The following is a 138,026-nucleotide window of genomic DNA, read 5'->3' as shown; positions in this document are numbered from 1 at the left end:
GGGGGAACCCTCAGGTGCCCCCTCCCGCAGCCGAAGGCGCAGATGGACAGGACCCACTAGGGTGGCCTGGAGGAGAAGGGGCTGGGGAGGAGGGCTGGGCGCCCACAGGACCTGACCCGCAGGGTCAATTCTGTCCTCAGGTTACCCTGACCGGCCGCCCAGCGAGCTGCAAGAACCACAGTCGGCTGTGACCCCGTGAGCGACAAGGACAGTTGGGGCGAGCCATCATGGCGAACAGGTCCCACATCAGTCTCCCTCAGACAACAAGTCCGCCTCAAGGTGACCTCCTTTGGCGTGTGGCCTGCTCCCAACGCCGTGCCCCTGAAAGAGCCAGCGGTCGGCTGCTGGGACAGGGAGAGCAGAGGTGGCTGCAAAGAAACCTCTCGAGTGGGGACGTCATTTCGATTCACGGGCCAACCTGAGCTGCCATCCTGCCAGGCCCTTCCCCGGCCAACCGGCCTGGTGTCCAGCCGTCTGTCCCGTAGCAGGTGTGGGCAGCAGTGAGCACGAGCTTCCGGGCAGAGCCTGAAGCCCCAGCGAGGCGGTGATGGACACGGACGGAAGGAGGCGGCATCCAGGAGGCGTCCATCCCGCTCCGAGAACAGCTGTCCGAGCCGGGGCCACCCAGGGTGGAGGGATCCGGAGGCCCCACTACTGCTGGTGCCCGAGCCCGGCCCCGCCCCAAACACCGGCTGACAGGGTTCACAATCAGGCTTTAATAGAACCTTCAGGGTCTCTCCAGGCCCGGCTCCCGCCCCACCCTGGCTGCCTGTCTTCCTCTGGGGCCCATGTTCAGGGGAGGGGAGGGTCCATGCACGCTGAGAGGTGGCGCTCTGCGACCAGGACGGCACGGCCACGGGTTTACCGGATCCTGGTGAAGAGGTTGAGGACGGACACGGATTCCTGCAGGGCACACAGGAGCGACGCTGAGCCCTCGGTCCGGTGACCTCCCGCAGGGGCCAGCTTCGAGGCTGGGCCGCTGGGCTGGGCGCCAGCCGCTTGGGCACGGGAAGGAAGTTCTGCCTGGAGGGACCCCGAGGCTCCGGGCCTGAGGAGGGGCCTGTGCGGGCACCTTGCGCGGCAAGTGCCCCAGGATGTGCAGGGACACCAGGTGATGCAGGAGGAGAGAGGGGGTGTGGGGATCCCGGGGAGGCACAGCTGACGGGGTGACTGGGGCTGGCTGAGCGGCGGGGGTGGGGCAGGAGGCCCCAGGACAGGCTGAGGGCACACACGTGGGGGAACATCTGGCGCTGATACCGACCCACTTTACCTTTGTCGAACGGGTTTTGCTAAAGACATTCCAGAACCTCAGGGTTTCATCTCCAGCACCAGTGACTATGGCCTCTCCATCAGGGGACATGGCCTGCGGGAGAAGAGAGACCCCCTCTGTCCTTGTGGCCTACGGGCAAAGCCATGAGAACACAAAGGATGCCACACCCCTCTCTGTGCAACTGGGCAAAGGATTTGCTGGTTTAAGCACAGAACTTTTTTCTAGAAAAAACCAAAATATTGAAGAGTGAGTGGATTTGGGGAGGGGCTTTCTCCAGACACGTGCAAGTGGTTATTTGGTGAAACATCTAGAGGTGATCTGAGGGGCTGGATGTGGGTTATTCGTGGCATCTTCTATTTTTATGTGGAAACAAACACCTGGAGATTATAAAGGCAGGCGGAGCTGCCCCTGCTCACAGGGCAGGGGCGCTGGTGAAGCAGATTCAGAGTGATGCTGCCGCGCCCTGCAGTCCAGTCCCAGAGCCCGAAGCTGTTCCAGGTGGAGGAACAGGGCCCAGCTGGGGAGACTCACCAGGTAGAGAACCCGGTAGGAGTGCCCGGTCAGCTTGGCCACCTGTGTCAGGGATGGGTATTTCCAGACGAGGATCTGGTTCTGCGAGTAGCCATGCGTGCTCACCTAGGGGACACAGAGAACGCTGTCAGAGCCTGGGGCTCTCCCCTCCAGTGGCCCCAGGGCACAGACCCCCCCAGACACACCCACCGAGGCACAAGGACACCAAGGCGCGCCCACAGGGTGCAGAGACCACAGGTGTCAGCCCTCAACCCCACACCCTGGTCGATGACTGGCTCCAGACAGGGAACCACACTGCACATGAGAGCCCTCGGGCCTCTCCTGCAGTCACTGGGCACAGGTACCGGGTCAGCTTCTGCCAGACCTGGACAGCTGGGGCCTGGCCTCCTGCGCCCCGCACTCACCAGCTCATTGGCGTGCTTGGACCAGGCGAGGTTGCACACCTGGGAGCCGGTGTCGATGCACTGCAGCGGCTGCCCCGTGAGAGTGTTCCAGAAGCGGATGCAGCGGTCGGCTGTGCCGCCGCCGGATGCCAGCAGCCCGTGCTGGTGCGGGGACCAGGCGATGGCCTTCACGGCCGCCAGGTGCTCTGTGTACTGCTGCACGGGGCTCAGGCTTGAGTGGTTCCAGACCAGCAGCTGCAGGGACGGGGCTGTGAGGCCCGGGCAGCTTGGCCCCCAAGGGAAGGCAGGGCCCATCTTGGCCTCCCCTGGGGTGCACCCGTCACCCCTACTCCACGGCACGGGGGCCGGCGGGGAGGGAGGGAGGGCAGGGGCTGGGCCTACCTTGTTGTCGTTGCCCCCTGAGGCGAGCAGCTGGTGGTCCGTGGACCACTTGAGCCCACACACCTCCTGCCGGTGGCCCTGCAGCCGCCGCTCTGACTGCAAGGGCGGCGTGCGGATGTCCCTCTGCAGGATCATGCGGTCCCGGCTCCCGGATGAGAGCTGGTCGGCGTTCCAGGCCAGCGCCCCTGCGGCCAGGCAGAGGGTGGGATGAGGACGTGGCCTGGCCCCTCGGGACCCGCCCGGCCCCTCGGGACCCACCCACCCCCGGGCCCCGAGGGGCTCCTCACCGACGCGCGCCGTGTGGCCTTCCAGCATGGACAGCTTCTTCCCTGCAGCCGCATCCCAGATCTGCACGAAGCCCTTGTGTGTGCCGACGGCCACCAGGTTCCCCTAGGACAACAAAACGGGCAAGAGCGGGCATCAGGCCCCTGTGTGGGGACCCCTTGCTTGGGCGGCCGGGGAGCTCCCCTCACCTCCCCACGGCAGAGCCTTGGGCCCACTTCTTTCAAGGTCTCTAACACGCGCCCCTTCGGACACCCCTCCTAGGAACTTTCTGGGCAGACAGTCGTACAGAGAGTGGAACTATTAAAATCCATGCAATGTGTCCCAAGATCTGCATGCTTCAACATGTGGAGCGAGCCTGCCCCAGAGTCTCTGTCACTCCAACCGTCTCTACCAGGCTGGGGACAGCTGGGGGCACAGGTGTCACTGGGGCTTGGACAGTGACCACAAAGCCAGATTCTGGCTCCTCTGGGTCTCCAAGGCCCCCAACACTGCCGAGGGCCCCTCCAGTGAGGGCCGGTCGACGTCCCTTGGGCCAACCCTGCCCAGCGGGGTGACAGGGCTAGTGTACTGACCCTCTCAGACCAGCCAACGGAGGTCACCGAGTCCCCTTCCACGGAGAGATCACAGAGCCGGGTCACCTAGCAGAAGGGGGAGCAGTTGGTGCCCACTGCTCCTTCAAGGTTCAGACTGTCCATTCATCCATCTGTCTGTCCACCCATTCATTCATTCATTCACACCTCAGGCCTGGGGGCACTGGCATCAGTGCTGGGACCCAGTAGAAGGCAGCTAGGAGGCTCGGGAAGCCACAGGCCAGGAGGGGACACACCCAAGCACAGGGATGCTGACTGCACAGAGCCTGGAGGGACGCGAGCATCACGCCCGGGGGCGGAGGGATCCCTGCAGCAGGTGTTGGCCACAGGCTGCCGGGCCGGGCCGGGCCGGGCCGTGCCGTGCCGTGTCGTGCCGTGCCGTGCCGTGTGTGTGTGTGTGTGTGTGTGTGCGCGCGCGTGCCGGCCTCCCTGTGCTGGCTTCGCTCACCTTCTCTGAACCCACTTGCATCTGGTTTTGTCCCTCAAACACCCCACCTGCAGGGTCTTTGTGCCCTGCAGACCCTGAGCCCACATGTGTCCAGCAGCCACTCCGAGGCATTTACTGCTGGGTGGGGGACACTGCACTCAGCCGGGCCCGGACACCGTGCCTCTTCTGCTGGCACGGGCGGAGGCTGGAGCTCAGGCCGGGGAGCAAGGACTCCTGACTCTCGGAAGCCAGCCCAGGGAGGGATGGGCGTGGGCCTCCGCTCACCCCTGCTGACCGACCCCAGGAGAGTCTGCACACTGAGGAGACAGGCCTGGGAGGAGGGGGTGGCCGGGAGCTGCCCCAGGCTCTGGAGGCCCCCGGCAACACTCCCACCCTTCACACAGGCCCCGGCCCGGCTCGGCTACCGTAGGAAGCCGCTCTGCTGCCCCCAAGCCCGTGCGCATGCGCACAGGCTCAGCGGCGCCCACCTGGCTGGTGCAGGCGCTCCACAGGTACACGCAGGTCCCCAGCCCCACGCTGAGTACATTGAGGGATGACCAGTCCACCAGGTTCAGGTAGAAGTCGTCCTGCAGCTCGGGCGCATCCAGGACCTTGAAGGGGATCTTGGAGATCTTGCGGGTGGGTTTCCGTGGGGACCGCAGTAGCTTCTGACTGCAGGGAGACCGAGGCAGAGATTAGGCAACAATTGCACAGAACTGCAGAGATGCCATCTCCTCCCGGTGGCCCTGGGAGGCTGCGTCATTTCCCACTTGTCCCGACTCTGTCACTCTGTGATCCCAAACCCGTGGGTGACCCCACGGCCACCGACCCCTCCACCACTGGATGTTCAGCTGCCCTGAGCTCCGACAGCCCCGCCTTCCCCTCTGCCCGGCGCCTCCTGCAGGACCCCTCTCGGGCTCCCAGCACCTTGTCTGGGCCCGCAGCAAGTCCCCAATGAGGGGGGTCCTCTGGGCCACCCCGTACCCCGTACACAGCTCTAGAACTGATGGCAGCTCCCGGGCCCTGCCAGCTGCCCCCCAGCCCCAACCCCGGCCAGTGCAGGTCTGGACTCACCTTTTGTTGCTGACGGGGGACAGGGAGTAGGGAGACACGTCATTGCCATCGTCGGGGCTGGAGCGCTTGGTGCTGAGGGAATACTGGGGGCAGGGGACACCCACTGAGTGGATGCTGCGTCCCGGAAGCCCTGTGCCCTGTGCCTGAGTCCAGGGTGCGCCGAAACTGGGAGGGGCTCTGACTAGAGATGCGCGTCCCGGGCAAACCAAGCCTCGCACCCAAGGCGTCCTCCTGCAGGGCTGCTGGCATCAGCCTGTCTCTCCAGCCCCCATGCAGCCACCAGCCCCTCAGCCCCGTCTCCTGAGGGACCCAAGCCAGGCCTTCTGGCGCTGCTCCAGGGCCCAAATGGGGAGGTGGGCTGCGGGGTGGCTCAGGCTGAGGCCCCGCCCATCCGCCCTGCATGCGGCACTGGTCCTAGGTCCCTCCAACCCGCAGGCGCGCAGAAGGGCGACAGGCCTGGTGCGGGGCACGGGGTTAAGTGGGCCCCCGCGCCTCTTGTATTCCAGCCCCCCGGCAGGGCTGAGATGGGAGGAGATGCCCGCGGAGGCTGAGACCGGAGGCAGCCAGCAGGGCTCACCGTGAAGAGGCCCTTCCTCTCAGGCGTGGAGGGCTGCAGCCTGCGGTCCTCCGTCTGCGGGTCCTGCACCTTCTCGATGCCGGCACCGAGCAGTTCGTTCTTCAGCAGAGCCGAGTAGGCCAGGCCGTCTGTGGGCACCAAGCTCCGTGAGGCTGGGCTGGGGGCTGGGGCGGAGGGGGCGGGGGGCGGGGGTACCTGAGTCCCGACCTTTGCCGTTGTCCGAGGTGGCGTCCTTGGCTTTCCGGTTTTGGCTGGGAGATTTCTCATTTTCCTGCGGGACAGGGAGGGGAAGGAGGTAGGGCTGAGTGGGAAGGACCCGGCCCGTGCCCCAAGGCTGCGCGGTCAGGGTCCCTCTCCCGACCCCCTCACGTTGATCCTGTGGAAATTCACGCTCCAGTTGGCGCCGGCTCTCGAGGGGATGAAGCGGTCCCCGTGCTTGCTGGGGGAGGACACGGGGGAGTTGGCGGGTGTCAGGGTTCGCCGCATCTCTGCAACCTGGAAAGACAGCAGGGTGGGCTGGGTGCCTCAGAGCCCCCAGAGCGCCCCAAGGCCACCCTCTCTCCTCCCCGACTGAGGCCCCGCCCACTGTGCCTCCTCGCCCTTGGCCTCTGGCCGCTGAACAAGGGTTTGATCTTGGTAGTGACCCACGTGCTGGAACCTGCTAGCGGCACCATGTCTGGGGCTCAGTTCGTCTGTCCGGCTCCGTGGGTGGGAAGAGGCCGGGGAGCGAAAGCCCGACCATGGACACCGCCACGTGCTGAGATCCGTTTCTCAGCGGTCACCAAAGGACGGGAACGTTGACAGCACAGAACAAAGAGCATCTGTCCCCCGACACTGAGAGCCTGTCGTCCTGCCAGCCCCATTCCCCACACACAAGGCTATTCCCCCATCAGACCACGACTCAGCCCCAGAACCAGGCAGTGGGAATGTCCCAGGAATGTCCCTTTTTCTACAAGGGATCTGCTGTAGGTTGAACTGTGTCCCCCAAAAGGATATGCTGAAGTCCCAAACCCTGATACTTGGCATGTGACCTTAATTGGAAAGGGGGTTTTGCACGTGTCATCAAGTTGAGACAAGGTCATACTGGAGCAGGGTGGCCCTAAATCTAAGGCCTGGTGTTCTCAGAAGAGACAGACACACCGGTACACAGAGTGAGGGGGGACGTGAAGATGAGGCAGAGACTGGAGGGTGGGTCTGTAAGCCTAGGACTGCCGGCAACACCAGAAGCCGGAAGAGGCAGGAAGGGCCCCGCCCTGGACGGCCCAGCACGGAGCTGAGAGCGCTGAGAACTGGCGGGCACAGCCTGCAACGTGTCGGGAGCCCAGGACAGAGAAACACAACACGGCGGAGGGGGTGGGGACGCAGGAAAGAGCAAAACAGGGCCCTCCCGTGCCACCATCACTCCTCTGCCCTGGCTGCCCACGAGGATGAGGGGTCTGCGGCCCCGGCAACGGAGGGCAGTGCAGGGAGGTGCTGGGGGATCTCACACCTGGCGTGGCCATGCCGCCGAGGGGGAGGACGTGTTTGTCGCCTGTCGGCACCTCTGTTCTCCGAGGGCCAAAGCCCAGCAGCTGCCCGCCCCCCCGCGCCCCAACTCTCCCCGGCTCCAGCAGGCCCGGACAGCGCCGGCGGGGCAGCCCTGGGTACTCACGCTCGGCATCGTGTTCTCGTTCTGGATGACGATCTGCCGGAGGAGGCGCCGCTCGTAGTCCTGGTCCATGGCGGCCGTCAGCCTGGGCGGGAAGGGCGGGAGAGGTCGGCGCCAGCAGGCAGCGGTCCCCACTGCCGCCTGGCGAGCACAGGGCGCTCCTCGGGGACAGCCAAGTCCCCTGCCAGGTGGGGGCCCTTCCCTCCCAGGAGCCCAGCGGGACGTGACAGGGACAAACAGGCTCCTCTCTGGTTGTTCTGCAGGAACCTTCCACCGGGCCCGCACGCCTTTGTCCTGGTTCTGGCCAGTCGCCCGCTTACCCCAGGCCCCCCCATCCCCCACAGGCACCCATCTCGTCGCCTTCCTGCTTCAGACGCTCGAGGCCGTGAGCCGCCCCTGGGGCCTCGTCCTCGCCCCTGTGAGGGAGGCAGGGCGGCCCGTCAGTCGGGGTCTGCGGAGCTGACCGGGCGCAGGGCCTGCTGGGGCGGGGGATGGTGGCCTCCAGCGGACACACGCCTCTGCCCAGCTCCCACCAGCTCCCCCGACCGCCTGGGGAGGCCTCTGAGGAAGAGGAGCAAGAGTGCGGCAGCGAGGGGCGCCGAGGAGCATTCCAGGGAGGGAAGAGCAGACGCCTCAGAGGGCAGGGTGCCCTTCCCGGGGGATGGCAGGCCAGAGTCCAGGGATGCCTGAGGCTTGGGGCGGGGGGCGGCGCCGAGGGGGCCCCCCCCCCCCCGAGCACAGCCTCCTGCCCTGCGCCTGCTCTGCCCCTACCCCCCGGCCTCGCGCCATCACGGTCACCCTACGCTTCCGGCTGCAGCCCGAGGGCTGGACGCAGGCAGTGCTGGCTAGTTCCGGCCCCCGAGCCTCCAGGCCGGCGCTGCTCTGACAACCGACCAAGTATCAAGAATTGGAAAAGTGAAGGCTGGCCAGAAATTAAGTTTACAAATACAAATTCCTAGGTGTAGTACCCTCCACACTTGCCTTTAAAAAAAAAAAAAAAAATGAGAGTAAAAAAAAAAAATGAGGGTAAAATATACGTAACATAAAATTCACCATCTTCACCATTTTTAGGTGCACAGCTCAGCGGCATTCAGTCCATTCACGTTGTTGGGCAACCATCCCGACCATCCACCTCTAGAACTTTCTCGTCTTCCCAAACTGAAACCCTGTCCCCATGAAACATTCCCTCCCCATCCCCTTGCCCCTGTGAGCTCCTCAAGAAATCAAATACACACAGCCACGTGACCCAGCAACTGCACTTTGAGATATACACCCCAGAGAAAGGAAACAGACCCACACAGAAGCTAATGTTCAAAGGCTCTTACCAGTACTATTTACAAAAGCTAAGAAGAGAAACAACCCAAGTGTCACCCACAGTGAACGGATAAACAAGGCATGCTCCATCCCCACCCTGGAATATTACTCAGCCTTGAAAAGGAAGGAGATTCTGACACCTGCTACACCATGGATGAACCTTAAGGACATGATGCTGAGTGAAATAAGCCAGACACAAAAGGCCACATACTGTGTGATTCCACTCATGAGAGGTCCCAGAGCTGTCAAGTCCATACAGACAGAAAGTAAACCAGAGAGAACGTTTGCCCTTAAAAAAAAAAAGACACCTGAGGAAAGTCCAGCGCTCGCGTCTCTCTGTGTGACCAGGAGACTACGAGACACTCAGGCCGATCTGCTGAACTGCTACTTTCGTGCCCCCAAATGGCCTCTCCGAGCTCCTGGGCCTAACCCTGGGCTGAAGCACCGGCACGAGCCTGTCAGGTCCTTGTCCCTCACCGGGATTATGTGATGCACAGGGCTGCCTTGGTGTGGCTTTGGCCCAAAGCCAGATGCTCGGCCGAAGCAGAGCCAGTCGGGTTAGACCCCACGGGACAGTAACACAGCCACTGGTCACCTCAGCGTGCCTATCTTACTCCGTGTTCCCTCCACGCGGCCCTGTGAACTGGATGCCTGCACCCCCTCGCAAAGATGAGGCTGTTGAAGCTGGGCAAGGGGTCAGGTGGGGGAATAGACAGGGCTCCTGCCTGGATGCCCACCCGCCCCCGTGCCCACGGCCCTCCCTCCACTCAGCCTGGGGCCCTTCTGAGCCCGTGCTGGCCCAGAGCCACCCATGCCCTGTCATCGACAGACAGCGGGCTTCCTGCTTCAGTGAGAAGCAGGGTTGCAACACCTCCGCCCCCTCCTCATTTCAGGTAAACCTTTGGGAGCAGGCACCCCCTTGTTGGCCAACGGCTTCCTGCCCCAGCAGGGGTCCCTAGACACATCTTGTCCATTCTGGCCCCAGAACATAGTCTCTGAAATGACGGATGGCTGTCTCCGTCTCTGGTCTTGACCTCCCCCTCCCAACGCGCCCACCCAGGGCCCCCCGCAAGCCCTCACCACACCCGACCGCTCCTGGGCAGCAGAGCCATAGCGGGACACAAAGGCGCCCATCTGAGCATCTGGCCTGGGGGGGAGACACCCATTCAGGGGACCGTTTCCCAAGCGCGGACCCGGCCGTCTCGCACCACAGTGCCAGGCCAAGTGCAAGCCAGAATCAAGCCCCAGCAGGGCCGGCGTCCTTGGTGACTGAGTGGCCCGTGAACGGGCTTCGAGTGGGGCTGGACACCAGGAAGAGCTGTCACGGCCCTGTTCTAGCAGCTCCAGAGTTGGGCCAGTTGGCTGTCCCTGCTCTGCAGACACGGAAATAAGGCTCAGAGAGCCTGGCTAACTTCCTGGCCCAACGTGTGTGGTCAACCACGGCGGCCCTGACCAGGGCCTCGTGTGCCGCCCGCCGGGCCTTGAGCCCTCGGGAGAGCAGGTGCAGGCACACTCGGCTGTGCGCTCGGCAGTACCACCTCCAGGGCCCCCACTGCTAGGCTACAGCTCGGGGCCGGCGGGGCCCAGGGGAACGAGGGGCCTCCTCATCAGCCGTCTAAGCCTCTCGGTCCACGTGAGCTCACTTCCGACGGAAACCACGGCCCCTCCGTTCACAGACCAAAGTCACCGTGCCAAAGACCCCAGCGGCTCCCTACGTGGTCAGACGGCAGGGCCCAGACAACAGCTCGGATGCCGCCCGCACGCCAGAACCTAAGCAGAGCCCAAAGCACCGCGGTCATCTCGGAGCACATGGGGCGGGAGACTAGTCTCCTGGGATGCGCAAAGAAGCTGCTCCTAAGACACCACGTGTCCTTGCACAGGGGGTGCGCTGAATCCGAGTCCAGCGAGTACGCCCAGTGTGGCGCACCCCCCTCCATCTGCCCGCGACGTCCCAACGGGACAGTCTACAGAAGCCCGTGCAGCTGGCGGACGTCTCACTGCTGACAGATGTGTCTGTTGAGGGTCAGAGATGTTCCTAGTCCCCAGCCTCTGGGTATGTTCCTTTATATGGCAGAACGGGCTTTGCAGATGGGGTTAAGGCCCCTGGGATGGGGATGTCCCGGGGGGCCCAGTGGAGGCGGAGGGTCAGAGGCAGAGAGAGACGGGAGATGCTGCGCTGCTGGCTGTGAGGATGCAGGAGGGGCCGCGAGCCAGGAAGGCGGCGCCTCTAGAAGCTAGAAAAGGCGGGAACAGATGCTTCCCTGGAGCCTCCGGGAGGACTAGCCCTGCCCACGCCTGGATTTTAGCCCCGTGAGGCCCGAGCCAGTCTCCTGACTTCCAGGACTGTGTGAATAAATTTCTGTTGTTTTAAGCCACTGAGTTTGTAATAATTTGTTACAACAACTGCAGGACACGCACACACCAGGGGCAGGCGGAGGAAGGTAGAGCACCAAGACCACCTTTGCTGATTTTCAGGGAGTGGTGGCTGCCAAGAGGGTGTCCTCAACGTGGGCCCTTAGAGGCATGCTCTCTGCCCCAGCCCGTGCAGCTCACGCGTCTGTCGGAGAGTCTTCATTCACCCCACCAATCCCATGTTTTCTGAGCACCCTCAGGCCTGGGGCGGCTGCTAGGCTGGAGCAGGCAGCGAGGACACAGTCCCACCGTGCTGAGCTCCCTGCCTAGCGGGGCGGCGAGCCAGAGACAAGTCACCAGGGGAAGAGGAGCCATGCCGGTGGCAGCACACCACAGCGGCCAGCTGTCTACGGAGGGCCAAGGCGGACGCGAGGTCCAGATTGGGTGGTGGGTGAGTGTGTGGGGCCGTCAGGTGCCAGCATCCAGCCCAGGATCATGTCTCCGAGACCCGACCCCTCACAGAGGGACTCGCAGAGGCGTGGGCACGGGTGCAGGGGCTCTGGGACTAACGCCTTCTCAAGCTCTGCCCTTGTAGATGCAGAGGACGCACCCCACCATGGATGCTGCTCTCTTTTCTAAAGTGACAAGCCAGCCTATATGACAAACCCACAGCCAACATCGTCCTCAATGGTGAAAAACTGAAAGCATTTCCACTAAGATCAGGAACAAGACAAGGTTGCCCACTCTCACCACTCTTATTCAACATAGTTTTGGAAGTTTTAGCCACAGCAATCAGAGAAGAAAAGGAAATAAAAGGAATCCAAATCGGAAAAGAAGAAGTAAAGCTGTCACTGTTTGCAGATGACGTGATACTATACATAGAGAATCCTAAAGATGCTACCAGAAAACTGCTAGAGCTAATCAATGAATTTGGTAAAGTAGCAGGATACAAAATAAATGCACAGAAATCTCTGGCATTCCTATACACTAATGATGAAAAATCTGAAAGTGAAATCAAGAAAGCACTCCCATTTACCATTGCAAGAAAAAGAATAAAATATCTAGGAATAAACCTACCTAAGGAGACAAAAGACCTGTATGCAGAAAATTATGAGACACTGATGAAAGAAATTAAAGACGATACAAATAGATGGAGAGATATACCATGTTCTTGGATTGGAAGAATCAACATTGTGAAAATGACTCTACTACCCAAAGCAATCTACAGATTCAATGCAATCCCTATCAAACTATCACTGGCATTTTTCACAGAACTAGAACAAAAAATTTCACAATTTGTATGGAAACACAAAAGACCCCGAATAGCCAAAGCAATCTTGAGAACGAAAAATGGAGCTGGAGGAATCAGGCTCCCTGACTTCAGACTATACTACAAAGCTACAGTAATCAAGACAGTATGGTACTGGCACAAAAAGAGAAACATAGATCAATGGAACAGGGTAGAAAGCCCAGAGATAAACCCACGCACATATGGTCACCCTATCTTTGATAAAGGAGGCAGGAATGTACAGTGGAGAAAGGACAGCCTCTTCAATAAGTGGTGCTGGGAAAACTGGACAGGTACATGTAAAAGTATGAAATTAGATCACTCCCTAACACCATACACAAAAATAAGCTCAAAATGGATTAAAGACCTAAATGTAAGGCCAGAAACTATCAAACTCTTAGAGGAAAACATAGGTAGGACACTCTATGACATAAATCACAGCAAGATCCTTTTTGACCCACCTCCTAGAGAAATGGAAATAAAAACAAAAATAAACAAATGGGACCTAATGAAACTTCAAAGCTTTTGCACAGCAAAGGAAACCATAAACAAGACCAAAAGACAACCCTCAGAATGGGAGAAAATATTTGCAAATGAAGCAACTGACAAAGGATTAATCTCCAAAATTTATAAGCAGCTCATGCAGCTTAATAACAAAAAAACAACCCAGTCCAAAAATGGGCAGAAGACCTAAATAGACATTTCTCTAAAGAAGATATACGGACTGCCAACAAACACATGAAAGAATGCTCAACATCACTATTCATTAGAGAAATGCAAATCAAAACTACAATGATGTATCATCTCACACCAGTCAGAATGGCCATCATCAAAAAATCTAGAAACAATAAATGCTGGAGAGGGTGTGGAGAAAAGGGAACCCTCTTGCACTGTTGGTAGGAATGTAAATTGATACAGCCACTGTGGAGAACAGTATGGAGGTTCCTTAAAAAACTACAAATAGAACTACCATATGACCCAGCAATCCCACTACTGGGCATATACCCTGAGAAAACCATAATTCAAAAAGAGTCATGTACCAAAATGTTCATTGCAGCTCTATTTACAATAGCCCGGAGGTGGAAACAACCTAAGTGTCCATCATCGGATGAATGGATAAAGAAGATGTGGCACATATATACAATGGAATATTACTCAGCCATAAAAAGAAATGAAATTGAACTATTTGTAATGAGGTGGATAGACCTAGAGTCTGTCATACAGAGTGAAGTAAGTCAGAAAGAGAGAGACAAATACCGTATGCTAACACATAAATATGGAATTTAAGAAAAAAAAAAGTCATGAAGAGCCTAGGGGTAAGACAGGAATAAAGACACAGACCTACTAGAGAATGGACTTGAGGATATGGGGAGGGGGAAGGGTAAGCTGTGACAAAGCGAGACAGAGGCATGGACATATATACACTACCAAACGTAAGGTAGATAGCTAGCGGGAAGCAGCCGCATTGCACAGGGAGATCAGCTTGGTGCTTTGTGACCGCCTGGAGGGGTGAAATAGGGAGGGTGGGAGGGAGGGAGACGCAAGACGGAAGAGATATGGGAACATATGTATATACATAACTGATTCATATGATTCATTTTGTAGCAAAGCAGAAACTAACACACCATTGTAAAACAATTATACTCCAATAAAGATGTTAAATAAATAAATAAAGTGACAAGCCAGTGCCCTCAGGGGCACCCGCCCCGCACACCCAGGCTGTCTCAGTGAGGAGGTAGACAGACGCCAAGGGCCTCAACCAAGATCTCTGGAGGAACTCGCAGTATTGGCCGGCCGCAGTCATACCCAAACCACATGATGCTGGCGACAAAACTGGTCTGAGCCCCCGCTCCAGCCCATTCTCGGAGCCGAGGGTCTGCGGCTCCGCCAGGCTGCAAGCGGCCTATTCTAGAGAGTGGAGGTGGCATCCGAGAGAGTCCTCGGTCCCAGGACCTCAGGGACGCCCGCCCACCTCCTCTAAGACTGCTGCTTGCCGCACTGCAGAACACCAGAAGAGTCCGAAGCCCTGAGAGAAAAGGCTGATAAATTCACGTGTGGAGAAATGAAAAGTGTCTGCAAGCAAATACACCACAAACACAGTTTTCTAAAAAAAGAACGACACAACCGGGAAAAGTACCTGCCACCCTCAGGACAGACCAAAGCAGCAGAGGATACAAACAAACGGTTCCTGGAAAAAGAGGCTCGGCTGCACGCGCGGCCCGAGGGCTGCGAACCCAGCCCAGAGCCCGCTCCCTCCTCTCCCCAAGCAGCTCCAAGATCAGATGATGCACCCTCGCGCCCACTCTTGGCAGGAGCCGGAGTTTGGCAACTGCTTTCAGAATCTAAAAACGCACATCCTCTCTGACTTCTAAGAATTTACCCTTAGAAACTCTGGCGCGCGTGGGCAAAACCCTGTGTACGGCGATTTCTCCGCAGTCTGCTTAGGAAAGCAAGGGACGAGAGAAGTCTACAGACCAGACGTCTACCTGAAGGGTGTGGCCCATCTCCCCACAGGAGGCACTGCAGTAAAAGGGGGGGGGGGTCTTTGGGACCCAGTGCACGTGACAACATGCTGTGTAGAACAAGCTATTTCTGGAAGGTTTGGGAAGGTCGGCTGGGGAAGAGGAACTAGAGGACGGGGTCAGGAGAGGAAGGAAGCCCTGGTCCTGCCTTGTCACTCTGTGCTTCTTGGATTCTGCATCAGGGAACTCGCCCGGCCATTCAAAGAAACGAGCAGCTGGGGAGAGCGGGGACCATGCATGCCCCAGCTCGAGACCAGAAGAGTCTGGGCAGCAGGGGCATGGCTGGCTGTGCAGGGGAACGCTCTGCCACCTTTGCTGTGTGTCTGCAAAGTTTCCTAGTAAAAGGCAGAGAGAGAGTAGTGACTTTTCTGTTGAAAAGAAGTCCCGAGCACAGCGGCTGAGAAAGGCTCCCCCAGGCTGCAGGGGGTTTAGAGCTGCCTTGGGGGACAGAGCGGGGAAGGAAGCGATGAGAGCCTGCTCAGGGGGGCCAGAACCCTGGCCCTGGAGACGCTCTGCCCGGAAGCCGGCACCTGCAGGCTGGTGTCCGCAGTCTGTGAGGTGGGCTGGGGTTCTCAGTCGCTGGCTGCCACTGCCCCCTCTGCACTGTCACTGGGAGGCTCGCCCACCCGCCAAGCTAGCCCTTAAGGTGGGTCTCCTCTTTACCCCTCGTGGCCCCCAGAATGAAGAGCCAGGCGGCCCACACCTTCTCTCATTGCTTCAGACTAGCCTTCAGTCTCCGAGCCTCAGCCTAGGCCTCTGGGAAATGGGCATGATCCTGTCACCTGAAGGGACAGAATGAGGTCCCTACAAGGCTAGGAGTAGGGTCTGCACGTGTCACAGACCACCTGACCCCTCAGGGCTGCCCTCCTGTGCGCTCCCCACGTTCACCCCCAGCCCCGGCCCTCTCCGAGAGTGAGGTCGACTCATGCTGGATGAAGAGGTCCCAGTGACAGAGCAGGGCCCTTGCTTTCAAGTCGGCTGTCAACAGCTGGCTGCCCCTCCTGAGGAGGCCTTCCCTGCAGCTCCTCGCTACCCTGACCTTGCTCAGCCCTACAGCGCGCCAGGGTTCCAGGCACCAGATGCTCAGCAGGAGGTTCCCTGTCAGTACAACCCAGGGGTCCTCACCAGGGTGGTTCTGCCCTCAGGGGACACCGGGCCAGGTCTGAGGATGTCTGTGGTTGTCAGGACCGTGGGTGCCCGGGATGCTGCTCTACATCCCAGCACCTGGGATGCGCCCCACCCCCATCCCCAGAGAATGACCCGACCCCTGTGTCTGCAGTGCTGGGGGAGGGCCCTGTAGGGCCAGGCCAGGGAGGCTCCCTGGTAAGATGATGGGGCATGGGCTGGCCCTGGGGTTAGCAAGGACCAAGGGGCCTGAAGATAAGCCAGTGCCCCAGCCCCACGAGCCCTCCTTCCAGCTGGAGCCGGAGGCGGCTGGGGTCCCACGTGAGGAACAATACCAAGAGCAAGCTTTCACCTCAGGTCACTGCCAGCCCCCAGGTGTGGGCAGGAACCGGCCCTCCCTCCCCAGCCCACAGAGGAGGAAAGGAGGTCAGGCAGGGGCATGTGGGGCAAGACCCATGACAGTGCAGCCCCTCTGACTGTCACTGTCAAGGCCTCCCCGGGGGGTGTGCGGTGCGTAGGGCAGCATCCTGGGCACACCCTCCACTAGTCCACGCCAGGCCTGGAGGGGCCCAGCCAGCACTGCTTCCAGCAGTGCTCAAACTGCAAGTCCCTCAAGGCCTTTGCTTATCTTTAAAACCGGTCCTGCTGTTTTCCTGCTGCAGGCTCGGAGGCCAAGGAGATACCGTGTGACGTGGTTCATGACTCAGTGCTCAGGCTGAGCACGGTCTGGTGTGGCATGTGGCCTCCTGCCTGCCTGCCCGCCTGCCCGCGGCACCGCTGACATCTGGGCCATCCTGGGCGCTGCGGGGTGTGGAGCAGCCTCCCTGGCCCCCACCTGCTCAATGTCAGGGGAGACTCCCTCCAAGTTGTGTGGATCACAGATGTCCGCATACGTAGCCTAGTGTCCCCTTGGGGGGGGCGGGGTGCAGGATCACCCCGAGTGAGGGTAACTCTGGCCTCGGGGGGGCTGGTCACACCAGCTCCCCACACGGGGCGCAGGGAAGGGAGGGGAAGAAAGCATGCCAGCAGGGGCCTGGGCACGCCGCCCTGCCAGGTCCAGTGTGGGCACTGCGTCCCAGGCAGACGGGGCACTGCTCCTGGCCCTGTGGGGAGAGCATCAGAGCACAGATGCGGACAGTGACAGCAGTGACACGAAGCACACCTGTGCCCCTCCAGCAGCCAGCACAGCGCCAAGCAGTCCAGGTGCTCGACTCAACTTGGTCCCCAGGTGCCACCCTATCTCCATTCCACAAAAGAGGGGCTCGGGCGCTCCATCCCGCCTGCCCCCACCTGCCCATGGCTGCTCGGGCTCCGCAGTGAGAGGCTCCCCAGGCCCAGCACCAGCAGTCCAGCCATCTAAAGCCCCAAGGCCCACTCAGGACCGGTCATCACGGCCGCCGGCCTGCCCCAGCAGGAGCCATCCAATTAAGGATCATGGTGACAAACGGCTGGGGCTCCCTGAGAACCGTCATCTCGGGGCACAGACTTTCAACGGGCCCAACACCTCGGGGAAGCGCCCTCCTTTCCGGAAGCATGCAGGCGGAAGAACCTGGAGACCGGGGCTGGCTCTGGTGCCCATCCCTGGCTTCCTGACTACCAGCCCCCGAGAAAGGCGGGGGGCTGGTCGTCTTCTTCCAACCGGTCTCTGAGGGGTTGGGGGAAAAGTCCCACATGAGAGACCCAACCAGAAAATGTGGGTCGTCCACTCTTCCGCTACAGTCAGGGTCTGGCTCTGCCTCTTCCTCCTGGGCCCAGGCAGGCCGGCCCGGCAGCCCCCTCCCCGCACAATCGTCAACCAGTCCCAGCACGGTGGATGAGAAAGGGCGGGCTGCAGACAAGGACAGACCTGCTCTGAGTCCTGGCTTCAACCCTTACTGGCTGCATGGCTTTGGGTGAGCAACTTCTCCTCTCTGAACCTCAGTCTCTTCATCTCAAAGTGGGGGATAATGGGATAACACCGCACGTGTTGCGGTGACCTGGGTGCAGCTTCTGTGAAGCAGCAGGTAGAGGGCCTGACCCAAAGGAGACGCTAGGAAATGGGGGCTGGTCTCACGGGCTCAGTGACAGGCGCACAACAGGTCCCAGACGCCCCTGCTTCCTGCTCTACCGCGCGGTAACGTGGGCTGTGCGGCACGGGAGGTACCCTGGTGGCCACAGGCCACCAGGCAGGGCCCCATCTTCTCCCATGCTGCCCCCGAAGGTGAAAAGGACTGGTCTCCCCTTGGAGGAGGCAGGACCGTCCTGAGAACGTGGGAGGAGCAGGGTTGTGGGCTGGAGGGCTGGCTGTGGTTGTACAAGGCTAGGACCTGGGCTCCTGTGAAGGGAGTGGCCTCCCCCCGCAGAGGAAACACAACGATCTAGCGGCCCCTTATGTCTAAGGACAGCAAAGGACAAGGCTGGGAATGGCCAGAGTCAGAAAGGACTGTGCCCGGCACTGGACGGGGGACAGCGCGTCTTCCCGAGTGGCCGAAGGGAACCAGTAGGAGAGGGGGGCCTGGTGGCAGGGCCCTGAGGAGCATCTTCCTTTCATTCGTTTGCTCATTCATTCATTCATTCACCTGAGGCTACTGCCCTTCTGTGTGCAGGCAGGTGCAGGAGCTGCAAAGCAGGGAGCCAGAGTTATGGCCCACCCCCGGGCTCACAGCCTCAAGGAGAGGAGAATCCCGTCAACACCTCTTTTCTCCGTGACAACACCCCCAAGAGCACACGGCTGGCAGCAGGGCACCTCCACCCCATGTGAGATTGCTGCTCGAAACCTCAGAAATGATGCCTGAAGCGCAGTTTCTCATCCCCCCACCTCTCAGCACACAAAGCACCCACTCCCGTCTGACTTGGTGAAACATTCAGACCGTAAAGGCGTCTGGGTCTGCAGCAACCCAGATGATGCAAACCCCACGCAAAGGAAGAACAACTTGGGGGCCACAAAACTGTGATTTATGTCGGAGGCCTGACTCTTGGGACTCCATCCAAGGCTGGATGTCCCATCAGGACCCCAGAGCCCTTACACATCTCTGCATCCGCTTGCACACCTGCAGAGACAGGGATCTCACCCCCTCACAGGCAGCCTTGAGCAACAGAAAGTGCTTCCTCAATCTGTCTCACCGTGGTTCCTCGCCATGGGTCCCAGGGGGCGGTGGCAGAAGGAAATGCCTAGCGTGTTTAGGGCAGCCCTGGCACTGCTGACACTCAGGTGGGTCCTCCTCTGTGGGGGGCCGTCCTGGGCACTGTGGGGGGTTGAGCAGTTTCCCTGGCCCCACCCACTGGATGTCCCACCCCCAGGTTTGACAATCGCCTAAACCAGTGGAGACCCTCTGGTTTAGGGAACTCCTTAGGGGGAATAGTTGCTTCCCCCCTCTCCCCCAGCTTGAAAGACTAGCACTGACCTCTCAGCTGCTCAGCCCTTCTGTAAGTGCAGAGACAGACAGACAGACAGACATGCCCCAACCCTCATCTTTCCCTCCTCCTCCCCCCACCATCCTTCCACCCCTCCCCCCAGCAGCCCCTCCTCACTGTGGGACCCAGTGCAAATACAGCTTGACCCCCGTCCTGCGGTGGCTGTCATGCCTGGTAGGGATGAGACCCACCCTGATGGTCAATGGTTCCTGGGCCCATTCTGATCTGGGGAAGGGCATGGGGGGGTCTGGAAAGAATGGTTTGGGGAGGCTGGGGTGTAAGGAGCACACTGGGGGCAGGAAGAGGAAAAGGTGACAAGGCCAGAATGGCAGGCTCCTGGGCTGTGCCCTGGGCGGCTGGTGGCAGGGAGGTGGGGAAGGGACGGGTGGAGGGGCTTGATGAGATGTGCGTCTGCAGGCTGGCGGTGGCGCACTGGGCAGAGGGGGGTGGGAGCAGGGAGACGGGGCCTGCTTGCCCAGGTGAGAATGCAGATGGTTCTGGAAAGATGGGGGGGACGGAAAGGAGGGACCCAGGTGAGGCTGGGGGAAGTAAGGGGGGGGAAGGGCAGGTCTGTGGAAAGAGCAACCTTTTCTGGATGCACCGCAGGACACCCAGGAGAGGATCTACTGGCTGCTGGCCGCGTGGGCCTGCAGTCAGGAGCCAGACTTGGGCATCAGCAGCAAATGAGGACAGGAAGCTAAGGGCGAGGAGCAGGCCACCAAGGACTGCATGCAGAGGCATCTGAGTCCCGATTAAACAGCAGGGCCGCCCCACAAGAAACTGTGCCCGGCTGTTCCTAGCAGCTCCATTCGCAATACGCAGAAGGTGCCAACGGCCCAAGGGCCCCCCAACTGGTGGACAAACACAATACGGCCCATCCATACAACGGAATACTATCCAGCCACAAAAAAGGGAGGACACGCTGCAACGTGAACGAACCTTAAAGATGCGATGCTCAGTGAGAAAAGCCAAACATGAAAGGCCACATACTGTATGATTCCATTTATATGAAACGCCCAGAACAGGCAAAGCCAGAGAAACAGAGTCGTTAGTGGTTGCCAGGGGCCGAGGAGGGGATGGGGAGTGACTGCAGATGGAGATGCTCTAAACTAGATGGTGGTGATGCATGCACAACCTTGTAAATACACTGAAAACCCCCAACTGTACAACTTAAATGAGTGAATTGTGGAATACAATAATTATATCTGAGGAAAGCTGTTACCAACAAAAATAAATAAGATGATAAAAGGAGGGCGAGTGAAGGACGAAGGGGGAAGCACAGGAAGTCAGGCGAGTGGGTTCCACGTTCTACTTTTTTTTTACGACTCACAGTAGTCAGATGACTAAAGGAAACAAGGCCGGGAGGGTGCACAGCACGTTCTCTCCTTCTATTCACACCTGAGGACACTGAGGCAGGAGAGAGTAGTCACCTGCCAAGAACACAGGACATGCCGGTCAGGCGACCAACGTCCCGTCAAGACTGTCAGTGCCACATTCGGGGGGCTCCGGTTGCGCGCCTGTCCCCTGACTTAAACACTCCCTGCCTGCACCAGGCAGGCTCCGAAGCGGCCAAAGCCTGGGGTAGGCCAGTGCGGGGTGGGCAGGGCCGTGATCAGTGGAGCTGACGAGCAAGAAGCCACTGGGGCCTGTGAGGGAGCATAAGTCAGACCACAGGGAGCTCTTGGGGCAGAAAAGGGGGAGCCAAATACTCCCTTCCCAGCTCTGCCAACCCCCAGGACCGGCCAGGACCCCCGCATTCTACAGCTCCAGCCTCGCCGGGCCCTATGCAGCGTCTGGGGATGGAGTCCCTGTACTCACAGGCCTCCCGGTCAGGCTCTAGTCCAAGATCTCTCCCCCTTGGCACTGTGGACATTCAGGACCAGATCATCCTATGTGGGGGACCGTCCTGGGCGCTGCGGGGTGTGGAGCAGCACCCCTGGCCCCCACCCCCTCGATGTCAGGAGCAGCCCAGTCATGACAACCACAGATGTCCCCAGACATCACCAGTATCCCCAGTTGAGAACCTCTGCTCTAGAAGAGAAGGATTACAAGTTGGCTGCTTTCTTAAAGACCAAGTTCCTTGATGCCAGCCGGAAGTCCCCAGGATCGACCCTCCAGACTGAATGACTTTGGATCCTCATCTGTCTCAGTAACACTGAGCGAAAGGTCCCACAACCAACCCCACTCGGGGCCTCCCCAAACCCAGAAGTCCTGGGTATACAAAACCTGCCCCAGTCAGAGGCCCCAAAATCTACGAATGGCAGGAGACAGAGGACCTGGTGTGAAAATCGATGCAGACCCGCTTCTGAAGACTCATCAGGCTCCGAGGTCCTCCTTGCCCAGCCCCAGACAGATAGCACCACCCAGGGCACAGATTCTGAGATCGTCCTGGGAAATGGTCACGGTGGCACGCTGGCCAGCACAGTCACGTGAGACGCGGCCCCCCGGCCACAGCAAAGCAACTGTCCTTTGAACCAAGAGCTGTCCAAGGATCAGAGCCCCGGCGTTTGGAGGCGGAGGAGCCTGCATCCTTAACACAACCCTCTTGGAGCAATCCAACCTCACTCACTATGCAAAGCACAGCTGGGCGGCCACCACACCTGCTTCCACTCTCAGGTTCAGAAGAAAAGCCGGCTCAGCATGGCCAAAACAGAAGGGGTCCTCGACATCAACAGTCATGACGGCCCACGAGACATTCTGCCCATAAATGGGCCAGGGGGACAACATGTACCCGCCGGCTGCAAGAGGTCTGCGTGGACAGTTAGGTAAACTGTCCTTGTTCCAAGTATGCTAAGAAGCGGCGGGGACCGGGGTGAGGGGGGTCGAGGAGAGTGGGGTGCAGCCTCACCAGCTAAAGGCATGAGGTCATCGCTTAGTGGACTGGGGGTGGGGGGATCTAGTTCTCAGTTTGAGAGGCACCTTGAACCAAGGGATGACTTGAGGGGAAAGAGAACAGGGAAAAACCAAACGGGTTTAGGCTGGACAGCTGCACAACAGTGGGACTCAGGCTTTGAACTGGGGGCAGGTCTGGACAGTGCAGGACCAATGGGAGGTGGGGGTCAGTTTTTAGCAGGGGAAAACGGCTGTGACAGCGTGACTGTGCCACACTTGCGGGATCCGGGGTGGCCGGGCTAGTGCTTGTTGGAAGGCCCAGAATGGTCCCGGATTGGAGGGCAGTTGGGCACCACCAGGCGGTCACATTTTGGGGAGGTCAGTGGTGAGATGGGAGCGCTGGATTCTGGGTGGGTCATGGCCAGAATGGGTCAAGCCGTAAGGGTGCGGGGAGCAGAAACCAGACGGGCTGGGAGCCAGTGGGGCACTTATGTATTCAAAACTCGTCGCCTAACTGCTTCCGTGTGCCAGGAGCAGAGAGGGGCGCGGTGAGCACAATGGGGCGCCCATACGGGCAGGGCCTCCACACCTCACCCTGGCTGTTCCAGGGTGCACGAACCTCAGATTGTATTTTATCCGGGCGGGGGGCGGGGGCTGGTCCGAGACGGAGAGAGTTGTGACAGCTGGGGCGGGGAGTTTCAATTTGGGCAGGCCCCAGCTGTATGGTGTGAACTTGAGAGACCCGGGATTGACAGGCCAATGATGAAGAACACAGATTAGGGCGTGGGCCTGCCGTTCTGGGGAACAGAGTGGGGAGTCCCCCAGTTTGGGGCGGGGAGCGGTCAGAGCTCAACCTGCTAATTACAAAAGGATAGGGACGCTGACCGCGCGGGGAGGTGACGGCCTGCAGGTGGCTCGGCTTGCGGAGGTCACGCAGGGCCTGCTCTATGGGGAGGCTCGGACGTGGGGGTTAGGACGGGAGATGGGATGCTGAGGTCACCCGGGCCTAGCTCGGCTTGCGGGGCGGCCCGCCGGCGTCCGGCCGGCTCCCGAGGGGTGGGGGGGCCTGAGCTCGGGGGCGGCGGGCCGGGCCGCCGGCTCGGTTTCGGGGGCCGGGCAGGCCCGCGCCGCTGCCAGGCCCGCCCGACTCGGGGGTCGCGCTCGGGTCCAGGGGGCGGGTCCCCAGACCTCGGCCGCCTCACCTGGCTCGCTCCCGTCGCCCGTCGCCCGTCGCTCGCTGCTTCCGCCGGCCCCGCCTCTCCCGGCGCCGCGCCGCGCCCGCCTCCGCTGAGCGCAGCTACGCCGCGTCCGGCCGCGGCCGCCGCTGACGGGATCCCGGGCTCCCCGCTCCTTAATATGGCGTCGGTCGCGGCTCCGCGCCCTCCGGCACCCTCCTCCGGGCGCGCTCCCGCGGCCGGCCCCGCCCCCGCGCTGCGTGCCGCCGTCCCGCCCCCGCGCGCCGGGGCCTCGGGTCCGCGTCCCGCCCCGCCCACCCCGCGCAGCTGTGCCTGCTCGCCGCGGGCATCTCGGGACGACGTGACGTAGCCCGCGATTCGAATCAATACAGTAAGCGTGGTGCCACGGGTTGCCCAGGGCAACCGCGCAGGAACAGGATCCGCGGCCCGCGAAGGCAACTACGTGGGAATCCGGGGGAGTGGCTCCTCTCAATTTAGAGAGTTGTTCTTAGCAGGGGACGGTCGCAGAAACAGGTACCCCTGGGCGAACCCACACCGCAGTGACGGTGTCACACCGCGTGATAAGCGCAGGTGAGACCCACAACAGGTGCATGTGAGGGTCATGCAAACCCCACTGCCTACTGAAACACATTCACTCATTCAACAGGTTGGAAAAGAATTTCCAGACACAAGGCAAAATGTAAAAAAGAATTTATTAAAGGGAAGGGTCGCTGCCAGAACAGCGGGATGACTTTCTGATAGGGAGAGCTGACCCCTACCACGGGTTACTTGTTTTTTGTTGTTTTTTTTTTTTTTTTGCGGTACGCGGGCCTCTCACTGTTGTGGCCTCTCCCGTTGCGGAGCACAGGCTCCGGACGCGCAGGCTCAGCGGCCATGGCTCACGGGCCCAGCCGCTCCGCGGCATGTCGGATCTTCCCGGACCAGGGCACGAACCCGTGTCCCCTAGCATCGGCAGGCGGACTCTCAACCACTGCGCCACCAGGGAAGCCCACTTGTCTGTTTTTATAGCCAGGGAACAAAGGAACTTGCGAGTCATCTGATTGGGTAGGGTATGCATACTTCCAGTGTGCAGAGTCGGGGAAGAACAGGACAAATACCCTTCCTTATATGGGACGGGAAAGGAGCAGGGCAGAATGCCTGGGAGGGCTAAAAGATGTAATGGTTGCTACGTGACAGAGTGATGAGTCCCGTAACTCTCTGTTCCGGCGATGTTGGCCCTCTGAGTTTATCTTGTTCTTTGTCCTTGGAGGACCACATTTCTCCCTCTTTAAATAAGCAAATAAAACAGCAATCCTCCTTTAACATTGCACCGGTCCCACCTCGGTTAGCTGTAAGTCTAAAACTCTCCTATTCTGTACAACCACTCCTGCTGGAGTATTTATTTGTTCTCGTAGAGTGTTAATTTGAGCTGCTAGGTTGACAATCTGTTGTGTGAGTTCGAGAGAGCTGTCGGGCAGTGACAATAGAATTTAGAAGTCCAGCTGAGCCCGTTCCTATCCCAATGATAATCCCTAGGGCTGGTATTACAGTGGGGGTTGCCTGCTTTTGTTTATGTGATTGAAAGTATAACGGAAGCAGGATACGGTCACCGATAAGGGTAAGGTTAGGAATAATGTATGCAAGGGTACAGGTCCCCATTCAGTTGGCTGGAAGGCATAAATAAGCATTGGATCAGCAAAGGAAATAGGTGATGATTTGTAGGGTCTAAGCAGATGTCTAAAGTGATATTGAAGTAGGGTTTTCCTAAATGAGTACGGGAATGTTCTATGCCCCCATAGGTGGTAGCTAAAGTCATTCCAGCTAAAGGGGAGAGGCAAACAATCTTTGAGGAACGGGAAAAAAGTTATAAGCCCAGTTAAAAGAAGGAATAGTAGGGTTCCACCCTATGTCGTAGTACTCGGGTGTCTTGAGTTTTCTGTAGTCTTCTTGTTTAATATTAGAGGGTTGGAACAAAAACTTGTGGTTCTGATACGGGCAACTTGGGGATGGGGTGGGGCAGATGGAGGTCCCAAAATAGCTAGCCTGTGTCCAATTGGTGGTAACATTGGGAGGTTTTGGGAAGTAAATGCTGTAGAAAGGGGAATCAAAATTGTTAAATATGGGGATAGTTTGTTTTGTCGTCAGTTACGAGGGAAACCCATGTTTGGGTAGGGGAAAGGGTGAACGTATGATTACAGGCCTGGGAAATATTGAGGAATTTACCTACAGGGGGCCCTGGTCGAGAGAGAGAGGATACACGTAGAGGAGCTGGTTGTGCCATAGAGACTGAGAATATGGGCCTTTGAAGGTTATAGTGAGGCCTCTGATGTATGTGGTTGAGAAGTATATGGTCCACTGTAGGTTTTCTAGAATTGACGGCCCATCCTGGTCTATTGAAATATGAGAGGGCTAAATAGGATTCAAGTTGGTTCCATTCATCTGGTGGAATGGGAATTGCCTTTAGGCCATACTGACGGGAGACAGTGGTACACATCCAACAGTTTCTGTATGAACCTGGTGAAGACTGGTTGAGGAGTCTGAGGGCTTCCTGAACTGGCAGTAGATATGGGTGGCGACTGTATGTATGCACAGGAAGGGAAAAAGGGAGAAGAATCAGAACGGTTTTTAGGAGGCTATGTTTAAGTATTGATAAAGTTGGTCCAGGGTATAATCTTGAAAGTCTCCTTGGAGGGTTTTGTCCCATGCTAACTGATATATGTATTGTCGTTGTTGGGTTGGGGTTAGATTCAACAGATGGGGGTTTTGGAGGTTTGTATCTTGTAATAAGGAGCAATAAAATCAGAGTGCTGGGGCAGAAATGCAAGGCCAATCGGAGGGAGACGAGGGAAAGGTTATACTGAGGAGCTGACTCATAGTGCACATTTAGATTAGGAGCGGATGGTGTGGGTGGAATTAGAGTTATACCACCTTTGGGATATTTGAGTTAAGACAAAAATACCAAGAGGTGGTTCCACAGGAGTAGAACAGAATAACCCATGGCAGGCGAAAAGCCTAGAAAAAGAAAAGGAGGGTGACAAGATTAAAAAATCAGGCTATCGAGGCTTGAGGGTTCGGGGGGCATCACCTGTCTTTTGAAGAGAAAGTGGAGGCTGTCCAAAGGCTCGCGACTATAGGAGGCATCTGGTGAATCACTGGTGGATTGAGGATTCTTGTCCTCTGGAGGAGGGGCTGCCTTTAGTCATGACACATGGATCCAAGTGTAAAGCCTTGTATTTTGGCAGCTGTTGGGGTGGCCAGCAGGGCTTGGTATGGTCCTGTCCACACTGCTTCGAGTGGTCTCCGTTCCTGTGCAAGGGTCTTAACATATACCCAGTCGCCTGCATATAAGTGGGGAGTGGTTTCTGAGAAATTGGGATCTGGCTTAGGACTATTTTGGTCCTGGTATTCCCAGATATTCTTGAGTCAATCCTAACGTTGGGAGATACTGTACTAAATAGTGGGTCTCTGGATCGCCCAGCAGCGATCTTCCACAGATTTCATAAGGACTTATATGAGGCCTGGCCTTTGGAGTGATCTGCACTCTTAAGAGAGCAATAGCAAGAAGGGTGACCCATGTCTGGTGTGTCTCTATTGCTAACTTAGATATTTCTTGAGGGCTTGATTGGCTCTTTCTACCTTGCCTGATGCCTGAGGGCGCCAAATGAAGATAGTAACTGATTTGGAGGGCTTCGCTGATGCCTTGGGTCAGACCTGAAATAAATGCAGGGCCATTATCCGATAGTAATGAGCGTGGCATTCCAAACCGAGGTACGATACGTTCCATGAGGGTAGTGGTAACCTCGGATGCTCTTAGTAGGGAAGGCCTCTATCTACCATGACTAGGAGATACCTGAAGCCTTTACAAGGGGGCATGTGGGTGAAATACATCTGCCAATCTTCCCCTGGTTGGTTCCCCTGCCTTTGAATTGGATGGAACAGTGGTGGGGGTGTTTATAGCCCCTTCTTGGTTGGCCCGGTGACAGACCGGACAGGCCCGGGATATAGATTGGAGGGTTGAGAGGATTCCTTTTCCTGTGAATATTGTCCCCACCAGTCTGAAGAGGGATTTGGCTCCTAAATGGGTAGCCTGCTAAAGGTGCTTTAGAATCTTCCATTGGGAGGCTTCTAGTAAAAGAAGTTTGGTGTCTGGGCTCTGGAGCCACCCTTCAGGGGTTAGAGTGAACCCACGGTTTTGTCCCTCTTTAAGTTCTGATGGTGAATACCGTGGTGGTGAAGGGTCTAAACTTTGCATCAGGAGAGCCTGTAGGCCATGTTGGGGGGCCCTTTGGCTTCCCTATCTGCTATATTATTTCCTTTGGTTATGTCCCACAGGTCCTTCTGGTGTGCCCTGCAGTGGATGATAGCTAATTCCTTAGGGGATTTTATGGCCTCTAACAGGTCCAGGATTTCTGGTCCATATTTGATTGGGGCGTTATGTGTGGTCAGTAGGCCCTTTCCTTCCAAATGGCCGCATGAGTATGGACTACATGGAAGGCATATGCTGAGTCTGTGTAAACGTTAATTTGTAGTCCTTTTCCCAGTTGGAGAGCTCTAGTTAGTGCTATAAGCTCTGCTTTCCGGGCAGAGGTAGTTTGCCCCATGGAGTGGGCCCGACTCTATCACCTCTGTTAAACTGACTATTGCATATCCCAAAACCTTTTGACCTTCTCAAATGAAACTACTGCTGTCTGTAAACCGTTCTGCATCTGGCTTGGGTAAAGGGGTGTCCTGTAGATCTGGCCTAGCACTGTAGGCATGATCAACAACTTCTAAACAGGAATGTAGTAGAGGGGTGTTGGGATTTGGGCTGGGCAAGAGAGTGGCATGGTTTAGAGTGGTACAAGGCTTGACTGATATTTCTGACCCCTCTAAGAAAAAAGCTCGATTTTTTCTTTTTTTTTTTTAATTTTTGGCTGTGTTGGGTCTTCGTTGCTGCACACGGGCTTTCTCTAGTTGTGGTGAGCAGGGGCTACTCTTCGTTGTGGTGCGCGGGCTTCTCATTGAGGTGGCTTCTTTTGTTGCGGAGCATGGACTCTAGGCGTGCAGGCTTCAGTAACTGTGGCGTGCGGTCTACACAGTTGTGGCTCGTGGGCTCTACAGTGCAGGCTCAGTAGTTGTGGTGCACGGGCTTAGTTGCTCCATGGCATGTGGGATCTTCCCGGACCAGGGCTCGAACCCGCGTCCCCTGCAATGGCAGGCGGATTCCTAACCACTGCGCCACCAGGGAAGCCCCAGCTTGACATTTTTGGATTCTACTATCTGAAATTCAACGGAATGCCTTGGAATTAAGGACATCCATGACCTGGTGCAGAGTGTCAACAGTAAGCGGTTGTCCTGTTCTCAGTTGGGAGGCTTCTTCTGTTAGTAGTACCGCAGCAGCTAATGCCCTTAGACAGGGAGACGATCCCTGAAATGTCAAGTCTAGGCTTCTAGATAGGTAGGCCACTGGGCACTAAGGTGGTCCCAAGGATTGTGTCAGCATTCCCAGAGCTACCCCCATTTTCTCATGAACAAAGAGAGAGAAGAGTTTTGTTAAGTCTGGTAAGCCTAGGGCCAGGGCGTGACTAGGGCCTTCTTTATTTGTTTAAAGGCTGCCTCCATTTCAGGAATCCATTTAAGAGTGAGATCTTCTGGTCCTCTAAGAGCCTCATAGAGAGGCTTAACTAACAGGCCATAAGTAGAGATACAAATTCGGCAGAAGCCTGCCAACCTAAAAAGGTTCTAAGCTGTTGTTTAGTAGCTGCCATGGCCAATTAGGGCGTGGGCCTGCCGTTCTGGGGGGACGGAGTGGGGAGTCCCCCGGTTTGGGGCGGGGAGCGGTCAGAGCTCAACCTGCTAATTACAAAAGGATAGGGACGCTGACCGCGCGGGGAGGTGACGGCCTGCAGGTGGCTCGGCTTGCGGAGGTCACGCAGGGCCTGCTCTATGGGGAGGCTCGGACGTGGGGGTTAGGACGGGAGATGGGATGCTGAGGTCACCCGGGCCTAGCTCGGCTTGCGGGGCGGCGCGCCGGCGTCCGGCCGGCTCCCGAGGGGTGGGGGTGGCCTGAGCTTGGGGAAGGCGGGCCGGGCCGCCGGCTCGGTTTCGGGGGCCGGGCAGGCCCGCCCGGCTCGGGGATCGCGCTTGGGTCCAAGGGGCGCGTCCCCAGACCTCGACCGCCTCACCTGGCTCGCTCCCGTCGCCCGCTGGATCCCCCAGCCCCGCCTCTCCTGGCGCCTCGCCGCGCCGCGCCCGCCTCTAGTAAGAGCAGCTACACCGCGTCCGGCCGCGTTCGCGGCTGACCGTAACCCGGGGTCCGCGCTCCTTAATATGGCGTCGGTCGCGATTCCGCGCCGTCCGGCGCCCTCCGGCGGGCGCGCTCCCGCAGCCGGCCACGCCCCCGCGCCGGCGCGCTGCGTGCCCCGGCCCAGTCCCCGCTCCGTGCGGCTGCGCCTGCGCGCCTCAGGCGTCGCTGGAGGACGTGACGTAGCCCGAGATTCGAATCAATACAGGAAGCGTGGCGCCATGGGTTGCCCAGGGTAACCGCGCGGGAACAGGATCCGCGGCCCGCGGAGGCGGCTACGTCTGAATCTGGGGGGAGTGGCTCCTCTCAGTTTAGGGTGTCGTTCTTAGTAGGGGACGGTCGCAGAAACAGGTACCCCTGCGCAGACCCACACCGCAAGGATGTAGTCACACCGCGTGATAAGCGCAGGTGAGACCCACAACAGGTGCAGGTGAAGGTCGTGCAAACCCCACTGACTACTGAAACACATTCACTCATTCATTCAACAAACACTGCGTTCCTATGAGTGCTCCTCCAGGCCCTCCAAGCAGGGAACAAAACAGATAAAAATCTCTGCTCAGGGGCTTCCCTGGTGGCGCAGTGGTTGAGAGTCCGCCTGTCGATGCAGGGGACAAAGGGTTCGTGCCCTGGTCCGGGGAGATCCCACATGCCGCGGAGCGGCTGGGCCCGTGAGCCATGGCCGCTGAGCCTGCGCGTCTGGAGCCTGTGCTCCACAACGGGAGAGGCCACAACAGTGAGAGGCCCGCGTACCAAAAAAAAAAAAAAAAAAATCTCTGCTCAAAATATGGACAAAGGATCCAAGCGGACATTTCTCCAAAGAAAATAATGGCCAATTCATGAGAAAATGGTCACCACCTGTAGTCCATGGAGAAATGCAAATCAAAACCACAGAGCTACCACTTTAGCCTACTGGATGGATGTGATTTAAAAAATAATAATAAAAATAAACACCCCATCACCCCAACCCAGGAAAATAAGTGTTGACAAAGACGTGGAACCCTCATACATTGCTGTGGGATTGTAAAATACGGAAGCGACTATGGGAACACTGGCTGTTACCCATAAAGTTATATGTAGAATTACCAGATGGCCCAGCTATTCCACTCCTACAGTTGGAGATCTGTGTGAAAACTAGTAAACAGAAACCTCATTTAAAATGGAGTAGGGAGTTCCCTGGAGGTCCAGTGGTTAGGACTCGGAGCTTTCACTGCTGTGGCCTGGGTTTGATCCTTGGTCAAGGGACTAAGATCCTGCAAGACGCACCTCACAGCCAAAAAAAAAAAAAAAAAAAGTGGAGTCAGGAAGCCAGAATGGGGCATTCTTAATTCCTACTGTAACTGAGCAGGACGCTATGGAGGCTTCCCGGAACAGACACACACACCCCCCACCTCCATGTCCTCCGCCTGCCTCCTTTTTTGTTGTTGTTTTTAAATATTTATTTATTTGGCTGCGTCAGATCTTAGTTGCGGCATGCAGTGCGTGGGCTTCTCCAGTTGCAGTGTGCAGGCTTCTCTCTAGTTCTGGTGCGTGGGCTCTCTAGTTGTGGCATGCAGGCTTAGTTGCCCCGTGGCATGTGGGATCTTAGTTCCCCGACCAGGGATCGAACCCACGTCCCCCGCATTGGAAGGCAGATTCTTAACCACTGGACCACTAAGGAAGTCTCTGCCTGCCTCTTGTCTGTAGAAGAACTTTAGCCTTCTAGGTCTTCCCCAAGTTCAAAAGAGTAAATTTTATCAGAAGTGAGAAAATGCAGAAAGGAAGGAAAACAGTCAAGCAAGACAAAATAATAATATTTTAGCCATTAAACAAAGTCAAGGACTTTTAGTTCATCCTCAAGGGCTATAGATGATATTCTGAGCCATGTCCTTTGAGCTGTTTTGCAGATACTGAAACCCCCACCAGGTGGAAGAAGTTAACTGCATGATGCCCACAAGCACGTAGACCCCACACCAGTTGGAATCAGAAGGCTGATGATGTTGACTCCCAGTTACCTCACCATCAACCAATCAGAAGAATGTCCATGAGCTGATCACACACCCCACAAACCCTCTCCCTTACCCTGTCTTTAAAAACCTTTCCCTCCTACATAGTTGGTGGGAATGTAAGTTGTTGGTACAGCTCCTATGGAAAACAGTATGGAGGTTCCTCAGAAAACTAAAAATAGAATTACCATGTGACCCAGCAATCCCACTCCTGGGAATACCTGGGCAAAACTATAATTCAAAAAGATACATGCACTCCTATGTTCATAGCAACACTGTTCACGATAGCCAAAACGTGGAAATAACTTAAACTACAGTCTGAACCCCCAGTTTTCTCCAATGGACTTTTGTTTATAACAACCCATCAACAGCTGAATGGATAAAGATGTGGTACAGACATACAATGGAATACTACTCAGCCATAAAAAAGAATGAATGAAATAATGCCATTTGCAGCAACATGGTTGCAACTAGAGATTCTCATACCAAGTGAAGTAAGTCAGAAAGAGAAAGACAAATACCATATCATATCACTTACATGTGGAATCTAAAATATGGCACAAATGAACCTATAAATAAAATAGATAAAAAACAAGGACCTACTGTATAGGGAACTATATTCACTATCTTGTAATAACCTATAATGGAAAAGAATCTGAAAAAGAATATATATGCATAACTGAAAAAAATAATATAGATACATACACATAGATGTATATGTATAACCAAATCACTTTGCTGTTCACCTGAAACTAACACAACATTATAATTCAAGTATACTTGAATTAAAAAAAAAAAAAAAGCAGCAGAGCCTCAGAACCGAAGGTGGGTGGTGTTTTGGGCTCGGCACAGACTGCTCTCTTGCTATCAGTTCCCCGCAAGCCTGAAGGTTCAAGATTCCAAGTTCTCGGACATACACAGGCCCGGCTTTTGGGTGTGGCTTCCCATATCTGCTTCCTGCACCCCTGCGTCTATCTCCACTCACTCCCAGAGCATCCTTGGGCCCGATCACACCTGGCACACTGCCCTGAAGCCTTCCAGAGTCAACACAGCGCCCAGGGTAGTCCTGTGTGGACATTAGTCTGAGCCACCAAACGTGGTCCAGATGGCGGCCCTGCGAGCCAGGCAGGTCCACTGTAAAGCCAGTTCTCTGGGGTCAGCTTTCCAACACACAGGAAGACAATAGAAAAGTAACACACTACTATGTATAAGATAGATAACCATCAAGGACCTACTGTAGAGCACAGGGAACTCTACTCAATATACTTCAAAAAAATATTTATTTATTTTATTATTTATTTATTTAGGCTGTGCCGGGTCTTAGTTACGGCCCGTGGGATCTTTAGTTGCAGCATGCGGGATCTATTCCCCGACTAGGTGTCGAACCCGGGCCCCCTGCATTGGGAGCGTGGAGTCTTAACCACTGGACCACCAGGGAAGTCCCTCTACTCAATATTCTGTGATAACCTATATGAGAAAAGAACCTAAAAAAGAATGGAAATAGGTGTATGTATAACTGAACCTCTATGCTGAACACCTGAAACTGACATTGTAAACCAACTATACCCCCAATAAAATTTAAAAAAAGAAAAGAAAAGTAACAATAATCGGGATGTCAGCTCCATGAGGCCAGAGACGGTCTGTTCGTTTTCTGCCCTCTGTCCCAGGACAGCGCCTGCCACATAGCAGATAATAGATATTTGCAAGATGAATAACTGAATGTTTAAACCAGCAGTTGGTCTATCCAAGTGACTTCTTTGCTGTGCGTGGCATGTTGATGCTTTTCATCAATCGCCCTCATGTTTTAAAGGGGAGATTGCATGTAAAATCAACTGCTGCCTGGCTTCCCTTAAAAATAGAACATCTAGGGAACTTCCCTGGTGGTCCAGTGGTTGGGACTCCATGCTCCCAATGCAGGGAGCTCGGGTTCAATCCCTGGTCAGGTAACTAGGATCCCACATGCCACGTGGTGTGACCAAAACATAAATAAAGATTTAAAATTAAAAAAAAAAAAAAGGAACATCTGGCCACAAAGGGCAATGACTGGCTGGAGAGGGGTGGCAGCCACCCATAGAAGGAGCCTGGGTGCCCCAGGCCCCCGTTATGTTTGATTCACCCCCTTATGCTTCTTGCCTGACCCAGAAAGCAGGAGATGGCTGAGAACAGGACCCTGAGTAGTCAGGCGAATTCTGTCTCCTGATCAAAGTGACCACCTTGTGAAGGCTGCAAGCTCACCCTGAAGGGGCTGCTGTCACATCCCTAACAAATGTCAAAATAAAATAGTACAGTAAAAAGAATTCAAGCAGCACAGGGAGGTGTAAGATTTAAAGTAAGTACTCTGGGTAAATTGTTGGCCATTTTTCAAAAATTTTACCCATATGTAATTTACATATCTAAATCCATTTATGTAAATGAGATCACATTATTGATGCTGTGCCTTGCTCTCTTCACTTTTTGGAAGTACATCTTGGACCACTTTTCATACAACGTGGGTAGATCTTCCCATCCTTTTGTAGGTCTCAAACCCATGTCCCCTGCATTGGAAGGCAGGTTCTTAACCACTGCGCCACCAGGGCAGCCCTTTTTTGCCATTTTAAATAATGTTGCAATGAATACTTCTTTTTTCACTTTTCTTTACACTAGTGTCAGCGAAATTCCTCAAAATGGATTTGCAGACTCAAAGGTTCCGCATTTTAAAAAGTTAAGACACTTTTCAAATGTGTAACTTTGAAATGTTTAAACACTGAGAATAGAAGTAGCCCTCCTTTTCCCTGCCACCTATTTTTCCAACAGTTTATTGAGGAAACTTTCAGATGTACAGAAAAGTTGAAAGAATTTTACAGTGGACTGTCATATGCCCACCGTCCACCTTCTCCAATGAACATTTTACTATATTTGCCTTATTATGTATTTATCCATCCATCAATATATCTCACTTTTTATGCATCTCCAAATAAGTCACACTCATCACATCCATTAGGATGGCTACTATCAAAACAGAAAATAACAAGTGCTGGTGAGAATGTGGAGAAATTGCGATCCTTGAATGTTGCTGCTGGGAATGTAAAATGGTGCAGCTGCTGTGGACAAAGTTCAGCAGTTCCTCAAAAAGTTAAACATAGAACTACCACATGATCCGGAAATTCCACTCCTGGGTATATGCCCAAAAGATTCGAAAATAGGGAATCAAAGAGGTACTTGTACACCAATGTTCAGAGCAGCATTATTTACAATAGCCAAAAGGTGGAGACAATCCAAATGTCCATTGAGGGATGAACAGATAAACAAAATGTGGTCCATTCATGCAATAGGAAGGAAATTACAAAGGAAGGAAATTGTGATTCACGCGACAACATGATGAACCCTGAGGATAACTATGCTCAGTTGAAATAAGCCAGACACAAAAGGACAAATATTGTTTGATCCCACTTTCTAAGCTTCCTAGGGTAGTCAAAATCAGAGACAGAAAATATAATAGAGGTTACCAGGGCCTGAGGCCACTGTGAATAATGCTTTGATGAACATGGATGCACAATTATCTGAGTCCCTGCTTTCATTTCTCTTGGGTGTAACTAGGAGTGGAATTGCTGGATTATATGGTTGTTCTATGTTTAACTCTTTGAGGAACCGCTATATTCTTTTTTTTTTTTTTTCCTCTCCCGCTGCGGAGCACAGGCTCCGGACGCGCAGGCCCAGCGGCCATGGCTCACGGGCCCAGCCGCTCCGCGGCACGTGGGATCTTCCCGGACCGGGGCATGAACACATGTCCCCTGCATCGGCAGGCGGACTCTCAACCACTGCGCCACCAGGGAAGCCCCCGCTATAGTCTTTTGACACAATCACTTACAAGCTCTCTTTTCTCTGGCTGGTGGCAGCCAGTGGTGGCTTGGACCTTCAATGGGGGCGATAGATGAGCAAAGTACCTGAATTCCGACTCTATTTCAGAGGCAGAGTTAACAGGACCCTGGATGTCTAGGATGGGGAGGCCAATGGTTCATGGTTGCTCCATCCTTCCTACGTGTCAAAAACCTTGTACTTAGCCTTAACATAACTCTTTCTTCCAAATGCCATGTCCAATCCAGCCACAAATCCTGTTTGCTCCACCTTCAGAATTAATCCAGAATCTGAATACTTCTCTCGCCCTTCACCGTCCCTCCTGTCTGTTTTCTACTCACCAGCCTGAATGATCCTGTTAACAGTCAGAGTATGCCATTTCCCTGATTACGACACTCCAGTGGTTTCTCATTTTGTCAGAGTAAAGCCAAGTCCTTCCTAAAACTGCCCACCCCATACACGCACCAACGTGATTATTGTTTCCTCCTTAGCCTGTCACCACCTAATATGTATTTTTACTTATCCTATTACTGTTTGTCTCCTTCAGACAACCAGACTGCGAGGTTGATAAGGGTAAGGGCTGCAGGCCGTCTTGTCCTCAGCGCCCATAAACTATGTGTTAAATGAATGAATAAATGAACGACTGGATCAAGTCCTTGTTTTCATCCCTACCAATCTCGCGTCTAGCCACGCGAGTCCATTGGCCGCGCCCCTGAAACTTACCGCGCCCCAGAGACACTACGCATGCTGTATCGCTAGGCGACCCCACCTCCGGGCTGAATCGGCACAAACCATTTCCACTCGTCGTACCGGCTGGGGAGGCCGGAGAAAATCTCTTACAGGGAAAGGATGGAAGTTGCCCTTCCCTTTCCCTGAGGAATGCCATAGACTCCGCCTGATGTGTGATTGTGAGCTATGGCACCGGTGCTAACTCGCGCTTCCGGGCCTCCTCACGCTGCGGAGCCTTTGACTACATTTCCCCCTCGGTGCTGCGTTGGTACCGTCCGGCTCTGTCACGTGGGCGGCAAGATGGCGGCCCCCAGAGCGCTTTAGGAGCGTCGCGGGTGCTGGCAGTGGCGGGAGCAGGCCGGTCCGGTAGGTCCTCTGATCCGGGAGCTCGCTGGGGCGTTCCGGCGGCGGGGGAAACGTGGAGGACGCCTCGTTGGGGGTCCCGGCTCTGGGATTCTTTGGCTGGGGGGATCGAAGGGCTTCCTTCTGACAGGTCCCGGCAGCTCTTCCCCATGAATTCTGGACACTCGGCCTCCGGGGATCTCTTCACTAAAGAGTCAGCACGTGGGGCGGGGGTCCCATGTTGGGCAACCCCTTTCTTGGGGTTCTGGGAGAACCAACCTGTGAGGGATCCAGTACTGGGGGATCCACATAAACAGAGGTAGAGACATCCAGTTCCTGGGAGTCTTTTCCAAGGAGCGTTGGGGAGCTGGTCGTCGCTGGGGGATCCTGTCGGCAGCCCCGAGGTTTGCCGTGTCGGGGCGACCCCTCTCTGAAGGGCGCGTCTAGTTATCGGAGATCTTTTTTTTTTGCGGTACGCGGGCCTCTCACTGTTGTGGCCTCTCCCATTGCGGAGCACAGGCTCCGGACGCGCAGGCTCAGCAGCCATGGCTCACGGGCCCAGCCGCTCCGCGGTACGTGGGATCTTCCCAGACCGGGGCACGAACCCGTGTCCCCTGCATCGGCAGGCGGACTCTCAACCACTGCGCCACCAGGGAAGCCCTATCGGAGATCCTTTTCTTGGGAATTCTTGGTTTAGAAAATCCTCAAGGGGGCGGATTCCCAGATTCTGCCTTGGTTGGGGGCTGATCCCCTCAACCCCATGTCCATACCCCTGTCCCCCTTCCCACTGAAAAATGGGCCTAATATATGGGTAGCGGGCTTCCAGATGTACCCCCTTACTTGTTCTCCTGCGTATAGAGGTGGGTGTTGGGCTCCCTGTGGAGATTTTTTTTTTAAATAAATTTATTTATTTATTCATTTTTGGCTGCGTTGGGTCTTCGTTGCTGCGCGCAGGCTTCCTTTAGTTGCGGCGAGCGGGGGCTGCTCTTCGTCGCGGTGTGCAGGCTTCTCACTGCGGTGGCTTCTCTTGTTGAGGAGAACAGGTTCTAGGCGCGTGGGCTTCAGTAGTTGTGGCACGCGGGCTCAGTAGTTGTGTTCCGCGAACTCTAGAGAGAGGGCTCAGTAGTTATGGCGCACGGACTTAGTTGCCCCGCGTCATGTGGGATCTTCCCGGACCACGGCTCGAACCCGTTTCCCCTGCTTTGGCAGGTGGATTCTTAACCACTGCGCCACCAGGGAAGGCCCTCCCTGTGGAAATATTTAATACCAGCTCTGGCTTATCAAGTGCCTACTAAGTACCAGCAGTGGGTACTAAGTGCTCTATGAGCATCATTCCATTCACAGCAACTCTGTGATGTCCATGTGCCCTTTACGCCTATTTTACAGATGATACAGTGGTTTATACTGTGTATAAACCACTCAGTACCGTGCCTGGCAGGCAGTGGGTGCCCAATTCATTCAACAATACTTATTGAGTGCCTGCTGCCATAGCGACAGACACTGTGCTGGGCCTTGGGGATACAACAGTGAACAAAATAGTGTGTGTCTCTCCTTTGTGTCTTGAGGGAGGCCCTGCACAGACCGGGATTCATGAGTCCTGGGTGCTGTCAGCACTTGACTTGCTGTGTGACCCCAGACAGGTCACAGCTCATCTGTGTAGAAGAAGGAGTTGGGTCTCCATGGTCCATAATGCCTTGCCAGCTTGCTCACCCCTGGCTTCACTCTTTTGCATGTCACCTCCTTTGATGGTCACCTGTGCGCAGGCAGCTGCACTTCCCCCATTATGCCTGCTCAACCCTACTTACGCCTCTGGGAGCTACAGCCTGCTTGTCAGGTTCACGGAGCATGTCATTGGTCTGGAGGATGGAGTCCAGCCTCAGCTGTGTCCTTGAATCTTAATCCATCTATTCAACATGGCGTTTGTGGTTTAGAGCTTGACTCGGGAGCCTGGCTCTACAAGTGGTTGTGCTTTTGTGTACTTTACTGTACAGCACTGTATAGAGTACAGTAGTACAGTATCTTTATTTCAAGCCCAGGATGTCCGGAAGCAAGCGTAAAAGCAGCGGTGATGTAGCTGGTACTGCTAAGAACCGCCAACCAATAACGATGGAAACAAAAGTGACAATAATTGAGAGACTGGGGCCAGGCGAAAAGATGGTAGACGTCACTCGTTCTTGTAACATGAATCGTTCAGCCATCAGAACAATTCTAAAGAAAAAGGACAAGATCATGGAACATGTGAAATCTGCGATAATACCAAAGAAGCGTGGAAAAATGATGGAGGAGATAGGGAAACTTCTCAATGTCCTTTATTTTTTTGTTTTTTTTGTGTGTGTGTATTATCTGTGTGAAAAGTATTATAAACCTATTACAGTACTCTATAGCCGATTATGTTTGTTGGGTACCTAGGCTAACTTTGTTGGACTTATGAACAAATTGGACTTACAGAAATGCTCTCAGAACGGGAACTCGTTTGTATGTAGGGAACTTCTTGTATAGGCCAGAGGCTCAGAGAGGGAAAGTACCTTAGGGAAGGCCACACAGCAAGTAGGCAGGGTCGGAGCCAGGCTTTGAACCCAGATGGCCAGGCTGGTCAGCAGTTAGGAAACCAGCCCCACCCCCGAGGTCCTAACGCTGAAACGCACAAGTCAGCGAGCGGTGAAGGGTGCCTCTCACCTGGCCTCTTGTTTTTCTGCTGCAGGTTCTCGAGCCCACGAGTCCCCTTGTTTAGCCCAAGCCCAGCGGCAGCACCATGGTGACGGAGCAGGAGGTGGAGGGGTTGGGGCAGATGCTGGTGGACCCCCAGAAGCCCCTGCAGGCCCGCTTCCGGGCGTTGTTCACACTGCGCGGGCTCGGGGGTCCAGCAGCCATCTCCTGGATCAGCCGGGCCTTCAGCGACGACTCGGCCCTGCTCAAGCACGAGCTGGCCTACTGCCTGGGTCAGATGCAGGACTCACGGGCCATCCCCGTGCTGGTGGACGTGCTTCGTGACACCCGCCAGGAGCCCATGGTGCGCCACGAGGCAGGTGAGCGGCGGTGAGGGTGCGGGCTATACCAGGCTGGCTCTGGAAGGGGTGGGCGATAAGCATCCTCCCACGATCTCTGTCCCGGGTCTCAACTCTGCCGCTGCAGCGTAAGAGCCACCCTGAACCCCAGTCAACAGATGGGCGTGTGGCCGCCAGCCAGTCCAACTTTATGGGCCCTGAGATTTGAATCTCACATCACTTTTACGCGTCATAAAATGTGATCCTTTTGAATTTTTTCTTTCTTTCTTTTTTTTTTTTTTAAACGGCTCACGGGCTTAGTTGCTCTGTGGCATGTGGGATCTTCCCAGACCAGGGATCGAACCTTGTCCCCTGCCTTGGTAGGCAGATTCTTAACCACTGCACCACCAGGGAAGTCCCCTTTTGATTTTTCAAAAACCATTTAAAAATGGAAAAACCATTCTTCGTTCATACAAAGACATATGGTGTCTTTGGATGGTGGCCATGGATGGTCAATCCCTGAGATCACTCATTCAGTTCGTTCACCGGACGTGTTTATGGACTGCCTGCTGTGGACCAGGCCCTGTTCTCACAAGGGACTCTGACGGCAAACAAGATGGACTAGAAACACCCTTGGCGGGTCTGTGCAGCCGGGGCTGTGTTTGTATTGATGTATCCAGTGAGCTCATAGCCAGCAGGGGGAATTGTTTCCATTTGATTGTTTTGGGGCCTTTTTAATATTCCCCATGATGATCTCCAGCTATGCCAGGCTGCCCTGGGGACCGCTCAAGACCCCAATCGCTGATGCTGTTGGAGTTCTCCTTACAAAGAATGTTCGACCCCAAACCTCTCTTGTCCCATAAGCGCTGTTAGTTTGAGTGTGTGATTTTGTAGAACACCCAGTCATGTTATGGTGGAAACACTTATGTAAGTGCTAAGGAGGAAAATAAAGCCATGGGCGGGATGGGGGTGCTGGAGGTGTTGCCTTTTTTTTTTTGGCCTCGCCACGGGGCATGTGGGATCCCAGTTCCCCGACTAGGGATCAAACCCGTACCTCCTGCATTTGACACACAGAGTCTTAACCACTGGACCACAAGGGAAGTCCGGTGTTGCCATTTTTAATTGGTGGTTACCAATTAAAAGACCTAAGTGGAGTAAGGGAGTTATCTAGGTAGATGTCTGGGGAAAGGTGCTCCAGGTAGCGGGCACGGCCTTTGCAAAGGCCCTGAGGCAGGATGGTGCTGGTCTGCTGACCCTCCTTGCCCACAGTACAACTTAAAAACCTCCACCAGGTTTTCAGGGCTCCCCTTGATGGGCTCGACTCAGCCAACTGTTCTTGGCTCCTTGCCACCCGTGTCCCCAAGTTGTAATGACACGCTTGTCTGTGTCTCCCCTCTAGGCCGTGAGCTCTGGGGGTGAGGGCTGGGGCGGGGTCTGAGTCTGGTTCCAGCAAAGCCTGATTTCTGGGGAAGGGACGCTAACTGGCACAGCTTCAGGGCTGGACCAGCTCCAGCTCCAAACCTCAGTGGCTGGAGCGGCCCGCAGGATACAGGCAGAGCGATGGGGAGGGGCATCACGGAGGAGGCGTTGGTGCTGGTTAGCGCCTCTCCACCCGCCGAGGCATTCAGGGCGTTTCCCAGCCAATCAACATGTGCCCTCTGCCCCATTCTCAGGGGAGGCCCTGGGAGCCATTGGGGACCCAGAGGTGCTGGAGATCCTGAAGCAGTACTCCACCGACCCTGTCATCGAGGTAACACAGCCCCTCCCCCACCCCCCTCCGTGCTTCGGGCCCAGGAAGCGGCCTCAGACCCTGTGCCTGGTTGCCAGGGTAACCACCCGGCCCAGGGATGCTGAGAGGACCACTGCCCCACTCACGGTTTGTCATCACCTTTAGGACAAAATCCCAAGCCCGCAGGCCCCAAGTAGTCTGGCCCAGCCACCTCAGATCATCTCTGTTGTTGGCTCTTCCCTGACGGGTCCGGCACGTCCTGCCTTGGGGCCTTTGCACTGGCTGATTCCACCTGACGCCTCTCTCACTGGTTCTGATGTCACCTTCAAGCTAGCCCCTCCTGGTCCTCTGCCCCTGGTCACTCTCTAGTCACAGCAGCCCCTGCTGGTTTGTCTCCAGTCTGGAAAGATCAGTTGGTCCTGTGTCTGTTGGCTCCACCCCTGCTAAACCGGGAGCCCTGGGGGCTGGGGGAGGGCCCGGCACATCCACCCCCCTGTCCCCGCAGGTGGCAGAGACGTGCCAGCTGGCCGTCCGGCGGCTGGAGTGGCTGCAGCAGCACAGCGGGGAGCCGGTGGCTCAGGGGCCCTACCTCTCCGTGGATCCGGCCCCATCCGCCGAGGAGCGCGACGTGGGGCGGCTGCGGGTGGCGCTGCTGGATGAGGCCCGGCCGCTCTTCGACCGATACCGAGCCATGTTCGCCCTGCGTGATGCTGGCGGGGAGGAGGCTGCCCTGGCGCTGGCCGAGGGTGAGGAGGGGCCCCGGGGGGCAGGGTCGGGGCCCCTTGGGGAGGCCCAGTGGCCACATCTGTCATACGGGGCAGCCCAGCGTCCCAGGGCACTTGCATCCTGGGGCAGGTACTCCTCTTATTACCCCCTCTTCTCTGTGGAGGATGCCTAGGCCCAGAGAGGCACAGATACCTGCCCAAGATCACACAGTGGTCCGAGCAGCAGTTGGGATTTGATCCCCAGAAGCCCTGTTTTTTTTGTTTTTGTTTTTTAAATTTTTTTGGCCACGCGAGGCATGCGGGATATTAGTTCCCCGACTAGGGATCGAACCTGTGCCCCCTGCATTGGAAGCGCAGAGTCTTAACTGCTGGCCCACCAGGGAATTCCCCAGATGCCCTGTCATCATTTACTTGTGTCATTTTCATCCCAGCTCTGCAGGGAGCCCCGTGCAAGCCTGCGGGGCTGTGGTTCCCCCACCTGAAAAGGAGGGGGGGACTTGGGGAATCCTGGGGTCCCTTGGCACCCCCCCCGTTGCCTGAGGTGGTCTGCTTCTGGTCCACAGAGCACTCAGAGCCCCCCTCTGCCCTCCTGGAGCTTCCTGTCTGGCAGAGGAGATGTCCAGCCATCACCATGACCCAGGACCCAGGGGATGCCGGGTGGGAGCACAGAGTGGGTGTGTGGTGGGTTTGTCCTGGATAATGCTCGGAGCAGGGGCCGCACAGTCTGGCGGGCCTGCTTCAAACCAGCTCTGCCTGAAAAGTGGCATCTGATCGCAGGCAGGTCACTCCCAGGTCCGGCCGCGGGTCCCCATCAGGAGAAGCGTGGCCTGTCTGGCTGTGGTGGGGTGAAAGGCCCGGGACTCCCAGTGTCACTGATAAGACTCTATCGTGTGTGGAGTCGTGTGGGAAGCAACCCAGAAGCACAAATGCACAACATGCCTGCAAATAGCACTGGCTGGTGTGAGGACAACGCAGAGCACAGAAGTTCAGGGAGAGGCGGGGAGGGACGCTGGGCCTGGGAAGGAGGAGGCCACGCCCGGTCCGGCCAGAGGGAGGGCGGAGTTCCCAGTGCCTGGCTGACCCCTCGTTGCTTCTCCTGCCCCGTGTCTCCGGGCCATCCCTCTGGGCAGCGCTGAGCACCAGGGCGGGGTGTCCTCGACGGGTACCCTTTCCACCCCTCTTGGACACTTCTGTCCCCAGGCTGCCCTGCCCCAGGTCCCTTCCTGTCCCGATGGCTCCCCCAGCCCGCAACTCTCTCTCCCGCAGGCCTGCACTGCGGCAGTGCCCTCTTCCGCCACGAGATTGGCTACGTCCTGGGCCAGCTGCAGCACGAGGCGGCCGTGCCCCAGCTGGCGGCGGCCCTGGCGCGACCCACCGAGAACCCCATGGTGCGGCACGAGTGCGCGGAGGCCCTAGGGGCCATCGCCCGGCCCGCCTGCCTGGCCGCCCTGCGGGCCCACGCGGCAGACCCCGAGCGCGTGGTGCGGGAGAGCTGCGAGGTGGCCCTGGACATGTATGAGTATGAGACAGGGTCGGCCTTCCAGTACGCAGACGGGCTGGAGCACCTGCGCCCACCCCCCTCATAGGGCCGCTCCCTCGAGGACTCTGCCCATAAACCATGTTGGAATGAATTGCATCTCGCTTCCCTGCCTCCCAGCCGCTTTCGCATCTTGAACCCCTGGGTGGACTGCAGGCTCCCCGGGGCCAGGCTGAAGTCTCTTCTCTGCCACTCTGAGTGCAGGGCTGCAGTGTTGGCGTGGGAGGGGTATCTAGGGGGTCCGGGGACAGGGCTGTGCTCTGGGGGGTTGGGGTGCTGTGGCCCAGCTTCTCTAGGAATGAGGGGGTGCAGGGAAAGGTGCTATGGGCAAACCCGTCCCCGTCGGGCCTGGGCAGGGTCTGGGGGCGTCAGAGAGCTGTCCTTGGGGTGGGCAGGTGGTCCCTGGGTGGGGTGGCCTGGGCTGGAGCTCAGGGAGGGACAAGCAGGTCCCAGGACATTCCCCAAATGGACTATTAAATTATTTTTGCCAAGTGATGACTGTCAGAGTGTGTTGGGAGGCCTCTGGGGTGAGGGTTGGCTGCTCTAAAGGAACATATCCTAAGTGTGGGGGGCCAGGGCGTTTGGAGAGCTCAGCTCTGGGATCTGCCCTGCCCCAGACACTGTGACCGACACGAGCCTGTGGCCCTGTTTCACATCAGTTCCCAGGGGTAAAATCTGCCCAGCCAGACCCCCCAAAGGGGTTGAGGGGGAACAGCCCTGCATCCTGGCCCTCTCCAAACCTCAGCCTCACCTACTCCTATTGGGGGCATAGGGGAAGGGGTTTAGTGGTGTGACAAGGAGTCTGGGCCCATCCTACCTACCTCCCTTACTGCCTCCTCATGCAGTCTCAAGCAGCCCATTTACCGCTCTATAAAATGGGTGTTAACAAGAGAACCTAATTTTACATGTGACGCATTTTCCACACCAAGCAATTCTCCGTTTCTCCATGGATGTCAGCTGGGCGTCCCGCAATTCAATTCAGTTCTCTGACACTATCTACCCTGAATCAGTGCAGACCCTCCAGGTTCAGGGTTCAGTCCTGCAGGACTGCCCCCACTTCAGATGCAGGTCCCAAGTCCGGACCTCCCATACTTCTGACAGACTGGTTATGAATTGGGGTTCCCACCACCCCCTCTTCACATTTGAAGAATGGCTCACAGAATCAGGAAAGCACTTTACTTAACCTGTTTATCATAAACGAGGCAAATGAACAGCCAGATGAAGAGGCACAAGGTCTGAAGGGTCGGAAACCAGGAGCTTCTGTCCCCGTGGAGTTTGGGGTGAATGCTTTTAACCTGCTCGGAAGCTCTCCAAGCCCCTTCCTGTAGGGTTTTTATGGAGGTTCCATCACGTGGGCATGATTTGGCAAATCACTGGCCATTGGCAATAATCTCAGTTCCCAGCCCCTCTCCTCTCCCTGAGGGGTGGGGCTGAAAGTTCCATCCCTCTAATCCCAGGGTCAGTTCCCCTGGCCACCAGCCCACATCCCGAAGCTACCACGCCCCTGCCCTCATTAGCATACACGCAGGCGTGGTGGAAAGGGGCTGATTATGAACCACAAAGGAGGCTCCCCTCTCCCCCATCACTCAGGAAATTACACGGTCCTGGGAGCTCCAAGCCAGGAACCAGGACGAAGACCAAACAGATCTCTTGTTATCTCACAGCGTCACCCTCGGGCGCTAGCTGCGGGCCCCCTCCCCCATTTATCCCCTGGCCCCTAGCCCCTCTCGCCAACGCGGCCATCACTTCAGCCTTTCTCCCTTCTCCAGTTTTCCCTCTTTGCCCGTCAGTATAGATAGGCTGTAATTTCTTTTCTTTTTTGAATTTTATTTTATTTATTTTTTATACAGCAGGTTCTTTTTAGTTATCTATTTTTTTTTTTAGTTATCTATTTTATACATATTAGTGTATATATGTCAATCCCAATCTCCCAATGCATCCCACCACCACCCCCTCCGCCATTTTCCCCCCTTCAAGCTGTAATTTCTTAAAAACATGAACCACCACCACCCACAGCCCTTCCTGACTCCATGACTTGCAGCTCTCTCAAACCTGCACCAACTAGGACCGCCCCACCTGTCCCCAGAACCGTCCTTGCCCACAGGTGACCTCCCAGTGTCCAAATACGGTGGTCACATCTCAGTCTGCGCCCTCCCCCTCTCAGCAGCCTCTGACCCGGCCAGCCACCCTGCTCCTGGGAAATTCTCAGGGACTCCGCCTCTGGGCCCAGGGCTGAGTCCGCCGGCCCCACCCACACCCCCGCCCGGGTGGTCTCATCCACTCTTGGGGCTCGAACCCCATCTATGTCCCAATGACGCCCACTGTCCTGACTCCAGCCCGGGGCCTCCTCTGAGCTCTTGGCTCGGGGTCCAGTTTGGACATCTCCACTTAGATATTGCTGAGGCATCCCAAACTTAGCCTGTCCTGAGAATTCCTCATGTTACCTCCCAAAGTGGCTCCTCCCACAGGAAATGGAAACTCCATCATTTCAGGTGTTCAGCCTGCAAACATTGGGGTTTGGCCAGTTTAAGATCTACCCCAGCTCTGCCCATTGCCCCACCCCCCCACCCCCGCCAAGCCTCTGCCTCCACCTGGTCCAGCATCATTATTGCCCACCTGGAGCAGCTCAATCCCTCCTCCCCATCCCTGGCTCCCATCCTCAGCCCATAGTCTGTCTTCCCCAGAGAAGCCACCGGAGGGCGCCCGTGAGCACCTGAGTCAGGTCCCGTCTAACAAGCCCAGGAAGGTCCTGCCCCAGGGCCTTTGCACCGAATGTTTCCTCTGCCTGGAAAGCTCTTGCTTTTGGTACTCCCATGCCCGGTTCCCTTCCTTCTCTGGGTCTCTGCTGAAATGTCATCTGAACATGGCCTTGGCTGCTCTATTGTGAGAGGCTGCTCTATTAGACCATGGTCTCCCCCCACAGTACCCTCAAACCACTCTTTGCTTTTTAACACGATATATCATTTACTCTGAGGTTATGCATTTCTCAGAGTCTATCTCTCCATCTTGAACGTCAGCTCCACGAGAGCAGGGATTTTCCCAGAAGCGGGGACATCCTGTGCAAAGGCCCTGAGATGGGGATGGACGTGCAGGGTAGCACCTGGCGTGGTTGGAGCTGAGCGAGGGAGGGGGGCCAGTGGGCGGAAGTGATTTGCAACGTGATCCATGCAGGCAGATGGAGGCCGTGGGGGAGCCCCAAATCCTCTTACCCAAAAGCTCCTTAATATTTCCGCCTGGCGGGTCACCACCGGGCTGCCCCTGCTCCAGGTGGCTGCCATGCCAGCGCTGGCACTCGAGGAGGGGATGGAGGGCTGGAGCCCGGCCTCGCCACTCTACGAGGAGTACCGCCCACCGCCGCTGGACACCATCCGCCTCCCCAGGTACGCGCTGTACCTGCTTCTGGCTGCGTTCGTGGTGGTGGCCATAGCCTACGCCATTGTCGGGCATCTCATCAAGGACCTCGCCCACGACCTGGCCGGTGAGCCACTACCCACTACGAGCCTGGCTTGGGCTAGTGCTGGGCCACTTAGTGGGGGGGTGTCCGAGGGCCTCTCCTTGCCAGGGAGGGGGCAGAGGGTGGCCGGGCCTGGGGATGCTCCTCACCAGCCTCCTGCCTCAGACTGGGCATTCGGCCCGAAGCCGGACCAGGAGGATGGCCCCCGGGAGCTGCCCGAGAGCCCCGAGGACGAAAATCTGGAGGAGCTGGACCTGCAGCTGGCGCTGGCCTGGCGGGTTGACGAGGACGCCGCTCAGGGTGGCGAGGGGGCCCCCGCAGAAGCCCCAGCCCGGCCCTGCCACCGCCCCTCCATCGCCTTCAAAGACCCACCAGCCCGAAGCTCCTTCTGGAAGCTGGGCTGAGCCAGGCCCTGCCCTCCAGCCCGGGAGCCAGTTCCAGCCCCTTTGGCGGTTGTATAAACCAGACTTGTGCCCATCAGAGCCCTTTCACCTTTGATCTGTGCTGTCTTGACAGAGAACGTTCTCTTTCTTGGCTGGTGGACTCCAGTGGCTGGACACTGATTTTTTTTTAATTAATTAATTTTATTTTTAATTTATTTTTGGCTGTGTTGGGTCTTCATTGCTGTGCGCGGGCTTTCTCTAGTTGCGGAGAGCGGGGGCTACTTTTCGTTGCGGTGCGCGGGCTTCTCATTGCGGTGGCTTCTCCTGTTGTGGAGCACGGGCTCTAGGCATGTGGGCTCAGTAGTTGTGGCTCGCGGGCTCTAGAGTGCAGGCTCAGTAGTTGTGGTGCATGGGCTCAGTTGCTCCGTGGCATGTGGGATCTTCCCGGACCAGGGCTCGAACCCATGTCCTCTGCATGGGCAGGCGGATTCTTGACCACTGTGCCACCAGGGAAGCCCTGGACACTGATTTATTTCCACACTCTGGTTTCCCCCATAGTCCCAGAGCCTAACTCCACCTGGCCTCCACCAAGCCCTTGGCAACCTGTAAACCAAAAAACACTAAGAAGATTAAAAATAATAATAACAACAATAATAGTGGCCAACCCTTAGCTAGAGCTTCGAATGTGCCTGCTATTGTATGCTAAGCAACCCCTTTCCTTGTATTAACATTATCTCGTTAAATCCTCCGAGGTACGATTTATTGCACCCATTTATCAGATGGGAAAACAGAGGCACACAGCCCAGAAATGACTCGGTCGGAGTAGAGAGAACGTTTTGCGAAAAGAGGCTGGCCCAGCGACCTGCCTCGGAAAGCAGAAGCCTGCTCCTCTGGGCTCCTCCACCTCTGAATCTTCTCAGCTCCCGCCTCTCACCTCATTCCTGGTTCGGCAGCTGGATGGGTCCGTCTCTGGGGGTCCTGACTTCCTAACTAGCCTGAGGGCTTCCTTCACTCCTGAGTTTTGCACGGGCTGGGGCACACAGTAGGAGCTTCACCTGTGCCTGCCTGGCTGGTCGAACGGGGCTTGTCCTGGGCTCCACTGAGTGGCCCTCCTGCACAGCGACCGTGGTCAGTCCTCAGGAAGGGAGGGGGCTCCAGGAATTCACAGGCACTCCGTACGTGCCTGGGCAATAATGCTGGTGTTCTCCCAGCTCCCAGGCGTCCGACGGAGGTCTCAGGCCTGGAGAAGGACCAGGCCTCCCCATCCCAGCCTTCCTGCCATGTGATTGGGCTGTGGCTGTCCCGTGGCAGCTGGGGTGGGGTCCCCATTCGCCCAGGCAGGGCCCCCTATCTAATCAACCTGGGGATCAAGGTTGACACGCAGAAGAGCCAGGAATCTGAGTCATCAGCTATCCCAGGGGCCCCGTTCTCTGGCCACACGGCAGCAACTGGGTTTGGAGGTAGATGGTGGCCCATCCCTTCTTGCCCCGTTTGCTCCCCCTGGAGCTGGCTGTGGGTCCCCAGGGGTCGGGGACCCAAGAGGAGCCAGTATAAGCTGGTGGTGGGAGAGACCCGCGTTTACATCTAGTTCTAGCTGCTTCTGCCCGGCCTGACGCTCCTGGGCCCCCTGGCTTCTCTGTAAAACGCAGGTGGCAAAATTTCATGGTGCATGCAGAGAAAGAATCGTAATGATGTGTAAAAAGCACTGAGCCGGGAGGGAAGCTCAGGGCCAGTTCAGCCCGGCGCCTGTGGCGGGGAGCCTGGGGGACCCTGAGGCTGGCGGTCCTGGGTGGGGTGCAGGGCTGAGGGGCCGGACTCCCGTGTTAATCGTTACACCAGGTCCAGAGTCTGCCCTCCTGGAAGGCGGGGGAGAGGGGGTGGATGCCAACCAGGTGGGGCAAAGGGAGGGGCCCTCTGGTCTGGGCCTGCCCCGCCCCCAGACCTGCCTGCCCCCTTATCAGGGGCTGGGCAGGGTCTCCCCTGACTCTGACCAGACTGTGCACTCCCGTACCTGGACTGGCTGGATCCTCCGTGCCATGGGGACCCTGGAGACCCTGCTGCTCTGCACCCTGCTCCTGTCGCCGGCTGAGGCCCAGCAGGGTAGGGCTCCGACCTCTGGGGCAGGGGCGGGAGGATGGGTCGTGGGGATGGGCTTGGACACAGGCTCGCCATCTCCTCCTTTGATGAGAAACCGAAGCCTCCGAGAGGAGTGGGCAGGCAGGAGAGGAATGGGGTCAGGCCCCTCTTGGAGGCAGCCTCCCTAACTCCCCCGCTTCCTCTGGGCCTCCCACTTTATCCCTGAGCGCCCCCTCCTCTCAGAGCCCCGTGCCCTTCTCTAAAACCCACCCCTGAGGGAACTCCCTGGCGGTCCAGTGGTTAGGACTTGGTGCTTTCACTGCCTGGGACGCGGGTTCAATCCCTGGTCAGGGAACTAAGATCCCAAAAGCTGCGGCGCAGCTGAAAAAAAAAAAGAAGAAAGAAAAATTTAAAAGGACTTCCCCGGCGGTCCAGTGGTTAAGACTCAGTGCTTCCACTGCAGGGGGTATGGGGCACGGGTTCGATCCCTGGTCGGGGAACTAAGATCCTGCATGCTGCCGGGCGCAGTCAAAAAACAAAACCAAAACCACCTGTGAAACCCAGCCCCTTTCCAAGACCCCTCTGTCTGAGCATCCCCTGCACCCTTCGCCCCCTGTCCTTTCGGGGGCCCCCCACCTTTCCTATTTCTGAGTCTCCTCTGCCCCCACCTCCTAACAGCCTCAGGGCGTCATCTGAAGCCGTGGCTGGTGGGTCTGGCTGCTGTCGTGGGGTTCCTGTTCATCGTCTTCATCCTCATGCTGGCCAACCGTATCTGGTGCTCCAAAGAGAGGTGGGAGCCCCTTTCCCCACCCTCCATCTCCTCCCCAAAGCGCTGGGCACCCCCTCCTACCTCATGACCCTCTCTGGTCCCTTTCTTGTCTCCCCATTTCCCTGCTCCCCCTGCTCCCACAGCTCAGGACAGCCATGCAGCCCCCCTCTCTTGCTTCCTGGAGTCCCCCCAGCCTGGGGGAGACTGAGGCTGAGGCTGCCCCCACTTCCCACCCTTCACCCGCCCTCATCCCTCCATCTCCATCTCTTCTGCAGAGCTGAGGATGAAGAGGGGTCTGCATTCAGAAGGGATCCCCACTTGTACGAGGAAGTGGACCTGAGGTACTGCCGTGTGAGCATGTGTAGATGTGTGTGGGTGTCAGGGTGTCTGCGTGAGGCCCCTCCTCGAGGAGGGGAGGGGTGGGTGAGCACGGATGACCTCTTTCTGTCCTTGAACACCTCAAGCACGTTCCTGCCCCAGGGCCTTTGCACTTACTGTTGGTTCTACTTTGTACACCTTTCGTCATATCTTCTGGCTGGCTCCGTCTCTCCTTCAGTCCCTGCTCAGATGTTTCTTCCTCACAGAAGCCCACCTTGACCACCAGCCTTCCTGACACTCTCTCCACCACAACCCTGCATCTGTCTTTGCATGTATCATTAGCTGAAATTATCTTAGTCATTTACCGGTTTCTCGACACTAGATAGTGGCTTCCAGTAAGTGAACAGAACTTAGCTTTGGTCCTGGCTCTGGCCCCAGGGCCCGGCACAGGGCCTGGCACACAGTACGCACTTAATAAATACCTGTCGAACAAGACCGTGGTGTGGGATTGTGTAGGGACTGTGCAGAAGTGTGTGATTTGGTGTGGGTAACTCTCCTGGGCTCAGCGTCTCCCATGATCCTGGCTCAGGGATGCGGGCAGGGCTGGGGGCTCTTTCAGGGCAAGATCCTAATTTGGGCAAAGGCTTGGGGACAGAAGTAGGAGCTCAGGAGCTGGGAGGACACTATCCTGGCTGGGAGATTCTCAGCTGAGCCCAAGATGCCTGAGGGACAGGCGTGGGCCAGACTGTGCTTTGTCTAAGACCCAGCTCAGGCCCAGTAAAATGGGATTCCTACTCCCAGGATGTGCTGGAGGGTCCAGATCCCACAGGTGCTCCTAATTTGTAGTTTCCTCCCTGCCTTATTCATTCCTCCTCCACCCATCCACCCGCCCACCCATCCATCCATGCATCCACCCATCCATCCATCCATCCTTCCTTCCTTCCTTCCTCCCATCCACCCATCCTTCCATGGGACAATTGACCCTTAGTTTCTGCCTTTGTGAAATGGAAATAACAAGGCTGCCTTGTCAGGGCTGTTTTGAAGATTCAACGAAGATTCTTTCTGTAAAGCGCTCCTCATAAGACCTGGCACAGGTAAGTGTTCGTTAAATGGGAGTGACTCTGTTTCTTATTGTGGTCTGGGGCCTCTGTGTCCCTACAGTAAAGAAGACAAGAAGGGGAAGAAAGAGGAGGAGAAAAAGGCCAAGAAGGAAGGAGAGAGCAACTTGGGGCTGGAGCTGGAGGAGAAAGAGGAGCTCAGAGACCAGGAGCAAGTCAAGAACACGGCCATGTGAAAACTCCTCAGCCGCTGCCTCCAGGCAGCCCCCCAGAGGTGCCCCTTCCACACCCTAGAAGCAATGACCTGAAGCTGAAGCCACTGCAGTGACTCCATCTGGGGTTGAGAGTACAGCGTCCTGAATGAAGAGGCTTGGGACCACCCCTCCCCCCTCAAGAAGGGATCTTTGTGCGTTATGTGGTCTGTATGTGTTATGATTTGTACCACCTGGTGGTTCTCCTTGCGTTTAGAGAGCACTCCTGGTTACTGAGAAAACCCCAACCCCTGCAGTTTCATGGCCTCACCTGCTTCTACCCATTGCCTGATTTCTTGGCCCTCTGCCTGATATCTATCTGCCAGAGCCCTCCTCCCTCCCACTCACCTTCAGGACCGGTATCAGCCAGGGACTGGCTCTTGGGGAAGAGCCCTTCAGAAGGGCTACTGTCATCCCGTGGGACTTAGTTTCCCCTTGAGGAGACGGCTTTTGGGGTTGGGGGTAACGCCGAGGCAAGGGTGGGAAACCAAACTCCACGGTGCCCAAATACCCTGGGCAGATTAAGCGCTCCCCTTGCAATCTCGATTCTGCTGTCCTGAGCCCCGAGGGCCGTCTCCTAGGAAAGCCTTGCTCCCCCGCACCAACCCAGGGTTTTGGGTCACGTGACTCCATTTCTGGGAACTGGGTCTTGGAGGGTGCGGTGCCCCCCGCGTGTGAGATCTTGGAAAGGGATCTTGGAAAGGGATCCTCCCTGTTTCCAACCTCCCCAGTCTCCTCACTTTCTCCGGGCCCTGGACCTTGCCCTGGATGTTAACCATTTCCTAATGAGCACTTTGATAAAGGCTGGCATTTAGGGCTCCCTTGTGGAGCAGGTAGCTGCGGTTGGTAGGATCCAGTCCAGAAGGCGGGGAGCTTCTGTCTGAGAACATCCCAGGATCGTCCACCAGAGGGCAGAAAAACCATAAATTAAAAAGTGGAATAATCTCCCTAATAGATGCTCCCACTGAATGCCTAGCATCCTTACGGTCTCCGTCTCGGTCAGTTTGCAATTAGTCTCATTTTCCGGCTGAAAATACTGAGACTTAGAAAGAAGGAAGCCACTGGCCCAGCTCTCCCTGGCTGTTGCTGGCAGAGCTGGGATGGAAGCCCAGGCTGCCCAAACGATGGGGCATGTGCAGGCTCTGGCTAAGGTCAAAGTTGGAGGTTCATGTCCCAGGATGGGAGAGGGTTGGGGTAGAAGGTGTTCCTAGCTGGGAGAACTATGTTCTTTTGGGATGCTGTGTGGCCAAGGGGAAGTGGCCTGACCTCTCTGAGCCTCGACTTGGCTCCTCTTCTGCAACGTGAGGACAAGAGTTCTGACTGCCAGAGTGTGAAGCTTGAAGGAGGTGCCGGAGCTCAAGAGTCATTGCAAGACCTGGCACGTAGCAGGCACTCAGGAAATGAGTTCCCCATCTTTCCTGAGCCTCCCCTCCCATGTCCCTGGCCGTGGGGAGTGACAGGGTCAGGATGGGCCTCAGGGAGACGGGGGCTGGGACGCTTGGGACCCTGAGCCCCTCCCCATGGTGCCCGGAACCCAGTGAGGGGGCCCCACCTCCGACTTCCTGCGGCACCGGCCACATCCTGCCCTGGGGTGCCCTGCGCAGGCCACTTCCCCCTCTGGCTGGGGCGGCAACCCCAGAACCTGCTGGACAGGGGAGAGGACAGACGGAGAAGGATGGATAGATTCTGGACGACCCCCGGCCAATTCTCCCTTCTCGCAGCTCTGGTCCCGCGGCTGGTTCAGGCCCAACCCTGTAAGGCCTTGGAAGGGAGTGGGAGTGCGGTGGCGAAAAGAGTCCCAAGTTGGCGGCCAGGCTGCTGACCCCGCCTTGCTCCCACCCGCAGTGGCCCAGAGGAAGCCGTGGCTGGTGGGGCTGGGGGCTGCGCTGGCCTCCCTCTTCCTCATCTTTGTCCTCACCTTGGTCTACGCCATCTGGTGCAGCGAGCCCTGGGACAGGTAGGTCCTCATCTTTCTGAGCCCCTCCTTCCCGAAATCTCTAAATCTCTCCTCTCTAAGCCCCTCCCCTCTCTGAGTCCCGCCCCCTAAGCCCCTCCCCGTGTCGGGCCCCCTCTCAGCCCCTCCCCTCTCCGAACATCCTCCAAGGAGGCCGGGCAGGACCAGGGGGTAATTCTTTTTTTTTTAAAATAAGTTTATTTATTTATTTTTGGCTGTGTTGGCTCTTCGTTTCTGTGCGAGGGCTTTCTCTAGTTGCGGTGAGCGGGGGCCACTCTTCATCGCGGTGCACGGGCCTCTCACTATCGCGGCCTCTCTTGTTGCGGAGCACAGGCTCCGGACGCGCAGGCTCAGTAGCTGTAGCGCAGGGGCTTAGTTGCTCCGCGGCATGTGGGATCTTCCCTGACCAGGGCTCGAACCCGTGTCCACTGCATTGGCAGGCAGATTCTCAACCACTGCGCCACCAGGGAAGCCCCAGGGGGTAATTCTTTGATTCAGAATCCATGGGGGCCTCACATAACCTCACTCTCTTCTCTCCTGACTACCGACCTGCAAAATGAGGGCGGCTTCCTCACAGAGAAGCCCATCCCTAATATGTGTTTCAATTGGGGTCTGTAAAGTCTTTTGGGGGGGGAGGGGGTCTGTAAAGTCTTTTTGGGGGGAGGGGGTCTGTAAAGCCTTTACCACCCCCACGCGAACCCCATCCATTTATCTATCCACCTGTCCTTCCCTTCCTCCCTCCAGCCGTCCATCATCCTTCCATGCATCAGCCCTCCCTCCCTGTCTCCCTCCGTTTCTCTCTCCTTCCCTCCCTCCAACATCCAATCCTCCATCTGTCCATCCATCCAACCACCCACCTTCCCACCACCCATCCGCACATCCATCGGTCCATCCCAGCCACTCATTAAGCCATCCACCCATCCGTCGGTCCATCCCCCACCTCTCTGCCTGTCCACTCACCCTCGGTTTTGAAACCCCTTATCGGTTTTGGCTCACGCAGCTCAACTATGGGCTCAAGCACTTCCTTCGTGTTCAAACGGGGCGGGTGTCCTAAGCTGCCTGAGCCTCGTCGTCCCCTTACGTACCATGGGAACAACAAGGGTGCCTGCAGGACTCAGAGGTTCTGTGAACATTGTAAGAAGCCCGGAACCCAAGTCCTTATTAACTTGGGTTACCTGGGCCCTTCTTCTCTCCACAGCAATAAAGAGAAGGAAGAGGAGACTGTGAGAAATGAGGAGAAGGAGGGAGAGGGCGACTGGGGGGTGGAACTGGAGGAGAGAGAGGCCTCTGAACCATGAAGCAATGGCAAGCTCCTCCTCATGAAGGTTTCCCACTCACCTCCTCCAGGCAGCCATCCAGAGATGCCCCAGTGCCTTCTCCATGCCGCATCAGCAAGGACCCGGCCCTGGGGCCAGTGAGAGGACTCCACCTGGGATTCAGGGGAAAGTGGCCCTTGAGTGCAGAGGACTCAGGACCTGCCCCAAGTCCCTCTTGGAGGGCTCTCTGCGTGTTACCTGGTCGCCCTGTACCCCTTCCCAAGCTTGGTCTCCACCTGATGATTCTTCTTGAGCTTGGAGGACACCCCTGGCACAAGGAGCAACCACCTCCCCGAGACCCCCTACTATCTCATATCTCTACCCAGTCTGCATCGCTGGCAGCTTTTGGCCCTTTTGATTTCTTCTCCCACCTCCGATTTCTATTGCCCTTTGGATCTCATCGGAGAAGCCAGGTCCTCCTCTTGCCCACGTGCAAGCTCTTCCGAGAGTTTTCCAGGCCTGCTTCGAGGACTCCATAGGAGTCACTTGTCTCCCCGCCCCGCTCCTGGCCTCCCTACCTTGTGCTCATTTCGGGGCACTGTCCTGGAGGCAGGGACTCCCAGGGCCTGGGGTGAGGGTGCAGGAGTGCGAGTGGGGAGGAACCCCTTCTTCCAGTCCTGCACTCCTTGTGGGGAGGCGCCATGCAGAAGAAGGAGTTGGAGTCCCCACTTCTTTGCTATGTGGCCCCGAGGCAAGTAACTTAACCTCTCTGTGCCTAAGTGTCCTGTCCTGTAAAAGGGGAGGATAACAGATTCTTCACAAGTCGTCATGGTTTGAATGAAATACGGTCTACAGAAATCCTGAGCGCAGAACCCAGCACCCCAAAAGCGTCTTAATAAATGTCGGCTTTTTGTTATGCTGAAATGGTGAAGATGGGGCGGGCCAAATGGGCCTCCCACCACAGACTCGGGGGATCCTGGAGGTCAGAGGGTGTTTTCCGACGGCAGCTCTGGGAGGGCAGGAGTTTTCTGCCCTCCAGTCTCCTCTTTGCGAGGTCTGGGGCTTCCGGGTGGGTGGCCGTGTTGAGGGGGTCGGGAAGGGAGAAGGGAGGGGCTATCGGGGCTCCTCCCCTTCCGCAGGGGGCGGGACTTCCCCACTAGGGGGCGACGGGGGCGTTTGGGGGTGCGTTCTTTAGGTCGTCGCAAGCCTGGCCCTTTTACGGCGTTTAGTGGGGAGGCAGGGCTGGGACAGCCCCTCAAAGCCAAAAACTGCTTCACCCCAGGGGCCAATGGATGAAAAACACTGAGGCTTTCCTTGAGATAAAAGGACAGATTGAGCCCCCAGCCCGGCAGAGACGCGGCCCCAGGATGAATCTCCAACCCCTGGCTGAACCCTCCATCGCAGCTGAACGCCCACCCCCGGACTGAGCCCCTCACCCAAGATGAGATCCCCACCCCGCAAAAGAAGCTCCTGCTAGAGCTCCCCTTCCGCCCCTCCGCCAGGAGAGCCGGACTGTGGGGATGCGGGTCAGCTGACCCCTCCATCCGGGACCCGCTTTCTGGGTCCACGTCCTAGGTCCTCCCACAGGGGGGCGCCAGAACCTCGCCGCTGAGCGCAGAAGAGCCCACCCCGGTTGGGGGTAGGGCATGGGAAGGGTACGTGTCCATCTTGGAGGGGGTCTCGGACTCCACCCCGGCCCCCCAACGATAGTGTCTTCTGCGCCTGTTACTGGGCAGCAGCGTGGGGCTGCGCACCTGCGCGTCAGCGTCGGCGCACCGCACCTGGGTCCCTCTCCGTGCGTCTTGCCTTCGCTTCGTGCCTCAGTTTCCCCGCCAGTGAAAGGGGATATAAACGTCCCTCCCGGGGAGGCTTGTGGGTAGGATGGAAGGAGCCTGTGCAGCGGAGAGCTTTGACTGCACGTCTTGGGGGTCCCTGGGGGACTTGGAATGGGGGCCAGGATGGGGGACAAGGTTTCAGACCCCAGCCTCCAAGGAGGAGAAGTGACTGCCCCTCACATCCATGATGCTTCCCTGACCCCAGCCTTTGAGGAGCCCCTGTGGCTTCGGGGTAGGAGCTGGACATGGATACTGCCAGCTCTGAGTGGTCAGGGGTGGTGTGGAAGAGACTGGGGTGCTGGGGTGCTAGGAGGGCTAGCAGGGGCTCTGCCCTGGCAAGTAGAGAGGGCTTTCTGGAGGAGAGGGTATTGGCACCAAGTTGTCCTGTCCTACCTCTGCTCACTGCCCTCGGGGGCTCCCACATCCCTCCTGGGGTAAAAGCCCAAGTTTTCCCCCGTGGCCCACAAGGCCCTGGATGATCTGCCCCGTCCCCTCCCTGCCCTGACTTCCTCCCTCTCTCCCCCTCGCTCACTCTGCTCCAGACACACGGGCCTCCTCGCTGTTCCTCCAGCTCGCCAGGCATGGTGCTGCCCCAGGGCCTTTGCACGGGCTGTGCCCTCTGCCTGGAAAACTCTTCTGCCAGATTTTCAGGGGGCTGTTTCTCCCCCTCTATTCAAATCTCTGTTTAAACGTTACTTCCTCGTGTGAGGCCGACTCTCCTATCCCTTATTCTGCTTCATTTGTGTCCTTGGCACTTACGTCCTCCGACATTTACTTATCTTTTTTATTGTTTACTGTCCATTTTCCCAACTTGGAACTGTAAGTGCCATGAAGGCAGATCATCTGGGGTGTTTTTTTGGTTCTCCACTGTGTCCCCAGTACTTGGTACCCAGCAGGTACTCAGGAAATCTTTGCTGAATGAATGGGAGTTTGCTAGGTGGAAAAGGAAAAAAAAAAAAAAAAAAGAGGGAAGGCGTTCTGTGCAGTTTTGGAGCACCAACTGTGTGCCAGGCTCTGTCCTTGGAGCCACGTAGGAGGTGGAGTTCCCTGTGCCTGGCACAGAGCAGGTGCTCCATAGATGCCCATGGAATTTGTTGATCAAAGACTCCGGGAGAATGCCGGAACTGGTTTCCTGAGGCCGCCTGCCCTGCAGCCTCTTCCCTTCACTTTGGTACAGAACGCAGAACAGCCCGAATGGAACACAGAAAGGAGGACCCAAGACAGCTAGAAAGAGTCGAAGCATAGCTTGTTTAATTTTTATACATTTTTTCTTTTTTTTGCCTTTTATTGAATCTTTTATGGAACCCCCCTTTTTCATTTTTTCTTTTCTTTTCTTTTTTTTTTTTGCATAGGGAAACAAACAAAATAATAACAGCCAGAGTCACTTTCTGTAAATGGTACTTAGGTAGGCGCGTCGGCGGAAACCAAAATGACTGCGTAATATACAAGGTTATGATCGGAGTATGATGTGAGGGCGCAGGGCAGGGGAGCCGGGCAAGGAGAAGGCTGGGCCTGGGTCTGCTCAGATGTCCCCTTGTCCCCTGTCCTGTCCCCACCTTGGGGAGGAAGAGGAGGAGGGGAGTGAGCCCGGCCCGAACCTTCTCCCAACATGGGTTCATGAGCATGGGGTGTGTGCGTGTGTGTGTGCATGCGTGCGCGCGTGTGTGTTGTATCCGGTGTGTGCGGCAGCAAGCGAGAATCAGAGTAAACTATCCTGGTAATATCGGTAAAATACAAAATGGGGGGAAAAAAAACCTCAAAAAACATCTCAGAGGGAAAAGGAAATTAACAGCAACACCACCAAAAATTTTAGAAAGAAAAAAAAAAAGAGAGAAAGAAGGAAAGAAAATTCAGAGAGGAAAATGGGTCCCTCTCCCCTCTCTCTGTCGTCCCTCCCCCCACGACACGTGTTCTGCCCGTCAGACACGGCTTGTCCCGCCCCCATGTGCAGCCCTGGGGGGTGACAAGTTGGGGGTAGGGGCCAGGACCCCTGGATGTGAAGGGGCTTTGGTTTCAGGGGGCCTGGCTGGGGCCCAAGATTGGGAGGATGGGATGTCGATGCATTTTTGGGAATGGGCTTTAGGGGCTCACCACTAGAGGGGGGGCTGAGGTAGCTCCTGTCCCTTTTCCAGTGGGTCCCCTTCTAGCCAGGTGGCGTGAAGGCAGGGCTGTAGGGAGGGTGGGAGCTTGGGGGGTGTGGGACTTCCTTTCTCTTCTGGAGCCCTCAATCCTGTTGGATCCCACCTCCTCTTTTCTGAGGCCTAGGGGACCCCCAGGGACTGGGGGAGGAGAACCCCAAAGCCACACCAGCAGACATGTGAGGCACTGCTTGGGAAAAGTCTGTTTTGGTATCGCTGGCAACAAGTCCTGCTGGGATCGCTCTGGGTCTGTCTCCCTGCCTTGCCCGGGGAAGGGGCCGGGGGGGAGTGTGGGCCTCTGGGGCCAGCTCGGACCCCACGCACTCTGAAACGCTTAGGGATACATGGATGGCGGAGAGGTGGTGTCAGTGTGGAGATGAGACCCTCAGGAAGTGTCCAAAGCGGCAGAAACGGGGAAAGATGGGAGGATGCGGGGGATGCTGGGTTTGAGGATGGGTCTCTGGAACCTCTCGCCCATCACCCTCCCTCCCCCCCGCCCCACAAAAAAGTAAAAATCAGGGTCTCAGAGAGAGAATCCAGGCCAAAATAAAAAGTAGCCACTGTATAATCTGTATTATGAGAAAAAAAATTCCAAAATTATACACATACATATATATATATATATATAATGTATAGTATAGCCCTACGCTGGAGGTCAAAGTACCGTCAGAGAAGCCAGAGGAGGGGTGTGTGGGGGGGTGTCCTGCGTGCTGTCTCTTCCAGGGGGCTGGACGGTTGCTCCGGGCCCCGGGGATCCTGCCTCACTGGCCGCTGTCCAGCCAAATCTGCTTGCTCTTGAACACTGCTGTCTCTGGGGACAGAGAGAAAGTTCCGGAGCAGGGAGGGGGACGCTGAGGCTGAAACTGCTGCTTAGGGAGCCGCAGCAGCCCCCCACCCCGCCCCATGTCTCCTCTGAGGTTCCTTTCCGGTCTGATTGTCTAGCTCAGGGTGGGAATCTGGGCTCAGAACTCGGCCAGAACCGGGGTTCCAGACCTGGGCACGGGGCACCCCGGACCCCCGCCCCAGTCAAATAGGGCCAGGTCAGCTTGACCTCTCCACACCACCCTCTCCACCCAGATTGGGGTCCGGTGACTTCCCTCATCCAAAGAGAGGGATGGGGGCAATTTGCATATATTGGGGAGGTCTCCTTAGTCTTTTCCACAGCAAGGGCTGGACCCCAAGGTCAGGCTGGGGGACTCCGTATGGGATGGAAAATGGGCCAGTGGGCCGCAGGTTTGAGATGTCAGTTTCATCTATGTTCAAAAACAACACCACCACCCAACCCCCTGCCCGCCGCCCTCCCCGGGCATCGACCCAAACTGCAAAGGCAGGTGAGCCGGCCGGTTCCTAGTGTTTCTGCCTTCTCCTGACGCACAGCTGGGGGCAAGGAAGGGTGGAGCTCTGGGGCCCGGGGTGCTGTGGAGTGCGGGCCGTGAGGGACAAGGTGGTCCCGGTGAAGCCCTTGGGGGAGGGGTCCTGCAGGGACGGGCCACCCACTCCCCGTGCCACTGGCTGCTCCCACTTCCCTGGGGCGGGCAAGGAATGAAAACCAGAAATCAGCCCCCATGGAAACTGACAAGCATGGCCTTGGGCTCTCAGGCCAAAGGGCAGTTCTCAAGGGCAATGTCAAGGCCCAGCTGAGGCCTTGGTCTGGGCTCTCGCTCTGGCCCCTGGGGCTTGCTGAGGTGACCTTTCGAAAGAAAACATGACATGAGCGTATGGTGGTGGATGAAAGCCCGGGCCTGTCGGCAAGGTCCCAACCGGCTCTGGAGACAATTCTGAAGTCTGAGGTGGTGGCCGGGGAATGAATGGGGACCGTCTGCCTGGTGGATCCCCAGAGGAGATGTCTGAGGGGCCCGGGGATGGCCAGCCAGAGGTGGCAAGGTTGGAGGACCCGGCCCTTTGGTCCTCCTGCCTGGACACCCCACTAACTGCTACTGTCTCAGCTTTGGTTGAGTGAAAGGCAAAGGAAATTGGGGGAAAAGAGAGAAAGAGAGAGAGAAAGGAAGGAAGGAAAATACGAGAAAATAAAACCGAGAAGACAACAGCACGGCCAGCCCCCTGCCCACCCCTGCCAGGGCCTGGGACGCTGTGCCCCTGACCCCTGGACCCCCGGCCGGGCCTCCGATGGCTGAACTAGACCTACAAGTACAGACAGACAAATATTGCATATATTGGGTTCGGTTTTTGTCTTTTTGTTTCACACCAGACCCCCCTCCACAGTTACAGCTGGAAGACGTAGTAGAACTGGGTGGGAGAGCAGGAGGGTCCTTCCTGCCACCCAAGGCCAGTCTCCAGGGATGGGGTGAGGTGAGTCCTTTGGCAAGAAGGCGGGGGGGCTGCACAGGGGGAGAAGGGGCTGGGGGCGGGACAGCGATTTGACCCTGAGCCAGGGGGACGCCAGCCTGCGGGAGAGGTGGGACGGGGGCAGTCTGGCTGTTGGCAGGGCGGCCGCCCCACGGGCAGACCGCATGGGTCGCGGGTGCATGCGTGGCGTCTGGGGGGCTGGCCTGTGGCCCAGTGAGGGGAGAAGCCCTTGCCCGGTGTCAGGGGACACCCCTGAGGTCTGTCCGCCAGCCTCTGTGGGCAGGGGATTCGGAAACAACCCCTCTGGAGACCGAGGGTGGGGCTGGGGGGCGTCGCAGAGCACCAGGGGGCACCCCCAATGCAGCAGGAGACATGGAGACGCGGCCAAGGGTGGGCTGGGGGGAGGGCAAACCGTGGGGCGATTGTTCCGTGGATCGCTGATTTTTAAGCATGTGATTTTTTTTTTTTTAGCAATGTGATTTTTTTTTTAATTCTTAATTTTTTTTTTTTACAAATAGAAATACATCCCTTTTCAATTTTTACTTTTTATTTCATGTCATTGCTTTGTCTTTTTTTTTTTTAACTACACGAGCAGTGCATGCAGCTATCTGTGTGCGCTGATATTGTTTAAAGGTAATACTTATTTTTGGAAGGCAAGGCACATCATGTGGTAGAAAATTTCGTGCAAATTAGGAAACATGGAATTTTTTTTTAAGGTTTTTTTTTTTGTATCTTTTTTTTTTTCTTTTAAAGAGGAGGAGGTGGGGGGGGAGGGCTGGGGGAGGGCTGGGGGAGGGAGATAGAGCCAGTATCATTCGCCATGCAGTTTCAGCCGCCGCGAGCTGACGTCAGGAGCCAGGTCACAGGAATCCTCGACTAAGCACCATGCAAAGTTAGGTAGCTGGGGGCTGCCAGGTGCCCCCTCCCCTCCCCCACCTACCCGCACCCTAAGGTTCCCGGCTGAGAAGCTTCCGGATACCCCAACTACACAACCCCCTGCTCTCCTGGAGAGCGGCCCACGCTTTGGTCCCCAACAGCCACCCGGTGGAGGGGCCCTGGGGACAGAGGGACGGACCAAGGGTTCTTGAACCCCTCCGGACAGCGGGAGTGCGGCTGGTGGGGAAGGGTCTGCGGGGGAGGGGTCGTTTCTCTTTATGATCGAGTGGGTTCGCCAAGCCCCTTGGGCTGGTTTGGGAGGAGGAAAGTCTGGTGTCTGGGGAGGTGGGGGGAGGCTGGCCGGGCCCGGGGCACCGGGAGAGGGAGGGGAGGGCCAGGCTGGGAGCAGGTGAAGCGGAGGCCTGCCCAGGGCCATGGCTTAGGCCTGGGCCCGGGGATGGAGGTCAGGATTCCCCAGCGCCAGGCATGGAGGAGGCCAGTTGGGGCTCAGACGGATGGGCCGGGAGGGGTCCTTGTGTTTGGGCCTGGTGACCCTAGAACACCTAACACCCCCTCCCAGGCTCCCCACCCAAGATGGCCATCCCAGGGTGGAGGCATGGATGGGGCCGGGCAGCTGGGGTGAGGGGACACCCGGTGGCCCCAGATTTAGTGTTTTTGGAGCGGCTCAACGGAAAATGTTTAGCAGATGGGAGGCCCCCTACAAGGCTGCAGGAAGCCCCGAGGCGCTGACCCTCCCTGCCCCCAGCCAGAGCCCCCTGCCCTGTCCAGGCACATGTGGACTGCACCCAGCCTGGCCTTCTCTCCTTCTGGCGGCCCAGCTGCGATGCACCTCCCGGCTGTGCCCCACTTCGGCGGGGGGTGGGGGGATGAAAGTGCAAACCGTGGTCCCCCTTTGGGCCGGGCGGCACCAGGGAGGGGGTGTCGCTCCAGGATGTAAGGCACTGGCAGAGGAGGCGTTGGCGGGGGGCACACCGCCTTCCCCAGATCCCACCCCCGTGCCCCAGCACGGCAGGACGCTGGGGGGATGCCCAGCTCTGCCCCTTGGGCCCACTGGGCGGGTTCCCATCGCTCTAGCTCTGAGGGGGGCATAGCAATGAGGGGTCAGCAACTGGAGGGGCCGGGTTACGGGGGAGGAGGCTGGAGGATGCCCACGGCCACTCGCTTCCCAGCTGGACAAAGGGGGGGGGGGCGGGCGGTGGGAATCAGGCACTTAAACCACTCGCTCTCACCTCCCACACCTCCATGGGCTAAGCGGGGTGGTGGGGTCCTCCCCATTCAGGGCTTGGGTGGATGGAGAGTCCAGAGCAGCCCCGGGCCCCTCCGCTCCACCGCCCCCAGCCCCCTCCTCGGAAAGTGCATTTCTTACAGTGTGTGCAACGCGGGGCCCTCCCCCGGGGACTGGGGTGCGCTAGGGTGGCCTCCTATGCCTGGGGGGGGGCGGGCTGGGGGTCATTTGCATAGAGATGTCTCCCAAACCGGGCCGGCGCGCACAGGGCTTCACCAAAGACCGAGTCCCCGGCGCGCTCTTGGGGGGGCGGGGGGGGGGCGGAGACGTCCACAACCGCGGGGCACTCCTGAGAGAGTATTGGCCATGCGTCCTTGTCCCCCGGCGATGCCCGGGGTCTCCCCGCAACCCTCTTCTGCCCCTGTCGCACCCCTGCCCACCCCAGCCTCCGCGGTGGCCTCTGCTGCCTGCCGCCGGGGTCCTCGCCGGCCCCCCGGGGGCTGCCTCCCCACTTGGCAAACACTGTCCCGGTGGCAGTGGCGATGGGGGCGCGCGGGAGAGGCGGCCTCGCTGGGTGTCCTGCCCCGTCGGCTGGGCACGGGCACCAGGCTGCGCTCACCTGGTCCAGGGCGGAGGTGGGGGCAGCCGGCCCTCCCAGAGCAGCAGCGAGAGGAGATGAATAACTTAGGACGCCCCGAGCGCCCGCTCCCAGGGGCAGTGGGGCCTGGCCCTCCAGTCCGGTCCGTCCGGCCGCGGCATCCCGAGAGTCCGAAGCGTTGCCATCTTTACCTTTTATCTTCTTGGTTGGGTGGGTTTATTTTTATGTGTGGTTTTCTTTTGTTTTTGTTTTTTTTCCCGTTTGTCTTTTTTTTTTTTTCTCCTTTTTTTTTTTTCTTTTTTCTTTTCCTCCTGTGTGTTATGTGTCTGTGTGTTTTGTCTTTCGGCCGGGCTGGGAGTCAGCGGGGTGTTCTTGCTTGCTCTAGCTTGCCACCGAAAACGTGGGCCGGGGGCCGGCTGTGTGGCTCCCCGCAATTCCCGGGACGAAGGAGCAGGGCGTGGGAAGAAATCTTTCTTATCCCAGATACCAGGACTGGGTGGCCCGAGGGGGACACAGAGAAAGAGAAAGAGAGAGAAGGAGAGAGATGGGGGGTCAGGCTCCGCCAGCCACTGCCCATACCCACTGAGGCCCCCCTACCCCCTGGGACCTGGGACCTCTGTCTCCCCTATCCCAGACCTGGCATAACCGGCTGGGTGACCCTGGGCAAGTGACTCTGCCCCTAAGCAGAGCTGCTAGATAAACCTCAGGATGTACAGTGATGTCTGGATTCTAGATAAACTACGGATAAACCTGTTAATACAAGTCCATCTCATGCAACTTTTGGGATATACTGAGGCTAAAAAAAATTTATTATTTCTTTTCAATCCTTTATCTGGAATTGAAATCTACCCGAGCATTCTGTGGTTTTGTTTGCTAAATCCGGCAACCTCACCCCCGCACCTCATTGCCCTGAGTATAAAATAGGGGAGGGGATCTGCCCACCTTGCCCACAGAGGGTGACATTTTCCCATTTAACGGTTCCCCCAGAACCCCCATGAAAGAGGGACTACTGCCCCCCGACCCCGTTTTGCAGTGAAGAAAACCGGGGCTCAGAGGGGTAAGGTAACTTGCCCAAGCCCACCAGCATGGGAGGGGAGAAGCCAGAATTCGAACTCAGGCCTGAGAGGCCTCAGTCCTCGCCTGTCCCCCTGCCTGGGGCTGACCCCTTAGCCTGGCCTTTGAGGGGGTCATGACTCCTACTTTCCAGAGGGGGAGACTGAGGCTCTGGGTCAGGTGGCCAGGTCTGCACGGACAGCTCTGGCCTGGGTCTCCACAGGGAAGCCACTGTACAGACCCTTCCCCTGGAAATGCATCCTATTTGCCTGTGTGGGGCGGGCCTGGGGGTAGGTAACCCCCATCCCCACCCCGCTGGGGTCACAGCAGCGCTGCTCCTCCGCCCCCTGCTGTACATCAATCGCACCCCCTCCAACCAGGCCACCCCGCAGCCGCTGGGCCATCCCATCGAACTGGCGCCATGGCTCCCAGCCCCCCACCTCCAGCCAAGTTCAAGTTCATCTTGGCCATTACCTCATGTCTGGTTTCCGTTGGCAACCAGACAGATTCTGGGCGTGACCCTCCCTGGTGGTGGCTGGCCTCCCCTAGGCCCTTCCTCCCTGCCTCCTCCCCTCCTAGGCTCTCTGCCCATAGCAGTGGGGGGGGGCACCCTCAACTCAACATCGTCCCCCATCAGCTGAGGGGGAGACAGAGGCCACGCGGTGCCAGTAGTGAGTTCTGGGCTCTTCTGGCATCCCCCTGGCCTGGCTGGAGCCACCAGTGTGGCTTTGGGCATGTGGCTTAAATTCCTCTGGCCCTCGGTTTGCTCGTCTGCTGAATGGGCGCGATGGGCAAAGAGCTTCTGGTGTAAAATGCTCGGCCGGGTGGACCCCTTCACACAGCGGAGGGGGCGGGGATGTCAGAGTCCACAAGAGCCCCACTCTGGGGGCCAAAGTGATGGATGGCTCAGGACTGGGGGGACTGATGGTGAGAGACGGGGGTGGAGGGGATGAAGAAGGTGGGCAATCGATCAGGGAGAGATCAACCGACATCGATTGGGGGAGGGGCGCTGATGGAGGGGAGAGGCTATTGATCAGGGGGCAAGGCACTGACTGTGGGGAGGGCAGGAGATGGAAGGGCAGGTGGTGCGGGGAGAGAAGCCGCTGCAGGCTTCGGGGCAGGGGCCGGGGGTGGGGGCAGAGGAAAGCCAACCGGCCAGGAATAACGAAGGCGGAGGAAGTGCTGACTGGGCCAGAAAGGAGAGGCCTCTGGGCTCCGAGCCCTTTGCAAAGGGGCTCCAAGAGCGGGGAGCGGGTCTCACGGCCCCTTCCTCCCACCCTTCCCTCCTTCCAGGGTCTGCCGGGGGTGGGGGGCTGAACCCACCGGGGGACTTGGGTGCCCTTAGTCCAGGGACCCGTGGTCCTGCCTGCGTGGTGCTGGCGGGGTCCTCCACCAGACCCAGATGGGGGGCCTCGCCTTTTCCATAAGCCTTGGGGTCTCTCATCCGTCTGTCACCTTCCGTGCCACCCTCCCCCACCAGCCCCACGAAGTTCTTCCCAACTCCCAGCCCTGGCTGTGCTCCTCCCTCCCTCTCATCCCTTCAGTGGCTCCCTTCGGCCCCCAGGCCAAAGCCCACATTTGAGGTCTTCCACATTCAGGCTGTTTCCCCATCATTTCCAGCCCTTGGCAGTGCTGATGCCCCTGCCTGGACACCCTACTCTACCTGACACCAGGCTCTCACCCCTCCCCAACCAGGCAGGGCCCTGGATGCGCCCCCCCGACCCCCAGGTTCCTCCACAGCCCCAGACCCACTCTCTCTGGGTCCCCAGCGGGGCCTGCTGGCCAAGGGGGGTGGTGACCAAAGGCGCCCCCCTCCTGGCACCTTGGTTTCCCTCCCCTTGCAGGCCATTGGCTCCGGGTGGTCCCCCGTCCCCCCATGCAGGGGTTGACAATGGGGTGGGGGGGAGGCTGGGGAAGGGTTAAGGGGCCAGGGCCCCCTCCCTGTCACTTTTATTAGCTTTGCTTTCTGCAGCAATTAGGACATTCCCAGCCTCCAGCGGGGAGGGCTGTCAAGTGGGGGTGGGAGAGGCAACGCCTGGCTCCCTGAGCACCGGGGGGCAGGGGTGTCTAGGCCGGGACAGAACCCCAAACTCAAGGCGGGGAATCCTGGGGCCACCCCAGCTCGGTGGGTAACACTGACCAAGTGACCCCCTCTGTCTGGATCCTGGCTGGGGCTCTGTAAAGCAGGACACTTACAGTTTGGGTGTGCGAGGGTGTGTGGGGTGGTCTTGGCCTTTCAGTGCCCTTTCTGGGTAAAATTGGTCCCCTAATGCTCCAGACCCTTCAAAGACTCCCAGGAGGTGCCCAAGGCCAGAAGAGACAGGTTCAGAGCTCCCCGCAGTTAGCCCTGGTGCCCTGACCCCAGCACCCCCAGCTAAAGTCTGGGCAGGGAGGGAGGGGGATAGCCAGGTCCTGCCCACCGACTCTGTCCCCCTGAGCTGCCAGCAGCAACCTGGCCAGCCTCAGATGGTCGCCAGGGGTCCAGGCTGTGCTGGATGGTCAGCATGGCTGATTCTGGTCTCATCCTCGTCTCCACCGCCTCCCCACGCCTCCCCATGAACTCCACTGCGGGGGACCCTCCCAAAGTGGCTTGAGGATCCGAACCTGACCCCTGGGGACCCCACAAAGCCCCATACTCTATGGCTCTGGGGATTTGGAGATGCTGGGCAGCCCTGAAGAGGTTTCTCTGTGTGTCTGGGCCTCACTGGGCCTGGGGCAGCTGGTGACGCCCTCTGGCTGTTTTATGTCCCGTGACCCCCTCCCCAACATGCACCAGGGAGCACGGCTCTGGGGTCCAGCCACCACCCTTGAACACCCCCTGCCAACACACTCCCGGCTTGCACGCAACACAGATGTGGACCCTGGCCCAAAGGCGGGTGTCGGGGACACGTGGGCAGGGGCTGAGGCCACCTCCCACCCCGAGAGAAGCTGGGAGCCATGAGTCTCAGTTCCAGACCCATCAAGGCTCTGCCCTGCACTGCTGTGCAGCCTCAGACAACTCACTCCTCCTCTCTGAGCCTCCTCGTCTCGTCCTCAGCCAGCCTCACGCCCCCCACCCTGGTGCACACTCAGCTGCAGTGATGCTAACCCCGCCTCTGCCGCCCCACTCCCACTTCGCAGGCTGGAGCCAGGGGTGGGGGCTTGCGTGTCCTACCAGGAGGCCCCGCCCCCTGCCATGGGCTGCCTCAGTCTCCCACCTGCCCCTGGTGTCCTGGGGTCCTCTGGCACCCCCTACCCTCCCTCTCCTGTGGTCCCTCCCTCCGGCCGGCGTGGGAGGGGATGCAGGCTGGGGGGTTGAAAGCCTGGGCTGACGCGCTGTGTGATCCTGGGCAAATCCCCTTGCCTCTGCGAGCCTCAGTCTTCCCATAGGTACAAATGGGGCCAGGGCGGTGAAAATCCCAGCCCCACAGCAGCTCTGCCAGGAGTGTCCCCTGGCAGGATTTGGGGCCATACCACGTCCCCGGGCGTGGGCTCGAGGCCCTGGAAGGGGCTGGGAGGCTGGCCAGCGTGCCAGGGGTGCGGCTGGCGGGGGCGGCACGGGACCCAGCAGGCCGGCCTCTCCCTGCGCGCCCAGGCCGGCCCCTCTGCCCTGCCCCTCCCACCCCCCCACCAGCCGGCCTCTTGGCCCCTACCTGTGCCTGATAAATGCCCGTTGGATCCCTTGGTCCTAATCCCACAAAGGAACGGTTTGCAGGGGACGTGCCGGGCGTAGAGTAGGCTGCGGGGAGGAGAGAGACCGAAAGCCCGTTAGCGCGGGGGCGACGCGGGAGCACCAGAGAGGGTGGCCGCTGCCCAGGGTCACACAGCCGGGCCTTCATACCCAGCAGCCGGTGCCTCCGAGCTTGCCGCCCTCCCCCGATGGTCCAGGCACCCCGAAAAGCCCACGGTCTCGGGCCCCCGGGGTCACGCGGGCAGGTGTCTGCTGAGAGGGTAGGTGCAGGACGAAAGTTTCATAATCCAGAAACCGCCTGTGAATTATTCAGTGTTCCACTGCCTGGTCCATCCTGCTCCTGCGGCCTGCATCCCGCCGCGTGGGGGGCCATGAATTATTGAGGGCGTTTTATTTATTAATTTCCCTCCTGGACAGGGCATGGGGAAGGCTGCATGTGTGCACATATATATATATAAGATTATATTTTAATCGCACTATGTTTTGCCGTTGAGTGAATGATTCGCAAACCAGGCTGGGGAGGGGACGGGGGTGGCGGGAGGGTCCCCATGTGGTCTCCACCAGAGAGCAGGTAAGTGGGAGGTGGTGAGGCTTGGGGGATTTGGGGGTGGGGGCTGGGAAGCAGGCTGCACCTGCAGTTCAGAAGCCGGTGCAGAGGAAGGAGAAGAAATCCATGTTTCTCCCTCGTCTATTAAGCGTCACTGTAAGCCAGGCACTGGGCACTATCCCATTTTAACCCTCGGCAGCCTCAACGCGGCAGACGTGAACATTATGCCCATTTCACAGATGAGAAAGCAGGGAGAGTAGGTGAAGACCAGCGCCGCATGCCGACTCTGTCCTCTGCACCCGGCCTCCCGCTAAATGTTCTCCCTGATCTATTGCACTGACTCACTCGCCACCACCCTCTGGTGACTCTCCCATTTTGCGGCTGAGAAAACTGAGGCTCAGAGAGGGGAGGACGTTTGCCTAAGGTTACACAGGGAGCGAGATGCAGGGGCAGGATTGCAACCCAGTGCCCTGTGCTCCATCATGGTGTTTGGAGAAAGCCCGTCTGCACGTGAGGCTGCCCCGGGTCTCGGCAGGCAGTGGATGCTGGGGAAGAAATACTGGGGTGCTGCATGCGGGGAGGGGGGCCGATGGGGCCCAGATGGGAGGGCTGGCCCCTCCTGCTTGGGTGGGGTGAGGAATCTCATCTGGGGAGCGAGGGAGAGACGCCCAAAGAGGAAGGGGATTTAGGGAGAGGCTGGGGGCAGAGCCACCACTGATGGGGTAGATAGACCCCAGGATGGGAATTCTAGGAACCTCTTCCCAGCCTGGAGCAGCCCTGGACTGGGGTTGGGGGTGGCGGGGGAGGGGGAGGTGCCCTGGGGGCTGGTGAGCCGTAATCTGGAGCCACATCCAGAGGGTGGAAAGTTCTAGAAGGTTAGGAGACCAAGCCAGGGTCTCCCACCAGGCTACCACCTGGACCCACATCCAGAGAGCAGAAAGTTATAGAAGGCGAGGCAGCCAACCCAGGGCCTCCTGGGGTCAGGTGGGCAGGCAGGGTGTGTCCTGTCTGAAGATGTGGCCCAGCCCAGGTTACCAGCAGGAACAGGGCCCACTGGGGCCAGTTTCCCCGGAGAATCCGGAACTCTGGAATTTCTATGTGAGACGTCCTGATTTTAGAGCCACCATCACCACAACAGATTCTCACTTTCCTCAGACAAAAGGCTTCTGGGGGCCGGGTCGGGCCCTCCCACCTCCACTTTGAGATCTTCACCCACTGCCAGCTGCCTGTTGCACGGAAGAGGGTTTAGAGGCCCAGAGGGGGGACACGGGGGCCCCAGGCCGCTCGGCCAATGGGGGCGGACCCCAGACTTGCCCCTGGCCATCCCCTCAGGCTGCCTTGGCCCTGTGTGGACCTGACCACGTGGGCCCCAGGCCTCCATCTGGGGACCCACCAAACTCGCCGGTACCCACCGGGCTGGGCCTGAGACCCCGACCCCAGAGGCAGGGCCGGGGAGGGGAGGGGCCCCTCGGGGACGCCTTCCCGGGTGCTTACAGGGCGAGGTCGGCGACGAGCTTCCTCCCTCGGAGGTGGGTTTGGTGGCGGGGGGGAGCGCCAGCCGCGGCAGCCCGGGGGGCGGGGGTGCCAGCATCTGAGCGGAAATGCAGTGACTGGACATTTTGAGCTGGCCACTTCCACTTAACTGGGGGGAACAGAGAGACAGGTGGTTAAGGCGGCGGGCGCCCCTCCGCCTCGGGCTGCCGTCCACCCCGGGGCTGTGGACCGGCCTGGTGGGCACGGCCGGGACGAGTTTGGTGGGTGCCCGGTGCTCGCCTGACCCCGCAGGCCTCCAGCATCCTGGGATCGCCATGCCTTCCCTGCCTCCTCAGGCTACTGTGTACCCACTGGCTTTGCTTCCACGCCTCCTAAACAGCATCGCTGGACCTCATGGGCGGCCTAGACGCATCTCCCCGCATTTGCCGCGCGTACGCATTCATTCATCCACCACCTCGCCCGCGGTTCCCAGATCTGAAAGGCTCTGGACACCAAAAGCTTTGGTGGAAGTCTGGCCAAAGGCGGCCTGAGCTCAGCCGTAACCGTGTTTGATTTGGGGGCTTCCTAGAATACCGTCCGCTCAGACATCTGCAAAAGCCTGCATTCCCACCCGGTCTGGCTCCAGGGGCTGTGGACCCCGCCGTTTGTAAAACAGAAGCTGCCCTGGCGGAGGAAGGGCTGCCTGACACTCGCGCCAGGGCCCCAGGGAGGTCGTGCCCCCCAAACTCACCGGTCCAGGCTGCTGACTGGCCGGATCGCAGGCCAGCGACACGAGATCTTTGAGCGGGTCCTGGGGGTTGAGGTGAGGTGGGTAGCGGATGGCCGTGTGCGGGAAGTAGGTGGAGGCCGTCTGGGGCAAGATGGACGTGGTGGGGAAGTGCAGGGCCGAGGACGGGTGAGGGCTCCGGGCGATCCCTGTGGAGAGGAGGGGGGCAGTGGTCACCAGGGGCTCCCGCCAGGCCGCCCTGTCTCAGAGTGACTGTGTTTGTGGGTGTGCGTCACGCCCACGCTGCGGCACCTTTAATAATACGAATATGTGGCGGCCCAGTGGCATCTGCCACGACCAGGCCCTGCTGTCATTTACACGCCCGGATTCGATGAACCTACTGTGACCCCACAGAGTTCTAGCATCACCCCTTGGAGCACTTTTATTTATTTTTATTTTTTTAAATTTATTTATTTTTGGCTTGCAGGATCTTAGTTCCCCCACCAGGGATTGAACCTGAGCCCTCGGCAGTGAAACCGCTGAGTCCTAACCACTGGACCGCCAGGGAATTCCCATCACGTCTTTTTTTAAGACAGAGGATGGGGGCTTCCCTGGTGGCGCAGTGGTTGAGAATCTGCCTGCTAATGCAGGGGACACGGGTTCGAACCCTGGTCTGGGAGGATCCCACATGCCGCGGAGCAACTAAGCCCGTGAGCCACAACTACTGAGCCTGCGCGTCTGGAGCCTGTGCTCCACAATAAGAGAGGCCGCGACAGTGAGAGGCCCGCGCACTGCGATGAAGAGTGGCCCCCACTTGCCACAACTAGAGAAAGCCCTCGCACAGAAATGAAGACCCAACACAGCCCAAAATAAATAAGTTAATTAATTAATTAATTTTAAAAAAATCAGAGAGAACATTTCCCGGCTGTGGTCAGAGGAAGTCCTGACTACTGAATAAAAATTAAAAAAAAAAAGACAGAGGATGACCATGGCTCTCAGAGGGAATGTCCTCTGCCCCAGCCACAGAGCAAGCAGGTGGCAGACCCAGGGTTCGAGCCCAGTCTGACTGGCCACACCCTGACCCGGGGCTTGGTTAACTCTTTCCATAAATGGCTGGTGGGTCAATATATTTTTTTAATTGAGATATTATTTGCACACTATAAAGTCCATGCTTCTAAAGTGTACAATTCACTGTTTTTTTTTAGCACATTCACAGAGCTGTATGACCATCACTACAATCTCTTTTAGAACATTCTCATCCCCCTGAAAGGAAACCCCGTCCCCATTAGCACCACGCCCAGCCCCTGACAACCAGGAAGCCACTCTCTGTCTGCGGATTTCCCATCAATGGAATCACACACTGTGGGTCCTTCTGTGTCTGGCTTCTCTCACTGAGCATTGTGGTCTCAAGGTCCATCCACGTTGTAGTGAGTGTCCGTGCTTCACCCCTTTTCATGGCTGAGTAATATTCCAGTGTGGTATTTGTTTTTTTTCTTTTTCTAAACAAGTCAGTGACTTTTAGTATATTCACTTCGTAATTCCAGAACCAGTTCACTGCCCCCAAAAGAAGCCCTGTGTCCACTAGTGGTCACTCCCCCTTCCTCTCTCTCTAGCCCCTGGCCAGACAGTAACTACTTTCGGCTTTCCAGGCCATAGGGTCTCTGATGCAGCTACTCAACTCTGCCGTCGTTGCCTGAAAGCCACCACAGATGACATGTAAACAGATGGGTGTGGCCCTCCGCCAATAAAACTTTATTTACAAGAACAGTGGCAATTGGGGGGGCCTGCTTGGCTGGCTCCTAGTCTAAACTGTTGTGCTATTTTGATGTTTGCCTCTGCCCTGTATGTGTGTTTGCCCTTGTATGGAACTAAATCATCATTATCACAACCAAGGGGCAACAGGTGACATTCAAGCTCTTATTCAACTCATTCTGATTTAATTCATTCGGTCCTATGGACAGCCCTGGGAGGGGGACGTTTATGAGCCCAGTGGACGGGTGACGGGCTCAGCTCACACCCCACGCTGTGAGCGTGGTACTTCCTGTCTGTGTGGCTGAGAGCTCCCGTACCCCTGTGTGGCCTGTGTGTGTCCTTCTGGGTGTCTGCCTCCTGTTGCGGCCATTCTGCCCCCGGGTCCGTCGGTGGGCCGCTTGAGTATGACACATGGGGAGCAGGTTGAGGGGTGAGTCCCGGGCTGCACCTCCATGTACAGAAGGGGAAACTGAGGCCCCAAAAGAGTCAGGCCCAGGTGCTCTCTACCATGGCAGCTGCAGGCTTTCCTGCCCGGGTGGGAGGCTACAGCAATAGGACTCGTGGTCAGATGGCCGGTGGGACTTCCCCGGCCATAAGTGGCCTGGTTAGAGGGCTCAGCCGCCCCTCCCCGCCCGGGGCCCGCAGTGCTCACCACTGTGCACGGCGATGACGGGCCGGTGGTGCTGGGTGAAGCTGGAGAGGCGGGGCGAGTCCTGGGGAGACGGACTGTTGAAAGGGGACTTGTCCATCTCTGTTTTCTTCACCGGGGATGAGATGCCTGCGGGGAGGGCCAGAGGGTCAAGGGCCGGCAGGCAGGGTTATTCCACTCCCAGGACCCCTGCACCTCCCCGCAGAGCCCCTGCCCCCCCTTCTCCCAGCAACCCATGGACGAGGGGCTGGGAGCCCATTGTAAGGAGGGGCAAACCAAGGCTGAGAGCTGGGAAGGGGGCCGCCCAGGGTCACACGGCCCATGGGAGGAGGAGTCTGATGCCACACGGGCCCCTGGACGACAGAGTCCGGCCCCCACCTTCTCTCCTTCCAGACATAAGTCGGCTCAGGGCTGCCCCCTGCCCCCCAGGGACACCAGAGCCCTGGAGAAGGCCGCAGGGTGGGCAGAGGATTGGTCCAAAGCCCCAAAGCCCAAGTGGCTCTGTACTTGTGCCCCCCCACCAATCCTTACCCGGGGGACAGAACCTTCCCTGTAGGGTCATCGTGAGTATTAAATGCAATACAACATGTAAAGCCGTTAGATCAGGGCCTGGCACACACCCACGCACTGGAATTACTTGCTGCCATTCCTCTGCAGACGGGGGTCTCACTATCTACCCCGGTGGCCCTGGGGAACCCAGAAGGTCTCCAGCTCGGCCTCAATGAATAAAAGGTGTAAAATGGGCACATCCAGCCTCCGTGGAGGCCGTGGCACAGAATGGATGCTGGCTAAGGAGGAGCCTTGTCACGACATGGAAGACGGACCCCAGAGATGCGGGGCACACGTCCGCCCTGAAGAACCACGAATGCCCCCCGCCTGCCTCCCTGCATCCCACCCCCAACTCCCACCCCCCTCTGCAGAGGCTTTTTCTAGTGACAGCAAAGGATGACGACGTGTCTGAAAAAAAGGCAGAGTCCTTGGCCTGGCCCCTTCTCTGGAATTGGGCTCTGGGGTAAGTGGGGATCTGGAGACAGACATGTTTAGGAATTGTTTTAAAATCCATTTTACAGTGAAACGCACCCAATGAGGCCCACAGTGGATTCACACATGGTGAGGGTTGTTTTTTTTTTTAAATAGTTTTTATTGGAGTCTAGTTGATTGACAATGCTGTGTTAGCTTCAGGTGCACAGCAAAGTGAATCAGTTATACACATACATATATCCCCTCTTTTTAAGATTCCTTTCCCACATAGGTCACCACAGAGTACTAAGCGGAGTTCCCTGTGCTACACACGGCAGGTCCCTATCAGCCAGGTTTTTTTTTTTTTTTTGCGGTACGCGGGCCTCTCACTGCCGTGGCCTCTCCCGTGGCGGAGCACAGGCTCCGGACGCGCAGGCTCAGCGGCCATGGCTCACGGGCCCAGCCGCTCCGCGGCATGTGGGATCTTCCCGGACCGGGGCACGAACCCGCGTCCCCTGCATCGGCAGACAGACTCTCAACCACCGTGCCACCAGGGAAGCCCTTAGCCAGGTATTTTATACAGAGTAGTGTGTATATGTCAATCGCAATCTCCCAATTTATCCCTCCCTCTCCCTTGCCCCCTGGCAACCATAGGATTCTTTCCTACATCTGAGACTCTACTTCTGTTTTGTAAATAAGTTCGTTTGTACCATTTTTTTTTTTTAGATGCCACACATAAGTGATATCATGTGATACTTGTCTTTCTCTGACTGACTTCACCCAGTATGACAGTCTCTAGGGACACACTGCCTGCCACCCCGCAGAAGGTGGCCCTCAGGCTGCACACATCAGGGCCGGGGTCATTCTCTGTGGGTCGTCCTCGGCGCCGTGGGGCGTGGTGCAGCCTCCCTGGCTCCACCCACGCGATGCCAGGAACACCCCCAGTTATGACAACCATAGATGTCCCCAGACATGGCTCAGTGTCCCCTGGGGCAGAGTCACCCCAGTTAGGACCCCTGCCCTCCTCCGAGGCCCGCTACCACTGTTTCTGGGGTCTCGGGTTGATGGTTCTGTGAGTGAGCATCTGCGTGGGTCCCCAGGGCTGTCCCACCAGAGATGCTGCTGCATTCCCCCCCCCACTGTGGCATTTCCATGTGGGGTGCTTTCATTCTCTGCGATGGCACGGCCAGGGGTGAGCCAGCTCTGGGAACCAGCCCCCCGATGGGCACTCAGGCCACCATCTGCTTTTGCTGTTACAGACGCTGCTGCCCTGGTTGGCTCTGGGTGCGCATCAGTGTGTGAGCGGGGCGGGGGAGCGTGTCCTGGGATGCAGTTGGCGGCCCAGAGGGACCTGGCGGCCGAGCGGGGCCTTGGGTGCAGGCCCGGGCTTTCCCAGGGACGGGAGGAGCTGGTGGCATCCAGGGCAGCCGGCAGGGAGGAGGCTGGCCCTGCTGTGTGTGCGTGCATGCGTGCGTGCATGCACGCGTGCGTGCGTGTGTGTGTGTGTGTGTGTGTGTGTGTGTGTGTTTGTGTTGGGCTCCCGGCTGGCTCAGGGCTGCAGGGGGAATGAGGTTACGGCTGTCAGACGCTCACTTAGGATTTCCTAGAACAGCCTGTCCTGGATGGAAATAGCCCGGCGTGGACCCTGCCCCCAGCTGCACCTCCGTAGGCCCTTCTAGAGCTTCCTGAGATGGGGTCTTTGGGAGCCAGGGTCCAGGAGGGGGGCGGGGGGCCCCCGGCGCTGCAAGAAAGAGTCACTCTCCTGCCTGCGTTCCTGCATCTGAACAAACATGCTGGGAACGGCCCCACATGAGCAACCGAAGTTGGTTAACACAGTGCCCATGCATGCCCCATCAAAGCACGCGTCTCTCCATTTAACAGGCGTGCCCTTGACCTCCCCGATCCGAGTGGCCATCTTTCTGATTAACATACATATCTCCACGTAAGCATCAGGCACCCCTACGTCCCCCGTCGAAGACACAAACCTTAACGGACGCACGTGCCTGTACGTGCCCACCCCCAAGTATCTTTCCACTTGCCTGTCACACGTGCCTGTCTGTTCCCCGTTTAAGCACATACGCTTCATCTAACAGGTGGGCCTGTACATCCCCCATCTGAGCACCCACCCGTCTGCTTGACAAACTAGCCTGTCCCCCTGCAGTGCCAGCTCCCCTGGGGGGCCCACTGCAGGCAACCACTGGGTCTCCAGGGCCCGGAACACAGGGTGGGCAGAGAGTGTGCGGAGTGTACAGGTGGGTGGACGGAGCGCAGTTCTGCTGGGATTGGCCACCACTCACCGGGCACTTAACACGTGGGATGGCCTCGCCCACTACCCCCAGCACTGCTGACACCGGTCATCCTCAGCGGGCCCATCCTGGGCGCTGTGGGGTGTGGAACAGCGTCCCTGGTCCCACCCACTGGATGCCAGGAGCCCCCCAGTCATGATGGCCGGAGACGTCCCAGACACCGCCCAGTGTCTTCTGGGGGCAGAACTGACCCTCTGGGAGGTCCTGGGGAGCCAAGAAGTGGTGGAGCTGGGATTCAAAGGCAACTCTGTAACTCCTCAGGCCGCGCTCTGCCACCCCCTCCTGCTCTCCAAGTTCAGAAAGAGATGGGGGGAGAGGAGAGAGGTTGGAGTTCCCTGCTTCACTCCATATAATAACTGCCTGTGGGAGGCCCATGTCCCCTGGGGGAGGGCCACAGAAGCAGCAAGAGCAAAGCACTCTGGGACCCCCTTTCTGCCCCGCTTGGCTGGGTAATCAGGGAAGGCCTTGGGAGGATGTGGCCAGGAGGATAAAGGGCACTCCTGGTGCTCCTGGCCCGGGCACGGAAGGGGCAAAGGGCTGGAAGCTGGTGTATGGGGTCTGAGAGATGTGGCTGCAGGGGTCTTGCCTGGGCGGGGCTGGCAAGATTTCCCCCAGGCCTCTGCCCCTCCAGGGCACCGGAGTGAGAAGGCTAGGGCTGGGGGGTTAGCTGGGCGCTGCCCATGGTGGCCACAGCGGAGGAAGGGAGAGAGTACTCTAATCAGCTTAACCCCCTTAATGAACAGCTAATTGGGGACTGTCTAAACAGGAAGCCGGAGGAAACCAGGAAGAGGAGAAAAAGGAGGAGAAGGATGGGCAGGAAGGGGAAGAAGAGGGAGGGAGAAGAGAGGGAGGAAAAGATAGAATTCACATCTCCCTACGAGCCTGTGAGCACCCGGAAGGCAGGGGCAGGCACACACTAGAGGTTTGTACTGAGACTCCCACAGGAGGGAGTGAGTCTGCCATCACCTGAGGCAACCAATGGGAGCTATAGGAGGACTGACCCCCTCTGGTATTCCCTTCCAGCTCTGTGATTTCCCCATCACACACCAGAAGCTGGTACAGGCTTCCTCTTTGTCCTCCCCCATCATGGCCACTTTATTCTCAGTGTAGGAAGGTTGGATCAAGCCCCAGTGACTCTCTCTAGCATTTCCTTCCTTTTAAAATTTTGTTTTTCTTTTTTGAGCATCCTGAATTGAATGCTGGGTTCTTTATTTCCAGCCTTTCTCTTTTTCCAATTAAAGCTATAATTTTTCCTCTCAGGGCTGCTGTGGCTACACCAGCACAGGCTGTCTTTCAGCTCCAAGTAGTATTGATTTTATATGTAGACAACCTCTTCAATCACAGTGTTAGTGAGAAGTGCTTTTGAGTTCCCAATCAGTAAATGATAGGGCAGAGGTTAACTGTCTCCCAATATCTGTTTTATCCTTCTTCCTTAGTAACAGAACCCTTGATGTGAGATGGGAACATAATTGACCCAAATAAGATTACATTTCCCAGCATCCTTTGCAGCAGAGTATGGCCTTAGAACTAACTCAGGGGCCCAGAGATAAGCAGAAGGGGTAAGTGCATCTTCTGAAAATTATTCTTAAAGTGAGAGGACATGCCCAGACTTGACCCTTCTTTCCTGCTGGCTGGAAAGCAGACATGATGGCTGGAGCTCCAGCAGTTATCTTGGACCATGAGGTAGGAATGAAAACCACATTCAGTGGCACATAAGGCAGGAGACTGAGTCCCTCACATCACACTTGCCCAGGGCGGCTGATGGCTGGACATTTATTTGTGAGAGAAATGCACTTCCTTTTGTATTTTCTGTTATCTACAATCAGACTTAAAGCTTACTGAATACAGGTCTTTATAGAGACAAACTTTAGAAAGATAGGGAACCCACAGAGACAGAACCGTAGAGACACTCTGACCCATAAATTAAAGCCCAGGGCTTCCCTGGTGGCGCAGTGGTTGGGAGTCCGCCTGCCGATGCAGGGGACATGGGTTCGTGCCCCGGTCCGGGAGGATCCCGCATGCCGCGGAGCGGCTGGGCCCGTGAGCCACGGCCGCTGAGCCTGCACGTCTGCAGCCTGTGCTCCGCAACGGGAGAGGCCACGACAGTGTGAGGCCCGCGTACCGCAAAAAAAAAAAAAAAAAAAAGTTAAAGCCTAATAAATAGAGAGGTCCTCCCAGCATTAGATACCTGGGAACCCACAATGAGGAAGAGGGAGGAGGCTTGGGACCTCAAATGTCACAACCAGCTGTGTTAGAGACCGATTCCAAGAGATGGAAATTTTATAAAGACATGAACACCAAAGAAACTCTCCTGTTTCCTGGTCACTTATGTGCCAGGTGGTTGCTTAAGTCACATTCTATCGTGTCCTCCTTCCAACTCTCCAAAAGAATGATGGTTTTCATCACTCCCACTTTGAAGATGAGGCAACCGAGGCTCAGAGATGTTAAGTCACCTGCCCAAGGTTACACAGCCCACACACCACACAGCCAAAGACAGAGCCGGGATTTGAACCCTGGTCTCTCTGATGCCTGAACCTGCCCTCTTTCTCTCTCTCTCTCTCTCTCTTTCTTTCTTTTATTGAAGAAGAGTTGATTTACAATAATTCAGGTATACAGCAAAATGTTTCAGTTCCATATATATAAGTATATATATATGTGTGTGTGTACATATATATATATATATATATATATATATATATAAAAATCAGATTCTTTTCTGTTATAGTGAACCTGCCCTCTTAATTGTAATGTTATGTTGCTTTTCAAGAATCCTATAGGTATGGCACTTTGTATAGACAGATCTTTATAAGAAATCAGACTCTACAGGGAAGAGGGAAAGAGGAGGAGGGGGAGAGAAGAAAACAAATCCTAAGGTATACTGGGTACCTATTATGTGCCAGGCCTGTTTTAGGGACATCAAATGCATTAATTCACTTAATCCCTACAATAAACCTATGGGGTGGGTACTGCAGGTATTAACACCCCCATTTTACAGATGAAGAAGCCGAGGCGCAGAGAGGTGGGGTCACCAGGAAGCTGCAAGGGCTGGGGGACTCGAGTGTCCACGTTCATAACCACTAGGCTATACGGTGGGGTGAACCCTTGTTAAGGGATAAGGGACCGGGTAGAGACATGCTTCTAAAGCTGGGGGGCACAGACCCCGCTGAGAATCTGAGGAATGCCAGGGGCATCCTCCCCACAGGCTCCTCTGCAAACCATTTCCTTTAAGTGAAACGCTGGCCCACTGAAGAGCAGAATCTTAAGGTGAAAGGGATTTTTTTTTTTTTTGTGGCCGCGCGGCGCGTCTTGCGTGATCTTAGTTCCCCTACCAGGGATTGAATCCGGGCCACAGCAGTGGTGAAAGCACCGAGTCCTAACCACTGGACCACCAGGGACTTCCCAGAAAGGGATTCTTTAGATGAGAACCTTGTGATGGAGATGTAAACTCCAAAGAAGGGAAATCTTTGGAGAATGCCCTTAGGGAGACGGTAAGTAAACAAAGAATCAGGAGGAGCCAGCACTCAACAGAAAAAAGCTTCTACGGAACTGCTGACCCTACAGAACAGGAGCCCCATGAAACAGACACTCTGGAGAGGACCCTATGAAGACAGAAGAGCAACAAGAAAATCTACCAGGAAAAGGATGCTATAAGAAAAGAGGCGGGGCTCCTATGGAACTGGACTCACAGAGAGCAAGATCCCATGGAGATGGGAATCTTGCAAAAAAAAAAAAAAAAAAAAAAAAGGACTACAGGGAGGACCCCAGTGGAAAGGTAACCCACGTATCAGGACGCTGTAGTTGAGCGTCTACGGCAGACCCGAGGATGAAGCACCCTGTTGATCAGAATCGCTACTGAGTCAATTCTGTATAGCAGGAACCCCACAGAGATGGGCCGTTAACAGGCGGAGGGCAGGAAAGTCGGGCAAGGGATAATCTCCATCCTCCCCGGCCAGAGAGGAACCGAAGAGCTCCGGGAACGCGAACCCGGACTTTACTTGCAACCGCGCGCAGCCTGCGAGACTACAATTCCCAGGAGGCCCCGCGGCTCCAGGCCGACTCTCCGCCCCGGGGTGCCCGCGCAGTGCCTGCCGGAACACGTAGTCACTGTCGCGGTAACCCAGACCGGAAGGTCGGTCAGCCCCCGTCGCCAGCCCCACCTCCTTCCATGTCCTCCGTCCAGTTGCGGCTGCTACTCGTGGGAGAGCTGGGCGAGGTGTAGTAATCGCCGCCGGGGCTCGTGTCCACGTCTTCCTCCATCGAGCCCGATTTGTGCCGCTTGCTCCTAAGGGGCGAGGAAAGAAGCCAGCAGACCGGTTACCACGGAGACGGGCCCGGCGGGCTTTGCTACTTCCGGCTCTTAGGGGGCAGGGCGAGGAGGGTGCTATCGCGAGACGTCACGCGAGTCGCGGACTTTCGGCTGCTTCTCAGATGACATCCGCTTTAACCTGCCCATCACTTGGGTGGGACACCTGGGGCCAGGGGCAGGGAGGGACTCAGCAAAGGGCCAAGCTAGCAAGCTAGCAGAGTGGAGACTAAAGCCCTGAAAGCCTGGCTGATCGCTTGACCTACTGTAATCCTCAGAACAACCTGGTAGGATTATGGTCCCACTTAGCAGGTGAGGAAACCGAGGCAAACAGAATGTGACCGGCTCACGATCACACAGCATATCTCAGCATATCTCAGCAAGAAGCGATGTCTGTGTTCTCATGGAGTCGCAGGGGCTAGGCCTGTAGGACTCGAGGCTGTGGGAGCCCAGCGTGGGATGTCAGGGCTGGGGAAAGAGTCACTTGGGGGCTGGGTTTTGAAAGATGAATAAGAGTTTCCCAGGTAGAACGTGAAAACAGGGAGAGGAATGAACCAGCTGGGGCCAGATGGAGGTGGGGGGGGGGGCGTGAGGTGCCCAGAGGTGGGGCCCCGGGGACATACCCGCTGGAGGATGTGCTGGGTAGCGTTCTTCTCATGCCGGTGCTGGCTGGATTTAGGTCATATGCCAGGTGTCCCTGCAGCTCCCCCAGGGAGAAGTTGGGTCCTGTTCCAGTCACCACAGGTGCTGTGGAGGGCGACAGAGAGGAGGATGAGGGAGGAACAAGGTCCAGGGCTGCACTTTGCCCTGGAGGGGTGGGGAGAGCCATCTTGGGGCTGGCAGAACGAAAAGGAACCGCTTCCCAGATTGGCCTGATTCCTAATTTGGCTGAAACTGGCCTTATACGATGGGTCAGAAGAACAAGGCCGTTGAGAGAGGCCAAGGTCACACTGTGAGGCAGAAGCATAGACAAAGCTGGAGGCCAAGCTTCCCAGAACTCTCAGAGGCCAGGCTCTGCTGATCTGGATGGGGAGGGCAAGGGTTAAGGTTAAGGCAGGATAGTGCCCAGAGGTCCCTGGGGTAGGATTCAAATGGGGGTGTCTGGGGATGGGGGTAGGTCCCCAGCAGGTCCATAGGTAAGGCAAGAGGACAAGAGGTGAAATAGGTTGCGGGGGGGGGGCCTCTGGGGTCTCCTGGGGGGGGGTGAGGGAGGTCCCAGGAATGGGGGATACTGGGGCAGAAGGTTCTTTAGCCCTTCCACCCAGCATCTGGAGTCTTCTCTGGGGAAGAGCATGTCACCCTGACCTTAGACTCTGGGAAAGGCCTGGATACCTTCCTAGAGACTTAGGCTTGGTGACAAGGGTGGCTGGAGAGGATGTGGGGGACGGGGGCAGGGTGATGGGCTACTTCCTCCTCCTTCCCCGAGTCCCTTTCCCTCTTAGAGCCCCCATCCCGAAGCCACTTCTCCTTTCCAACAGTCCTCCCCTGTGTGAGCCCACCCCCCCACCTCGGGTCCCAGCACAGGGTGGGCGGGGACACTTACTCCGGGACACTTGGATGAGCTCAGTGACGCTGAACACACCGGAGGTGACGAAGCTCTCCTGGAAGTCGGTGGTGTCTGGAAAAGAGAGGAAGGATGGGGGTCAGCAGGCGGCCAGCTGAGCTGGGTCTGTTCCCCCCCTTGACACCTCCAGGCTGCCCAGACTCCGGGGGCTGGACCCAGCCTGGCCAGTCACCCTGTCTACCCCCCTCCCCAACCACCACAGCCCTGCAGCAGGAGGATGGCCAGCTCAGCCCCTCCAAGCCTACGGGGACTCCTCTGCCCTAACACAGCTGGAGCGGATCTCCTTTCCTGAGTCTCTGCTCAGTCCTTCTCACGGCAGCCTCAGCCAGCCTCCCCTTCTCCAGCCTGGGCTTCACACCGCCTCCCAGCCCTCCTCGGGAGCCCCCGTGCTATGGCAGGCTGCGCACACAAGTGGAGGCCAGACCTGGGTTCACATCTCAGCTGCCCAATCGGCGTGTGATCTTGGATAAGTCACTTTACCTCCCTGAGCTTTGATGCTCCCTGATCTCAAAAGTGGGGACCATACACCCTGTCATCTCGGGTGGTTGTGAGCTATGAATGCTACTACCTAGGAGGGACCAGGTTGCTTCCTTTGCCTCACTCATCACCCCATGCAATGCTGCAGTCTCTTAGCCTTCTGCGTCCAGGCTGTGAGCTCTGTGGTGTCCCCAGTGCCCGGACCAGAGCCTGGCAAACGGCAGGGGCTCAGAACCATGGGGTGAATGGAGGGTCCACAGGCAGCAGTTAAATCCCCAGTGTGCCCAGACCCATTCCCGCCTAATGTCAAAGGAAGAGGGACCCTCCTCTCTTGGCTGGGGTTGTTTAGACCCACTTCATGGATTTGGAAACTGAGGCTGGCCTCGAGAGGGCGGGAGCACTGGCCCACCCAAGACAGCTGGGAGCAGGCCTGTCACACCCGGAGACCCTCACAGGCAGGACCCATTACCAGGCACCTCCAGTGTCCGCCCCGAGCTGGGCACTGGGGACACAGTGGGGAACAAGACGTACAGGAGCAGCTGCCCTCTTGGACTCACAGCCCAGGGTGGGCGAAGGACGCCACATAAAAGCAGGAAGTCAAAAACACTTGGACATGAATGTTCACAGCAGCATGATTTACAGTAGCTGAAATTGGAGACAACCCAAATGTCCATCAACCATGATGGATACACAAAATGTGGTCCCTCCACACACGGGAACGTCACTCAGCCGTGAAAAGAGGTGAAGCCCTGACACTCGCTACAATGTGGATGGACCCTGAGAACACGAGGGAAGTGAGAGAAGCCAGACACAGAAGGATACACTGTGTAATTCCATTGATGGGAAACGTCCAGAACAGGCAAATCCACTGAGAGAGTGGGTTCCCGGTCACTCGGGGAGGGGGAGTGACTAATGGAGATGGGGTTGCTTTGTGGGTTGATGAGAATGTTCTGGAACTAGACAGAGGTGATGGGTGCACAGCTCTGTGAATGTACTTAATGTCACTGAACGGTACATTTTAATAGGGTTAAAATTCTACACTTTATGTGTGTTGTACCGCAATTTAAAAAGAAAGTTATTAAAGACGATTCAGTTAAATGTGAGATGTGTCAGGCAGTGGTGAGGCAGTCAAGGTCGGGAGAGCCTGCTGGGGAGGGGACCTATTTTACACGAAGGGCTCAGAGAAGGCTTCCCTGGGAGGGTGACATTCAACCAAGATCTCAAGGTAGGGGTGGATAAGGCGAACACGTGGGTGAAAATCTGGGTAGTGCCCAGACAGCACCTGGCACAGGGAAACTGCCTGGTGAGAACTGGCTGCCCCGACGAGGATGATACTAAACTTGACGTTTGCCACCTCCCTGTGGGTTACGATGTTCCTGGCAGCGGGAGTGGCTTGTGCAAAGGGCCTGGGGGTGGGATGCACTTGGCAAATCGGAGGCCAACAGGGCTGGAGTTGAAGGAGCCAGAGAGAGTGGTCAGAGTGGAGGTGGGACCCACAGAACGGCAGCTCTCGGCTTTGGGGGAGGGGGTGGGAGCAGTTCTTGTCCAGGCCCCCAGGGGGCAGCAGTGGCCGCAGGGAGCTCACAGCGGTGGCCAGCTCCTCAGCTGTCTGCCACCCAAGCCCCCTGCTTATGAGCTTTGTGTCCACCATTCATTGAGCAATTACTACCTGCCCAGGCCCACGATGGGAGGCTCAGGACCACAACATCCCGAGGAGGACAGGGCGGTGGCTCCCAGTGTCCAGGGGGAAGTGGCCGTGGCCACTTCCTGCTGACCCAGCTGGCCGACTGCTTTCAGCACGCCCCTCCGCCCCACCCCCACCGGGGTTTCCTGTTTGTGCAGTGCTCGCCCAGCTCCATCTCCAGGGGACTCCCTGGCGGGCGGGGAGGAAGTGATTTCCTCTACCAGACGCTGGAGCTCCCCACGGGACCAGGCCAAGCGCCATGGCCCCCGCCGCCTGCCTTGAACATCTGGCTTGGAGGGAGGCGCCTGGGGATCACAGGAGGTCAAGGAGGACTCGGGTCACAGATGGCCAGTGAGGTGTGGCCTGGGGGCCTGTGAAACTCCTGGAACCATCCAGCCTCCCTGTGCATGCCTGTGACGGACCTTCCAACGGGGATGCCCTCACCCACTGGCTGTTTCTTCCTTTCTCCCTTTTCATCTCTCCTCCTTCCTTGCCCCTAATATACAATCCCTCTGGTTTCTCTTTTTCCCTCTGCTTCATCCTTCCTTCTCTCCTTTTTTGCTTTCTAGAAATGGTTTTTGAGCACCTAGTGTGTACCAGGTCCTGTTCTAGGTACTGAGGACACAGCAGTGATCAAAACAAACACCTCTGCCCTTGAGGAGGTGATGTTCCACTAGGTGAGAAGCAAACACATTTGCAATCACTAAGCAACTAAGCAAATACATACGCGATCACTAACTTCCTCGAAAGGAAATAAAACAGAGGGCTGAGATTGAGAGTGACTGAGGCTGCTTGAGCTGAGGGGCTCAGGGAAGATCTTTCTGAGAGGGAGGCATTTGAGCTGAGACCTGGGGGATCTGGAGCAAGAGAAAGTAGTTAGCTGTCCAGATCGCAGGCACAGCACGTGCAGAGGCTCTGGGGCAGGTGGTGCCTGGTGTGCTGGAGGAACAGCGAGGAGGCTTGTGTGTCTGGAACAGAGTGAGCGAGGCGGGGAGAGGGAGGAGGGGAGGAGAGGAAGGCAGGAGGACTTGGGCTTTTACCCCCGGGAGGTGGGACCCTGGAGGGCTGTGGGCAGAGGATGGGCGGGGCCTGACTCAGGTGCTCACGGGTACCCTCTGACCACTTCAGGAGGACAGACTGTGGGAGGGAGTAGTCAGGGAGCCAGAGTAGAAGCAGGGACTCTGAAGCTTCCAAATCCTCTCTGTCCTTCTGGCTCTGCTCCCACACCCGCAACACAGAACTGAGTTGTCCTACTCATCCACTCAATGTCCCATGAGACTGCAGGGCCCACCAGGGCCTCTCCCATGGGGGGAGCACCTCAGAGCCCAGACGCCGGAGCTCAGGGTCGGGGGTTCCAACCCCGGCTCCCTGGATGCCCCTGGGAAGGCCCATATTCGTCTCCAGACCTCAGTCCCTGCCCCTGCAAAATGGGACAACTGCAGCACCTACTCCACAGCATGGCTGGGAGGAGTGACTCAGGTGCTCACGCAGGACCACACAGAACCCACAGGGGGCGCTCCGGAAACGATTCCTAAAGAAAAGATGGGGATGGGCCCGTGCCCTCCACCCCGCCACCTCCAGACTCACCCAGTGTGATGGGCTTGCTGTCCTCCTGGTCGGAGCCCATCCCCGCCCGGGGACTGCCACTTTGCTCTGCATCTGCAAAGACAGGGAGGGGGAGTTGTGACATCGCAGGGACCCCCACTCAGGAGGGGAGGAGACATCAGCCCAGTGCTAGGCTGGGCCGGCGCCGTGGTCTGGAGCATGGCACGGCCCCCTCCCTGGCTGCTGCCCCAGGGGGTCATGGACGTCGGAGGTCACTAAGCGCCAGCCTGCCTGTGTCCTGAACCATGGCGAGAACCCGAGTGGAGGGGCTGGCTCAGTCGTGGGGAAGTGCTCGCTGAGCCTCAGTTTCCTCATCTGTCAAGTGAGGATAACTCATTTAATCCTGCCTCTGCCATATGAGGTGGGAACTCTCACGCCCATTTCACAGACGGGAAAACAGAGGGCCAGAGAGGTGAGTCCCTGGTCCCTCGGGCCCCCTCCCCACCGCCTCTGCCTTCCGAGTCCTGGGGGCCCAGCCTGTGGTCTTGGGTTGCCACTCAGGATCCCCGGAGAGGGGGCCGAGGGCCATATTTCTGCAGCTGTGACATTTCCGGCCCCACCCGCCGGGCTTGGGGGCTCCCTCCCACCCCGGCGCCCGCCCCTCCGTCTTATCTAAAAATAATCAGGCTCCTTGGCAGCCGGGTGAAGCAGACAGACGCTGAGCTCAGCGTTATTGGCTCCGGAGGCCTAGATGGAGGGCGAGTAGAGCCAGGCCCCTCTGCAGCCCTCACACCCTCCACCCCAGACTGCGGGGGAGAGGAAATGGACAAGCCCAGCCAGACAGGACCCCTAGCCCCCCTCCCCCATTTGTCTCTCAGGTCAAGGACAAAGGTGGCGGGAATCACCATCAAATGCCAGAGAAAGAGAATCAGGCCCCTCCCACCTGCCACACTCCAAGGCCCAGAGCTAATTGCTGTGTGACCTTAGGCAAATCGCTTAACCTCCCTGAGCCTCAGAGTTTTCTCTTCAAATGTGCGAAAGCATCTCACAGGCCTGGCTGGGTTGCCAGGAGGTGGCAAGGAGCTGATACGTATGAAGCGCTTAGGGCATACTGAGCTCTAGATCCATGGTGACATCCACCCCGTTATTGTTATTACTGTTATTTTTAAGTCCCTAAGATGACCACAGATGTTTTTTCTTGTTCTCATTTCATACTTTCCCTTAAATCATGAAGAGAGCCGCAAATCTGGCATTGTTAGTGTACCCATTTTGTAGGCAAGGAAAAGGGAGGGTTAGAATGACGAAAAAGTGCCCCGCCCCACACCCCTTGCTGTTGTTTTTTTACACAGTAGTGTATCATTTTATTTTATTTTTTGTCCGCACCGCTTGCGGGATCTTAGTTCCCTGACCAGGGATCGAACCCGTGTCCGCTGCGGTGGAAGGGCAGAGTCTTAACTTCTGGGCCGCCAGGGAATTCCCCTGCCCCTTGTTGTTTTAATTCGGTAGCTAGTGCTTACATCCCGACATCCAGCAGGCGCTTGCGTGAGCTGCCTGGATTCTGCGATGAGACGCGCGCGTTCCCATCCCAGCTCTGGGAACCTCCAAGGACACGTGGTCCCGGGGGCGGGGGTCACTTCCCCTGCTGGGGCCTCAGTGCACCCAGGGTTGCTTTGGGGATAATAATAACGATGACACTTCGCACAACAGTCACTGGGCCCTCGCCGTCTGCCTGGCATCGCGCTTTTGCCTTTGCACACGCTGTGCGCTGAGCACCTACTTGCGGGCAAGACTCAGAGATGCTGTAAACAGCACAGGAGCGGCCCCACCTGCCTCAGTTTCCCCATCCACGATAGGAGCGGATGCAGGCAGCCCTCCTTGGCTGGGCTGAGCAGCCCCTGCGTGGCCGACTAGGCTGGGCAGGCTGGGCAGTGGTGAGAGGGCTGTGCCCGGCTCGGCCCCGTGCCCTGTGGCCACTCCCGGGCTCGGGCAGCCAGCGGCCCCTTGGAGCCGGCCCGTCCTGCTTGGATGGCCGCATGGCTGGGCACGGGTGGCCACTGGGTTGGGAAGGGCCCAGCCCGGGCAGCCAGCTGTCGGGCTCCAGGCCTTGGGCACAGACCCTCTTCCGGAACCAGCACCCACACGCACTCAGCGGGCAACAGTGCCCGGCTGGCACTCAGGGGCCTACCCGAGAAGGGGGATGTTTCTTGAGCGCCGCCTGTGTGCTTATGCTTTGGAACCAGGCAGCCCAGGCTGTGGGCCTCAGACGCCACCCCTCATCTCTCTGTGCCTCACTCCCCGCATCTGTGAAATGGGCACAATGACAGAATCTCCCTCAGAGGCTGTTCGGGAGGGAAAAGGTGATAATGAATGCAATCAAGGGCCTCCAACAGTGGCTGACATGCAGTAAGCACTTCACCAACTGGAAGGAGGGTTTTATTACTATTATTGCTATCTCCTTGCTGTTTCTGTCTTGGGTGCTATTACTTTGTACCTTGAAAGCCATGGCCCTAGGCTATGGCTGGCTCTAGTCTGGAGCCCTTATTCACTGCTCTTGACCTCAGCCCAGCCATATCACCTGTTTGAGACTCAGTTTCCTCATCTGTAAAATGGGACTATAATAAAACTCACTTCCCAGGGTTTGTTGGGTCTCCAGGTCAGTAAATAACAAGTGTAAAAGGGTTGGTGCCACGTTGACATTCAATACAGGGTAGGTCTGGGCAGCAATCGTAAATGAATGTGTTTTTAATTTTGGTTTCTAATTGATCATTGCTAGCATTTACAAATGCGATTGGTTTGGGGGTGTTAATCTTGTATTCTGCAACCTTGCTGAACTCACATATTAGTTCTAAGAGTCTTTTTCTTTTTCTGGTAGATTCCTTGGGATTTTCTATGAAAACCGTCATGTCGCTTGCAAATAGGGCAAGTTGTATTTCTTTCTTCCTAATCTGTATGCCTCTGATTTCTGTTTCTTGGTTTTTCTCACTGACTAGGACTTCCAGAACCCTGTCGACTGGAAGTGGTGAGAGCAGGTGTCCTCATCCTGCTTCTGATCTTAGGGGGAACCCATTCGGTCTCTCACCACTAAGAATAATGTTAGCTGTGGTTTCTGCAGATCCCTTTATTGGGCTGAAGAAGCTCTCTCTCTTTTTTCTCCTATACTCCTGGTAGTTCTTTTTAAATTTAAATAAGTGTAGTCTCTAAATAATATGATGCTGTAATTATAGGCCATCTCATTAAAAATTGTTTTAATTTGATTTTTAGATTGTGTTGAAATATACACAACATAAACGTTACCATTGAACCATTTCTAAGTGTACAGTTTAGTGGCGTTGAGTACATTCATAGTATCTTGTGACCATCCCCACCATCATCTCCAGAACTTTCTCATCTTCCCAAACTGAAACTCTGTCCCCATGAAACGCTGACTCCCCACCCCTCCCCCAGCCCCTGGCCCCCATCATCTACTTCCTGTCTCTGTGGATGTGACTCCTCTGGGGACCCCCTGTGAGTGGAATCACACACTGTGTGTCCTTCTGTGTCTGGCTTCTCTCACTGAGCATCGTGTCCTCAAGGTTCATCCACGTTGTAGCAGGTGTCAGAATCTCCTTCCTTTTTATTGTGTCATCTTACTGGCCATGCCGCAGGCCATGTGGGATCTTAGTTCCCTGACCAGGGACTGAACCCCACCCCCTGCAGTGGGAGCACAGAGTCTTAATGCTGGACCGCCAGGGAAGTCCCTGCCATCTTATCTTTAATCATCTCTAAAACCGTGAACTATTTCTCACCCACCTGCTGACCACCTGCCTGTCATTTGGCTCCTGGAAACCCTGTCTTCTGGAGCTGTCCAGTACGGGAGCCCCGAGTCACATGCAACTTGAAATTTAAATTGGCTAAATTGAAATTAAAGTTTCAGGACTTCAGCCGCACCAGTTACCTTTCAATACTCGACAGGCACACGTGGCTGGTGGCGACCGAACTGGACGGCACCGAATACGCCCACCATCACCACACAAAGTTCTATCGGGCTGAGCTGCTCTGGATTTTTCCGTGAAAAATCAAGGGAAAAAAAACAAAGAAGACACCGATAATTCTTCCTCCTCCCATCTAGAGGCCCGGTCCTAAAATGGACCTTCCTTCGGTCTGAACAGATGGACCCAGAGTGTATAATGCTAAAGGCCAGCTAATGTCCAATGCCCCAAGATGCCCCAGGCCCCAAATGGGCAGCTTTCATTTGCTGAGTTTTTACTGTGTTAGGAGCTCCGCAGCGCCATCTGATTAAATGTACCCAACGGATGAGGTTGGTGAACTGAGGACCGGCTCAGGGAGTCTATGTCCCAAAGCTGATGTCAATTCAAAGACACCGTCCGCCTAGCGCAGAGGTTCCTAACTGGGGTGATCCTGCACCCCAAGGCGATGTCTGGGGGTATCTGTGTTTGTCACGACTGGGGGGCTCCTGGCCTTGAGGGGGCGGGGACAGGGAGGCTGGTCTGGGATAGCCCCCCAGAGTCATCCGGCCCCCAGTGTCAGCAGTGCCGAGGCGGAGGGACTCTGTTCCAGATCCATCCGTTCTCAGTAGGGGCAAAAAATTGGTTCTTGGGGCGATGGAGGGGGCTAAACACTTTTGCTCTTTTTATTTATAAAACATAGATAAATAGATATAGATACAGTATATAAATAGATATATAATATACCTGTGCTATTAAAATTTCATGAGGTGAAGTGATTAGGGAAAAAAAACTGTCTAAAAGGGCTCCTCAGGGGGAGGCAATAATGAAAGAAAAGGGTCTTGTACAATTTTAAAGGGCTGTCAAAAGAGAAAGAAGAGTATGCAACAGAAACTGCAGGTGACCTACCAGGTCTAAGGCATTCACTTCCCTGAAAGTCTGCCAACCTCTGCTGTGTGTCCTTGTGCAAGTACTTTTGACATCTCTGAGCCTCCATTTCCTCATCCATAAATTAGAGCTGAACTGCACTACCGTTCACTTCTCTCCTTTGATCACTTGGCAAACTGACTGCTGAGCACCTCCAGGGTGCCATGTGTCTAACACACGGCAGCAACCAAGATGGACACAACTCCCTGCCTTCGCGGCACTGACATCCTAATGGTGGAGTGACAGGCAATGAAGAAGTAAGCAAATAAGCCAGGAGTACAATTCCAGGCTGTGCCAGGTGCAAGGGAGGCCATCCAACCCAGAGATGTGACTGGCAGCCCCTGGTGAGTGAGCGGCTGTGACTGGAGCTCCTGGGAGGGTCGTCAAGGTCACACCGTGTGAACTGGTACATTCCAATAGTTAATACGTGGTGATTCACTCCTTTGACTATGTTGAGCCACAAGTTTCCCCTCCACTGACTCATCTAATCTTCGAAACTCCCCCAAGAGGGATATGCGATTATCATCCCCATTTTCCAGATGGGGAAACTGAGGCACAGAGAGAGGCAGGCGACATATGCAAACTCAGGCAGCACCAGGTGGCACCGATGGGCCTGGGATCAACCCCCAGACACCCCAAGGCCTCACAGTCAGGTCCTGTGCTTTTGACTAGGAGGTGTCCAGTGGGCCCTTGGAGGGGGCTCAGTTGGTCCTGCCCCAACTCCAGGACTCCTTTCTTATCGGTGGTTTGGAGTGACCCACTGTGTTTGGACGCTGTTGTCTGACCAGTCAGATAAAGGCCCCAGCTGGGGGTCCCCTGCTGCTCTGCTTTTGCCAAAGGTCCCTTCTGTCACTAATTGTGGTGCTGGGGACAGCTGGGGGCAGATAAATTGTTTGCATAGCTCTGTTCCACTTAGGCTGAAAAGCACCCCATGGAAGCAGAGCCCCCAGATCCTACTGTCCATGGGAGCAGAGGCCCCAGACCCTGACGCACAGGCCAGGGAAATTTCAGAGCACCTCCACCTCACTGAGGTGGGCGCTGAGGTGTAGAGTGAGAAGATATGGGATGATGATGACGATAATAATAATAACAATAACAACAATAATAATGGTAACTGCTAAGCACAGACGGCTTACAGAACACCAGATGTCAGGCTACGTATTTAACAGTTTTGTCTAACACCCTCCAGCAATCCTCGATCGCGGCTGACAACCATGGGTTACCCAGAGAGGGTAAGTGAGTTACCCAAGGCCATACAGCAAGGAAAGCTGATGGGCCGACCAGGCTTCATCTGCTCCTCTCAAAAGTATATCCAAGAAAACCATAATTCGAAAAGATACATGCACCCCAGTGTTCACTGCAACACTATTCAGTAGCCAGGACATGGAAGCAACCTAAATGCCCATCAGTGGAGGAATGGATAAAGAAGATGTGGTACATATATACAATGGAATATCACTCAGCCGTAAAAAAAGAATGAAATGATGCCATTTGTAGCAACATGGATGGAGATTATCATACTAAGTGAAGTGAGCCAAAGACAAATATCATACGCTATCACTCACATGTGGAATCTAATTTAAAAAATGATATAAATGAACTTATTTACAAAACAGAAACAGACTCAAAGATCTCAAGGACGAACTTATGGCTACCAAAGGGGAAATGTGGTGGGGAGGGATAAATCAGGAGGTTGGGATTAACATACACATACTACTATGTATAAAATAGATAACCAACAAGGACCTACTGTATAGCACAGGAAACTGTACTCAATATTCTGTAATAACCTATATATGGGTAAAGAATCTGAAAAAGAATGAATATATGTATATGTATAACTGAATCACTTTGCTGTACACCTGAAACTAATGCAACACTGTAAATCAACTATACTCCAATAAGATTTATTTTTAAAAAGGGGGGGGAATATTCTTGAATGTCTTATTGAATTTTATATCATGTCGATCACGGGCTTTAAAACGTTTGCCTGTTAATGAGTTCTTTCCTGACCTGGTCGCTGTCCCCCAGATCCCCCACGGCCCATCCCTGAATACGTGGCTTTCTGCAGCCCTGCTTAGATCAGGCGTTCATTCCCGACCGCACGAGGAAAACACGAACAGGCCAGAGCAGGACCACGGAACCAAAATGCACGTTCTCCGCTGCCGGGCAGGGGGTTTTCTATGGGTGTGCCTTGGGGGTGTCTGCCGACTCCACCCGAGCATGGGGTTCACGGTCAAAAAGCAGAAGCATCGCTGCAGGTTTCTCAGGGCAGCTGTTGGACTCTTCAAAGTCTTTCAAATGCATTGGGGTCATGAGGAAGAGGCTCCAGGTTCCAAACTCGTATGACCTTGGGGCATCTTTTAGAAGCTGGAGTCATACCCTGAAACCTGGGCTGAAGCCCCAGCCCTGGCACAACCCGGGGTGTGACCTGGGACTAGTCGGGCCTCTCTCCCCTCTGAGTCTTTTATACATAGTTGTATGTGTATGTTAATCCCAACCTCCTGATTTATCCCTCCCCACCACATTTCCCCTTTGGTAGCCGTAAGTTCGTTCTTGAGATCTTTGAGTCTGTTTCTGTTTTGTAAATAAGTTCATTGATATCATGTTTAAAATTAGATTCCACATGTGAGTGATAGCGTGTGATATTAGTCTTTGTCTGGCTCCCTTCACTTAGTACGATAATCTCCATCCATGTTGCTACAAATGGCATCATTTCATTCTTTTTTTATGGCTGAGTGATATTCCATTGTATATATGTACCACATCTTCTTTATCCATTCCTCCATTGATGGGCATTTAGGTTGCTTCCATGTCTGTAAAGTAGGCTTTCTCCATTGTTGCCTTACTTTATACGGGTGTGAGGTTGAAATCAGAGGAGCCCCGGGAGGGGAGGGGCCAATCACAAAGGGATAAATACTGTTTGGGTGACAGCATTTTTCCAAACTCAGAAGTTAAACGACCTTTGTCCCCCCTCTGCCCACAGCCCTCCAGGGCTCCCACTTCCCTGGGGGTAAAAGCCCAAGTCCTCCCCGTGGCCCACAGGGACCTACACGGCCTGCCCCGGCCCCTCCCTGCCCTCCCCTCCTCCCTCTCTCCCCCTCGCTCACTCCGCTCCAGCCACATGGGCCTCCTCGCTGTTCCTCCAAAACACCATGCCTGGTCCTGCCCCAGGACCTTTGCACATGTGGTTCCCTCTGCCCACAACACGGTTCCTTCTGTATCTATGTGCCTCACATTCTCCCCTCACGCCAGGACCTTCCTGAAAGGTCTTTTTTTCCGATACACACACAAGGCTCTCCAGCACGATGCATGAAGCAGAGCTAACCACACTCATGCTAGTATAAGTGAGACTGGCCCCGGACAGCGGCTGTGTTTCAAGTGACACCCTGGTTTGGCCTGGGACCAGTATTCTCGACTTCCCGGGTCCGCCGGGTGTTCACAGGCAGCCTGAACGTCACCACCGCCTGTGGCCTTTCCCTCAAACAAACACATGACCATACCGACAATAGAAATGTAAACTGGATCCCATTGACGGAGTGTACAAACTGTTCTTTCCTGTCCGTGGCCACGAGCCCAAATTTGGTCTGTCCCAGCCCATGACAAAGGCGCCGCCGTGGCCTCCGGTCCAGCCCTTCCCGGCCCAGAGCACCCGCCCCCTTTGCACCAGACAACTCCCTCCATCCTGGTTGCTGAGGCTCCCGCAGTTCCTAACTGGGAGATCCAGGCACCGCCCCGGCATTCATGTCCCAGATGTTTACCGACCACCTACCACTTGCCAGGCACTGGGGAAATGGCAGGGAGCCAAGGCGGGGGAGACAGACAGGAAACGAGCCGACAGAAGGAGCCCGAGATAATTTCGGTGGTTCTAAGTTCCACCGAGGCAATGAAACTGGGTGAGAGGACAGACAGTGGCTGGGGGTGGGGGAGGTGACTTTTGACGGAAAAGTCAGGAGAAACCTCTCTAAGGGCCTAGGGATGGGACGGAGCCAGCCACGGGGAGAGCTGAGGGCAGATGGCACAGCAAGTGCAAAGGCCCGGGGCAGGAACAAACATCGGATGTTTGGGGAACAGAGAGAGCACGTGGCCCCAGCACGTACACACAGCGGGGAGACATGAGACCACTCGGGGCCCCGCGGGCCGCGTGGGAAGCTTGGGTTTTAGTCTCAAGGGCGATGATCTATGCTACATTTTAAAACGTCTCTGGTGATGAGGGTGTGGAGAAATTGGAACCTTCGTGCACGGCTGATGGGAATGTAAAATGGTGCAGCCATAGCGGAAAATGGCTTGGCGGTCCCTCCAAAGTTAAACATAGAATCACCAACGTGACCCACGCCTACGTATACGCCCAAAAGAATTGAAAACAGATACTTGCCCACCATGTTCACAGCAGCATGATTCATAGTAGCCATAAGGCGGAAACACCCCAAATATCCAACAACAGGTGACGGATACACAAAGTGTGGTCCATCCCTATAGTGGAATATTACTCAGCCTTAAAAAGGCAGGAAATTCTGACACTCGCTACAGCATTGATGAACCTTGAGGACATGATGCTCAGTGAGATAAACCAGACGCAGAAGGACAAATACTGACTGATTCCACTCACAGGAGGTCCCTAGAGGACTCAAATCCATAGAGACAGGAAGTAGATGGTGGGGGCCAAGGCCTGGGGAGTGTTTAATGGGGACCGAGTTTCAGTTTGGGACGATGAGAAAGTTCTAGGGATGGACAGTGGGGATGGTTGCATGACAGTGTGAATGTACTTAATGCCACCGAGCTGTGCACTTACAAATGGTTAAGATGGTGAATTTTATATTATATATATTTTACTATAATAAAGTGTGCACGCGTGCGCGCGCGCGCACACACACACGCACACACACACGCACACACACACATATTAAAAAAGTCTGGCTGCTGAGTGAATTCTGGACTCTCAGAGGCTGGAAGTCCACAGGGAGGGGTGGGCAAACATCCCGGTGGGCCTAACAGCCTGGCCCAGGGTGATGGCCTGGGGTGTACAGAGGGGTCATATTTAATTTATCTTTGGGATTTACAAAGGACAGGACTTGCTGATACCATAATCGCACTTGTTTAAACCTGGCGGGATACGGGAGAGCCTAGGGTTCCCACTGGGGCCCAGCGGTGCGTCCGCTGGGCCCGCCTCGGCTGCCACAGTGAGCTCGCCCACAGGATTTCTCTTCCAACCTCAGCGGGCTTCCAAATGTAGCTGGCTCTGCCTTGCTGCCACGTCCGCCTCCCAACGCCAGCCAGCTAGAGAGAGACCCAAAGCCAGGCCCTGGAATTCCCAGCTCCCCAGTGTCACCAGCCATTTTTAAACATCGCCAGCTGAGGTTCAACTTTCTCTGTCCTGGAAGGCCATACCGTACACGCGACCCTGGCCTTCATCCTTCTCGCTCTTGCCATGAACCTTCCCTGCCCCTCTCGCTCTCAGGCAAACTCCAACCATCTCTCCAAGCCCGGTTCTAACGTCTCCTTCTCTGGAACACCCTCCCCTGGCCCCTTGTGCAAACCTTGTCCTAGCTCTCATCACACTGGACTGAGTCTGGGTCTTTAAACGTATGAAAGTCGCAAGTCCTCCCCAAGGCCCTGCACGACCTGCCCCGTCCCCTCCCTGCCCTCCCCTCCTCCCTCTCTCCCACTGACTCACTCTGTTCCAGCCACACGGGCCTCCTCACTGTTCCTCCAACATGCCAGGCAGAGTCCTGCCCCAGGGCCTTTGCACATGCTGTTCCCTGCCTGGAATGCCTTTCCTGCAAATGCCTGCCTGGTCTAGCTCCCTCTCTTGCCCAAGAGACCAAGGAAGGGGGGGGATTATGTGTCCACAGGACCTGGGCTTGACGCTCTGGAAATCTGGGTTTCACGTCCTCGTATCCCTTCTAAGAAGTGTGACAAGGATTTCCCGCGTATGTCCACCTACGTTACAACCTGTTTTGTGTCCTGAGTCTCTACCCCCATCCCATATGACTGTCTGTGCAAACCCAAGCGTAAGGGGAAACGATGATTCTTTCACTTAACACACGTATTGAGCACGAACTGTGTACCAGGCCCTGTCCTAGGATCCAGGGACACAGCAAGGAACAAAACAGACACAAAGTTCTGCCGCATGAGGTTCATCGTCAAGGCTTCCTCCCGGTCATCTTGAGGAGGGCCAGGAGTTGAGTCACAGCACGAAGGCTTCGGGCTAGACTGAACTTGGACTTCCCTGGTAGTGTAGCAGGAGGACCAGGACGGAAATTGCCCTGGGCTTCAAGCAATTCCAGTACAAACCCTGACTCTCCCTGGAGACGCCCCATCCTGCCCCTGCAGGCTCAAGACCGCAGGCTCCCAAGGCCAGCAATAACGAGAACTGGATGTCAGTCTCACCAATGCTGTGTGACCTCAGCAAAGCTACGTTCCTTCTCTGAGCCTCCACATCCTGGTACACAGTATCTAAAACCCCCAGGCGACACTCTTCCAGGGGCTGTTTGGACAAATCCAAGGGAAAAAAGCAAGATGCTTTCACGACCTTCATCCGCCCCCGGGGGAAATCTGGATAAGGCGTCAGGGCCGAGAGGCAGAAGGCCACGGCCGGGGTGACCTCCCGGACGCCGGCCCCCGCCCGGGCCTCCCCCGCCTTGTCCTTCCTGACCCGTCGCGTTCCTCGAGTCTGGACCACACTTTCCATCTCCCTCGGCCCTGCCGCCGGCCGCCTGGGCCCCAGCCAACCTGCTTCGGAATCACTTTCAAAGAAAAGTTTCTTTTTTCTTCCCACCCGGCCTGGCTCTCACCCCCGCCTGCTCCGCGGCCTGGCTGCGGGCCCTGCCGGGCACTGGTGGACACCTCGGGCCAGCGGGTCAGGGCAGCGGCCGTCCACCGCCCCCCGCCGGCCCCAGCGCAGGCCCGGGCGGTGAGCGCGCGGCCTTGGGCTGAACTCGGGGCGTCCGCGGGCTCCAGGGGGGCTTTGGCACAGGTGGTTTGGGGGCGTCCGGGCCGAAAAGCCGGCGGGGAGGCCCCCATAGGCCGCGGGGCCCACTCTGAGGCCTGCAGGCCGGGACTCGTCCCACCCCGGCCGCTCTTGGCGGCCACGCCACCGATGACATCAGCGCTCTGGCGGCCATTTTCTCAATGCTCCCTCCCGGCTTCCAGATGCTTCTCTGGCCTTGGCGGCCATTTTGTAGGCGCGGGAGGAGCGGGCTGGCGGGGCCTGGAGCCCAGGCTCCCCTCCCGGGGTGGGGTGGGGTGGGGGGGGCGGCCATGGTTGGGGGGGTGGGCTGGGGCGGCCTGCGCGGGTTAAAGGCACTTGTGCCAGGAGGGCGGCTGTCGTGCCAGGCGGGGGGAGGCGCCCGCCCGCTGCCACCCGAGCCCCGTGCTCCCCACCACCGCCGCCGCTCGGCACAAACCAGACTCCGGGTGGCACCAAGGATGTGAAAAACAAGGTTAAAAATACCCACACGCGCAACCTCGGCCCCCCCTCCCCCCTCCCGGTCCCCTCCAATGTCAAATGTGTCAGCGCCACCCGGGGAGGGGGGCAGACTTAAAATAACTCGCTGTTTACATTTGGAGCAGATTCTTGGCTTTGCCAGCAGCCAAGCCAAGGCCTCGGCCTGCCTCCCTGGCAGCCCGGCCGGGGGGGTGGGGCGGGTTGGGGGCTGGGAGCCGGGGAGCCACATGTGCCCACGGGCTAAGCGCTCACGTGTGGCCACAAGAGGGGACGCGGCCCCGGAAGCCGTCTGCGGCCACGCGGTGGATGGAGGCGGCGGAAGCCCGCAGCATCCCCCCTGCCAGGGACGGGGTGGGGGCACCCGGCCGGCCAGCCAGGGTCTGCCGAGGAGCCCGGCCCCTCCCAGCTTCCCTTCCTTCTGAAGTTTCTCCGGCTGCGTCACCAACGCGGCAGCCCCGCGGGAGTCGGGGGTGGGGTGGGGGGAAGGCCGGAGGCTGGCAGCCAGGCCAGGGAGGCGGGCACCAAGGGGAGGGCTCCAGAGCAGGGCAGGGTCCCAACCGGAGCTATGTGCCCTCGGGCCAGCCCTGCCCCTCTCTGGGCTAAGATGGGTTCCCTCCCAGTGTTGCCCGGAGGGGTTTCTGGGGAGCCTGCCTGCTTAGTACCTCAGTTTCCTTCTCTGCAGAAAGTAGGTTTTGAGCTGCAAGCAGATTGCTGGGCGCTCCGTTTTACAGAGGGGGTCAGAGATGGGAAGGGGCTCGCCCCAGGTCTCACGCCAGTGAGTGGACAAGCGGATGGGCACTCCGTTACTCTGGTTCCAGCGCCCACATTTTTAACCCGCTGCCTGGAATGCAGGAGGAGGGTGGAGACTAGAGGGCCCAAGCCTGGAGGGAGGGTTAGTGGGAGACTTTTTTCCTCCCCTGGGCTTCCTCTCTTCCCAGAGCCTGGCATGCAGTCGGTGCTCAAGCAATGCTTACACATAGCTGGCAGTCGACAGATGTTTGCAGACAAGTGAGTGCGATTATTCCAGCAGAGCCTGGCACACAGCACCCGATACATGCCTGTTGCATGAATAACTGGGATGATCCTGATAGGGCCTGGCATACAACAGGTGCAAAATAAATGCTTGTCAGACAAAGGGATCTGAGGAATGTTGGGAAAACTGGGGGATATTCAGAGGGAAAGACTAGGTTTAAGGGCGTGGACTCCAACCAGTGGTGATACAAGGGATTTCTACAACAGGCAGAGGGCGGGGTATAGAATATCACCTAAGCATTGCCTATCTCGGGCCCCCTTCATTCTTTGAGGATCAGCAGAAATCCTCTTTTGGGAAGCCCACCCAACTGCTCCAGGTCCTGGATATCAGAGGGCAGGACCTCTGGGCAGGAGGAACCCAAGAAAATAACAGAAACCTGGCCTGGGGGCCCAGGAGGACTTCCTGGAGGAGGGGACATTGGAGCCGGGGCCTTGATGTCTGAGTAGGAGTTTGCCAGGCACAGAAGGGGCTTGTAGGGAGAGAGAACAGTGTATGAAAATTATAATAATAATCATAACTTCCGTATTGAGTGCTTATATTGCCAGGAGCTATATACAGATTTACAGAGGGGCAGAGGAGGCCTCAGGGAGGTTAGGCAATTGGGCCAAGTGCACGAAGCTGGGACTCGACCAGAGAGACTCGGCCGCACCACCTGCTGCCTCACTGAACGTGTCTGGGTCTGGCAGAGGCTAGGCAGGCACATGGTAGGTATGCAGCAAAGACAGACAGCCCTGTCTGTCTGGGGTGGGCCAGACTGTCCAGCTCCAGCCCTTCTACAGGGCAGAGGAGGACAGGCCTGCTCCAACCAGACAGGGCTGCAGTTTCCAGGCAGAGGGGCCTTGGCTCCTACTGCCCCCTCCTTGGCCAGAAGGGCCCCAGCTAACCCAGGAGCCTCCAGGAATCTCCTCCTCAGCCAGCACCTAAGGGGAACTGGGTTAGGGGGAGTTACCCCCCTATAAAGACCCCCCCCCATAGGTCATGCCAGTACCCCAGGAAGAAGGTGTCTAGACTAGCCAGATAAATCCTTGCAACCTCTTCCTGGGTGTCCAGTAATTCCTACTGACCCCCACAGTGTGCCTATTTCACGGATTTGGAAACTGAGGCCTTCTGAATGGCTTGAAGCCAGGCCATCTGTTCCAGGGGCATCTCCTTGCCCGACTGGCTGTGTGACTGTAGGCTAAGCACCCCCATTCTCTCTGGATCTCAGTTTCCCCAGGTGTCACACGGGGCTGGGACAGTGTGATAGCAGCCTACATGCCTTTCTGTGCTGGCCTTTGACCAGGTGTCACAGGGGTTCTGTGACGGTGGTCCCATTTTGCAGGGACAAAACAGGGGCTCAGTCACGGGGACTCAGTTAGTTGCCCAGTGGCCCATCTCGATGAGTATCGTGGGTCTCCACATGCCTGCCTCCCATGCCGGGGGGCTCCCTCACTCCCAAGCCTCCTGCACTATTGCTGCTGATCACTGAATAGGCACCTACTGTGTACCAGTGCTCCTGGAACCCACCGAGCAGTTACAGATGATCATTCCCATTTCACAGATGAGGAAACTGAGGTGCAGGGCGGGGCAGATGCCAGCCCAAGCTCACCTGGCGAGATGGGGAATAAAAACGGGAACAATGCAGCCATGCAGGTGGAACACCCAGCTTGGGGCTGGGCACCCGGCAGTTGCCCGCGCAGCCCGCCCAGAGCCCCGCGGGCCACCCAGGCACCAGAGCCCTACCCCAGCTTGGCCGCAAACGACGTCCTGACTCCAGGAGGGGCCCTGGGTGTGACCCATGGCCCTGCGCTTGCCCGCCCCTCCTTTCCCTGCCTAAGTCCAAGCAGGAGGCAAGGGGGCCAGCGCCAGCCTCCGAAGGGGCCCCGTAATCCAGGTGACCAACGTGCACTGTCCTGCTCCACCCAGGCTGACCACTGCCACTGAATTCTCACGCTTCTGGAATCAGCCTCTGCCTGGCTGGCCCCCACTGTCGCTTGCCTAAGCCTGAACCAGTGCGGTGGCCTCAGCCCTGGTCTCTCAACTCCCACCCTCACCCTCCACAGTCTGTCCTCCCCACAGTGGCCAGAGGGCGCCTGTGAGCACCTGAGTCAGGCCCCGCCGCTCCTCTGCCCACAGCCCTGCAGGGCTCCCACCTCCCTAGGTGTAAAAGCCCAAGTCCCCTCCCTGCCCTCCCCTCGTCCCTCTCTCCCCCTCCCTCACTCTGCTCCGGCCGCTAGGGCCACCTGGCTGTCCCTCCAACACACCAGGTCCTGCCCCAGGGCCTTTGCATAGGCTGTGCCCTCTGCCTAGGTGCCCTTCCCCACTTCTTCACACAATTGCTTCCTCTTCACCCTCAGGTCTCAGCTCAAATGTCAAGTCCTCAGACAGTCCCTCCCCAAATAGCCCACCACTCTCTATTCCTTGCCTTTCTTTCTTTTTTCTCAGTAGCCCTTATCACGAACTTGTTTTTTGTCCATCTCCCCCACCAGACTGTGAGCCCCGCAAGGCCTGGATTTTTGTCCATCTTGTTCGCAGTACAGGGCTTGGCACACAGTAAGCGCTTAATAAATATTTATTGACTACCAAGAAGTTGTACTGGCTGAGTGTGTGCTCGATGCCATCTTAACCCTTCGCACGTCTGAATTCATTTCCCCCTCAGTAACCTAGAGAGGCAAGCATAGTTTACAGATGGGGAAACCGAGGCCCAGAGAGGATCGCCATTTGCCTGAGGTCACACAGCGAGCAGGTGGTGGGGCCAGCACCCCCGTTACGCCCCACTGCCTTCCTTCACTGACACCACCCACCTGGCCCAGATGGGGAAACTAAGGCTCAGGGAGAAGAGGGACTAGCCGAGGGTCAGAAGCAGAGTGTGGGCTTTGTGCCTCCTGGGAAAGAACAGAGTGACGAGAAACAACATCAACAGCAATAATAATAATGATGGCAATGATGGCGCTGATGAGTACGGAATCGGCCAGAGTTTGTAAGGCTCCCCTCCGTGGGTTGGCACAGGGCCCTGGAGGGGAGACTCGGGAGACACCAGCCCCTTTAAGAGCTTCCCCCTCCCCAGCTGGGGCTGGCCCGGCCTCCCCTTATGTAAGCAGGCCAGCTGCCCTTGCATAACCTGGTTACATAAGGAAGCAGGGAACAGGCTTGTCCATCCGGCAGCAACCTGTCCCGGGCTGTCTGTGGGGCCGGCCTGGGGCACAGGAGCGCCGAGGCCTCGCAGAGTGGCTACCGGGTGCAGCCGCGTTCGAGGCCCTCTGGTTGGCTCCTATCTGGGGGATGCCCGGAACTCCCAGCCACAGCAGCCTCGGGGTGGGAGAAGTGAAGGGCTTCTAGCCTGAAAGTGGGCGGGGGCCGTTCCCATTGCTCCGAAGGGGAAACTGAGGCCCAGAGACGGCAAGCGAGCAACGTGAAGCTTCACAGCCCCGAGCGGAGGGTGGAGGTGGCAGAGTTGGGTGAAATCTGGGCTGCGTAGCCTCAGCCAGAGCCTTACCGCTCAGCTCCTCCGTAAAATGGGGCTACATAATTGCACGATGGGCACAGAAGAACGCCGACTGTGTACCAAACCTGGCCCAGATACTATTCTCTCTGCCCAACGACCCCCCCCCCACCGGGTGGGCACAAGGAGCTGCAGATACAGATGGGGAAACAACAGCGGCCAAGACAGGAGAAGGAATTTGTCGCAGATGAAACCCAAGCCCCACCATGCACACACAGCCCCAGGGCCACCGCCTGTTCACACGGGGCTGGGATGTCCAGGTGCGGTGCTCCCCAGCATGTATGCGCTTCAGTTCCTCCATCCTTGGGAGGCTGGGGGGTGGGGCTTGGGAGTGAAGCGGCCCCCTCTTTTCCCCCTCTCTCTGGGCGCTGGCTCTTTAAGACAGCAGGCTGCCGGAGCTCGTCCCGGGGTGACCCTAAGGGGAGGGTGTGGTCAGGAACAAGGGGCCCATTCAGCTGCTGTTGCCACCTCCGGGCAGCCCACAGGCTGCCCGGAGGCGGTGAGGGGAGGAGACTGGCCTAGACCAGGAGAGACTGGGGCTGGGCAGAGACAGGGGCTGAGAGAGACAAAGAGATGGAAAAAGAGATCCAGAGACAGAGACCGAAAGGGAACACGTGACCTTGGCTGCATCTCTCGCCTTCCTGGTTTCCCCATGTCGAGGGTTTGAGGCTAGCCACCCCCCTCACCGGGTCCCGGCCAGGCTGCAGTCCCCAAAGGTGCTCCTTGATCCAGCTGAACCTGGCATCCACTCACCAGCACCAAAATCCTCTAGGCCCAAAGGAGGGATCCTGGGACATTCTGGGGGAGGTCCCTGACACACCCCAAACAGCCCCTTCCCAGGGGACCGTTGTAGGCCCTCAGATCTGCCCTCAGACCTGGGTTTGAATCCAGATGCTACCTTTTAGCTGTGTGACCTCAGGTTGGTGTCTTAACCTCTCTGGTTCTCAATTTTCCCATGTGATAAATGCAGTTCATGATAATCTCTACCTTTGTGGAATTAAGGTGAAATGAAATGGTACTAACAATTCCTGACATTTACTGAGAATTTAATTTAGTAAGCCCTCAATATGCCTGCAGTTCCCCCATAAACGCACCCCAACACCCCAAACACAGACAGACAACCCCTGCCTCCTGCCAGATGTCACAATCCCCAACTATAGCCACTGCCTTCCAGCGAGGACCTACTAAGCGCCCTTTCCCAAAACAGCCCCACAAGAGCCTCTGGAAACACACGCGGGGTTCCATGTCCAAACATCTAATAAATGACAGACATTTACTGGGGATTAAACAAAGTCCTGATTCTTATTCCTGGGCCCCCCTAGTCCCAGGTTCTCATAGTCACGTATCCTCACGAACTGCTCCCAAACCTCTTCCCACAACAGGGCCCCCATCCACCTTGCTGCCCGCAAGCACGCAGCCCCTGACTCAGCCAGTCTGGAAAAAGCCTCGAAAAAATGAAAATCGACCTCCTTCTCCCTCTGTAGGCATCTTTTCTGTAATGTTCTGCTCAGTCACCCGGGGTCTGAGGACAGGCTTACTCGACTCTGACCTGAACTTTCTGGATCCCTGCCTCAGAGAATTCTAGAACCTGCCCTGGATGTTCTAGAACCCAGCTCGAGAACATTCTAGAGCTTGTCCTTGGCCACGTGAAAACCCAACGAGTGGAATTCTGGAAACCGTCGTCCATGGTCACGAATACACTTACACTTAAGGGCTTCTTGGATACTGAAGAAACCAATACTTGTTTGGATAATTGATGATTGATTTGGGACTTTTAGAATCTGTCCTCACATTCTCAAGAACCCAACTTGGGAGATCTGAGATCTGCCTCGGAATTCTCTGGAACGCAGATGCTCTAGTGCTGACACGGCATCCACTGGCCACGTGTGGCGTTGAGCGCCTGAAATGTGGCCAGTCCGAAACACACAGTGAATCTCAACGACTTAGGACAAAAAAGAAGGTGAAACATCTCAATAATTTTTGCATATTGATTATGTGTCGAAATGACAATATTTTGGATGTCCTGGGTTAAACAGAATAGGCAGTTAAAATTAATTTCCCCTGTAGGTTTATACATTTAAGTGTGGATACCAGAAAAATTATCTGTATGGCTCGAGTTGTATTTCTACTGAATTGTGCTGCTCTAAACCCAGAGGGAGAATTCTAGAATTGTCAGATGGTAAAGATCCCAGCTCTGAAGCGTCTAGAACTGAGGCCTTGGAAATTCCAGAACTTGTCCCTTGGAGGATCTAGAGCAGACCTCATCTCTGGCAGTCTAGAGCACCACCACCCACCCACCCCACCGCCGCCCCAGGCCTTGAAACCCCTTTCCCATTTGCAAGCCATTTACCCTGAAGTACCCGGGTCCCCCATCCTGGCACCCATCCAAGTCAGCCCGGGACAGAAGATGGGACAGAATGGACCAGAGGAAGGGCCCTTACTGGGCCACCCTGGGCAATGCCCCGCCCCTCTCTGGGCCTCAGTTTCCTGATCTGGACAAGACATCCAGTGTTCCCACGTGCCCCCTCCCTTGTCCCTCACGGACTCTGACCATCTGTGACTTCCTGCCCACACCCAGCTGGAGGGAGAGGGGCCGGCCTGGCAGCTGTCTGCGGAAGGAGGGGGGGGCCGGAGATGTCCCTAGCTGCCCTCAGCCTCCCCTTGGCTCGCTGGGCACAGGGCCAGGGTGGCAACTGCAGCCCCGCCACGCCGGGGTGGCCGCCACAGGTGCACCGAGATGCCTCCCATTTTCTGAGGGCTCCGCACCTCTCGGGCCCTCAGGAGCCTCTGCAGCCCTGCCTTGGCAGGTGCAGGCGTGCAAGCTGGGCGCCCATGCAGGGGTGTCCATGGGGGAGGGAGGACCTACTCCGGCTACCCAGGAAAGAACTCCAAATATATCTGAGCACTCATCGTGCTGAGAGGTTCCTTTCTCACAGATACGACCTTAACTCCAATCGCTGGACACTCCCTATGCTCCATTTGCAGATGAAGAAACAGAAGCACAGAGATGGGCACTAACTTGCCTAAGGTTGCCCAGCTGGCCAGAGGGCAGAGCTGGGACTAGAAACAAAGGAACGATCATGATAATAAAGGCGCTGATAATAATTCCTAGGATTATATTACCATCACTGATTTTATTTTTATTATTTATCATTGCAATATAATAGACGATGTACTATTATTCATTATTTTTATCATTTTTTTGAATTTTTAAATGGAAGTCTAGTTGATTTGCAAATTATTATCAACAACAAATAATTTTTTAAATATCAGTAGCATAAACTTTGCCATTTTAACCATTTTTAAATGTGCACTTCAGTGGCATTAAGCACATTCACACTGTCCAGCGACCATCCCCACCATCCATCTCCAGAACTTTCTCATCTTCCCAAACTGAAACTCTGTCTCCATGAAACGCGGACTCCCCAGCCCCTCCCCCAGCCCCTGGCCCCCACCATCGACTTCCTGTCTCTGTGGTTGTGACTCTCTAGGGACCTCCTGTGAGTGGAATTAAACAGTATTTGTCCTTTTGTGTCTGGATTCTCTCACTGAGCATCATGTTCTCCGGGTCCATCCAAGGTGTAGCAGGTGTCAGAATCGCCTTCCTTTTTAAGGCAGCAAATCATGTTTGAGCACTTTACTGTGTGCCAGGCCCTGTCCTAGCACTCTTCACGCATTAACTCATTTAACCCTACCCAGCCCGGTGAAGCAGGCCCCATCTGCATCATGCCCATTTCAGAGGAAAGGAAACTGAGGCCCAGAGCAGTGACGTCACCTGCCCAAGGTCACACAGCTCACGAGTGGCGGGATTTGAACCTGGGCCATCTGGCTACAGATCGTGCCCCTACCTCTTCCGGACACTGGGCTCCCACCTGCTGGGTTAGCGGCTCCCTCAGCACCACTAACCAGGAGCCCAGAGGCCTCCTGCTGCCGCTATAAATACATCGTCAGCTGGTGTCTGGACCTCAACCCGGGCAGCCACCTCCTCTGCACAGACAGACGGCTGGTCCACCTGGCTGCTCAGCCCCAGGGGAGTCCAGGCTGCCAAGAGCCCCTCACCCCTCCTCCACCCAGACACCTGGAGAGGTGGCTTCCAGTGGGGGGGGGCCCATCCTGGGTCACAGGTGCCCCTGCTGGTTCACTAGATGCACTGAGGTTCTTCCCCTTTGCCACCTGGGGCTGGGAAGAGGATCCGGGAAGGGACTGAGCGTTTATCCAGGGCCTCCTGTATGCTGTCCGGGGATCACTCCAATCATCAATGCAGTGGACATAGTTCTTATTTTCTCCACTTTCCAGATGGAAAAACTAAGGCGCAGAGAGGGAAATGCACCTCACACAGCCTGGAGCACGTGTGGACACAAACTGTATCCATTACACAAGCCAACGGGTGCCCTTACACGCCCTCCTGTCCACATCCGCCCTCTGTCTCCCCAGCACACGGCCAGTGTTGGGATGAAGATTAACAGGGGTTGGAGGAGACGGCAGGACCCTCAGTCAGGGTCTGGCTTGTTTTTCTCTGTGGCCCCACAAGGCCTTACCTTCCTGGCCTCAGCTCTCCTCCAACCCCAGACCAGAGACGGCAGAGCTCTGCCCTAAGTCACACAGCAAGCCAGGAGCAGAGCTGAGACTGATCCAGGCCCCCTTGCTCCAGACCCTTTCTCCTGCCATCCGAGCCCAGGGTGTGCTTTATGGAGACCCCAGCCCCCAGCCTTGGGCACGGTAGGCACTTCGGGAACGTTCACTGATATTCATTAATTTGTTCACTGTGTATTCCGGGCCAGCTCTTTTCATGATCTGTACAACTAGGAAGGTGTGGGTTCCATCTGATAACCTGAAAAGCGGTTTTTAGGGTTTTTCCTTTAATGGTTTCAAGGAGTCAGGATCTGTGGGTTCTAATTTCGCCCTACCTCTTAGGAGCTGTGTGACCTTGGGCAAGTCGCTGACCATCTCTGGGACTGTTTCCTTATCTGAAACAGGGGAGAAGGCAATAGTCCCTCCTTCCCAGAGTGGTGGAGAGAATGAAACCAGATATAGGATGGGCTCAGCATCGGGCACACGATGTTTTTGCTGTTACTATTATCTCTGTTGTTATTATTGTTTCCCAGGTCCATCCAGGAGGCGACGGGGACCCCTGCCCCCAGTTCCTCCTGACCCCTCCCTGGGCACCCTGGGCAGCTCCTCTAGCAGCTGCAAGCTTCCCAAGCCAGCCCCTGCCCACAGCGCCCTTCCGGGAGGTTGGCACCAAACAAGGCGGGAACAGGAGGCGGGAACGGGAGGCCAGCCCACGGCAGCGTCAGCAGATGGGCACCATCTGGGCTGGCGGGGCTCGGGGCGGGCTGGCAGCTGCCGGAGCGGGCGGGCCTGGCAGCCCCTCCCCCTCCCGCCCTGGCACGGTGCCCGCCCGCGCCTCAGGTTTCTCAGGCCGCCAGAGGGGGCGGGGAGGCCTGGCTGGGCTTCGGGGCTGGGCAGGCGGCTTCCCTCTCTGGGCCCTGCTTTCTCCAGACTCCTTCTCAAATGGGAGGCAGGAGAGAGGAGAGCCGGCTCACCCGCTCCCGGCCTCCCCAACACCAGGCACAGGGCCTCACCTCCCCAACTAGCACCTGTGCTCTGGGCCATTCCAGCCCCAGGGCCTTTGCACTGACTGTGCCCGCCCCCACTGCCCGGCACACTCTCACTCACATCCCTCTGCAGCTCCCTCACTTCTTTCAGGCCCTCCCTGGCCAGAGTGCCTGCTCCGCCCTCCCTCTCCTCACCCCTCCCTGTGCTTAGGTTTGTATTAATTTAACTGAGAATTGTCAGGTTGCCCATGCCCTGCTTAACTGCACACATCCCTCCCCCTAAAGTGCACAAATTGAGCGGGCAGCCCCAATGTCCCAAGGTGGAGCTCACGTCTCCCCCTCATCATGGCCCCCCAGCTGTCCCCTAGCCCACCCCCAGGGCACACACGGAGTCCACCCCTGGAATCAGGCCCCTGTGTCCACAACGGTGCCAGATGGATGCCTGAAGCTGCCAAGTTCGGCCCCAGGCGGTGCCCTGGGCTCTGATCAGCCTGGCAGCCCCAGCGCCAAAGGGACCTCCTCGCGGCTCGTCCCCACCCTTCTCTCCTCCAAAATAAACCCAAGGATGGAGGCCTGGGATTCCCCTTTGGGGTGCAGCTCCAGCAGTCTGCCTGACACCCCCTGGGAGAGATAAGGACGGAGGCCGTGGGGGGAGCTGGACTTTGTCCCCTTGTCTTGGGACAGGGAAGGGCCGACTGTATGATGCGTCTGTGGGTCTCTCTGTGTCTCCCCATGTCTCTGGGTCTCTCTGTCTCTCTCTCTCACTGTCATTCTCTCGGCTCCAAGGCCCCGCTTCTGACGCTAGAGGTGGTACCTCCTTTTCAGCCGAATGGCGGGTGCCTGTCCCACCATCCACCCTGTGACACCCGCCCCCAGAAGCCAACTGAGGCCCATTTCCCCCACTCCCCATCAATCCCATGGCCTCCTAGCAGGGCTGATTTGAGCGGACACCGCACTGTGGCCTTGGCCTGGACCCCCTGCAGCCCTGGGACCCACCAGGTGAGAGGAGGGAGGTGACCAGTTGTCTCCGAGGTCAGATGACTACCTGGCTGAGAAGAGAGACATAACTCTGGCCCAGATGAAGACGGGGGTCCTGCTGTGGAAGCTGAAGCTCAACAGGGGGTTCTGGGGGCCAGCCTCGGCCTGGGAACCCCGGAGGAGGCCCTAGCTGGTAGGAGCCTAGAACACAGACCCAGCCCGGAGGTGGTCCAGCCACGATGACTGGATACCCACACCCTACACTGTGATGTACTTCCATCCCCTTCTGCCACCGAGCGTAGAAGGCTAGTAGGGGTGTCAGCAACAGAACCCGCCCACGTCCAAACCCTAACTCTGCCCTTTCCTAGCTGTGTGACCTTGCGCCGGGCAGTTATCTTCTTTGGGTTTTGGTTTCCTCATCTGTAAAATGGGTACAATGATCTCTGCCTTGCAAGGTTGCCATGAGAATGGAAAAGAATTGCTAAATCCTCAGAAAAAATGCCTGATGGAGAGAAAGTGGAGCTGGGAGTTGGGGTTTTGAAGCATAAGTAGGAGTCTTCCAGACGGGAAAGGCATTCCAAGCAGAGGGAACAGCATGGGCAAAGGCATGGAGGCGGGAAATCATAATCCTAATGAGGATGATAACGTTGATAACAACGGTCCACAAAGCCCTAGCCCTGTGCCTGGTACCTGTGTTCAGGGCAGCATGGGGGTTATTTGTTGAACGCTTACCACGAGAACACAACATTCCTACCGGCCAGCTATTTCTGAGCATCCCATTTTAAAATCAAAGAAAGCAGGCACAGAGAGATTAAGTGACTTGTTTAGGATCACTCGGCCCTTAGGCAGGCAGCTGAGCTGGGAGTGGGTTCCCGGCCCGGCCCTCACGCCCGACCCTCACTCCCAGCCAGCTGAAGCCGGGTCAGCTGGGGCCTGTCTGAGCAGCAGTGGTCCCCTGGGATGACGGAGCCTGCACGGGAGGGCGCAGCAGCCTTGACCTTCCCCGGCCCTCACGTGAGGATGCTGACCAGCAAAGGCATGGCAGTCGGACGCGAAGGTGTCTGGGGAGGCCCGGAGGCCTGGTCTGCCTGCTGAGCTGAGGGGGGCGGGGGCCGATGGGGGAGGGGAGGCGCCCGGAGATTGTGCTGACGCTGGCAGAAAACTCGCTTCAACATTTTATCGGCTCAGCGTGGAGGAGGAGGATGGATGCGGTGAGAGAGACCAGGACCTGCATGGTAATGGGCACTGCAGCCCCCACGGCTGCCCCTGCCCACACCCCCAATCCGGCCCGCAGCAAACAGTCACCTAGTCTACCCCTCTGCCTCTGGCCCCCTGCGTTTAGTGCTAATTGGTGGGGGCGGGGGAGGGGCAGATGGGGTCAAGGTCAAGACTGGGAAAATCTGCCCCAGCTCTCCCTCCCACACACAGTGGAGACCAGGAGACCTCATGGAATCCTCACAGCATCGCTAAGAGTTGGCATGGTTGTTACCCCCACTGTACAGAGGAGGAAACTGAGGCAGAGGACAGGGCCTGAGGCAAAGTCACACAGCCAGCACACCACGTGGCAGGGCTGCGTTCGGAATCTGGGCAGTCCAGCCCCGGAGTTCGCTCTCTTCTCACCACCCCTCCCCCAGCCTTCCGCCATCATCTCTGGTTGTGATCACACGGGCTCCCGTGGGGTCTACGGGGGCTTAGGGCTGGGTTTGCAACCCGAGTGCACCCACCTGACACGTTCAGGCAGCCCCGGGTGTGTGCGGGTTCGCACCCACGTGTGTACCAGCCTGGGTGGGCACGGTGGGGCATGGGACATGTGCCTGTTAGGGTCTCCGGGCACACCTGATTCCATCCGCATGAAGACAGTCACAGCTGCCACCCACCACGTGGCAGGCCAGAGTCCAACGCGCTAGACACACACACACACACACACACACGCACACGCGCGCGATCTCGGCGAGTCTCCCCAGGCCCAATCCAGGTAAGGATGCTGATACCCTCCATTTGACGGCTCCACTGGCCACACCACCAGGAACATCGGGGCAACAGACCCCACTGCCCTCCCAGCCAGGGCCTGCCCTTGACCTCCACACCTCTGTTTAGGCGGCTGACCTCCTGGGATATCCCCACTCTCATCACTGCCCAGTCGTTCTGCAGAGCTCAGCTCAGTGGAGTCCCCTCCTCTGGGAAGCTGCCGTGGATTTCCCCATCCTCGCAAACCCTGCTAGTCTCCAGGTGGGCCATCTGACCACAGAGCCAGCAAACACCCAGCTCGAAGGGCCAGAGTGGGGGCCGCTGGAGACCAGAGAGACTGGTGACCTAGCCAAAGTCACACAGCGCCCCAGCTTCCCACTCGGCCGAAATATGGGACCTGTCAGGTCTCTGGGGGAAGTCCAAGAGTCGATCAATCATCAGTCACAAAGTGCAACCCCAGCTCTCCTCCAGCTTTCCCAGGAGGGATAAGATTGTCCCCCGCGCGTCCGTCACTGGCCTATCCTCACCACTGTTGCCAACAGACCTCCTGGGACAGGGTCTCACCTCCTGACACCTGACACCCCCCTTGGACCCCTGACCCCCCAAGGTCAGGGCCTGCCTCTACCTTCACAGCTCCAGGACGCACCTGCCCCCGACCCCAGACTCCCCCTGAACCATACCTCTTCCCCTTGGCCCTTCACAGGGCTCAGATCCTCCCACTGCAACTGTCCCCGCCCTCGGACTTTAAGGCCCGCCTCCTGCCTCCTACCTTTGCGTGCGCCCACCTCCCCCCCCCCCCCGACGACCTTCCAACGCACCCCCTTTCGGCCTCCAGATCCGCGTGCACGCGCAAGCCCCGCCTCACCTCGCTCGCGCACGAAGTAGGCCAGGTAGAGGTCGAGCTCCTTGACTGCCACGCCGATGTGGTGTGGCTGCACGCAGAGCACCGGGTGGCCGCACTGCGCCGCCTTGACCAGGCGCTCGCCGTCGGTGCTCTCCAGCGGGATGCCCTTGAAGAGGATGACCATGACCAGGTCCAGCCGCCACACCTTGTCGGCCTGGCGCAGGCAGTCGATGCGACGCATCTTGCCCTTCTGGTCGGGGTTGGAGAGCACGCAGCCCGGCGCCTTCTTGCCGGTGATGGCCAGCACGAAGTCCTCGCGGCACTCGGGCCGGATGTCCTTGCGCAGCTTGGCCAGCAGCCGCGACGCCCATTTCTGCTTGACCTCGGCCTTCTCGCCCAGCAGCTCGTCCTTCACCGCGCGCTCCTCGTCCTTCGACATCCGCTTCTCGTGCTTCTTGAAGTACTTGCGCTTCCGCGCCTGCAGGTTGAACCAGGTGTAGGCGAAGGCGCGCACGTGAGGCAACAGCGCCTCGATGAACGGGTGGAACTCATCCTGCGGGGCGGGAAAGACCAGAGGTCAGGAGGCGCTGGGGGCTGTGCATCCACTGCCCCGCCCGTAAGAATGAGGCCGCAGGGGCCCCAGGCAGACCCGCTAGAAGGAGGGCCAGGCAGAGGCGTGCAGGGGTCTGCTGCAGATCCCTCCACGTCCTGGGGAAAAAAGTGGAGGCCAGTGGGGACCCAGCAGAGGTTCACTGGGTCGTTTGAGAACCCATTGCCCAGATGGGGAAACTGAGGCTTGGACCACGTGGGAGGCACAGACGAAGGCAGCCATTCATGGAGGACTGTCTTGAACCCCAATGTACAGACAGGACAAGCTGGGGGTCCCAGGTGGAGGCTGATGGGGACCCTTTGTACAGATGGGGAAAACTGAGGATGGTGGAATGCTGGTGGCACAGATCCATTCTCTGCCTTCTAGAACTGCGGTCAGCAAACTTTAAAAGTACCATAAAGAACCGGATAGTGAGTATTTTTGTGTCTGTTTCAACTGCTCCACGCTGCACTGTAGTGCAAGACTGGCCACAGAGGAGATGTAAGGGATGGGCATGGCAGTGTTCCAATAAAACTTTATTTATAAAGACAGACGGTGGGCACTGGGCCCTGTGACTGTAGTTTGCAAACCACTGAACTAGAGTGTGAGCTCAAATGTCCAGAGCAGGGCGGAGCACGCACTGGATGCTCACGATGCCAGGAGCAACTAGGCTCAGAGGGTCATTTGGGGCTCGTCTGTCAGACCTACTGCTCAGCAGAGGAAGCTGACACCAGACAGGGGTCCAAGGGCTGCCTCAACCGGCTCTTGGCAGTGATGAAAAAAATGAGGACAAGACGTCATTCCTACAGCCCAGACGTACAGACAGGACTGGCTGAGGTCCACAGGCCAAGATGGGCCACCTGGATGTCAGGGGCTGATGGAAGGGGCGGGGGGCACGGTTCCTGCATAGATAGATCCATAATAGGGGTGGGGAAAGCTGAGGCCCAAGGAGGCAAGAGAGCAGAACGCACCAGGGAAAGGGGAGCTCAGCCAGGGAGGTTTAGAGCTGGAGAGAGAGGCCCCTGGGGGCCAGTTCCCCCTACGCTGTCCCCCATAGACCTATTCCACAGATGGGAAAACCGAGGCCTGGGAGGCTCAGCGACCTGGCCAGAGCTGTGACTTCAACATCCCCCTCCCTCTGCCTGAATGGTGCTGCTGGGTGGCCACAACACCCATTTTGTGGATGAAGAAACAGACCCCAAGAGGGGACCCAATCATGAGGGGCAGAGCTGAGACAGGAACCCACACCCATCTGACTTCCCCACGAAGACAACGGCAGCCGTCATCTGGCCCCTCAGAGAATAACGTGGGGCCACGGGAGGCCCCCATCCCCTTCTACAGGGGTGGGAGGGGGCTGTCTCCTTCTCGCCATTTTTCAGCAAGGGAAACTGAGTCTGCATAACATCCAGGACCTGGTTTCTCAGCCTCAAGGGATGAGAAATTCAAGGAGAAAAGAAGACAGAGAAGAGAAACTTCGGTCCCCCCTCCCCGCTCTTGCCTGGGGGCTGTGCTGGGCTTCTTGAATGGGAGTGATGTCTTTTCCTAGCAAGTGAATCTCATTATCCGCCCAGCTCTCAAAAGCCTGTTATGCTATTATTATTATTATCAACATTGTTGTTGCTGTAAAGATGATTTCCGTTGCTTACAATCTCCCTGGGGCAGGAAAAGGCCCGAGGCTCCACTATGCCTTGTGTGATGGAGAAACTAAGCTCAGAGAGGGGCAGAGACCTGGCCAAGGTCCTGGAGGGTCTCAGAGTCAGCGTCAGGACAAGAAGCCAGGACCCCATGGGCCCCTTTCTCAGAGCAGCCTGCTCTCCGTGAGGCCGGGGTCTCTCGGGGAGACAGGGAAAGCGCTGCTCTGGGCCACGAATTGGTTTTTCTAAATGGATATGGCCAGGCTTGCTCCCACCTCCAGGCCTGGATGCACACGGTACCGCCCACCCAGCGCCCCTCCCTGCCCTGAGCTCCATTTCCCCTGGGCCACCTCTGGCCACGGGGTGCTGGGGCTGGGGGATGACCTCAGATCTCCTCTATTACTGAGACTCTGAAAATAGCCTCCTGCCCTCGCGGGGTGAGGCAGAACGGGGCTCCATTTGTGCCAGCCCAGCTCCCCCATGCCAACGGCCCCCAACGTGTGAGTCACAGTAACAGCTGTGGTGGGGACCAGACCTCGGGGCCCTTTTCCGCCGCTCCCCCATCCCGTCCCCACCCCAGCTGACCTGCTGAGGCAGAGGGAGGATAGAGGGGGCCAGTCCCCTGTCAGGCCCTATCCAACCTCAGAGGTGCTTTTTCTGTGTCACCATGTCACTTGACATGCCAGCCCCAGGGGTGGGGAGCGATTCGCCCAGGGTCACACAGCCGGTCAGCAGAGCCGGGACCAGAGCCCAGGTCGTCTGGCCAGAGAAGCTGGGGTGGGAAATCGATGGAGGCACAGGACACTGTCCCCTGTGGAGGGGACGCCAGGGTGGCAGGAGGCCTGGGCAATGGCTGTGGCTGCCACCCGAGGCCTGGAGCTTATTGGGGCGGTAATAAGAGGTAGCTGGGAAGGGGCAGCTGGAGTGTCAGCCAGCAGGCCTCCTTGAACGGGATGCCACCTCTTCCTAGCATATGAATCCCATTATCTGCCCGGCTCTCAAAAGCCTGCATTACGCTGTTATTATTATCGATGTTGTTGTTACGATTGTTTTGGGCCCAGACTCTTCATCCCCTTGAACCCCTTTGTCTCTGAGCCCCCTCCCCCTTTTCTGAGCTCCTCTCCTCTTCTGGCTCCTCCCCTCTCCAAGCCCCCGTGCCCCTGCCTTATCCCTACCCCCTCCTCCCCGGGCCCTCTCTGGGGAAAGGTGCCAGGGAGGCGGGCAGGGGCGGGAGCCCACGTCACTGGTGACCCCAGCTGGTCCTGGAGGAAGACAAACAGCCTGTAACTGGGTCATGGACCTGCTGCCCTAGCCTCCCACATCCTCTTGGGGAAGGTCAACCCAGGTGAGAGGCAGGCCTGTCACTCTCTTTGTCCCATAAGACCTGTGACAATCAACGCCTCTTCCCCAAGCACTTCCCAATATGCCCTCACTGGCTGACAGGGCAAGGGAGACAGCCAAGGCAAGCTAGATGCCAAGAATCCTCCCGAACTCCTAGACATCCCTCAAGGCCCTCTCTCCAGTGTTCCTTCCTTCAGGCAGCCTTTCCTGCTCTCCTCAGGGTTCTCCCAGACCCAGCCTGGACCACACAACTTGGGGTCTCTGAGTCCAGCTCAGTTGCTCTCCCCCAACCCTGAGGCCCAGGGTTGAGGCACTCACTGCCAGGCAGACTTGTTGAGGGAACGAGCTTGGGTGACAACAGCCTCCATTTTCACCTTCTGTATGATCCAGGAACAAATCACTGTTCCACCTTGGGCCTGTTTCTCATTCTGTACAAAGGGCAGAAAAGGACATTGCACCCTTTTGGGGGTTAGTGCCCCGGGGGCTTATCCATTGCCCTGGTAATCAGAGCTGCAAGGGGAGGGGAGGCAGCAAGACCAGGCCTTTCCCAGAAACCCCACTTGGCCAAGGCAAGTTAGATGCCAAGAATCCTCCTGAACTCCTACACATCCCTCAAAACCCTGTCTTCACTGTTCTTTCCTTCAGGCAGCCTTTCCTGCTCTCCCTGCTGGGACTTCCTGGCCAAAGAGGACAGCAGCAGCTGGGAGGTCCAAGCCCCTGCTGGGCATTATGGACTGGTCAACTGTGCACTGGATTGTGCCCCACTCTGGGCCTCCCTGTAGCCCTCCCATCCTGACAGTCCAGGGCAGCAAACCAGGACGTGAAACTCCAATTCCCAAACCAAAAGTTTTCCACGAAGGATTCTCTCTCCTTCATTCACTCAGTGATTCAACAAACATTACTGAGAATCTCTTATCCATCCCTAAGCTTTTATCCCAAACCCCTATGCACCCTTCAAAGCCCTGGTTCCAATGTCCCCTCCTCCAGGTTAAATGTCAAACAGCAGAGCTCATATTCGAACGCAGGCCCATCTGGTGCCAGAGTAAGTGTTCCTAACCTAGAGTGGTTCCTCCCCTCAAGCTCAGAGCATCATAGCTTATGAACAGCTCTTACCCAATGAAGGAGAGATTCATTTGGTTGTTCAACAAACATTTACCGAGTATGTACTTTTTGTCAGCTCCATGCATGATGCTGGGGACCCAGCAGTGTCCTCCGCTCAGCCCTCACCCAGATCCTGACGTGGGCAGGGATGGATATTAAACAAGCTAATAAACATGGAATAAGATGCCAGGTTGAACAAAATGCTCTGGAGAAATTTAAAGGAGTTTGAGGAGGGGGCAGGGGGTTGTTTTTTTTCAGCTGGGGGCGGTCAGCGAGGGTCTCTCATAGGAGAGGACACTTGAACAAAGACCTAAAAGATGACACTCCACGGTAGGAGCTTTGTAGGTGGAGAACACAATACATGCAAACGTCCTGAGGCAGGACCATGCCTGATGTTTGGGGAGAACAGCGAGGAGGCCGGTGAGGCTGGAGCAGAGTGAACAATAGGGAAAGTGGAGGTGGTGAGGGCAGGAAGGTAAGGACCCCGGGAAGACTTCGGGTAAACTAAGTCCAGGGAGTAGAAAGTCCCCACCAAAGTGACGAGCGAGTCTGAGCCCTGGGTCTCCTGACTTCCCTCTCCGTGCCGTGGTGTCCTGGGTGGATGCTGGGGGCTGAGCCAGAAGGCCACAGTGTGGGGGAGACAGACAGGGAGCGAGGTGGAGCGTGTACTGAACTGTCAACTCTACGAAATGGGAACAACTGTTGTGCCCACTGCCCAGAGGGAGAGACTGAGGCACTGAGCACTGAAGCCACCGGCCCAAAGTCACGCAGACAAGGAAGGAGCCGTGCTGGGACTTGGACCTGGGTGCCTCCTGACTCCCTGGCCCCACTTGCCAGCTCCCTGGGTACAGGGTCTGGCCCCATCCTCGGGACTTCCCAGCAACGCCCGTTCTGCACCCCACCTGCTCTCTCTGAATCCCGTGTGGCCCGCTTCCCCGCTCAGCCCTGGGTCACGTGCCAAAGCGGCAGCGGCAGCGCGGTCCTGACAGCCCCTCCCCTGACACTGTAGCCCCCCGAGGGCACGGCTTTGATCTGTTTCATCCACTGCTGCGTCCTCAGCATGAAGATCAGCAACGGAGCAATCTTACCCTTTGCCTCTTCCCTATGCACACACCCCGACGGACAAAGGATGCTGGTACCCACGTGGGTCTGGCCAAACTCAGGGAGACCCTGGACAGGGCTGGGCGGGCGGCGAGGAAAGGCCAAGAGAGAAACCCTGGCTGGGGAGGGTCAGGGCTCAAGGTTTGGGGGAGTCACCACTGTCCCTGTCACCCGGCCCAAGCTGAGCAGATAGCGACAGAAGGAAAGGAGGGCAAGTTGGAAAATGCCTATGGGATGTTTAATACAGTTATTACTTTAGAGGAAACCACCATCACGGCCAAGCTTATTTGGCACCTACTGTATACCAGGCCCTGTGCTAAGGGGGAAACATCTGAAGAAGGGGTAGATCACCTGCCCAGAGACACACAGCCACCTGGGCGAGATCTGCATGCAGATGCAAGGCCGCCCTGGGTCTCTGCCCGGTGACCCGTCAGGGCACGTACGTGTGCACATCTGCACGCTCACGCGTGTGGGAGCGTGGACTGCAGGCACTACGCGCCGAGGGTCTACACACACCCAGGTGAGGGGGCAGTGCACGCGCGCGCGCGCGGGTCACCGTGAACACGTGCTTTCGCGGGGCAGGAGGTCCCAGGACATTCGGCGTGTCCCATCCATTTGGTGTGAGGGAGGTAGGAGGTTCAGGCAAAGAAAGAGACATTGGAGAGAGAGAGAGAAAGAAGAGAGATATTGGAGGGAGGGAGGGAGGGAGGGAGAGGGAGAGAGAGAGAGAGAGGGAGAGAGAGGAAGAGAGGGAGGGAGAGAGAGGGAGAGAGGGAGGGAGAGAGGGAGAGAGGGAGAGAGGGAGGGAGAGAGGGAGAGAGGGAGGGAGAGAGGGAGAGAGGGAGGGAGAGAGAGAGAGAGAGAGGGAGAGAGGGAGGGAGAGAGAGAGAGAGGGAGGGAGGGAGAGAGAGAGAGAGAGAGGGAGAGAGGGAGGGAGGGAGGGAGGGAGGGAGGGAGAGAGGGAGGGAGGGAGAGAGGGAGGGAGAGAACGCTGACTCGGCCAGAATCCCAGCGTCGTGATTTACAAGGCGCCGACCCTGACGCGCAGAGGCACCTCCACCGCAGAGAAAAGATGGGGGAGAGACACAGACACGGAGAGAGACAGAAAGAGGGAGAGAGCTGTGGGGCGAGCTTGTGCGTACAGGAGCCAATCAGAGGCCATCAGACCACGGGTGGGGGGGGCCACAGGGAGCACCCACCTGCCCAGCCTGGCCAAACAGCCAGGTGGGCAGTGGCCCTGAATCCCCAGCCCCACCAGCCATGCTGTGCCACCCCGGGCAGGCCCTAGCCCTCTCTGGTCTTGGCCCCTGTCCCAGCCCTGAGGTGCTGGGGGACCCTCAATCACAGCAGAGCCTCCCAGAACCCACACCAGGCTGGCCCCTCGTGCCTTCCCCCCCAAACCCGCAACAGACACCTGGCCCATAGGAGGTGCTTAATGAAGATCTATTATATTCAATCAAGACAAAGTCGGGGACCCTCTTGCAGCCTCAGTCTCCCCACTGGAGAAATGGGGTAAAAAGAGTGCTGCCCAGCAAGGCAAGGAGGTGAAGGAATGAAGGAAAGAATGAATGAATGAGGAAGGGGGCCCTGGCAGCCGCACTGCCGTGGCTGCAGCCCAGGCCCAGCCTGCGGCCCCGGGGAATCCTGGGCACTGCAGCCAAGAGGGATTTGGCCCCAAACCCGGAATAACTAACGTGGCGGTGGAGGCGGGAGGGAGGGAGGCCCAGAGCGGGGCAAGCGCGGGGAGGCCGGCCTTCCCGGCGGCAGGATTTATGGAAGTAACGGCTGCCCCACACAGTTCCTCTTCAGAGTAAAAGTGAAAAGCACTTGAGTCACCACTGAAACAGGGACGGGGCTCCCAGAATCCTCCAGGGCCACCCGGGCCGCGGCTGCCACCCCCTCAGTGGGCAGGACCCCGGGGGCACAGGGCGGGCTGGCACGGGAGCAGCCCACCCGCCCCCCCCCTTCACACGCCCCGAGCCGGTCTCGGCTCAGGATCCGGGTCGGATCGGCTAAAAGGGAGCTATTTTAGGATGGGCTCAGGTTGTAAAATTAGTCAAGGGGGGAGATGGAGGCCCAGAGATGGAGAGACAGGGAGAGCCAGAGATGGAGAGGGAGCGAGACAAGGAGAGGGAGAGACGCAGACAGAGAGGAATGGGTAGGGCGCGATGAGGCAGCCAGGAGTGGGGGTCCTGCGTGGGTAGTCTGGGTCCTTCCGGGTTCCCCAGCTGGAGACCACAGACCAGGCTGGGCCTGCAAGCAGCTGTGAGGATTACACCGAGGGAGTCCTGGGAGGGGGACCTGGGTTCCCCTCCAGGGTGGGGGCACCCATGGGAGAAAAAGCAGAGGAGGGGGAGCCCCCTGCGCTTGGGCCACCCCATCCCCACCCTGGCCTGGGAGCTCCCTGGTCCTCTCTCTGCCTGTCTCTGTCTCCTGGTCGCCCTGTCCCTTGCACACAGCAACCTCAGGTATTTTTTATTGTCACGTTTCCACCAAGAGCCCGCCTGGCTGACCCTTGCCCTGCGCCCCAGGGAAAGCCGGGGAGCGCAACACCAGCTCTGGTTCTCACTGCCACCCACTCTGGGCAACGTGGACGGAGCCTGTCTCCCGAGGAGTCCTGATGGGGGAATTCCAGGGCCCAGTGACAATAGGCTGCCGTCCAACCTCCTCGCCTGGAATAGCCTCCCTGGGCTCAGCCCCCTCGGGCGGCTCTGGGAGCGAGCGCGAGGAAAGGGTGGAGGAGGCGGGGGCACCCCGGGGCCACCCAGGCCACCCCCTGAGCCCAGAGACTGGGAGGCCCAAGGTCACCGGGCAACCCTGACCAGGACCCTCGTGGCCCTTGGGGAGCTTCGGGCGACAAGAGGCAGAGGGGGGCCAGTGATGACTGCGTCGGGGGACCCCCAAAGTTGCTCTGGAGGGGAAGGAAGGTCTGGAGAGGGGCAGGGACGTGCCCAAGGTCACCCCGGGGTTGATGGGTAGGCCAGGCCCTGAGACCCCCTAAGCACCACCCCTGACATTCCCCATGGGGAGCCAGAAACTGGAGGAGCTGGAGGGGGCGGGTGAGAGGGAACCTGCCCTGAGTGAGGGGCACCCTCGGATCATGAATGGGGGACCCCCATTGCAGACTGGCATCCACGTGTTCTCTGTACCGCGGTCCTCAGGACACTCAGCCCCCGGCTTGACTCCCACCTCCCTGTGCCCCACACTTCACAGCTTGGAGGCCACACTGCCCCTCTCCGAAACCTGCCTTAGCTCCGTGTCACTTCAGGGGAAACTGAGGCCGGGACCCCAATGGCCTAAGGACACACAAAGACCCAGGGTGGGGGTAGAGCTGGAGGGTGGAACCAGTAGACCTGGGAGGGTGCCCCCCCTCCCTGCCATGGAGCTGGGGGAGGAAGGGGTCCCCCAGGGGCGACCCGGGACAGGGGCAGTCGCCCCCTTCCCACACATCCCCTGGGTCATTGCACAAGGGCCGAGCCCCGGGCAGTCTGGGAGCTCGGCCAGGGGTGAGAGGCAGCGGGCGGGGGCAGGGGCAGGTGCCGGGCTGGCGAGGGCGTCCGCAGCGCCGCAGTGCCCGGACCAGACCCCGGAACGCCAGGCCTCCCGGCTCCTCCCGGCGGCGGTGGCTCAATAACTCACAATCGATGCGGCGAAAATATGGGGATGGGGTTGAGGGACAGGGGGAGGGGGGGAGAGGAAGACCGAGCCGGGACGTCGGGGCCCCCCTCCCCCCACTGCTGGCGCCTCCAACTTTGCGGGCCCCCTCCCCCTCCGCGCACACGTGGGCCAATAATGGGGGGAAAGGCTGTCCAGGGCCTGGGTGGCGGCACACAAGCTTGGGGGGGGGGGGGTCCGGAGAACGCATCAGAGGGGTCCTCGTCTCAAGAGTCCCCGGGCATCCAGGGTCCAACCAGGACTCCCTCGATTCCTCCTAGGGGCAGGCCTGGGTCGAGGCCTGGGGCTCGCGCAGAGCCCCACCTTTGGCCTTCTCCCGGGCGCCCCCCGACCTTCCCGGCTGGGGTGGGGGAGCGCGTCCTGCGTCCGGGGAGGGCGAGGCTGTAGGGCGAGCCAGGGGGAGAGGTCGCGGGGGGCGGGGCGGGAGTCCCCGGTAAGGGTCCCGGGTGGGGGGGAGGTGTCCCCGGCCCAAACCAACCCCCCACCGGACCCCGGCCGGCGGCGGGGGCATCCGGGCCGCGGCGGCGGGAGGGACGCGCGCCTTTTTCGTCCCGCCTCCTCGGGCTTCCAAACTCCGGGGCCGGGCTGCGGGGGACGCGGGGCCGGGGCACAGTGGGGCGCGGGCCGGGGGCCGGGCGGGGGGCGTACCTGGGTCAGGCAGAGCGGGGACGAATACATCCCGGGCGCGGCGGGAGGCGCAGGGCCGGCCGGAGCGGGCGCGCTGAACTTACTGAGTCATTTTTCCAAACCCCCCCCCCCCGCGGCCGCGGCCGGCGCGCTCCTCGCCGCCTCCTCCCTCGGTCTCCCTCCCTCCTCCCTCCCGCGCTCTCCCTCCCTCCTGCGCCCGACTCCCTCTCTCTCTCCTTCTCTCTGTCTCTCTCTCCTTTCCTGTCCCCCCCCACCTCCTCCTCTGTCTCTGTCTCTCTCTGTGTCTCTGTCTCTCCTCCCTCTGGCAACCTCCTCTCTCCCTCCCCCAATTTCTCTCCCCTCCCACCCCGAACCTCCCACTTCTCAACATCCAACTTTCAAAGAAACGAGGGAAAAAAGAGCGCGAGCGAGGAACGAAAGTCGCTCCCCCTCTCCATGCCTCCTGAACCCCCATCGTTGCTTATTATTACGAATTTCCAGCCGCCCTGGGCCGGGCCACCGGACGGGGACCCACGGGCCAACGCACACCCCGACCACAGCGGGTCCCCCTGGACCGCCAGCCCGAGTCGAGTGGGCAGGGGGTGGGTGGCTGCAGGACATTTGGGGTCCATAGGTGGACTCTGAAGACCCCCCCCCCAACCCGCCCCGAGCGAGCCGGGAAGTTGGAGAAAGGAGCGGGGTGGGGGTGGGGGGGTTGGGAAAGAACGAAGAAGTGACGTGTGCAGAGGCCCGGCGCGAGCGCGCCTCTTTCCCCTTAAAGATGTACAACCCGGGGTGCTCGGCGGGAGAAGGGGTCCCACGGCATCCTCTCCCCCTGCTCCTCCCGAGAGCCAGACAGGGGCTGCAGTTCCCAGGCAGAGGAGCTTGGCTACAACTGCCCTTCCGTGGCCAGAAGGGCCTCAACCAACAGGGGAGTCTCCAGAAATCTGCTGTCACCTCCTCAGCCAGCATCAAAGGGGAACTGGGAGTTGGGGGGTCTTCAGCCTCCCCCATATGTCGCCCCCGTACCCCAGGAGTAAGGTGTCCAGGCAGTACCTCAGGCTGGCCAGATAACACCTCGCAGCCTCTTCCCGAGTGTCTGGTAATTCCTACTGCCTACCCCCGCAGTGTGCCCATTTCATGGATCCAGAAACTGAGGCATGCGGAGTGGCTTGGAGCCCGGCTACCTGGCCCCAGGGCCCACACTCTGCAAGCTTGGTTGTTCTCCCTCTGGAATAGATGGGCACAGAGCTGCCGCTGACAACTAGCCTCCCCCCTCCCCCAGTTCACTCCAAGAATCCTCCCAGGCTCGCTCAGAGGCCTCGGGCCACCTAGCAGACCAGCATGCTCCCCCATTGGTGTCCTCCCCTGTGAAGTGGACGAACAGTGCCCACCCCATGCGGTTGATCAGCATAAGAATACTGGCACTTAGCAGCGCCTTGACCTTCCGTCAAATATGCACAGAGACATTCTTAGAAAGCTTGGCCATTTTGCCCCGTGTGTCCCGAGTACAAATGATAACCTCTCGCCAACTTCGGGCAGCTGCCCCATGCCCAGGGGCATGGAAGACGCCAGCAACTCTGTTATTCTCCCGTGTTACAGGGGAGGAAACCGACGCCCCAGGAACGGATGCTACTGACCTGGGGCCCTGGAGCTGGACCAGAAGTGAGCAGGATTCATACAGGACACATATGCCCTCCGTCCCACCGGCTCCCCCTGCACGTGGGTGACGGTCATTCAAAAGCACTTCACAAATGGTTTTTTTAAAAAAACCCACTGTGCAGCCATGGGGGGGCATTTAAACCCCAGAAAGAAAGGGAGAGGCAGGTGTCTAGGAATCCAAATGCCGACGTAACATAAAGCAATATTTTATTATTTAAAAAGACGCCATCAACACCTGGAGGGCAGAATCCCCAATTCACAGACATTTCCAAGTACACGTTGGCTTCGGAGCATTCTCCCAGGTGGCAGTGACCCCCAGACTGCCCCCACGCCTGCCCCACGGGCAGCCTTCCCAAGGCAGTTTAGGTTACTCTGGAAGGCACAGTTTGGAGACCACAGACTCTCTCTCTCTTTCTCTCTCTCTCTCTCTGAACCTCAGTTTCCACATCTGTAAAATGGCAACAATAGACGCATCTCGCATTTTGGAAGTCTGGGCAGATGGGAATCCTTAAGATAACGTGTGGGAAGACTGAGTTACTATATTAGTGGTGGCAGGTGCCAGTTCACAAACATCAGTGAAGCGTTACATATATATATATATATATATATATATATATATATATATATATAAAATCCAGTTCAACAGGAGCGGTCCCTACAGTGTACACAGTAGGTCCAAAGCAGGCCAGTTGCAGTGCAGGGTTGCAGCTTGGGTCTATGTCTTCTCCCTCCAGGAGCTAAAACTCCCTGTGCCTCAGCTTCCCGCTCTGTGAAATGGGACGATAATAGTTTCTACCCCTCTGGGCTGTTGTGGGTAAACCAGCCAGTGTTTGGACCGCACCTAGTGTTTTCTAAACAAAGCAATTGCTGGATTGGACCTGTGTGTATCACATCCCAGAAAGGGGCCGCATGATTTAGCTCCTGACACTTTGGCGCACAGTCTAGCTCATTTCAGTTTAAAAATGCACTCTCCCCATCACTCACTCTTAGGCTCCGATACGGACTGTATCTGGGACTGTCCCAGATACGGACGCATGAGGGTTGACTGTCACCCTGTAACACTAATGCCAACAATTTGGAGCCAGCCACCGTGTCCATCTGTGGGGACCAGTTCAGCAGTGCCACCCGGGGGCACAGGCTAGAATACTACGGAGCTCCACAAAAGAACAAGGGACCCCCACGTGGAGACGCCTCCAAGAAACGCGCAGGGGAAAGCATGCTGCAGCGCAGGACTCCTCCCCCCTCAGCATTATGGACCATCCCTGGTGGGGCCGTCTTGGGCACTGTGGGGTGGAGCAGCATCCCTGGCCCCCACCCCCTGGGTGCCAGGAGCCCCCCAGTGTGACAACCACAGGTGTCCGCGGACATTACTCAGTATCCCCTGGGACAGAACCACCCCAGTTAAGAACCATTGCTGTAGACTCAGCAAGTGGACTCAAGATCTCATTTGGGATTTTTTGAAGAAGAATATACATATATCCTTTATAAGAATATATGTGTGTCCTTTATGAGAATGTGTATCTGTGACATGTGGAGTTGCTCAGACAAAGCCGGATGAAATAGCGCTTTTCTGGAGTAGGGGTCCCAGCGGGGTGGGGTGATGAGGAAGGTCTGATTTTTACTCTGGGTACTTCTGCATCCTCTTTAGATGTTCATGAGTCGCTCATGTTATTAAAAAGCAAACTTAAAACATGTGAGTGGAATTCACAGCAGCACTTTCAAAAGTGAGAGCAGCTCAGGGAGGGATGATCAAAGCCTGAGACCACCAGGGAACTCCACAGCGGCGCCGTACCCAGCGAATAGAGGACACAGCCAGGGGGCCAGGACCTGTGAAAGCACGGCTGACATTGCCACCCCTCCCGCAACCTTGTGGGGCATCCTGTGTGTTCCCATTTTACAGACGAGAAATTGAGCCTCCAGAAGGGGATGTTAAGGTCCTCTGCCTTGAGAAGTAACGGGGTATGACGTATGGGCTGGTCCAGGCACAACACAGAGACACACACACACAACATGCCACAAAGAGACACAAAGACACACAGAAACACACCACACGGAGACACACACATTCTCACACGTCACACAGACTCCAGCAGATACAGACACCCAGACCCGAGGGGACACACACAGACTCATGCAGACTCCCACAGAGACACACAGACCCACACGAGGTCATGCACAGCCCAAACACAACACATGTGCAACCAGCCACAATAACACACACGCCAGAACACAAGTATACACTTACAAGCACACGAACCCATGGACAGAACCCCTCCCACTATTTATACACTGGCACACACACACACACACCCGGTGACACACAGCACCCGCATTCCTGCTCCCCCCTCATGGTTGTCCTCCCCCCAAATGCACCCACCGCTGGGGTCTTTGCTCTCCAGATCTTGCAGGGACCTGGTTCGGACGTGGAGGTGGGAGGAGGGCGCGATGGGCTTGGCTCCTCCCCCTCCCACAAACGCAGGTGCCTGTTTACGAGTGTCTGCGTGCCTCTGTGTGTGGTTGTGTGTGCACCTGTGTGGGGGCAGAATTCTGTACACGTGTGGCTGTGAACAGATAGCTGTAAGAGCGTGTCAGGAGCGTGTGCTGCTGACTGTGCACCAGGTGACAGGTGGGGATGGAGGCCAGTGTGGTGGAGGGCAGTGCCCGGGTGTGGGGTGGGGGAGCACTGCGTCTGAGCACTGGCGGTGGGTGTAGGGCAGGGTGAGCACGGGGAACGGCGGGGCGTGAGGATGGGTGATCTTACCTGAGCGGGGATCCCTGAGTGTTGCGTATGGATGCACCCCTGTGTCAACGTGGGACCCCTTTTCTCCTCTTCCCAAACAGCCCCCCAAAAGGGAATGCAGGTTCAAAGTTGAAAGCAGAGACTCCCACCTGGCCTTGGGGCTTTTATATTTAGAAAATTATATAAAGCGCCCTGGGGTGGGGATGGGGGCGCGACGGGGATTCCCCTGGAGGGGAGAAAACAACCCTGTGTGCCCGCCAGGGGTTTGGCCCGGTCCCGGGCAAGCGCTGGGAGGTAGGGCTGGGAGCGCGTCTCCCTGCCCATCCGGGCGAGGGGGTCTCCTTGGCTACCCCCCTGGTCCAGACTTAACCCACGCGCTTCGGTAACCATCCATCCCTCGAGACCTCCTCTGGGGGGGAGGGGGGACACCCCGCCGCCCCGCCCCCCTCTGGGCCACGCGCACGCGCAGCCCCTGGCGGGAGACATCGGCGCCGAGTGATCGCGTCCCGGCGCCACCTCGCGCCCGAACCTCAAGCTGGGACCACCTGGGGCCGTGCAGATAGGGGACCCTGAGGCAGGGGTAATTGGAGCGGACGGGGTAGGGAGTGAGAGGAGAGGACAGAGATTTGGCGAGGTGGAGGAAGCACCCGTTCCCCATCCGGCAGCCCGGGTTACAGGAGAAAAGGAAATGGGCGGGGAGGGGGGGGAGAGTGTAGACCCATCCCCAGTAATAGTCACTCAGCGCGTCAAACGCACACAGCGACACCCAACTGTCCCCTGAGACGCAGCCACGCAACATAGTTCCCCACTCACTGGCAATCCCCTAACCTCCACACACTCATACGTGGACACCCCCATGGTCATCCAGGGACATCACGTCCCCCGGGACATCCAACTCAGCCACACGGCTTCACAACACCGCCCCACGGGGACCCGTGGCACAGTCGCCCAGTTACCCTAACACACACACACACACACTGTCCCATAGCCGCACAATGCTCTAACAACACGCAACACAACACACACACACACAGCCACGTGGATGTGCAGACACACAGATACATAAAGGAGAGGACCCCACGCCCGGGGACCCACGGACCCACGGACAGGCATGGGACCACCTAGCTGCACAGACCCGCGAATGCACCCCCGGATTCCCGTGCTGACTCGTTTGAGAGCACAGGGGCCTCCAAACGCACCCCTCGAGTGAAGATGCCACTGACACCGGCGGACCGGACACCGTAACCCTCAAGTGCAGCTACCGGCGCTCGCGGGCCTGGGGCGCGCCCGGCGTAGACCCGGTGACCCCTCCCGGCTGGGACCGCGGCGGGGCTGGGGTCGGCCGAGGGGCGGGGCTCAGGCGGCGCTAGGGCCGGCCGGGTGGCTGCCCCTGCGCGGCGCCGAGAGCGGCCGCCCTCCCGGCTCCAAGTTCAAGGCGCCCGGCGGCGGCCGCTGCGCGCTCTCCGCCCCTCTCCGCAGCGGCCATTTTCCGCTAGCTGGCGCGCCGCGCTCGCCCGGCCGGGGCAGCCCGCGGGGGCCGCCGCGACCCCCGCCCCGCACGGCCCCCTCGGGCGCCCCCTCACTGGGCCCGGCTTCCCAGCCGGCTGCGCGCTTGGGGGTCTTGCGCCCGGAGCCGCGCCCTCCCGCCTACCTTCTCCCGCCGGGCCAGGGAGGGGGCGGAGGCCTGGCCTGTGGGGGACCCTCTCCCGGGAGCCCCGCCCTCCCCTCCAACTCCTTGGTGCCCGCGAGGGGCCCCCCACTTGGGGTCCCCCGCTGCGCCCCGCGCGCCAGCTCCGCCCCCAGCCGCGGGGGTGTTGGGTTGGCGGGCGGGGGTCCCGGGGCGGCGGGTGTGTGTGGGGTCCCCGCATCGAGCCCCTCCCCCGGGCGGCCCCCGCCCCCTGCCCCCCCAGACCTCTCAACTTTCGCCCGGAGCCCACGCACCACCCCAAAAACTCCCCGGGCGAAAACGAAAGTGGGGGCGGCGACGTACCATGGCGCTGCTGCGAGGAGGCAAGGCCGGCGCCGGAGCGAGCGCGCTCGGTCCCCGGCGAGGGGGGGGCCGGAGGCGGCGGGAGGAGGCGGCGAGGGAGGGCGCGCGGGGGAGGGAGCGAGCGCGCGAGGGAGGGGGCGCGCCGTGCCCGCCCCCCCGGCCCAGGACCCTCCCCTCGGCCCGCCCTCCCCCCGGTCCCGCGCGCCGCCCGCGCCTCAGGCCGCTCCGCGCCCCGGCCCCGGCTCTGGCGGCTCTGGCTGCGGCTCCATCCCCGGCCGGGCCCGCGCGAGGGGAGGCCAGGCGAACGGCCGCGGCGGCGGGTCGTGGGGCCCGGGTCGGGCTCGCTGCGGAGGGAGCGGATCCACCTTCACGGCGCGCGCGCGCTCTCACACACACACACACACACACACACACACACACACACACGCAGACAGCTGGGGACACTCGCGGCCCGGGCCTCCTCGACTCCGACACCGACACAGAACACACACCGACGCGCCTGCGGCGTGTTACAGGCACACACAGTCTGCGGGTGTCACCTAGATACACCGGGGCCCACGCTCACAGCCGATGCGGTTCTTGGACGCACACCTCCTGCAGGATGCCACGAACAGACTCACACTCACAACCTGCGGTGTCACCCAGACAGACACACGGGGACCCACATGCTCACAGCCTTTGGGGTGTCACCCAGACACCCACAGCCTCCACGCTGTCACAAACACAGACTCACAGCCAGCAGGGTGTCACTCAGACAAGCACACAGATTGACAATCGTAGAAAGATATTTCAGACCGCGGGCTGAGCCACACGCCGACCCCCCCAGGACCCCTCCCCCAGGCCATCGCAGCAGCCACCCTTGCCCCTGAGTGCAGGTGTCCCGGATACACAGACACAAACACGCACAGCGGGGAGACGGGACAGATGGGGACACAGACAGAGACTAGGACACTGAGGGTGACAGACCTTGGGGGCAGGGGTTCCCTGGGGGTCCCGCAGGGGCTCCAGGCGGGGCGGGGGGCGGGGAGCGCGCGCGGCGGCTCGGTAGGTGTGGGGGGGAGCGGGCGCCCCCACCCCGGGTCGAGATTAAGGGAGAAGCCTCCGCAGCGGGGGGAGGGGCCGGGCCGTGGAGGGTCAGCGCCCCCGCCCCTGCTGCGCGGGCTGCTGCGGGCTGGGAAGCCGTGCCGCAGCGCCCCCGCCCCCCACCACGCGCTCTCCCGCAGTCCCCCCTCCTCCGGCAGCCGCAGAGTAGGCACCGCCCCCTTCTCCCCGCCCCCTCTCAGGCTCTGCGTCTGGCGCAACTGGGGGACGACGGGAGGGGGCTCGCCGCGACCTGGTGGGGTGGAGGAGGTTCTGCTGCCGTCCTTCTGTCTGGGTTTCCCCCTGCCTGCGACCTCACTTCCCCCCAACTGGGGCTCCAGTATTCAGGGACCCCTTTGGGGAGGTGGTTCTCAGCTTCCCCAGGGAGGACGCCAGGGTTTCGGGCGGGGGCAGGCAGCACCCCGGGAACAGAATCAGGCCCTGGCCCGCCCTTCTGGAGCCATGGCTGACTCTGGGGTCTTCTGGAAGTTAATTCTGTGCGTTGTTGGGCGCCCCGGGGGCCGGAAAATCTCAGGCAAACGGTGGTTCACAGCAGCTCTGCCTACATAGTAGGTGTTCAGTATGTAGCCAATATCTCAGGCGTCCAGGGAGCGTTCGCTCTGGGACGCTGAGCTTTTCCGACTTCATCTGAACATTCCTTTCCCCATTTTTAAGAAGAGAAAAGTGAGGCCAAGAGAGGGGGAGCTCCTCAACCAGCACGTCAGAAGCCCAAGGATCCTAATCCTGACGGCTCTTCCAGGGTGCTTTGCAGGTGAGGGGGTGAGGTTCTGGAGGTGGCCTCCCCTCTCACAAACCTGAAGCCCAAAGGAGCCAGGGTGGATATACCGACTCTGGCTCCGGAGAAGAAAGGGTCAAGAGGATAGAGACCCCCTGCTCTCAGCTCGACTCTAATCTGCCTCTGTTAATCCCCAGCTTGAACCCTCAGCTCCTCCCCTACCTCAGGGAATTAGGTACCTGGGAGGAGAGGCGAGGAGGGGGGGTGGACTGATGTCAGCCAGGCAGGGATTCGGGTCCAGATGGCAGTAGTAGGGGCACAGAAGCTGTCCCCCACCCATCATTTTCCCCACAAGGCCACCCCTGGGCCTGCAGGCATAGAGTTAAATGCTTTACACGAGGCTATGCACTTACCCTCACAGCAGCCCCATGAGGTGGGTGGTGCTATCACCTTTTTTTTTTTTAATTTTTATTGGCACGTAGTTGATGGCTATTACCTTTGTATCCCCATTTCACAGATGAGGAAACTGAGGCTCAGATTGGTTTAGACTCTTGCCCAATTTTACCCAGTCGGTAAGTGATGATTGATGGTCCGGAGGACACTTTCCTGACAGTGAACCTCCTGATTTTGGCTTCTTTTGCGAGAGTCTCCCAAATTACCAAGTCCTGGTTCCTTTTTGCTTAACAGTTCTTCCCTCTATCTATCTCTTTCCTCTCACATTTTGCTATAAGCAGCGAGAAGAAATGGGGCTGCACCTTCGACACTTGACTGGAAAGTCCCCTCTGCTAAATATCCAAGTTCATCACTTACAAGTTCTGCTTTCTGTATAACTATAGGACACAACTCTGCTAAGTTACTGCCACTGTATATAAAAGATCCCCTTTCTTCCAGATGTGTTGGCTTACATTGCTTCCACCCTAGAACATTCCCAAAAGACAGACTGATTAGTAAACACATAAAAAATGTCCAGGCTTACATAGACCAAAGAAAGGATAATGAACGATGAGAACCTACCATGCTTTGGCACCCATCAAAATCAGTAAAGATTTCTAAGTTGATAAAACCCAGTGCTGGTGAGGATGTGATAAAAACGGGCGTTTTCCTAAATAGCCTGGAGGTAAATGTGTATATGAACTGGGAAGGCAGTTTGGCAGGCATGGCAGAGGCCTAAGCCAAATTCAAACCTTATGGTCCAATTTCCAGGAGTCTATCCTGAACTTGGGAAAAGGTATGTATGCCCCTCATCGCCATAGACTTGTGACAATTGCTATAAGTCAGTGTTTCTCAGCCTTTTTTCATTATCCCCCCGACTTGTTTTAGACTTTTTTTTCCTAATCATCCCTTATGAAATTTTAATACCCAGATACACTGAATATTTGTTTATATACTGTATGTATATCTGCGTTTTGTACATTAAAAGAGTAAGATTTTTTTTCACCCCCCCAAGAACTTATTTTTGTCCCTGCTGAGAATGCATGCTATAAATAATGGTATAGCCTTCTGATGGGATGATACAATCCTTTGAAAAGAAGTTTCAGGGCTTCCCTTGGTGGCGCAGTGGTTGGGAATCTGCCTGCCAATGCAGGGGACACAGGTTCGAGCCCTGGTCCGGGAAGATCCCACATGCTGCAGAGCAACTGGGCCCGTGAGCCACAAGTGCTGAGCCTGCGCGTCTGGAGCTTGTGCTCCACAACAAGAGAGGCCGTGACAGTGAGAGGCCCGTGCACCACGATGAAGAATGGCCCCCGCTCGCCGCAACTAGAGAAAGCCCTCACACAGAAACGAAGACCCAACACAGCCATAAATAAATAAATAAATAAAAATAAATTTTAAAAAAGAAGTTTCAGTATGAGAAAGGCAGCTACCCCAAAAGAAAGTGTGCAGAAGGCACGCAAACAATGAAACACGGGTGGCCAATAAGTGCATGAAGAGATGTCCAACCTCTTTAAGGATCAAGAAAATGCCTGACAAAGCCACATCAAGGCCCCGTTATCATTGCCCCAAATTGAAAACGTCCAACAATACCAAATGATGGAGAGGCTGTGGGTACACAGGGCTCTTCCACACTGCAACCACTTTGGAAAACAGACTGATATTAATGACAACACTGAACATTCATGTGCCACATAACATAGCCTCTCCTCGCCTAGATACATAGCCACAAGAAACCTTGGCTTTTTGCCCCAGGAAACATGCCACAAAATCGTCATTACTGCACTGTGAAGAAGGCGGGCACCCAGAAACAACCCAAATGTGCTCATTGCTGAGAGAATGGAGAAGTGCATTGTGGGAAATTCATCCAGTGGCATATTAATCAGCAGCCACAGTGGTGTTCTCAGCCACAGGCAAACAGTAAGGATAGACTTAGCAACATTACACGGAGTGGAACAGAAAATCCCCAAATGTTAGACGCAGCGTGAGTCCCTCTTTGTGAATTCAGAGTAACTAAAATGAGACGACATTTGGGGGAAATATATATTTGAGATACAATTATTTTCAAGAAAAGAGAGGATTCAGGAGGATGGTTAACTTTGGGGAGAGGAGCCCAGAAAGTAGGACGGGGAAGAAGCACTTTGAGGTGTGAGTTATTGTGAAAGTTCTGTTTACCCTGGTGGTATTTATTTTGAGGATTTGGGTATTTATTCTATGAGCAAACATTTAAATTTACTAATAAATGGAACAATGATAAGTGCAAGTCGTGAGTCAGACTGGGATTAAACTCATGCCAGCATCTAAATCCCAAATAAACAGCTAAATCACGAACTCAAAATTAGGATGTTCCGGGAACACTGTCAGCTCCATGGCAGGGGAGGGGAGGCTGTCTGTATGGCTCACAGCTGTGTCCCTGGCACTGAGAACAGTGCCTGGTACATAGTAGATGCTCAATACATATTTGTTGAATAAGTGAAAGTCTCCGAGGGACGACGCCTGTTTAAAATCCCATTTTTAAAAAGAATCATATGTGTGTGTATCTTCAGTCTTTATATACATATAAAAATGAATCACATAAAATTTATGTGTACTCAACATGTATTATGTAGCATATATTATGAACACATGTATAATTATTAAATATTATAATTTATATTTGTACATTTTATAATATGTGTATGTGTTACATGTATATTTAAAAGAATCACACACACGCACCAGCGTTCCTCAACCACAGCACTGATATGAGCTCATCTCCAAGATCCGTTATTATGCAGAGGAAAAAAAAAAGAAAACCCAAATCGCTGAATGATAAAGACACGCGTCCAACATTTACATAGGAACATGAAGAAAGCCACACAGATGCCCACACCTGTGCGTAGGTGATATGCTTAGCCCCATTTTTACAGATGTGGGAACTGAGGCCCAGAGACTGACTTACTGACTACCCAAAGTCACTTACGACTCAGCTCTGTCTCTAGCACAAAAGCAGACACAGACAGTAAGTAAACCAATGGGCGTGGTCAAGTGTCAATAACATTCTTTTGTGTCTGGCTTCTTTCACTCAGCATAATTATTTTGCAGCTCATCCACATTGTTCCATGTACCAATAGCTTATGCCTTTTTATCACTGGCTAGTATTCCCTTGTCTGGATGTGTTAACCTTGTATCCGTTCACCTGCTGAGGGACATCTGAGTTGTTTCCAGTTCCGGACTATTACAAATAAAGCTGCTATGAACCTCCGTGCACAAGCCTTCGCATGAACATTTGCTTTTGTTCCTCGTGGTGGTAAACGTCTGGCAGTGGAATGAGTCGTATGCTAAGTGCATTTATGTCAAAGTCTTTCATGGCCATAGGCTTTCATTTCTCTTAGACAAAAGACTCAGGAGTAGAAGCTGGATCCCACGGTGGTAGGTGTGTGTTCAACTTTTTAAGAACCTGCCAAACTATTTTCCAAAGTGGTTGCACCATCTGACACGCCCTCCAAAGGGATGGGGAATTTCAGTTGCCCCACATCCGGTGGCCAAGACTGAACAAACATGGGAGCAGATGCATCATTGCAGACCTGGTGAGTTATGGGGAGAGTGCCAATCAGATGGCAGCAGGGGTGGGGGAGCGGGGAAGGTGAGGGATAAATCCAAAGCTTGCTGGATTCTGCAGAGCCCTGCTGGCCCCGCCCCCCTTCCCAGGCCCAAGGGAAAAGCAGCTACTGGTTTGGGGCGGGGGCCCCCAAATCCACACCTGGATTCTACCCAAGGGTTGTCACTTCCCTGTCCTGGAAGAAATGGCCAGTTCTCCTGGCTAATCTCAGAGTCCAGGGCCTGCCTTCGGGAGGCCTTAGGTGGGGCTCAAGCATCAGACGCCACGTTGGCCCTAAGTGATCTTCAAATATATCCAGCGAGGACAGTTTGCCAGTGAACCAATGGAGTCTTTGAATCCTTGTCCCCCTCTGCTGCAAGGACTGGGCTTCTGGGTCTCTACCTCAAGGAACGAGGAGAGCGGCCCAAGGCACAGACAGGAGTCACGCAGCCTGGGTTCAAATCCCAGCAGTGTGACCCTGGGCAAGTCACCTCAATTTGCTGAGCCTCAGTTTGCCCATCTGTAAAATGGGGGAGGGGAACACAGTAGTCATACCAAGGATGAAATAAGTCGATATTTGCCAAGTGCCTAGAACAGGACCTAGCACCCAGTGTATGATGGAGGGCGTTTGTTGCATAAAAGCAAACTAGCTTGAGACACGAGGCTGCCCACCGCAGCTCTGCCTTAGCAAATAGGAACAACCTAAGTGCCCAGCCGCAGGGGATTGTGGAGGAGATGGCACAGGATGGGGGAGTAAGGCAGACTTTCAAGAATCCTCAGTGGTGTGGGGAAGAAGCTGGAGATTAGACATCGACAGGGGAAAAATAGCCCAGATTTAATAACAGTAGTGGACACACCTGGACCAAGCTCATTTTGTGCCCACTGAAGTTCAAAGGAAGCCAGGGCTTGCAAACTTTTTCAGCAGAGAGCCAGAGAATGACTCTTTTCAGCCTTGAGGGCCAGAGGGTCTCTGTTGCACCCACTCAGCTCTGCCCTTGTAGCTCAAAAGCTGCGTTGGACAACATGTCAACGGATGGGCATGGCTGGGTGCCAATAAAACTTTATTGACAAACACCAAAATGAGAATTTCACATAATTGTCACAAAATATTATTCTTTATGATTTCTTTCAACCATTTAAACATTCTTACCTCGATGGCTGAACAGAAAAACCTAGCCCCTGGGATGTGGTTTGCTGACCTCTGCATTAACTCATTGTTACAGCTCCGAGTGGAAGGTACTGTCATCATTCCCATGGTATAGATGAGGATGCTGAGGCCCAGAGAGGTTGAGGGAGTTGCCCAAGGTCACACAGCCAGTATACCTTTTCAATGTTTCTGCAGGAGGTGTTATTCTAATGGAGGGGCGAGGGGTCCAGACTTCCCAACAGAAGCGATTGTCCCCCACTTTCTCAGCCTTCACAAGGTCCCTCTGCAAAGCATCATTATTCCCCTTTGAATCCTCCAGGGCCCTGGGAGGTTAGCCATAGCAGGTATCATTACGCCCATTTTATAGATGAGGAAATTGAGGCCCAAGGGTGGCCCTGAAGCCCTAATAACAGCTTACATTGTGTAGGCAGCCATCTCCGGCTATTATGCCATTTCATGCACAAACAGCCCTCGGGGTCGGCAGGAAAACCCTTATTAGACTGTGTGATAGAAGAGGCCTCATTCAGGCCCAGGGAAGGAAATGACTTACCCAGGGTCACACAGCGGGTAAACTGAGTGACCAGCGGGCCTCTCAGTGCTGGCGCTTTTCCATTATCGCTAGCGCCCATGTGGCTCTCTCCTTTTCAGTGTGTGTCTCCAGTGATGGGGGCCAGACGCCTGACCTTCGTATTCTTGGCCTTGTCTCCATCCCCAGGCCTTGGTTTCAGCCTGGCACAAACTAGATCCCCAGGGCTGAAACGTGGATGAGGCCAGTAGAGGCACTTATAGAGGGGTGCAATATTTAAGGGGGCACCAAAAGCTCAGTCATCAAGACAACTAATCTGTTAAAGCATCTGCAGAAAATCTGTGACAAACAAAATGTCACGTGTAAATAAAGTCAGGATTGGTATTACTGATTTTTTAAATTTTTTTTTTGGCCTCAGGCTCCAACCTCAGGCCTCTAGGCCCAGGGGGACGGAAGACCAGATCCGAGGTGGCCTGGGGAGACCCTGAGATGGATGGGAAGGGCAACCAGGCAGAAGGAACAGCCTAAGTAAAGGTGTGGAAGCAGCAAAGCCCGTTGAGCAGTTAGTGGGAGATGGGACAGCAGCCGGGGTTGGGGGTTGGTTGAAGGCCAGGTCTGCTGTCCTTCGAGGAGGCCACCCCCTATTCTGAGAAGGTGGTGCAGGCAGAGGAGAAGTACCATTGTCCCTTCCCGCCAGCCCCCTCCAGCTGCCGAGCGCAAGGCCAGGAGCGTGATTCAGAGCGAGCCGGGCCCAGGCTTAGCTCCAATGCCTTCCTCCTGCCAAAAGCTCTCTCTCCTCCTTTGGATTCTGTTGGAAAAAAAACAAAAAACAAAAAAACCTCTCCCTCCCCCCACCCCCCAACTGCTGCCGGGAGGAATTTGACATGGCAGCGGGCCCAGGCCTCCGCCCTCCCCACAAGGCTGTCTTCTGCCAACCATGACGTGGCCAAACCGGGGGACCCTCCGAGGATGGTACCCCCCAAACCCCGCACGCAGAGGCACTCCCTGCACCGGTGATGCCTCCAGGGGGGCTGCGGTGCCCCTCCAAGGCTCAGCCCAGCACCCCACTCCCCGCCAGGCCTGAGACCATCTGTTCATCATCGAAAACCTCAGCACCAGGGTTTGGCTGGCAGAGTTTCTGGAGCTGCGGGGCAGGGACCCTGGGCCCAAATACAGGAGCAGAGGGCTTGCCCAGGCCTCGGCGCCCCCCAAGATGAGCCAAGCTGGGCTTCTGGGCCGGATGGGGGGTCGAGACCCCTACACACGTCTGCACACACCCACATGGACCCGTTTCCTCGGTTCCCGCCCGGGAATCGGGCCAGA

The 138,026-nt window shown here is 57.2% G+C and overlaps 5 protein-coding genes across 12 annotated transcripts in view; 3 read left to right on the top strand and 2 right to left on the bottom strand.

Moving 5' to 3' along the window:
• FZR1 (fizzy and cell division cycle 20 related 1) overlaps window positions 1–23,375 on the bottom strand; it is a 23,998-nt gene extending 623 nt beyond the window's left edge. The window contains exons 1-14 of one of the 4 annotated variants that reach the window (XR_009563579.1): window positions 7,191–7,272; window positions 5,909–6,034; window positions 5,747–5,810; window positions 5,540–5,667; window positions 4,963–5,045; window positions 4,377–4,560; window positions 3,444–3,509; window positions 2,874–2,976; window positions 2,587–2,771; window positions 2,206–2,439; window positions 1,802–1,906; window positions 1,262–1,363; window positions 419–903; window positions 1–321 (exon numbers count right to left, since the gene is read on the bottom strand). The exon at window positions 1–321 is cut by the window's left edge and continues 623 nt beyond it. Coding sequence is in view for 3 of the 4 variants with exons in the window: in XM_030845521.2 (XP_030701381.1) it covers window positions 862–903; window positions 1,262–1,363; window positions 1,802–1,906; window positions 2,206–2,439; window positions 2,587–2,771; window positions 2,874–2,976; window positions 3,444–3,509; window positions 4,377–4,560; window positions 4,963–5,045; window positions 5,540–5,667; window positions 5,747–5,810; window positions 5,909–6,034; window positions 7,191–7,259 (1,491 nt within the window). In the remaining variant the exon portion in view is untranslated. Of the gene's footprint in view, window positions 904–1,261; window positions 1,364–1,801; window positions 1,907–2,205; window positions 2,440–2,586; window positions 2,772–2,873; window positions 2,977–3,443; window positions 3,510–4,376; window positions 4,561–4,962; window positions 5,046–5,539; window positions 5,668–5,746; window positions 5,811–5,908; window positions 6,035–7,190; window positions 7,273–14,278; window positions 14,389–23,215 lie in introns of those variants that run through there. The other 3 variants (XM_030845521.2, XM_060297389.2, XM_030845522.2) reach the window with 3 other exon arrangements.
• A 12,700-nt stretch (window positions 23,376–36,075) lies between these two features.
• On the top strand, window positions 36,076–43,826 carry DOHH (deoxyhypusine hydroxylase). Its single transcript, XM_030845483.3, has 5 exons — window positions 36,076–36,382; window positions 39,060–39,384; window positions 41,016–41,092; window positions 41,577–41,817; window positions 43,063–43,826. Exons 2-5 carry the CDS (start codon window positions 39,111–39,113, stop codon window positions 43,380–43,382), a joined length of 912 nt encoding a protein of 303 aa, XP_030701343.1. The 5' UTR covers window positions 36,076–36,382; window positions 39,060–39,110; the 3' UTR covers window positions 43,383–43,826.
• A 2,108-nt stretch (window positions 43,827–45,934) lies between these two features.
• Window positions 45,935–47,191, top strand: SMIM44 (small integral membrane protein 44). The gene is made up of 2 exons (XM_060297395.1): window positions 45,935–46,811; window positions 46,953–47,191. Exons 1-2 carry the CDS (start codon window positions 46,499–46,501, stop codon window positions 47,189–47,191), a joined length of 552 nt encoding a protein of 183 aa, XP_060153378.1. The 5' UTR covers window positions 45,935–46,498.
• A 1,964-nt stretch (window positions 47,192–49,155) lies between these two features.
• SMIM24 (small integral membrane protein 24) lies at window positions 49,156–51,808 on the top strand. The gene is made up of 4 exons (XM_060297393.2): window positions 49,156–49,270; window positions 49,925–50,036; window positions 50,291–50,356; window positions 51,495–51,808. Exons 1-4 carry the CDS (start codon window positions 49,207–49,209, stop codon window positions 51,625–51,627), a joined length of 375 nt encoding a protein of 124 aa, XP_060153376.1. The 5' UTR covers window positions 49,156–49,206; the 3' UTR covers window positions 51,628–51,808.
• Window positions 51,809–62,846: 11,038 nt separating this feature from the next.
• Window positions 62,847–129,337, bottom strand: NFIC (nuclear factor I C). Of its 5 annotated transcripts, none has more exons than XM_030845492.2 (11): window positions 129,203–129,337; window positions 112,764–113,295; window positions 86,605–86,676; window positions 82,836–82,910; window positions 81,916–82,039; window positions 81,147–81,271; window positions 73,727–73,852; window positions 71,347–71,531; window positions 70,617–70,764; window positions 68,538–68,623; window positions 62,847–64,344 (listed from the first exon to the last, which is right to left on the bottom strand). In XM_030845492.2, exons 1-11 carry the CDS (start codon window positions 129,203–129,205, stop codon window positions 64,327–64,329), a joined length of 1,494 nt encoding a protein of 497 aa, XP_030701352.1. In that variant the 5' UTR covers window positions 129,206–129,337; the 3' UTR covers window positions 62,847–64,326. The 5 variants fall into 5 exon arrangements, with proteins under 5 accessions (XP_030701352.1, XP_030701350.1, XP_030701348.1 ...); XM_030845490.2 differs by lacking the exon at window positions 129,203–129,337 and adding an exon at window positions 122,832–122,957; XM_030845488.2 differs by lacking the exons at window positions 68,538–68,623; window positions 129,203–129,337 and adding an exon at window positions 122,832–122,957.
• Between the last annotated feature and the right edge of the window lie 8,689 nt (window positions 129,338–138,026).

This window comes from Globicephala melas, chromosome 3 (assembly GCF_963455315.2).
Source record: "Globicephala melas chromosome 3, mGloMel1.2, whole genome shotgun sequence".
NCBI lineage: Eukaryota > Metazoa > Chordata > Mammalia > Artiodactyla > Delphinidae > Globicephala > Globicephala melas.
Note: the sequence above shows the minus strand (reverse complement) of the source record. Positions and strands in the feature narration are given on the sequence as shown.

Excerpts from the sequence above, each read along its gene's own strand:
- SMIM44 (XM_060297395.1), top strand. The coding sequence starts at position 46,499 with ATGCAGGCAGATGGAGGCCGTGGGGGAGCCCCAAATCCTCTTACCCAA. Across the intron at positions 46,812-46,952 it reads CCTCGCCCACGACCTGGCCG|ACTGGGCATTCGGCCCGAAG; the intron begins GTGAGCCACTAC and ends CTCCTGCCTCAG.
- NFIC (XM_030845488.2), bottom strand. The coding sequence starts at position 122,861 with ATGTATTCGTCCCCGCTCTGCCTGACCCAG. Across the intron at positions 82,911-86,604 it reads CAGCAAGCCCATCACACTGG|ACACCACCGACTTCCAGGAG; the intron begins GTGAGTCTGGAG and ends TCTCTTTTCCAG. Across the intron at positions 71,532-73,726 it reads CGTCATCGCCGTGCACAGTG|GGATCGCCCGGAGCCCTCAC; the intron begins GTGAGCACTGCG and ends TCCTCTCCACAG.
- SMIM24 (XM_060297393.2), top strand. The coding sequence starts at position 49,207 with ATGGGGACCCTGGAGACCCTGCTGCTCTGCACCCTGCTCCTGTCGCCG. Across the intron at positions 50,037-50,290 it reads ATCTGGTGCTCCAAAGAGAG|AGCTGAGGATGAAGAGGGGT; the intron begins GTGGGAGCCCCT and ends TCTCTTCTGCAG. Across the intron at positions 50,357-51,494 it reads TACGAGGAAGTGGACCTGAG|TAAAGAAGACAAGAAGGGGA; the intron begins GTACTGCCGTGT and ends GTGTCCCTACAG.
- DOHH (XM_030845483.3), top strand. The coding sequence starts at position 39,111 with ATGGTGACGGAGCAGGAGGTGGAGGGGTTGGGGCAGATGCTGGTGGAC. Across the intron at positions 41,093-41,576 it reads CCACCGACCCTGTCATCGAG|GTGGCAGAGACGTGCCAGCT; the intron begins GTAACACAGCCC and ends CTGTCCCCGCAG. Across the intron at positions 41,818-43,062 it reads TGCCCTGGCGCTGGCCGAGG|GCCTGCACTGCGGCAGTGCC; the intron begins GTGAGGAGGGGC and ends TCTCTCCCGCAG.